The sequence below is a fragment of the Glycine max genome, chromosome 11, assembly GCF_000004515.6.
Source record: "Glycine max cultivar Williams 82 chromosome 11, Glycine_max_v4.0, whole genome shotgun sequence".
Taxonomy (NCBI): domain Eukaryota; kingdom Viridiplantae; phylum Streptophyta; class Magnoliopsida; order Fabales; family Fabaceae; genus Glycine; species Glycine max.
The window spans coordinates 3480789-3592003 of record NC_038247.2 but is presented as its reverse complement, the minus strand read 5'-3'; the positions used below and the strand labels follow the sequence as shown (position 1 = coordinate 3592003).

General features: G+C 32.9%; 15 protein-coding genes and 1 pseudogene across 25 annotated transcripts; 9 read left to right on the top strand and 7 right to left on the bottom strand.

The window, feature by feature from the left end:
• The first annotated feature begins 2879 nt into the window (after positions 1-2879).
• On the top strand, positions 2880-6196 carry LOC100790578 (mitochondrial outer membrane protein porin of 34 kDa-like). The gene is given in 6 exon segments (NM_001252970.2): positions 2880-2990; positions 3108-3175; positions 4899-5009; positions 5094-5180; positions 5272-5480; positions 5583-6196. Coding segments are annotated over 6 exon segments (831 nt in total). The 5' UTR covers positions 2880-2941; the 3' UTR covers positions 5890-6196.
• Positions 6197-8872: 2676 nt separating this feature from the next.
• On the bottom strand, positions 8873-9534 carry LOC100788996 (putative 60S ribosomal protein L26). Its single transcript, NM_001252710.3, has one exon. It carries the CDS (start codon positions 9450-9452, stop codon positions 9012-9014), a length of 441 nt encoding a protein of 146 aa, NP_001239639.1. The 5' UTR covers positions 9453-9534; the 3' UTR covers positions 8873-9011.
• Positions 9535-11441: 1907 nt separating this feature from the next.
• LOC102663646 (BTB/POZ domain-containing protein At3g49900) lies at positions 11442-15773 on the top strand. Its single transcript, XM_006590566.4, has 4 exons — positions 11442-11671; positions 11796-11865; positions 12931-13410; positions 14837-15773. Exons 1-4 carry the CDS (start codon positions 11457-11459, stop codon positions 15539-15541), a joined length of 1470 nt encoding a protein of 489 aa, XP_006590629.1. The 5' UTR covers positions 11442-11456; the 3' UTR covers positions 15542-15773.
• Positions 15774-17022: 1249 nt separating this feature from the next.
• On the top strand, positions 17023-21456 carry LOC100786331 (adenylyl-sulfate kinase, chloroplastic-like). 5 transcript variants are annotated; one of them, XM_041006411.1, is made up of 9 exons: positions 17023-17225; positions 17345-17640; positions 19138-19282; positions 19934-20083; positions 20249-20367; positions 20516-20600; positions 20767-20813; positions 21053-21109; positions 21191-21456. In XM_041006411.1, exons 2-9 carry the CDS (start codon positions 17566-17568, stop codon positions 21194-21196), a joined length of 684 nt encoding a protein of 227 aa, XP_040862345.1. In that variant the 5' UTR covers positions 17023-17225; positions 17345-17565; the 3' UTR covers positions 21197-21456.
• A 1407-nt stretch (positions 21457-22863) lies between these two features.
• CYP18 (peptidyl-prolyl cis-trans isomerase CYP18) lies at positions 22864-27738 on the top strand. Its single transcript, XM_003539225.5, has 11 exons — positions 22864-23088; positions 23180-23242; positions 23330-23433; positions 24249-24340; positions 24429-24518; positions 24617-24692; positions 24815-25188; positions 25994-26250; positions 26331-26619; positions 27160-27270; positions 27359-27738. Exons 1-11 carry the CDS (start codon positions 22961-22963, stop codon positions 27566-27568), a joined length of 1794 nt encoding a protein of 597 aa, XP_003539273.1. The 5' UTR covers positions 22864-22960; the 3' UTR covers positions 27569-27738.
• Positions 27739-32365: 4627 nt separating this feature from the next.
• Positions 32366-37064, top strand: LOC100797072 (protein SHORT-ROOT). The gene has a single exon (XM_003538741.5). The coding sequence runs from the start codon at positions 32958-32960 to the stop codon at positions 34404-34406; it is 1449 nt and encodes a 482-aa protein (XP_003538789.1). The 5' UTR covers positions 32366-32957; the 3' UTR covers positions 34407-37064.
• A 254-nt stretch (positions 37065-37318) lies between these two features.
• On the bottom strand, positions 37319-41883 carry LOC100782607 (uncharacterized). The gene is made up of 3 exons (XM_006590565.4): positions 41479-41883; positions 40283-40898; positions 37319-38407 (listed from the first exon to the last, which is right to left on the bottom strand). Exons 2-3 carry the CDS (start codon positions 40835-40837, stop codon positions 37556-37558), a joined length of 1407 nt encoding a protein of 468 aa, XP_006590628.1. The 5' UTR covers positions 40838-40898; positions 41479-41883; the 3' UTR covers positions 37319-37555.
• A 2185-nt stretch (positions 41884-44068) lies between these two features.
• Positions 44069-46947, bottom strand: LOC102663118 (uncharacterized). Its single transcript, XM_006590564.4, has 9 exons — positions 46645-46947; positions 46309-46490; positions 45776-46051; positions 45620-45678; positions 45480-45516; positions 45304-45375; positions 45051-45201; positions 44760-44927; positions 44069-44666 (listed from the first exon to the last, which is right to left on the bottom strand). Exons 1-9 carry the CDS (start codon positions 46834-46836, stop codon positions 44307-44309), a joined length of 1497 nt encoding a protein of 498 aa, XP_006590627.1. The 5' UTR covers positions 46837-46947; the 3' UTR covers positions 44069-44306.
• A 5082-nt stretch (positions 46948-52029) lies between these two features.
• Positions 52030-55176, top strand: LOC100499793 (ADP-ribosylation factor-like protein 8a). Its single transcript, NM_001249202.2, has 6 exons — positions 52030-52235; positions 53085-53166; positions 53259-53291; positions 53409-53530; positions 54494-54655; positions 54799-55176. Exons 1-6 carry the CDS (start codon positions 52198-52200, stop codon positions 54914-54916), a joined length of 555 nt encoding a protein of 184 aa, NP_001236131.2. The 5' UTR covers positions 52030-52197; the 3' UTR covers positions 54917-55176.
• Positions 55177-56326: 1150 nt separating this feature from the next.
• On the bottom strand, positions 56327-60775 carry LOC100796539 (telomere repeat-binding factor 2). Of its 2 annotated transcripts, XM_006590563.4 has the most exons (8): positions 60541-60775; positions 59746-59869; positions 59348-59622; positions 58947-59173; positions 58333-58417; positions 57865-57948; positions 57053-57402; positions 56327-56660 (listed from the first exon to the last, which is right to left on the bottom strand). In XM_006590563.4, coding segments are annotated over exons 3-8 (897 nt in total). In that variant the 5' UTR covers positions 59498-59622; positions 59746-59869; positions 60541-60775; the 3' UTR covers positions 56327-56659. The 2 variants fall into 2 exon arrangements, with proteins under 2 accessions (XP_006590626.1, XP_006590625.1); XM_006590562.4 differs by lacking the exon at positions 59746-59869.
• A 1861-nt stretch (positions 60776-62636) lies between these two features.
• On the bottom strand, positions 62637-67986 carry LOC100796017 (probable amino-acid acetyltransferase NAGS2, chloroplastic; annotated as a pseudogene). Its single transcript, XR_001383433.3, has 10 exons — positions 67482-67986; positions 67260-67347; positions 66817-67025; positions 66550-66701; positions 65499-65919; positions 64857-64954; positions 64147-64258; positions 63888-64047; positions 63328-63400; positions 62637-62983 (listed from the first exon to the last, which is right to left on the bottom strand). The product of XR_001383433.3 is annotated as a probable amino-acid acetyltransferase NAGS2, chloroplastic (transcript).
• An 8545-nt stretch (positions 67987-76531) lies between these two features.
• On the bottom strand, positions 76532-84262 carry LOC100795492 (uncharacterized). The gene is made up of 10 exons (XM_003538738.5): positions 83951-84262; positions 83147-83369; positions 82674-82831; positions 82295-82440; positions 81274-81336; positions 81105-81197; positions 78513-78674; positions 78316-78419; positions 77241-77416; positions 76532-77106 (listed from the first exon to the last, which is right to left on the bottom strand). The coding sequence occupies exons 1-10, from the start codon at positions 84051-84053 to the stop codon at positions 76859-76861; spliced, it is 1476 nt and encodes a 491-aa protein (XP_003538786.1). The 5' UTR covers positions 84054-84262; the 3' UTR covers positions 76532-76858.
• Positions 84263-89532: 5270 nt separating this feature from the next.
• LOC100776175 (ADIPOR-like receptor IZH1-like) lies at positions 89533-92749 on the top strand. 4 transcript variants are annotated; one of them, XM_006590213.3, is made up of 4 exons: positions 89533-89847; positions 89952-90166; positions 90951-91167; positions 91661-92516. In XM_006590213.3, the coding sequence occupies exons 2-4, from the start codon at positions 89955-89957 to the stop codon at positions 92312-92314; spliced, it is 1083 nt and encodes a 360-aa protein (XP_006590276.1). In that variant the 5' UTR covers positions 89533-89847; positions 89952-89954; the 3' UTR covers positions 92315-92516. The 4 variants fall into 4 exon arrangements, with proteins under 4 accessions (XP_006590276.1, XP_006590277.1, XP_006590275.1 ...); XM_006590214.3 differs by having other exon boundaries at positions 89535-89847; positions 89922-90166; XM_006590212.4 differs by having other exon boundaries at positions 89535-89847; positions 89922-90166; positions 90951-91209.
• Positions 92750-97263: 4514 nt separating this feature from the next.
• Positions 97264-101783, top strand: LOC100820190 (galactomannan galactosyltransferase 1). The gene is made up of 2 exons (XM_003539215.5): positions 97264-99672; positions 101375-101783. The coding sequence occupies exon 1, from the start codon at positions 98307-98309 to the stop codon at positions 99663-99665; it is 1359 nt and encodes a 452-aa protein (XP_003539263.1). The 5' UTR covers positions 97264-98306; the 3' UTR covers positions 99666-99672; positions 101375-101783.
• A 1066-nt stretch (positions 101784-102849) lies between these two features.
• LOC100818582 (uncharacterized) lies at positions 102850-104318 on the bottom strand. Of its 2 annotated transcripts, none has more exons than XM_006590558.4 (4): positions 103979-104318; positions 103828-103888; positions 103523-103744; positions 102850-103394 (listed from the first exon to the last, which is right to left on the bottom strand). In XM_006590558.4, exons 1-4 carry the CDS (start codon positions 104063-104065, stop codon positions 103294-103296), a joined length of 471 nt encoding a protein of 156 aa, XP_006590621.1. In that variant the 5' UTR covers positions 104066-104318; the 3' UTR covers positions 102850-103293. The 2 variants fall into 2 exon arrangements, with proteins under 2 accessions (XP_006590621.1, XP_003539261.1); XM_003539213.4 differs by having other exon boundaries at positions 103828-103897; positions 103979-104315.
• Positions 104319-106225: 1907 nt separating this feature from the next.
• LOC106795110 (uncharacterized) lies at positions 106226-107518 on the top strand. Its single transcript, XM_014763667.3, has 2 exons — positions 106226-107014; positions 107122-107518. The coding sequence occupies exons 1-2, from the start codon at positions 106321-106323 to the stop codon at positions 107154-107156; spliced, it is 729 nt and encodes a 242-aa protein (XP_014619153.1). The 5' UTR covers positions 106226-106320; the 3' UTR covers positions 107157-107518.
• The last annotated feature ends 3697 nt before the right edge of the window (positions 107519-111215 follow it).

Here is a 111215-nt window from a genome sequence, read left to right as displayed (position 1 = left end):
GAATCAATTACCAAGTGATCAAAACATTGAAAAAAATAATTTATTTAATTACAATAATAAATCATCATTTAAATTTGTCAAAAAATCATTATTTTAAGATCCTAACTAATAATATAGTAATATATTTATATTAAAATTAATTAATAATAAAATATATATTTGGTTTCAAACTTATAGTAGATTTAAATTAAGAAATCTAACAAGATTTATTTTTATTTTGCAAAACAAATAAATAATTGGTAATCATCTAAGAAAATTCTTATTGAAATACAAATATATTTTTAGTTTAAGTGTCTTTTTAATTTCTGTAAATGATCTTGGATTTATTTTAGTTCATATATATATTTTTTGTTTAATTGCAATTTTACTATCTGACTATCATTATTCTACTTTACCATTCAATTTTTTTCCAGAGTATTATATTTTTTTTGTTTTTTGTTTTTTTTTTTTTTTTGCATATTTTATCAAAGAACGTCAAGGAAGCATAAACAATTGGAAATAAAACTAAAATAAAACCATTTAAAGGATTAATCAATTGAATTGAAATCATTTTAAAATCTTAAAAAATCAAAATAACATAATTTGAAACTATGTCATTTCAATCAATATGGCATATCATTATCTCAATCCGTATTAACAACTACATCACATTTTTTATATTAACATATATAATGTTTACCTTAAAAATGATGGAAATGAAATCCTTTAAAAACATATAATATCAAAATGAGAATTTTCAAACCTAAATGACAAAAAAACACTTAAACATAAATGATTAAAATATACAATATTAAAATTAAAATTCACAAAATGGGTAAATATCTCTATTAAATAAATGCATGATAGTTTAATAAATAAAATAATTTTTTTTAATAAAGAGATGAAATTTTAACAATTAAAAATATAAAGAAAATATTTAATATATTAGAAGGCCAAAAATACAATTAAACCTATAAAAAAAGGCAAAAGGAAAGAGTGAGAAAAACGTAATATCATGAATCACACAAAACGAAAAGCAAAAGAAGATTTTTCTACTTTTTTTTCTTGACAGAGGATTTTTCAACTTAAAAATTGTTAGAAAGATATTACACGTGATGGAATGCAGATTAAATTGGGGGTAAAATAACATCAGTAATCTCTATCAATCAATTGCCTAAAAAAATGCCAATCAATTTTGGCGTAAAAAAATGATCAAAAAGCAATATTTTTACAATTACAAATGGAAGAAACAAAATTTGTCCGTAGAGAATTACTCAGCAACCCTAATAAACTTAAATCCAATATAAATCATGCAAATATATATGCATACCAAAGGGGATGCGATGCAGATTTCCACCATTGCTTGCTGTTACCTTGGGTCATAATTTACTCTTTTTCCTGAGAACCTTCCGACAAATTTCTTCAACTTTATTTCGAAAATTCTCGTTTAAACAACCCTCCATCACCTTCAAGTATCAGCTTCAGCTCTTAATTAATGTACTTGGACCTTTTCTTCTCTGAAATCTTATGACTCTGTTTATCAGTGTGGATGAAGCCCTAGAAAGTGATGGAGAGTTATTTAAACAAAAATGTTCGCAATGAAGTGCAAGAAATCATTGGAGCTGAGAATACTCGCACCATGGCATCAATTCATCCGTGACTATATATCTATATGCAGTACGTGGTAGCTAGGTTGGAGATCATATATTGTATTGAATTAATGTTAATATATTATCAATGGAATGGAACGGTTTTAAGTTTCCATACGCGGATACGACTTGGACCAGTCAACGCAGGGCCAGGGAAGGGAAGGTACTATCTGGAATGGAGCCAAATTAAGGAAAGTAGGTATCACAATATATGAAGGAGCTTGGAATAAGCTAAGAATGAAACAAGCGAAGTGACACGAGTTTTTTTACCTCTATTGTGAATGAAAATTTCTGGAAAAAGTTTTGTGTAGATTTAAAATGTTACTTGTATACGTGTAATAATATGTTAAACTAACCCACCAGAGAGAGATTACAAATATAATTTACTTGTAACTTAATGTCAATACATCACACCTTCAGAACCAAATTCACTATTCATCCATTTTTAAATATTATTTGATTTTTAGTTATGTCTGATTATAAATCATGTTTTATCCAAATTTTATTTTAAAATTCCATTTTTTTAACTATGATATGATATTAGTATGAAGTTATTCATACTCACAGTAATAAGAAATCTTGGTCGATAATCTTGACTTGAGCACACACAAATTTAGTTTAAAATGAAAGAAAAAAAATATTTTTACTAACTCATTTTATAAAATAAATTTTACCCAAATTTGAATTTGTAAACTTTAATCTAAATATATACCATAGTAATTTTTCAGCAAGAAACAATAAGTAAAAATAAATAAGTCAATATGAATATTAATCATAAAATAATTGTCAAACTTTTGAGTCACGTACATGCTTCATAGAATGACATCCATGTGCCTAGGCAGGACAACAGTATAACAGGGAAAACTATCAATACACTTTAATTTCTAACGCATTTCTTTTAATAAATTCACGTTAATTTTTTTTTTTACGAAAACTCAAAATTTATCAAAAATTATAAAATTAATTCACTAATTATATGTAAAACTCACAGAAATTTGTAAATTTAATTGATTATAGTGTGTTAAACAATGTTTTCCAAACATTTCTCAAGTTTAATTCGTAGAATTGTATTACCTGGAAATCAGATCGAAGGAAGAGGGCATGATGGTCCCACGCATCATAATCGCCTCCTAAATCAACGGATGGAAACGCACGATCAGACAAAACCAGTTCAACCATCCAGATTCGCGGTTCCAAATTACATCATTTCGCATTTAAGATATAAAAAAAATGAAGAAAAAGGGCGTCATTTCCTCGCCACACCCTGTTTCGTGAAGCTCAGTGCATCAAGATCTCTCTCTCTGTAATCGAAAATGAGCAAGGGACCGGGTCTCTTTACCGATATCGGCAAAAAATCCAAAGGTGAACAAAAACGCTCTGTAACAATCTCCGTTATTGATTCCACATCACTTTCTAGAAGCAAAAAATCAAAAAATAGTTTGCTAATTTTTTTTTTTTATCTGTCATTATTTCTTATAGATCTTTTGACTAAGGACTACAACTCCGATCAGAAACTCACCATTTCCTCATACAGCATCTCCGGAGTGGTAAGCCCTTCCAATTTCCATTATAATCAATCTATTTTTCTATATTTACGTTAATTGCATTTTTGTCTGTGAGGTCCTTTGGTCAAGATCTATTGCAATGCTATGTACGTAAATTAATTTATTCGCATTATGAGGTTGCTCATGACCGTTGCTTGCTCGTTCCTTTCTAAGCTTGATTACCTATTGTATTGACTTGTTTTTTCTACGAATCATGAAGTTGCATCTGAAAATTTCGATTATGTCGAGTTCGCTTATTTTTATTTGTATTTTAAGCGTATTCCACATTACATTGTTAGTATGTTAAGTTAATCCGTATTGTGTAGACAGATTCATCGCTGCAAAATTAAAATTAATTACAGGAATTCGAGGATATTAGATGCGCGGTGACTTGCTCTACTAAATCATTCTTCTGTCTGAATTTGTTTTGTGGTATTCTATTCACTTTGTGGATTTTTATTTTGGGTTACTGCTAGCCCCTATGTCATTGCGACATTTGGTTTTCAAAATATGCAGTCTGGCATACGAGTATCGATCAAGTATAAACTATCAATTAATTAAGTTCTTTCATAAGAAAGAACAGAGCATTTTGTTTTCATAATATGCAGTCTGACATGAGTCCCTATCAACTGTCAGTTAATTAAGTTCCTTTTACAGAAAACAAACTTTATCCTATTGTAGCATGATTGTCTTTATCAAAATGCTAATTTATTCGATGACAACTGGGGAACAACACTGTATGAACCATACCTGGAGTAAAAAAAGTGATTGAATGTGTAGAGCTTATTGGATTGCATTTAGGCTTGTGCAGAAGGGTTTTGATACTGTCTAGATGAGCTGGGGGCAAATATAAGGGTGCAAGAAATGGCATTCTCCTTGAGTTTGTGCTTGGAATCAGAAGTAGAAGAAATGTAGGTCCAGATGTGGAATCTTGTTAAAAATCATTTTAAAAAGGGGTATTCTCGACAGTTATTGATTGCTGATAGAAGTTATGTTGCTGGTTATGCCATTTTTGTGCATCTTTCTGTACTCAGGTTCAGAATTCTGATATATACTACTAGGTGTTGTAAACCATGAATTTCCAAACAAGTTGTGCACCTTTACCCATAAACTATCCAACGACTGGAAACATGACTTTGGTGCATAACAAAGGCTGATATTAGACTGCAGAGGTTGATAGAAATAGTATGATGGTTGGAATTTTATTTCTGTATATCTAAGTGACTAAAAGTATATAATTAAGACTGAGATAATGTAAGATTGACCACTTGGGTGAAGGTATGGTGATATCTGGATAGGCTGATAGAGGACATAGATTCAATGCCAAGTTGGGTTGTATCTGAATGCAATTAGTGTTTAAGTTAAATAATTCATTTATTTTATTGTTATACCTTTTTTAGTATTCTGAACACAAACTTTTCATAATCAACAATAACATACTGAGCATGAATATGAATTTATTCTTAATGTCATATTGTAGTGGGTTCATGTTGAAGCTGATGCCTTACATCTAAGTGAAAGCTTATATATATTTATATATGGGAAGGGTATCTATTTACATTTTTATGTTTATGTTCATTTTTAATTCTTGACTTGCTAATATAATTTTTGGTTGTCATGGTTGCTTTTGTAATGCTGTGTATGTGCGACAGCGCACATGGTCACTTGCTAGGAGCAAAAGATGCATAATGTTCATTTCAATATGACTTGCTTTTTCTCCTTTCAGGCCCTCACTTCAACATCTGTCAAGAAAGGAGGACTCTCCACTGGGGATGTGGCAGCACTGTACAAGTATAAGAACACTATTATTGATGTTAAACTGGACACCGCATCAACTGTGGGTTACTTTGTCTTCTGAGGTTATAATAGTGTATTTTCTTGAGTAAATCATCTTATTTACATAGTCCTTTTTTTCCCCCAGATCTCCACAACCCTCACATTCAATGACGTTCTTCCATCCACCAAGACTATTGCTTCATTTAAGCTGCCTGATTATAATTCTGGCAAGGTACATAAACGTGCATCTTCTGGTTGGGAAATTCAACTAAACTAACTGCCAGGCATTGTTTCTGAAAATTTATCTGATTTGTTTTTGACAGTTAGAGGTTCAATACTTCCATGACCATGCTACCTTAACAACAGCTGTTGCACTGAAGCAATCCCCTGTCATTGATGTTTCTGCCACTGTTGGTACCCCAACCATTGCTTTGGGTGCTGAGGCAGGCTATGACACTTCATCTGGTGGTTTTACAAAATACACTGCTGGAATTAGTGTCACGAGACCTGATTCTTCTGCTTCAGTAATCCTGTTAGTTTCTTTTACCCATAAAATTTGTGTTCCAAATTATCTAGTAATCTCAATCATTTTGAAAGCTAACAAATTGATTCTGAACATGTACTTCCCAATCAGTGGTGACAAGGGTGACAGCATTAAAGCATCATACCTCCATCATCTGGATCTATTGAAGAAGAGTGCCGCTGTTGCAGAGATCACTAGAAAGTTCTCAACAAATGAGAACATTTTTACAGTAGGAGGGTCTTTTGCTGTTGACCCTCTGACACAGGTCAAAGCAAGGCTCAACAATCATGGAAAGCTTGGGGCCCTCCTGCAGCATGAGATCATACCAAAGTCAGTGTTTACTGTTTCTGGTGAGATTGACACCAAGGCCCTGGATAAAAAGCCCAGGTTTGGATTGGCTATTGCCCTCAAACCTTGAGGTTTTTATTCATTTTTGAGAAAAGTGATCGGAGTTCCAAACTTCGTTCAATTTTTTTGGTGGCCCTTGAAAGGAGGGAAAATAATTAGCTCAACAGATGAGCATTTCTAGGCTCTTCATGAATGGATAAAATATTGAATTTTCAATAACTTGGATGAGTGGCTTCTGTTTCCCATTTTTTATTGAATTTTCTGCGTTTCCTCCAACATTGTGGTAGGCATTACAAGATCTGGAGGTCCTGTTGTCTAGGAGGATTTTTATCGAGTGTTTTTTACTTAAATTCTATTTTCAATATTGTTTTCTTTCACTTGGTTACTTACAATCGGCTAGAATATTGTTTCAAGTCTTTCAGTGTATTTGGTTCAAAGAATGGAAGAGGAAGGAGGGAAAAGGTCTGACCACCTTATTAGGTTCAAGAAAAGGGGAGGGGAGGAGAAATATATTGTTGTGCTTTTATTTTTATTTTTATCCGTAAGAATTGAGATAGTGTCAGGCGATTTTAGGAAAATTTAATGGAGAGGTTCAGAGTTAAAAATGATTATAGGAAAATATTGTCGGTACAGTCCAAAAATTACAATTGACTTTCCGTCTCCAAATTCTCCTAATATTGGAGGGACAAAACTATGGTCCTCATTTCCTCTCGCCTTCCAAAATTTTGAACTATATGAGATAGAATTGAAAAAGAAAAACAGATCTCGTCTTTCATTGGCCTCGTTAAGTGTCTATGCCCCTTGAATTTTTAGATTTAACACACATATATACGCAGTTCAGCCATTATTCTCTCCTGTTAAAAAAATATTGATGTTTTACCTTTTTTTATATAAAAATTTGGCTTCATTACATATTTTATCATTTAACTATCACAATTTTACGAATTTTATCTTTCAAGTTTTTTTTATTACTTTTCAATTTTCCACATTTTAATTATTCTTGAAATGTGTATTGAGATGTTGGCATGTCCCTAAAAATGATGTTACTATTTTTTGCAAAATTGTTAACATGATTGTATAATATGCAAAAGTTAAAAAATATGATGGTAAAATACACATAATTGAAAAATATGATGTTAAAATATGAAAAAAAAAATGGATGATATAATGTGTAAATGTTAAAAAATATAAACAGTAAAATGTGTAAAAAAAATTGAATGAGAAAATTCACAGGCAAGTATAATATAAAGTCTCATTAATATATTTTATATTTATTTTATCAGACATTTTTATAAGACGCAAGCATAATATAAAAATACATTTTTCTTATAAAAAGAACCAGAAATAATATTTTCTAAGTTTTATGCAACCTTAAGCATATATAGTTTGGTCCGGGGTAATTTTTTTGAATTTGTTTACACATTACAAAGACGTGTTAAATGAATTGCAAATGCACACATTCCCTTAATCACATGTTAAACCTTTTTTTCCTCAATAAAATTACTTAACACGGTTTATATTATAAATTTCTTAAACATGGCAATACTATGTTGATATATTAAACATGGCAATGTTTATAGTAAACACTTTTATATATTTTGTACAGGACTAGGGGATTCTTTCAACATGTTATACTTTTAAAATTTTAATATCAATTAAAATATATAATTATATTACATTTTTAAATTGAAATAAAAGTACAAAAAACACTTGCTATATCTTTAGTTTGTTAATGAAAAAATTACATTTAAAAGGATTGGTACTGGTGCAACATTATATAGTGTAATATGTTAACAAATTTTAGTCAACGAAAGTAAGAGTTAACAAGTGTTATAAAGAGGGTCAAAACAATGTCACTGACATGTCTCTTTCAACCAAATGGATACGTGGTAAGCTAGAATATATTGTTTGTGGAAAATCTCTCTAAATCAAAAAAATAAATTGATTTATTTAAGTAAATACAAAAAATATAGTAAAATTATTAATACTATTATAGCCCTGTAAAACTAATATTGCATTCATTTTTATTTTATTATCTCAAAAGACCAATGACAGAAACTACTAACAAAAATCTGAAATCCAGGGGGAAAAATACATACATAACTAACATATGGCAAAGCATCTCTCACAATTTCAACATTTGATACGTTTTTGTTAAAGCTTTCGTTCCACGCATCTTAACTCAGGTGAAATCAAATTTTAGGAAAGGAAAATAATACACTACTCCTGGCAGAGAAAGCATCTTAACTCATCACTTGAAAAGAGACTTTTGTCACGTCAAAGCCTGAGTGTTATTCAAGACTTCATGATTACAGACCCTTTGAAAAATGAGCCATCATTACTTTCCAAAACATGGTCACAAGGATAATAAGGGCAACCTTAGTGACCAGAGCCAACGGAGAGACTACGGAATTATAATTGCAACAAGATGCCAGGATGAATAATGACAAGCAAACATAAATTTGATATCATCACTATGAGACTACAGTAAGTAAACAAGACATATTGTAGTCCAATCAAAAAACATTGGGAAAACATGCATTGTGTTCTCAGGACTCAAGGCACCACTCAATACAACCATAAACCTTTAAATGCACCTTTGATTTGAGTCTTTTTTTATATAGAAATTTGGGAAGGGGGCAGGAGCACTTTAAAAACGTGCATGATGGAGAATCACCATAAATATTCCACGCATCAAGAAGCAAATCTTACGAGTTTAAGACTATAATTACTTATAACCTCTATCTGCAACACAGTTCCTTGTAAAAGGGTGATTGCACAATAATTAAACTCTCAACTCAAATTACAGCACAAATACCAACTATTTGCCTAACCCATAAAAGTACTTAGTTTTTCTTTTATCAGCATAAATGTGCTTAGTGAGACCAATCTAAATTCTATTACTCGAAATCACATTTCCATCTCCAATCCTATCCAGTCACATTTTAACACAGCACTCAAAAACCTAATTAGTTAATCAAATCAAAATACTGCGGCAATCTGGACATCACAAAGCGAAAACAGCTAAAAAAAACAATAAAAGCAGGAAACAATAGCAGTAATAATGTCAAGCATTTGATTAAATTAAACAAAACAGAAAGGCCTCACAATAGCGGAACCCTTGAGATCCAAACCACAAACAAAAGCAGCAAATAAGAAAGTACAGAGAGGGCAAAAAAGTAAAGAGAGAAATTAATCGACGGTCTGCATGACATCCTCAGGAGCGAACTTGGTACCCTTTTCCTTGTCGGCGGCGGCGCGACCCTTGGCCTTCCGATCGAGCAAGGATTTGCGGTCCTTGTCCATTCGAAGCTTGGTGACGACAACCTTGGAAGGGTGAATGCCAACGTTGACGGTGGAGCCGTTAACCTTCTCGCGGGTGATGCGCTCGATGTGGATGACCCACTTGCGGCGATAGACCTGGACCACTTTGCCCTCGCGGCCCTTGTAGGTTCCCCTCACCACCTGCACCTCGTCGTCCTTGCGAACCGGAATGGACCGCACGTTGTACTTCGACCGGAGATCGGTCGAGAGAGGCGCGCTCATCAGGACGCGACGCACGCTCGACGGAGCGGTGAAGTGAGCCTTGCGGCTCTTTCGACGGCTTGAGGAAACCCTTGGGTTAAACTTCATTGTCTCTTCTCTCTCTGTGTGACGGCAATGAGAATGAAAGAGTGGCTGTATAAGAAAAACTGAGATTTAGGGTTTTCAGTTTCACTCCTTTTCTTCTCATTTTTAAATTTTAATTGCATTTTGTATGGTCTTGGACCGGGCCCTGATTATGACCGCCAAGCTAGCCCAATTTGATAGGGCCTGTTTGACTAGGTGAGATGCACTGTTTTTTTTATATATATATATATTTTGGTTCTAATCAAGAAGAAAAAATATTGAGAAAATATGTAGTACTAAGTTCATTATATGTTTTGTCACTTTTGTGTTGAATTAAGGATGTTTTCTAAAAAATAACTTTGTATAATTGAACATTTCAGTCATTTCAAACTATAAAAAAGAAAAGTAGAAAACAAATTAATTCTCATATATTATATATATTTATTACTATAAAAAAATTCCATACTTAAATTTAATGATAGTATTTTACTCCTAATGAATTTAATATCTTATGCAGTTATTACCATAGTCAATTCTATTGAATAAATTTTGTATATAAAATTAAATTATACAGCAATGAAAATAATTTTACCCTTGCGTTTTATAAAAATTCAACTGAGAAAAGTTGAAACGTTCGGAATGGCAGAATGCATAAATAGCCTTTAAAGAGGGAGGAAATTGTTTGCCTTCGGTTATTGCATCTTATTGGTTTACTCATGAGACAAGTAAGAAGGTTTTGATTTATTGCTCATGAGACAGTGACTTTTTTATTGCACAATAATTGGGTATAAAAAATAATAATAATAATAACAAAAGAAACGTTTGTTTTAAGATATTACGTTAAGTATGCTATTCATAACTCTATTTGGTTCAAATTTTTATTAAAAAGTCACTCAAATTAAACTTATAAAATATATGTGGTTTGATTTGATTTGATTTTCATTTAAAATAAAATTTGAACCAAACCAATATTTTATGAATTGTTTTGGTTGAATTTTTATTAAAATATTATTTCATTAAAATTTATATACTTTTTTATTTTAAATTAAATTACATTAAAAAATTGTTAATACCCATCTACAAAACTTATTAATATGTTAAATGTTTTACCATAAAAATCTATCAAATTTTTCATTCATTTTAAACCAAACATTTCTTACAAAAATCATTTGAAAAAAAAATGATATACAATATATAAATTTCATATACACAATACTATAAAAATTGTAAAACTCAAGTAATATATATATATATATATATATATATATATATATAAAACATGTGACACTTAAATAATGTAAACCTGTTGGTTGATTCGATTTCAAGACCACAAACAACAAAACGAATCAGACTAATCAATTTAAAATAAATATTTCAAACAAATAAAAAAATGATTTGATTTGTTTTTCGGTTTTTTTTTATTTTGGATTGAACACTCCTAATATTACATTTTCAGAATTACATTCTAAAAAATATTATGACTAAAAATGTTATTTTTAGTTATATCTAAAAATATGTTGGTTACATTTAAATATTTTTAATAATATCATTTAAAATTCAAAATAATCTAAATAAAAGGAAGTTATTGGTATTTTAAATAATAACTTCCTTAATTATTTTGTTGATAATATCATGTTTTCATCCCTTTTAAGTTCTAAAGGAAATACAGATATAGAAAATTATATATGATCAAAATGAGAGTTATAAATAATACTTGAGAATAATTTTTTTAAAAGAAAAAAAATTATGCACTAAAAGTGTAAAATATTTATTTAAAAATAATTCAATTAATAATTTATTATTAAATAATAATGTAAAACTGTTTTAAAAAATTATAACAAATATAATAGAAATGAAATAAGAAAGCACAGAATGAGGAGGGGAGAATTTGGGTGAGAATAGGAAATTGGAGGGGATTATGAATTATGATGACATAATAAGAATAGAAATGAAATAAGCAAAGGCAAATTGAAGCGTGCATTTAAGAGTCATCACATGTGGCATTAATAGGCTTCCGAAACCATATTTATGGCCTCCATGGAAATAACAGTAGAGCATTCAGACACCCTTGAAAACCGTGTGTTTTCATTCAAAGCCAAGGTCACCGATGAGATGAGGGGTTGGAACCAATTCGAGACCATCTACGAGGAAGAACGCGAGTTCTCTTCAACCTCCTCTCCCTCTCTTTCACCATCCTCCTCCTCTTCTCCTCCTCCATCACTCCACTCCATAGTCAATGCTTGGTTTGTGCCAATTCGATCTTTCTCATACTTCATTTTTCTTTTCCTTCTATAAATAAATGCAGAAGAATTCAGTTCCCCTACCCACCCTCTATGTTTTTAATGAAATTATGATCAATTCATTCAGGTCTCTTGACTCCGGCTGTGAACCAGATGTCTTGATATGTGTTCAAGGAACCTCTTTTCGTCTGCACAAGGTTTGTCGATTCACCAATAATCTTGCTCATTCATTTGTTGTTGTTTAATTTGCCGTTTTCTTTTGGTAACGCAATATTGCCCTTCCTTTTTTTTTCTTCCGTCAAAATTGTTTACATTAGTGTATCTTTTTTCTTAGTTTTCTGGATCAAAATAGTTTACAATAATACTGATGCAACCGCAAGTTTGTGATTCTTTTTTAGCGGTACACTCGTTTATCTTTGGTGTTTTCTTTAATATACATGCAAAAATATGACTTGAATACAGTACAAAAATCCCTTAAAGAAAGTAAGTTTTCGGTGATAATATATAGTATACTTGTACAAATCCAAGGTTGGATACTAATTTGCAATTTTGGGGTTGGGGTGTGAAAATGTGACTTTACAGAAGAAGAAAATTAAAAAATAATAATTATGTATTTCAATGATAGAATTTGACATGATTAAGAATTGTACTGCAAGTGGGAATTTCCTTAGTCACATTAAAAGGGGAGGTATGGCCTACCAACCCCTTGGGAAAATATCCTGCCTTCAGTATCGGACACTCCAGCTAGCTCAAAATGTTTTTAAGAGTGGTCAACAACCCATGTTCTTTGTTGAACACCCTGTGAAACCAAGGGATATATATGGTTCTTGCTCACAGACATAACATAATACAGTTATATACACACCCGTGTCAGCATCTTTTACAGTGCAATGGATTAAATTCTCCTCCTTAGGATAATTCAGAACCCAGATTAATTGTCATTTTCCCGGGCATATATAAAGAAAAGAAGACAAAGGAATCCCACCACACATGTATCATTTTCTTTTTGTTCGCTTCACAAGAGGTCCTGACCATAATTCTATTTACTACTACTACACGTTAATTTTGCATATACTTTTTCACTTTTAGTAACGCTTTGCTTTGTCTGAAAAGCTCTGCTTTTAAACCCAGCAAAAGGGGACATTCCTTTAATCACATAAAAATATGTGCAACACTTTGTTCATTGATATATTTGATATACATTTTATAGATAGATACCTTAAATTCTTTCTCCTATTGTTGCGGCTTTTACTTTTATTTAGGCTCGTCTGATATCAAGAAGTTCATACCTCAAACGGTATCTAACGGGAGTTTCTAACCTAACTCTCTCCCCGCCGTTAAACATAACGGCCGAGACTTTCGCTGCGGTGGCTGAATTCTGTTACAGCCGCAGAGTCCACTTAACGCCGAGTAACGTTGCCACCGTTAGAGTGGCGGCGGAGTTATTGGGCATGACGGGAGAAGAGAATCTCCGTGAAGTAACCGAATCGTATTTTGAGAGAGTCGTTGGCATTGACGCGTCGATGGTTCTGCGCTCGTGCGTGGCTCTGCTCCCCGAATCCGAAACGACGGCGTCGCTTGCCAGCAGGTGTATTGAAGCGCTGGTTTGGGAAGACGACGTTTCGTGTTTAAACGACGTCGTAGGTATGCACCCTCAGGATTTTCAAACGGTATCGTATTCACTGAACAGAAGGTTACACAACCACGACGTTCTATACAAGATGGTTGATCTTTATCTCAAGGTACGCCACGTGTCACCTTATATCTTTTTATGTACACGTGTCATCATCTCATATAACGCAATCGCATTACAACAGTAGATCAAAACTTTTTCCTACATCATCTGCACAAGTGCACATCAGACATCTCCTTTGCCTTTATGAGAATCAACTTTTGACTTCTTTTTTTTTTTGTTGAATCATTTTTTTGACTTTCTACATTTTTAATTTATCGTGGATTAGTCATATTTAATGACTTAAAACTAATCTTATTAAAATGTAAAACTAACTAATGCTTAAATTTTCAGGTTACATTTTTGCATTGGTTTTTATTGAATATTGTATGCTCAAATACTCATGTAATATCATTTTAAAAAAATAGTAATATAATTCAATACTTTTTGTTTAAAGGCTAAACTTTTGGTCTGTTACATTTCTAACCCATAAAGAAAAAGGCTAAGCCTTTGGAAAAAAAATGAGCTTTTTATAAAAAATATTTTGAAAAGTAAAAATTACTTTATGTTTTAATGTGATAAGAAATAATAACTAATTATTGATGAGAAAGTAATCATCATTAAATTCTAATATGAATGTATTTTTCATTGTTCAAATTAATCATCAAAATCTGTTATATGCTAATTAATTTAACTAAATAAATACACATTCAAAATCTCAAATGTAATAAATAAAAGACTAATTCAATAAAATATATTAATTGGCATATATTTTTATATATTAGAATAATGGTCCTAACTGTATTTTGTTAACTTCTTACTTTTTTCTGTTTTGTTTTTATTTCTCCGTTTTTTTATTAATGTTATTTACTTTTTACTTTTATATTGTGATTATATTATTATTATTATGCTTATTATTTATACTATTATAACAATTCTTTTTTGTTTACTATATTACAAGTCATTTTGATATTAAAAAGAAAAAGTTTTTATCTAAAAGAACACTGATTGAGGAAAAACACATTTGCAAATCACATGAAAGGCATTTTATTTGTATTAAAAATGAACCAATTACAGAATCACAAAAAACATTTCTATCTGGTTATTGAAATATGTTTCTTGAAAAAATGTTCTTTCCATGTAGAAATGATGAGTTAGGTTAAATGTGTGTTTGGATAGCCAAAATCATGGTAAATTATGGGGAGGTGGATTAACTGTAATTTTAATTAAATTTTACATGTTTGAATTGTTTTTAAAATTATGATAAAATTGAAATAAGTAAAAATAAAGTAACTTCTACTTTTATCATAACCAATTTTATAATAATTTTAAATTAATTTTATCATAATCAATCTAAACACACTTAATCTAAATCTAAAGTGCACCTCTTAACATTTCTACGATCCATAAAACATAACCACGTGCCTAAAACGTCCATCTTAAACAATAATTATCACTGATCTTTCGTTCATAATCATTTATTGTCATTTGTGAAGGAAAACAAGTACGGTAAACTAACAGAGGAACAGAAATCGGAGATATGCAACAGCATAGACTGTTCTAGGCTCTCGTCTCACACTCTCGTTGACTGTGTTCAAAACCCACGAATGCCGCTCAGATTCATAGTGAGAGCGATACTCATGGAGCATCTCAACACTCGCCGCTCCGTCACTGCGGCGGCCAGGGCCCCGGCCACCACCGGTGCACAACAACAACCAGAACGAACGTCCCTAAGAGAAATTCTGCAGCGTGACACGGCTGATCGCGAAACGACACAGATCAAAGAGACCATGGATTCCACCTACTCTCGTATTCAAAGCCTCGAGAGAGAACTTAGGGGCATGAAGAAGATCCTTCATGAACATCACCAAGCGGAGGATGACACAAGGAATAATAATAATGTGTTGAACTCAGAGCGTTTCGCAAGTTTCCATTTTGTTCCAGCAGATGCAGAGAGCAGTAAAATACAGAGGGGAGGAAGAGGGTCTGTTTCGTCTTCGGGTTTTGTGCTTGACAACGTAAGGAGGAAAAATAAGGAAGTGGCCGGGGGGATGTGCAATTTGTCTGTGGGATCATCATGTCATGACGATAGCAAGACCCCAAAGATGACCAAGTTTCTTCGCCATAGTAAGCTCATAACTGGTCTCAAGCATGCATTTCGGATATCAAAGTCTACGTCAAACACTACTGAAGAAACTTAGTTACAAAGGTTGCTCCAAGGCGTATATGTCATGTTTCATGAAAGGCTGTATATAGGAGTACTAATGTTGTCGTTGATGTAGTAATATTTTACGCAATTTTTTTTTTTCATTTTTTCGCAAGATTGTCTTGGGCCATTGGCCAAACTGCCAAAGCCAGTTGCTATTTTTCGTTAATGTCGTTTTGAAATATTATTTGAACCTAACAATTAATTTCATGCGTTAATTCGTTGAAGTATTCGCCACATGTCGTTAGGTTTGAATTAGTTTTAGAAAATATCTACTGTTGAAGAGATGTGTATATATTTAGCAAAAAAAAGTTGTGCTGATAGCAAGCAGTAATCAATTGCGCATCTAGCATGTTGAAAAAGAGCCAAAAGAGTTGTGTTAAAACAAAGGAAAATATAAATTCTTAAAATAACTCATCATGTAGTTTTTTATCTTAATTTTGTATGTAATTTCCATGATACTAATTTCAGACCAAAGTAAAATTAAAAAAATGAATTAAACAAAAAGCTTGTAGAAAAACTATACTAGAAGAAAAAAAAAGTTTAATAGCCATGTTGAAGTGTAAACCTACACACTTTTTTTTTTTAGTTGCCACATAATATTAAATCTTAATTATCTCTTCAACAAAAAGGTAATTAGAATTAAACACATGCTAGGCATAAAATAAGAAAAATATGTTTAAGAAATCACTATTTGAAAAGAGTTGTTGTGTTTAAGAATTTATAACAATTTTTTCTCATAAATTACTGACTATTTGAAAATCACTAAAATGTTGTGATATTTCTATTTTGATTGAAAAGATTAGCTAAATGAAGTAAAGTAGAGATTATTTGACCATGAAAGCGAAAAATAATTCTTATATTACTTTTTTTTTTATAAAAATACATTTATCATTCATTATTCTTTTTAATTTATTTAAACAATAAAAAATATATTTCATCCACACACAATTCGACCGGTGCATCTCAGGGGATACATGTACTAGTGAAAATTAAATTGATGCTCTATAGTGACTGAGTGCGGTTAATTAGTAGCTAGTGCAGACCCTAAAAAAAAGTAGCTAGTGCAGACAGTCTCCACTTAATTCTCAATTATTGATTTAACTCAATCACTGTTGATAATTAGTGCCGCATAAGTTGATTTAAAGGATAAAAGGATGTAGCTTTGCCTTGGCCACACCTTTATCTGTATCCAATGAGTAATGACAAATCGCAATATCTCCAGTTTTATCACAAATCACAGGTATCAGTTCTCTGTCATTATTTGATTATTAAAGAAAAAGAGAACAAGTGGGCATTCAGGTTACGGAATGCTTTATTTGATATTAAAGCCTAAAACAGATAGACAACTCAATAGGAATTGTTTTTGGACCGAAAAGTTGAACATCATTATTAAGAACAACAAAATCCATCATGATTACTTTGGACAAATTTCAAAGGAAATATAAATAAGCTTCATTCTTCTCTCTAATACGCCAGCCAGTGTCATTTTCCACCTTAACGTGCCCACATAGAATTGAATACGCAGTTCAGCTCCCGCCACCTCCACATGCACAACATGATGATGTGTCTTCGCTTCGCTAATGCTTCATTTGTCAGAAAAGACAACACTCACTTACATATCTTAAATGATATATACTGGTTTCTGACTAGATTAAAAGACAATTCACTTCCTTCAGGTACTGCCGTACTGGTTTCTTAATGATATATATAAGCTACAAAAACCTGTTATTTGGTTTAATTAGTGTAACAAACTGACAGTATCTTCTTGTATGTTTTTGGGTCTTGCTTAACACAGTTTATCTTCATTTTTCCACCTAATTTCTTTTGTGCTGCGGGTGGAGATGAGCTCTGTACAAGCACTGTGTCAAGCGTGTAGTTGTGCAATGTTCCAGAACATCGAATGTAAGCTGGGGTTCGCAAAGTTCTGTGGAATCAATGCTGTTGGATTAAGCCGTGGTCGTAAAAGCTTGTTGAAGCCGATTATGGCTAAGGAAGATCACGGCGCGTCTTTGATCGATGACGGTAATCCTAAATGCCAGGGACATCAAGTCAACAAGCCTAATGGCATCAATCAATCTACTGCATTATCTGGTACTATCTTTTTATTTTATTTTCAGATTCTATCAAGATCAGCAATCCGGATTTTTTTTTTAAATGCTTTCGTTGCTCTTTATTTATTAGATTATTATTGGTGTTGTGTTAAGAAATCAGAAACAGAATTTTAAAATAAACAATAGAAACATAAACATGAAAAGGATTAATGAAATTTAATAAGAACGTGTAACTCAGTTGGTTAATTATTGAACAATGTGCATGACTTGTTTTAAATTTGCTCGTCCCTAAGTTCAGTTCTTAACAATAAAAAAAGGATTAACGAAATTTGACAATTTGCCTGTCATCGGAAGCAAAGTGGCTGTGTATTTTTCATTAATCAGAAATATAGTTACATCTCATACATATAAATTAATACAGTACATATTTAGAAAATTACTCCTTTCCTGTACCATGGGGGCGTCCCTTAGCTTCTGCTTCCGTGCGCATATAATAAGAAAATATGAGGCATGCACAACGTCTTGATACTTTTATTCTCTGTTGTTTGACAATGGAGAGTGGGATTAGGTTTTTAATTATTACACTATAGGAGAAAGTGAAGTGTGGAATGAGATTGTTCAAGATCTTGGACTAGTCTATACTGAAAATAGATAATGAACACGCCCAACTGTCAGTCTGCCACCATATAAAATGGTCACATGTTCAACGTTAAATATTATTCAGTGATTTGTAGCTACATTAACGTTTCTATCCTTGCTCTGCCAAACAGAAAATCTTAAATAAAATTTTATTCAACCACTCAAGAATACTTTTAAAGGCTAATTAATATGACACGAGCTAAATGATCTGGTGTATAATGTAAGAGAATATTTTTTTTACAATATTTGCTAAAAGGTCAACTTAAGATCTGCGCACATGTTCACCAATGCCTTTATTGCTATAAAACATTGAACTAGAGTTGTTTGAGTGGTTTTGGGGAGATAGAGGAGGACAAAAACATTAGAGTAATAGATTTATCAGGAATATCTGATCATAGGTGAAACCTGAACATATATCTGGTGGAAAGGCTACCAAGGTGATTGTCCAAATAAACATAAATAAAATGAGTAATTATATATGGGCACCTATATATAATATACATCTATTTGACAACTTTGTTTTCTTTCTATCTCTTTCTTCCTATCAAATCATATTACTTATCATACCTACAGTTCTTCTCTGTCTTTCTCTCTCAAGGTATCAACTAGCATAATGGTGTCTATGCAACTTTATCCTAAATAAAATTATAAGTGTGTAAACACTTGTTTCTCTTTCCTGCTATTTTTGAAATTGGAAATCTCATGGACTTCATTAATTTGCTACTGTTTGAGCTTTCATATATGCTATTTACGAGCCTTTGACAACTTTTTATGACAAAAGAAAAGTTGTCAAACAGGTGATTATCTATGCAACTTTTTATGGACTCTAATTCTAAACCATATGATTATAATTAAAAAAAAAAAGATCTTTGAAATCTTTAACCGAGTTATTATCTAGCTAGGTAAAAGTCTTACCGAGATGTCAAATATTGGGAATTCGATGAATATTTTGTGGCACGAATGTCCAATCCAGAAACTTGATAGACAGCAGCTACTTCAGCAAAAGGGCTGCGTCATATGGTTAACAGGTCTCAGTGGTTCAGGTTTGTGAAATTCAGTCAACTTCTAAATATATAGAAATTGTTTCTGAATGTTTGCTTTAGTTCATTGTTGTCAAGCTGAAATAAGCGCACAATTGTGCGGAGTAACAGAAACCTGTCTTCCTTTCATCATTCTTAAATGCCTCCAAGATTCCAATGGTGTTTTAATTGTTCTGGCGTTTGCTGTTCTTTTTTTATAGAAGTCATGACATTATATGCACAGGCAGAAACAGTGAACATTCATTTTGATATACCTCTTTTTCCATAACGCCTCATATTGTAGTATAACTAAACCGTTAAAATGATGCTCTGAATCATCTTGTTTACTATGTACCATTCTCAACTTCTTTTCTCTGATCTATGCAACCACAGTTGACCATTTTTCCTGATAAGAATGAAATAATGAACAGAAGCCAGTCGATTCAATGATTTCTTAGCTTATGAATGCTTTAAACTACAGCGTGGTCTTTCATGAAGCAGTTTCACGTTAGTTTCCAATTATAATTATCTCATGTAGAATATCTACTGATAGTCAATTAGTCAACCAAGAAAATGAAAGCAATTGTGTCTAGTTTCTTTAGAATTTAAGGATATTACCTTAGCTTTCATTCTCTCTATCTGCTCAATTAGACCCTTAAGACACATTGATTTCAGGAAAAAGCACTCTGGCATGTGCTTTGAGTAGAAGCTTGCACTCCAAAGGAAAGTTGACTTATATCCTTGATGGTGACAATATTCGACATGGTCTAAACCGTGATCTTAGTTTTAGAGCAGAAGATCGATCAGAGAACATACGAAGGATTGGTCAGTTACTGCATACGAATATATATATATATATATATATATATATATACACACATGCATATATATATAGACGGGCACGAACAAAAGTTCTTCTCTCCATCGTGAATTTTGCTATATAACTATTTTTTATTAGTATTCAAACATCACATGACAAATAATTTTCAGGTGAGGTATCAAAACTCTTGGCAGATGCAGGTGTTATTTGTATTGCCAGTTTAATATCACCCTACCGAAAGGATAGGGATGCTTGCCGAGCTCTATTGCCAGAGGGGGATTTTATTGAGGTACATTCTTATTGTGGAGAAACAAACTATGTTGTGAAAAGATTTGCAAAGTGCTAACAATGGTGAACACTATGAATATTAAGCAAGACAGGAGGTTCTTCATTTCCATTGCAAAGTTTACAATCCTCTCAACCTACAAATGCTGCAGGTTTTCATAGACGTGCCACTGGATGTGTGTGAAGCAAGAGACCCAAAGGGACTTTACAAGCTTGCTCGAGCTGGAAAGATTAAAGGTATCTTGGTTTATTATTTAACTATACTAGACCTAGCTTCACCACCAGGTTATCTGCATAGGTTGTGCTGCTTTGTCTTTTTATTGCTGGTCGAATTTGCATCAGTATTGCTTTTCAAAAAAAAAAAAGTTGCATCAGTATTGAATTATTATTTGAAATTTTGCAGGTTTCACAGGGATAGATGATCCATATGAACCACCGTACAGTTGTGAGGTTGCACAAATGTTAGACTAATACAGTGATTAGTATTGAAAAAGAAGAATAATATGAACAAATTTTAGTATACCATACTGACTTATGAAAAAAAATTATTTTATTTTCCCGGAATCCCACTTTGAAGGGGAAAATTGACATTGTGAATGAAATGTCAGAATAATTTAGCCCCTGCTTTTCCCTTTGAAACTTCAGCAGCACTTTCATTAAATTGATTACACTTTCTCATTATCTTGCAGATAGTATTACAGCAAAAAGGAAGTGAATGCATGTCTCCAAGTGATACGGCAGAAATAGTAATATCCTACTTGGAGAAAAATGGATACCTCCTGGCCTGACATTTCTTGAATGGGGTCTGTCTTTCTTGTGTGTTGTAGGTATAATAATATGTAACATGGTCGGAGGAACATAAAACTGCTCCTTCCAACAGCAAGGAAATCATCGTTTCCTACGCATCTGCTTCCATCTGGTAGCAAGGCGCATGAAAAATTGCTCATTAAAGCTTCATTGCATTAGGTGGATCCATGAGGAAGGAATTGGTGTTGATTGGTATTATGGTATAGGGAAAAGGACGTAATAATCTAGCATATCTTTTTGGAAAATAGATGTTTGTTATTGAATGTGTAGTGCTTTTGACTTGTGAGGATTTGTTCGCAGTCTTAACTCTTAAGTGACATCTGTCCAGCAGCGAATCAACCAGTCTTTATCTATACAAAAAATGACTAGGCAGTTATGCAAGAAATGATCAGAAGAAACAATTTTGAGAAAGTAATCCAGTTCTAATAAAGGTGAGATATATTATCAATGTAGGAACAATTAAAGACGGATTTTTTCTTTTGACAAAATTTTAAGACAAATATAAAAGAGGATAAGTTGAAAGATAGAAACAATTAAAAAAATATCATATATATATATATATATATATATATATATATATATATATATATATATATATATATATATATATATATATGATATTTTTATCTTAATAATATAAAACTATTCTTTTTTGCTACTTGTAGCAGTAGTATGTGATTTTTTATTCTGAATTGGCAGTAGTATGTGATATACACATCTAAAGAGAAAAGAATAAAATATTTAAAATATCTAATTAAAAAGTGAAGAGAGTTTAATTCTTACTCTTTATGTTGTATATTTCAATTTATAATACAGAATTTAATAGGAAAAATCAAATAAACTATAATAACTAGTATTTTAATCGCACCAAATGCATGGGATAAATATTATATATATATATATATATATATATATATATATATATATATATATATATATATATATATATATATATCCATTTAATTATATCAAACAAAACCAATTTATTATTTTTTTAAGAATAAAACCACTTTATTATATTAATTCAATGCATCAGATTATAATATATATATTTTTTTTAAAAAACCATTAAATTTGATTCAAATTTAAAGATAATAGTATGTATATTTATAACTAATATTTTAAATATGGTCAGAACTTAAAATAAAATTGGATTTAATTTAATTTTAAAGATAATAAGATACAAATAATAATAACAATAAATAAATTTAAATACAATAACAATTGTTATAATTTATAATAAAATACTACTATGATTTAGTTAAAATATATAAAGATTATAACATATTCATTATAATAATTTAAATTTAAAAAATGTGAAATTTTAAAAACTTATTTTACTCTCATGTGAAAATGATAATTTAATGAGAAATGAAACAAAATATAAAAAGTGAGTTAATTGAGAAAGTAAAAATATAACCAATTTTTGTTTTTTTAGAAAATAAAGAAAGTTCTCTCTGACAATGAGTATTCAATTTTATAATATAAGAACATATTTAATTTTTTAGCTTTTATTTTCTTAATAAATAATTATGATAATTAGTTTTGTTTTATAAAATTCCAAGGCCCGTTTCATTTTCGAAGTGTCGAAAGTGCTACCCGGTCCAGAAACGACTTCACGGCGGTGTTAAGCAAATCGCGGAGAGAGAGGAGAAAATCGAGTGGTGGAATCTGTTTCTGAAAATCGCCGCAAAGCGAAGCACAATCTCATATTTAACTTCAACTCCAACTACGAACAAAATAAAATTAATTATCTAGGTAGTGATTAAGAAAAACCCTAGCAAGTAGCAATGGGGAAGAAGCAGCACAGCAAAGACAGAATGTTCATCACCAAAACTGAGTGGGCAACGGAATGGGGAGGCGCTAAATCCAAAGAAAATCGCACTCCCTTCAAACGTCTTCCCTTCTATTGCTGCTCGTACGATACCTCCCTCCTCTCACTTTCTTTTTCGTTCATTTTTAACTCAATTCTTTTTCATTCATTCTTTCATTTTATTTTAATTATTTAGGCTTACATTTACTCCGTTTGAAGAACCGGTCTGCACACCTGATGGCAGTGTTTTCGATAATATGTGAGTTTCTCTGCGATCCGTTATGTTACGATTATAATAAATTTTCACTTTTGTTGCCAATTATTTGATTGATATATTTGGCTTCAGGAATATAACTCCCTATATTGTAAAATATGGCAAACATCCAGTCACTGGAGCTCCTCTCAAGCATCAGGATCTCATTTCTCTAACTTTCCACAAGAATTCAGAAGGTTATCACCTTTTTTCTTTTTTTGTGTGTGTTAAGTTGAATTTTTATTTTCTTGTTTTTGTTTTTTTAAGTTAATTGCTTCATTTCATTGGGATGTTTTATTAGCTTCACTTCTAATGCTTGCTTGGTATGAGACTCTGCTGTCATGTGTAGGTTCCTCTAATTTAAATCCTTGCATGCCCGCAAATTATTGTTGACATTGAATTATTATTGTGATCCGTTGTTCCCTTGATTGTACATACTATTGGAGAGGTGTCTGAATTAAAAAATCTGCAATGGAGTTTTTCTTTTTAATCATTTTATTATTGCTGAAAACTTAAAACGCTAATGTGTATACTGTAATATTTTGCCAAAATGGTTCAGTTAACAGTGGCTTTACCTGTTCTGCTGGTGGTTGAAGGAATGATTTTAGTTGCATTGAATAACTGTTGCATCTTTCAAATGGTTTACCCAAACTATTATTGTAATTTAGGAGAAGAATTGGTAACTTCTATTTCTTAACTTTCCAAGGTTACACAGGGATGAGCTATATAGGAAGAGTTGGCTAGAGACTTTTAACCATTTGTGAAGGGGAAACCCTTGGAGGAGAGATATCTCTCCTTTTTCTGTTCTTTCCATTCAATTCAATAAAATCTTTCTTTTCCTTCCCATTTCTATTCTTGATTCCTAATGAGGTATTATAAACTTGTAGCTCCATTTTACTATTTTAATACACTACCCTTTTTACCCTCTCTTAATCATTTTTATGTTACTCTCTGACTATCTTCAGTTTGCTAGCTGTTTTGTGTTGACTAACCTTTCTTTGTCATTCTGCAGGAGAATATCATTGTCCAGTGCTAAACAAAGTTTTCACTGAATTTACTCATATTGTGGCAGTGAAGACCACAGGAAATGTGTTCTGCTATGAGGTTTGTTTTTCAGGATCCTTAGTGTTAATAATGCTAATTTCTTAAGCAGATGATATTTATATTTATATAAGTTATTTATGGGAATTAGGCTGTTAAAGAGTTAAATATTAAGACAAAAAACTGGAAGGAGCTCCTCACCGATGAGCCATTCACTAAGGATGACCTTATAACCATTCAAGTAAGTTGGATTTGAACAAGAACATTTTTTCCGTTCCTTCATCTTTCATTGGCTTAGTATCTATCAAGTGTTGGTGTTTGTCTGTGTACTATGTGCAGAATCCTAATGCACTTGACAGCAAGGTTCTTCTGGATTTTGATCATGTTAAAAATAGTTTGAAAGTTGATGATGAAGGTATGCTAGCTCATTCCTTTTTGACAGCTATAAATTTCGTATTGGTCGTCAATCTTGATGTTGCTGCTTTTGTTGTTGCTCTTAATATTAGCTATGACACATTCAGATTTTTCTCTCTTCAGAACTACAGAAAATGAGTTCAGATCCAACCTATAACATAAACATGTCGGGTGATATAAAGCAAATGCTTAAGGAGCTTGGAACTGAGAAAGGAAAGGAAACTGCATTGCATGGGGGAGGCGGTGGCAAGGCACAAAAAGAAAGAGCTGCTGCACTTGCTGCCATCTTAGCTGCAAGGTCACGTGTTGAAGAAGATTCCAAATCAAATCCAAATAAAGAGGTCAAAGTTTCTCAGGCATTTAGTATTGTAGATGCTGCGTCTGCCTCAGTACATGGAAGAAGTGCAGCTGCTGCTAAAGCCTCAGCAGATGATAAAACTGCAGCTAGAATAGCTATGCATATGGCTGGTGACAGAGCACCAGTGAATGCAAAGATGGTGAGTTTTCTAGATGTAACCTCTTTTTCACCAATACATATTGGGAGCTCACATGAATAATTAAATTATCCTTTCTATGTACTATATGAATATGTTAAGTATGTAACATAAAACCATTAATGTGTCCTCACTTAACAACATTATAGGTGGAAGAGTCCCATCAATGATTTTATATTATCTGTAACACATGAATGGCTTTATACTAGAAATGACAAGAGATTGGACCTAACTCGCACCCCAAACCTAGCTCAAGGGGGAAGTTTGTCTCTGTTTGAGTAAGCTTATCCATAAAGACTTTTAGGGAGAAAGAAATAAGAAAAAATGAAATGAACTTCTCCATAAGTTAATTTGAGCTTAAGGAGAAACTCATTTAATTTTTTCTTCTTATTTTTTTCTCCTACAGCTAAGTCTTATGACAAGCCAGAGTTGGCTTAACCCCCCCTGGCCAACCAAACATCAATTGGATAAACTTATAGACTACTTTGGCCATTTTTGTTCCTAGCCGATGTGGGAGATGCAATATAAAAGCAAAACCATTCATGTGTTTTTACCTAAAAACTTAAGCTGTTAGGTAAGACGCATGAACGATTTATGTTTACATCTTTAACAGAAGAGAGGGCTGCAATTGCTATTCTATGCTTTATCAACTTCTAATGAAGTTTCATCATTTCATGTATCTTTACCTAAAGGTATAAACTGTTTGGCAAAGACACATGAATGGTTTTATATTACATCTCTTACAAAAGAGAGGGAAGTAATCACTTTGCTATCTATTATCAACTTCTAATGAAGTTGCCTATTTCAGGTAAAAAGCCGTTTCACAACTGGTGCTGCTTCCCGGTCTTTCACTTCAACATCATTTGATCCAGTTACAAAAAATGAATTTGAGTATGTGAAAGTTGAGAAGAATCCAAAAAAGAAGGGATATGTACAACTGCATACAACACATGGTGATTTGAACATTGAGCTGCATTGTGATATAGCACCCAGGGCATGTGAGAACTTCATCACTCTTTGTGAACGTGGATATTATAATGGAGTTGCTTTTCATAGAAACATTAGGTATAATGACATCCTCTGCATCTTTCCCCCTGGAGTAAATTAAACCTTAGATTTATTGTTTTATAATCCATTTTATGCAGGAATTTTATGATACAGGGCGGTGATCCTACTGGTACTGGTCGAGGAGGTGAATCTATTTGGGGAAAGCCTTTTAAAGATGAACTTAACTCCAAATTAGTTCACTCTGGAAGGGGTGTGGTAAGCATGGCAAATAGTGGCCCCCACACTAATGGCTCCCAGTTCTTCATCTTGTACAAGTCTGCAAATCATCTAAACTTCAAACATACAGTTTTTGGAGGAGTTGTTGGTGGCTTGACTACCCTATCGGTGATGGAAAAGGTTCCTGTTGATGATGATGATCGGCCTCTGGTGAGTCATAATTTCTTTTCACTGTGAGCAATGCATTGTCCCCCTTTTTAGGTTTTATTCTTCTCAAATGCACCAAGTTTCAACCTCTGTGATTACCAACATATGATCACAAAATATGGATCTGCTTTAAAAAAGTAGATTCTTCTGTTGTTATACATATTTTGTTATCTTCTGCATAAATATATTCTTTACCCTTACATAGTCTGGACTTTGGGTTTTGTGCATCAATTTTTCATTGTGGGCGGGTACTATTTCTACTACCACACTACTACTACATGTCATTGTATAACATGTGGGATTACAATGTTTTGCACTTTCATTTATGAACATTCAGGTTTAGACTAACTCGAGTACAGTATAATACTTTTTTGTGTTTCACTGTGCCTCAATAGCATGTTTGTTAATGGTGGCAAGTTTTCACTGGTTTGGAGAGTTGACATAATAATTAACAGTGCTTGCTGGAATATTTGATGTTTTCATGATCCATTAACCATTATCAACTTCAAACAATGTGTTATGTTCCATACATTTATCTTGCAGGAGGAAATCAAGATATTAAGTGTCACGATATTTGTCAATCCTTACACAGAACCAGATGAGGGAGAAGAGCAGGATAATGCCAAAGAGAAGAATGCAGAGGATGAAGATAATGTATGTTCCAGAATATTTGAGATATCTCTTGCTGTTCTTTCCCCCCACTTCTGCAATGTTTTTTTATTAACTTTGGCTTATCTTTCAGGGTAAGGTAGGCTCGTGGTATAGCAATCCTGGCGCTGCAACGTCTGAATCTGGAGGTACGGGGGTTGGTGGTGGCGTTGGCAAGTACTTGAAAGCTAGGAATGCTCAAGCTAAATCTGCTACTGTTGACAACACAGGTACAGACGTTGTAGTAAAGAAAAGAAAAGTGGGAGTTGCCAGCAGTGAATTTAAAGATTTTTCTGCATGGTAACAATCCCAATTTCGTACAATATGTAAAAAAAGTGTAAACTTTTCTTGTAGCTTATTGTATTTGCATTGGGGAAATTGACGGGATAGTGAGGAATTTTTTTTTGCACGCCATCAGGATTTGTACAATATAGCGTATTTCATTGGATGGGAAGAATAGAATCATTGTCTCAATTGTGCTTTCCCTATCCCTCTCTCACACTGGTTGCTCTCATGTTCCGTTGCTGCATTGTCAGAATTTCATATTTTTCTTATAGGTTTTTCCCAATAGCATTAGAAATTTTACGTCTCTATTCCAAGGCAAAGTTCCCATATGTACATCTTTTAACCGCTCTGTTCCTCGCTTTCTGGGGCGTTATGAATCCGATCGACTTTTGGTTGCAGGGAATTTCTTTTATTCCTGTTCAGTAATCAGTTGTCTGGCGTGAACGCTAACTTCAGCCTAGGGTGTCATTCCCAAGGGCACTTCAAGTCAGTGAGCCTAGCTAGTTTTTTCATTGACTTTTCTGGTCACAATTTGGCATCGTATACAGGGGATGTACAATTCAGAGTACAGAATATGACACTACATTTAAAATGGAAAATGAGGAATTTATGCATTATGCATATTACGGAAAACAAATGTAAAGTTGAGAAGTGGAAGGAGAAACCAGATTATAAGATAGCTTAGCAGTAAGTTTCAGCCAGATTCGTACGTGATTTCTCTATTCATCTCAACATCAAGATTTTGTGCCTGACGTGAAATAAAAAAGGTGTATTTTCATAAGCTTCAAATGAATTAAGTTTATAAGATGTTTTTGTTAAATTGTGTTAAAGCATCATTGTTATCTCACTTTGCACACACTCTGAAGGAATGGGAGGTTGTATAATTTATGGTTTCAAATAATATTGTGGTCGATTTATGAGCAATGCAATTAGGCATTATATTAGTGATTATTTGAAGAAAAGAAGTTTTGTTAATTTTTAAATTTCTTAATAATAATAATAATTTAAAATTGCATTTGATTCATATTCCTAGAAATATATTATAATATATTTTTTAAAATATCATTATATATAAATTATTCAAATATTAATTTAAATCAAAGGAATGGTACATTTACTAACTTGTACCAATTACAGAACTTAAAACTGTTATACAATATGTCAGTGTCTCATTCTCTTGCAAAAGTGATTGCTCAGTGTGTTAAATTGCTAAGCCAGAAAGAAAAAAAAAAAGAGCACATTTCTCCTAGAGACAATGCAAATATCACACATATAATCAGTCCAACACGTTCGACAAACAATAAAATGTCATGTTTCAAAATCTACAAAGCTAGAAGGTTAACTTTACAATCATGATCTTAGATTTGCCACTCGACATAGAAAGATTGTTAAGCTTAGGAAAGGGGGTTTCACTACGGTTAAAAATTTCTGCTATTTCTGAGCTGGATTGAGATAAATCTCATTCAATTTTTTTTTATTTCTTCAAATAATCACTAATATAATGGCTAATTGCATTGCTCATAAATCGATTATGATCCGTCAAATAGAAAGTAAAGAAATAAAAAAAAAATTGGAATAATAGAAACAAAAAACAAATGGAGTGAAAAATGTGTTATTTAGATGAATATAACAACAATAACAATGATGCATAGGCTTGATTATTTACATGAAAAATATGTTGATGTAAAAAATATAAATTAAAAGGCATTACACAAGATGATAATTTTATACAAAAACATATTAATATTTAATTTATAAAATTAAGTATACAAATTGCATGAAAATTAATGAAAATTTGCATAAAATTATAGTAATATCTAAATCACAATGGCTGAAAATGAAAAAATTTGCATAAAATTATAGTAATATCTAAATCACAATGGCTGAAAATGAAAAAATTTGCATTAAATTGTATCTCTTTATAACTTTCGCTATTTTTAATACTATTATTTTATTGCCACATTTGCAGAGTGAAACAATTTTGGGATAAGGTTGAAGTGTGTGGTTTCTGTGAGTTATTTAGGAATTTTCTTTTTATATGTTTAAAATTATTTTTGAGTTTAATTTTTATATATATCAATGAAAATATTTTTTACATTATTAATCAATTAAAAATTACCTTAAATATAATTATTAAAATAATTATTACAAAATTCAATAATTTTTAATTATGAAAACATAGTTTAAACACCAAGAATATAATTTTTTTTACACTTTTATCCAATCATAAGCTATTATGTACATGAGTTTATTAAATTTTATAATAATTATTTTAAAAATTGTATCAATCTAGATCTTTAATTGGTTGGAAATGTAAAATTCTTTACTCAAGCAGTGCATAAAAGTTAATTTCTTTTACTATATAATAATTAATGATATAATAATTTATGATTGAATGATAGTGTAAAAAAAATTATACTCTCAATGTATTTCAATTAAATTCTTTTTATATTATATAAATATTAACACAAATATGCTTACTTTGTCGATATGTAAACGGTTAAACAATTAATATTTATTTTACTTCAACAATTGATAATTTATATCACCTAAAAGAAATAATTAATATATACCTTTTGAAATTGTCTCTTAAAAGCGTGATACCAATCCGTTGTACAATATCAAAGATAATGCATAGCTGTTGAGATGGAAAATGTGTCCATGACGAATGAAATAAATGGAAACGAATTGTAAAATATTTAGAACAATGCCCGTGCGTTGCACGGGTTCCTTGAATAGTGATTGTCACATTTCATACCTTGTTTTTTCTTTGTTAATGAGATTTGAAAACTGCGGTGCAGAGTGCGCCCCATGTGTTACACTCACATGCAACAACAGAACAATATCAATGCACCATGAAATTCATCTTTCAAAAGAATAAAAAGAAAAGCTTCTATTTAAAGAGTAAAGTAGAATAACATCACTTTTTTTTTGTTTACCTCATTTGCTCTATTTATAAGGTTTAATTTATACTTAATATACTTGTAAAAAAGAAAGAAGTAAACTACAATTTATGAAAATGACGTATAAAGATAACTTTTTTTTTATCTGTGCTACAGTCCAAACGAAAATTAACTAGTATTATAATTGAGAGGCAGTGACATACCAACAATAGCCTCTCTTACAAATGTAACAGCTTTTAAAATAAAATAAAAAATGGACATGGGGCTCACCTCAACAAAAGGAAAAGAAAGGATAAAAGCCGCCAATTAAGCGGTACACGTCTATGCCTTGTTTTATTTGATTTGTTATTTTATTTGTTGGCAGCGTTTTCAGCTGTTAATATTTGTAGTTAAATTCAACAGCTATAACCAACATGTTTTTTTTACTGAATAACCATTGTACATGAAAGTGAAATCGAGTTCAAATTTTTTAAATAAAATCTTGGATTTGAGGTTTATTTGATCGGAAAATGTAATTAAAAAGAAAGACACATGATCAACTAAATTTCCTGAAAAAAAAAATCTCAACTAAGTTTCTTGATTAAGAAACTTGTTGATACTTCATGTCAATAATATGTTGACAAAAATAAAATTCATTTACTATATTTGATATATAGTTCTGATGGTGGGTACAAATTGGGAAGTTCTCATTCTCATGGTTTTGAGGATGAAAGCAAAAACTATATGAATCACTCCCCCACCAACCATTCCACCACGTCAATTAGGGGAAAGAAGAAAAGGGAAAAAAATAAAAGTTCTTGATTGAACCTCCCTTTCCCATTTATATTTATGGATTTCAGTATGCATGACTAATAACCCGTCTCATCTTGTCGGGGATTAATGACTTAGAAGAAGAAATAAATAGCGTACAACTTGGAAGCCCACTATAAAATGATGTTAATTAAGCTAGGAAATCAATATATAAAGTGAATTTTCCTAGTGATTGACGTCGAAGAAAAAGAAGCCGTGCACCTTTTCGAACAAGATCACCTCCACTCAATAATCAATTGGTATGTATAATTAAGAAAAACTAGTTACATACTTACACGGCAAACGCGTTGTCTAATAAAAATAATTATAATGTGCAATTAAATTAAAGAAGTAAACGTGGACATACCGAAGACACCCTCCGAACAATATATACGATAATCGCAGACGTGGTTTATAAAATAATTAATCGGGACGTCAATTTGTAATGAGGGTAGCTTGGGCCACAAATGGGGAAGTAATTTATTCTAATCTAACAAGGATTAAGAAGCTGTAGGCTGAGTGAGACCAACGGAAAGTTAAGCAGAGTTTTTGGTAGCCATCAGTATATATATAAAAATATTTGAGGACTAGGACAAAGGATGATGAGAGAAATGGTCAATTGGGTTGGTCTTTAAAGTTCAAAAGAAATGGCCTAGACTTCTAGTTTGGGTTGTGCTAGCTTGGGGTGAGAATATTAGTGCGTATACTTATAATCCAATTCCATCGATCAAATTAACACGAGCTAGAGCAGATAAAGTAAGAAGGCACGCCCTAGAAATTAGAGAAGGAGTGCATTTTGGTATTAGAAGAAAACAATATTAATATTAGAAATGACATAATCATGTGCGGGATTATGTAAAATGTTGTATAGAAAAAGAAAAAAGTTGGTGGGAATTTTGGCAGTGTTTGGAGAGGGATTAGGAGGCAAGGAGCGTGAGTGCGTTTTGCTGATGAAAGATGATAGATAGATAGATAGTGAGTGGGTTTGATGAAGATGATTCACGCCGGCAGCTTTACTCTTCTCTCTCTCTCTACCCAATTGGCAGTTTGGCACGCCTGCTCCCACTCATCAAATGCTTGTAAATTTCTCTCTCAAACAATGAAAAGGATCTCTTCTCCCTACCTTTTGCTCACACTTTGTTATTTTTCATCTTTTGTCAGACAGAATTCTATTCTAAGCATCAGCTAGGCCACAACCCCTATACATTACATTACTACCAAGTCATTCACACTTCTCAGTCAATCCCCTCTCTCTCTCTCTCTCTCCATAGCCATATATATTATTTTTATTTTTCAATAAAGAAGCCACCCTCCAATAAAAGAATAACCTAGAAAAGAAACCGAACCCCACTTCCCTTCCCCCCGCACATCGATTCCACAAAAAAGAGAAGATAGCATAGCATACCTCAATTTCAATCAAAACCACTACACTACAAATACACCACACAACTCGATTACATTTTTATTTCCACCTCACCCTCAGCAAAATTAACCAACTAACATATAGTATATCACTAATAATTAACTTTGTACATATATAGTAAGGTAAGTAGTATAATGGAATAGAATAAAGCGATCCCATTCGAAATTTCCAATTCCCACCGTTAAAAACACGTTACGTCCCATTTTCATTCTTTGCTTGCTTGCGCTGGGACGTGACCATATCCCATGCGAGAGTCAAAGTTTAGTGTGACAACAAAGGGTTAATAACCTTAAATGGATACCACGTTGTTTAGAGTAGTGAGTAGTTTCCAACATCACCAAGCTGATCAAGATCATCAATCCCTCAACAACTCCACCACAAGCAGCAGCTCTCGATCCTCCAGACAAGAGCAAAACTATCCCTACCCACAAGAACACGACGAAGAATGCTTCAACTTTTTCATGGATGATGAAGACTTATCCTCGTCTTCTTCCAAGCACTACTATCCCTATCAACCCCACCCTCCCTCCACTACCGACCATTCCTTCTCCCCCACTCCCGGCGTCGACGTTGTCTTCCCCTTCGAGTTCTCCTCCGGAAAGTGGGCCCAGGACATCCTCCTCGAAACCGCACGTGCCGTTGCCGACAAGAACACCACCCGCCTTCAACAACTCATGTGGATGCTAAACGAGCTCAGCTCCCCCTACGGCGACACCGACCAGAAACTAGCCTCGTACTTCCTCCAAGCCTTCTTCAGCCGCATCACCCAAGCCGGGGACCGAACCTACAAAACCTTAGCTTCAGCTTCCGAGAAAACATGCTCCTTCGAATCAACCCGCAAGACGGTGCTGAAGTTCCAAGAGTTGAGTCCCTGGACAACCTTCGGCCACGTGGCATCCAATGGCGCCATCTTAGAAGCCTTGGAAGGAGAGCCCAAACTACACATAGTTGACATCAGCAACACCTATTGCACCCAATGGCCAACCCTCTTCGAAGCCTTGGCAACTCGAAACGATGACACTCCGCATCTCCGTTTAACCTCCGTCGTCACCGCCGGCGCCACCGCGCAGAAGGTCATGAAGGAAATCGGAGCCAGAATGGAGAAATTCGCCAGACTCATGGGCGTGCCCTTTAAATTCAACGTCGTTCATCATGTAGGTCAACTCTCTGACCTCGATTTCAGTGTGCTAGATATTAAAGAAGACGAGGCGTTGGCGATTAACTGTGTTAACACCTTGCATTCGATCGCCGCCGTGGGGAACCACCGTGACGCGGTTATATCTTCGTTGAGGAGGTTGAAACCGAGGATCGTGACGGTGGTGGAGGAGGAGGCTGATTTGGACATTGGATTGGAAGGGTTTGAGTTCGTGAAAGGGTTTGAAGAGTGTTTGAGGTGGTTTAGGGTTTACTTTGAGGCCTTGGACGAGAGTTTTCCGCGGACGAGCAACGAGCGTTTGATGCTTGAGAGGGCGGCGGGGAGGGCGGTGGTGGACCTGGTGGCGTGTTCTCCGGCGGATTCCGTAGAGAGGCGGGAGAAGGCGGCGCGGTGGGCGAGGAGGATGCATGGAGGTGGGGGGTTCAATACGGTGGCGTTTAGCGAAGAGGTATGCGATGATGTGAGGGCGTTGTTGAGGAGGTATAGGGAAGGGTGGGCAATGACACAGTGCTCCGACGCCGGAATATTCCTGACGTGGAAGGAGCAGCCGGTGGTGTGGGCCAGTGCATGGAGGGCCTTGACGTAGAGTAGAGGAGAATGACTTGACGTGAGTAAGGTGTTGAGGGACGGATTCCCACGTGCTCTCTGTTCCGGAAACACGTGCCCAACGCTGAGGGTTCTTTTTTTCTTTTTTCTTTTAAGGTAATTAATTAATGGCTTTTTTTACTTCCTGTTTTGAGTTTGCTACGTAAGGCAGTGGGATTAATTGGAAGGTATGAGGGTGATAGGAGGAAGGGGATTTTCCTGTATTATTCAAAAAAGGAATCATCATCAAGTAAATTAATTTTCATTATTAACTTTTTTTCACATTTCGTTTTTTATACTTTTGCTTTATGAAGTATTGTATATATAGTTTCTTATATGGCTTTATATTTCAAATTTCAATGATTTCTGTATATATAGTTTATTATATGGCTTTATGAAGTTTTGACATTTCGGTTTGGTTTCGACTGATCACTGTTATATATGGATTGGGCAAAAGATTCATTGATATTTAATTATGCAATGATAAAAAAAATCATTGAATTTAGTTTTAAATATATAAAAATGATACATTTAAATCAGTTATATATCCTAGCTAGTGTTATGTTGAAGTTGTTTTTTCTTAATTATTTTTCTATAATAATAGATAAAAAAAATTACAGTTGTTGACTGATAATCACAATTTTGTTGTTACTTATCTCCTTAAATCTGGGATCATTTCCAGCTAAAAAAAATACTCCTTGCGTGACCTTTTCAACAACTAAGAAAAATAGTAATGAATGTCAATGATTTTGAAATTGCTTGTATATTCTCTCAAGTATTTGTTATTTTATTTTGGTTTTAATAACATATTCTTAATTTATTAGACTAAAATATAACTAATTGTCGCAATCCAAATTTGTAGGTTCAAGCGTATTGATTATTGACTAAGTTCAAGTAGGCGGTAGTTGATTATTGATATATATTATATTACTATCTAAAGCTTGGTTCTGGTCCAGATTTGACCAGAGATAGAAGCATAATTGTTTGTGCGTTAACTAATCATCAAGGCATAAAACATAATTAAGAAAGACAATGCTCTGATAATTAATTTTGTTTTTTACAATAGTTAGCCTTACCGACCCTACCAAAACAATTTAATTCATATTCTCAATTAGGTCCCAAAGAAATAGGATTTGGTATTTTGGCGTAAGAAGATGATATCAGCTTTATATAAGGATATTACAAGTTTAACAAAGAATATTAGGAGTTTAAAGAAAAAGTAAATGAACATTCATAAACGAACACAAAATGAGGTGGTTATCTAGTTTATGGGCAACAGAATCTTAGGACGGTCACCAAGTTGGGTTATTGCTTGGGAATATCATTAAAAGGAGTATAGATGTATAGTCATTAGTGGGTTAAAGGTTTTAGTGGCCAGCACGCTGTCTTTGAAATGGTCTTGTTCTTCTTTTTTAATTTCTCTCCCACACCCTCTCTCTTTCTTTCTATGAGCCTAAAACTTTTTTAACTTTACTCTCTGTATGGCCCCCCTCATGGAGGTAAGAAAGCCAATAAATTGGTAAGTACATAAACAATGAAAAGGAAATAATATGAATAGTGGGTTCATCTTTTTAGGGTTGCACATCTTGAACTTCTGATAAGACTTGCCCCCTCCACGTTAACATATTCACACTCCACTCTTTTTTGCATCTTTTCCCCCCCTTGATTTAAATTAAAAACATTTATAGCTTCTTGCTTTTGGTTTTTTATCAAAGGAGTTTGATGCTGGCCCATACCTTCTTCTGCAGGTTTAAGCTTTTGTATCCTTTTCTATAGCTATGACAACGACAAGCTGATGTCTTTATATTTTAATGGGGCCAAGTTCATGTAGAATGCTAACTCCAGTGTATTAATTTCAAACCCACAGTACTTCAGGATCCCTGTCTCTCCGTATTCATCCGTTTCCTTCTTAAAAATATTCCTCCTTCCGACAATAATGGAAGAAAATGTTTTTCTGATTACACAATAGAAAAACCTAATAAAAAAGAATGAACAAGAAAGAAAACGAAGACCAATTAAAATGAAATACATTTATTGTGTCTATAGTTCCTCCCCCTCCTGATAAGAAAGAAAATGAGGACTAAACTTGCAATTAAAACTAAATGGATTTATGGTATCTAGAGTGTCTCCTTGACTCTTTTTTTTTTTTCAGTTACCTTTGGGCTCGCCTGAGATGGTGGTTTTATCCAATTTCAGTTATTAGGATTGCTACAGAATTGGGCCCAACAATAGGCTTTCATGTGGTGCTTATTAGGTTGTTATTTCTGCACCTCTAAGTTGTTTTCTGCACTCTTTCCTAAATGTTTTTTTTTTTTTTTTTATCTTTTGGATTCATCCTTCTGAAAGTCAAAATCTGTAATTAATCCGAAATATAATTTTACATTTCGGATGGGTGATTCCAGAAACCATAAAAGAGGTACAGCAAACAACATCCCGCTCATTATTACCGATAACAACTTGCCAAATACTAGTACTAGACACACGAGCCGTCATCCACCCGCAAAACGATTATGAGAGATGTACCAGATGGTTCAATACCCCCTCTATTTTCACCCAACTAAAAGACACCTCTTCCATTTCCTATTAAGGAAGATTCTCGGGCTCTTGGCCGCTATACAAATTGTGAATGTCGCGAAACTTATAAATTTGAGTTATCATATTAAAAAAAAAAATGCCTTGAGTTTCACTAATCCTATGTTCATGTCGGTCCTAACCTTATGCGCAATCTGGATATGCTTGTAGTTATCCAAAAACTCTCCTTTCCGGGAAAGAAAATTATTGAGCAAGAGCTCGCTCATGATGCCATTAAATAGCTAACCTATCATCCCCACCTCTATGCACGTGAAGCAATTCCAATCAGGTAACCAAGGTGCCAACATAGACTAGAGAGTAGAGTAGTAAACAATACACACATGAAAGAATCATTTACATAACTAACAATTCATTACATGATGTCATGACACAACTCATCAACAATGCTGGATTATTAGCAAAATTCCAATCAAGTGGATAATCTTTCTCGTATACATGCGCTCCCTCAAACTATTCTCAGCTTACCCTAAATTAAAGTGAGCATATTATTGAGACTCGGGTTTCTATATAACCGTATACCAAATCTTTGTATATTACAATGTACAAAGAGAAGCTACATTATTTGAAGCCGTTCCAGCCTTGAGGCAGTCTCCATTTTCTGTGCCAATAGATAGACACTCTTGACCACAATGGGAATTCAAAACTGTACTCAAGAGGCTGATCAACAGGTCCTGCCACTATCAAAGGCAACCATACATATCTCGAGTCTCTTAAGTTGGCAGGATTCCACCGATCAGCCATGAAAATAAATGAACCCGGAAAGCCAGGTAGAGGAACCACAAAAGTGCTCTGAGCAAAGAAGGTTGTAAGCCTAAACATTTTGTTTCCCCCAATGCAGGGATTTCCAACTGTTTCCCAAGGCCCCAAAATAGACTCAGCTGCATGAGCCAATGCTTCATTTGGCGCCCATCCTGTGCAGCCTGACGTGATCATGTAATATGTGCCCTGATGCTTGAACAAAGCTGGTGCTTCTCTATGCTGTCCCACAAGTATCCTTCTCATAACAGATGTAACGTTGAGATAATCTTCCGTAAGGGGTCCGATGTGCAGTTCACTATTGTCTTCAGAGGAGTAGATTATATATGCCACACCATCATCGTCTTTGAAAACTGTCATATCCCTGCTTTCATATCCATGGGGTCTTTGGCTACCAAGATAATCAAATGGCCCATCAGGCGTGTCACTGATTGCCACTCCAACAGCTGCTTTGGTATAGTTGGCATCATCAATATGCATCCACATCACAAACTTTCCAGACCTCTCATTGTAAATCACTTTCGGCCGCTCAAGCACATTAGACGTGTGCAGGTCATGGGTTTCATCTGTTTCCTCTGCTGCCAATACAATCCCCTCGTGTTTCCAGGTCCACAAATCCTTAGATGAATAGCAACCAACTCCAATAATGTCCACCTGGCGGAAAGAGAGGTATAACGACTTGAGTTCAGAGACAAAGTTATGCATCTAAGTAAATATACAAGGTCGGCAGAAAAATACTTTATATTAAAGAAAAAAGTATTCCTTTGGTAGCTACTTTAACAGAAAGATCATGGGCTCATTACATAGAGCAAAACCACTACTTTAACAGCAAGAGTATGGAAAGTTACTGTTTCAAAATACTACCTCCTTCCCATATCTTTTGATGTTTCAACTTTCTATTTTTCTCTCAAAACAATTGTTGTTTTAGGATTTCAAAGTCTAATTAATACATTTTTCTTAAATATACCCTTATTTAATACCCACTACTAGTGGTACAAGTATCAAAGATCAAGGTATTAAATAAGCATATTTTAGTCTAAATACAATAATTTATAGTTCCATTAAATATTTCTTAATCTATGTGCAATAACCTTAAACATCAAAAGATATGGAAAGGAGGTAGTATGCAAGTAATTGAAAGAACATACTAATTTAAAGAGAAACAAGTTTACTTTTCATAAAGTTGAGGGAGAAAAAGGAAATGCACAGATAAAAACAAAACACATTGTGGTGCTCTAACTATATCATCAGCATCTATTTGGGCATGGATAAGAAAATGTTCTATATGCAAACTCACTAGTGATACAATATTTTGCTCAAGTTATTCAGACACTGATACAAAAGTTTTTCCTCAGCCACTCCACTTGTAAACTTGCTAGCTCACCAAATGTGAATGTCAATTAATAAGGTGAATTTTGAGTCATGTAAAAGAAATTTCCCTGACTCCTGCCATCACTAAGTTTAACCAACTGGATGAGGCAAGGGAACATCCATGTAGAAGGTAAAAAGCCAGGACCATTTCATTTCTTTGTTTTTGAATACAGAAGCAATGTAAATTTCTCTGACTCACTTAATAACTTAGAGAAGTTGGACTATTTGGGTGAAACATTTTTCTAGGATTACCAAATTGCAGAAAAACTTTGATCTTTGGAAGAAAAAACTTCTTGTTCAGTTATAAGACCTTATAGTTGCTGAATTTCTAAGAGGTTTTCAACAAATAGCCATTGGATTTCTAAGCATTGGAAGGGTGAAAAAAACAATGAACTTGTGCAATTTCAGTGGTAGCAGAAGGTTTCCTTTTCTATTGAAAAGTACCACCAAGAATTCTATCTTCACACTTCATTCTAAAAAGTGCATCTTAAGGAATCCAAATCCATTAGGTTTATGTCAGTTAAGATGACTTCTTTTTTATTTTTTAATAAAAGCTCTTAATATCTTTGTATTTGCACGATCCAAATTATAAAGACATTGTAAATATCTACATCTGTCCACATGGAAGGTCAATTATATATCCCTTTTTTATAGACTAACAATAATATGGAAATCTTATGCCAATTTTAGCATATTAAAGACAAAATGAGACCTTTGAAACATATAACGTTTATCTGCCAAAGAATTCAATTATTCAGGATGATACTAAGAATGTTTAGAACCTAAAGATGCAGAAATTGCTTAAAATAGACTCAAAGATGCAGTACCTTCAATAATTTAACACAAATTAAATGCATCTCTAAATAAGCTACAGGATGCAAAGAAGGAAAATGCAGATATGAGAATCAAACATGCATCTCTAATCTACTAAGTTCTTGCTAACCAGGTAGTCTTCTTATGGTTTTTATTTTTCAAAATAAGCAAAAGACAAAACCATGTAAGCATTGCACTTATATAAAACGATGGAAGCCATTTTAACAACCATTAAATGTTTATAAATTATAATAGTGAAAAACAAGATACATAAAATCCTACAGCAATGATGACAATTATTAACTTGCAAACAAAATAACAGTTCACTTGAATAAAATGAATTACCCGAGCAGCTCCTTTCTTGTGAATTTGGTAGGTAGGCCCATCTTTATATTCACCATACCAATAGTATGTTCTTGATCTTTTATCATATATAATGCCCCCTCCATGGGCTTGAATAGGATTTCCATCAGTGTCTAACCAAATTCTCCCAGGGTAGTAGTAATAACTTTCGTTCACAGCAGTCTGCATTGGATCTATAGCTATTTTTTTACCAGGAAAAAACACATGTCTAAGTTGGGAATTTTCGTCCAAGAATTCATCAATCAGTGTGGTTGTCCGTTTAGGTCTTCGTTTTGCTGCCCGAGGGGACCTCTTCCCCCTTGGTGGGGGGATTTGAACGTCTTCCTCTTCCACTTCTTGAAGTTCATGGAATTGGGGATGATTACTAATACGCAATAGAGACTCTCCACCATTTCTATCTCTGTGACGAATAAGGGTATACAAATGAAGCAAAAATAAGCATCCTAACAAGCTCAATATCACAACATACGTTGAACATCTGCTCCCAACATTGCAACGTAAAGTTGTTGGTTTCCTGTTTTTGTTCCTCATCCTCATTTTCTCTTCCTTTTTATGTTCAAGATAATGCTGCAATTAACCAAATGCAACCGATGGAAACCTGATAACATGACCAAATAGAAGTCACAAACACAACTTCCCAACATGCTAAGAATTTCATAAACCAAAATCAGCTTAAATGAAACTGCAAATAATGACCCTAAATATTGCCTAATTGGGTTTCTAATTTTATCCCCGCACGCTAAGAATTTCATAAATAAAAAATCAGTTTATGAATTTTATATCCCCTGGCGGGCACCATTTTATCCCCTTTTCAGTTTCATGAATTTTACACATACTGCAATGCAATCACAAAATTAAAGTGAAACCAGTTTCAATGCTTGATTGGTTATAACAAATTACCCACTCTTGCAGGTTTGTCAGAGATAATTGGAACCCCTATCTTTACCCAACTTGGTACCTAAATATTAATAACTACCATCAATACTTCATTTTAATCTTCAGAGCTCAACCCTCATGTGTCAGATCCATTAAGCAATCCAACAACACATCTCACACCCAAATATTATGCAGACTCTACGAAGAACAAAAACCTAATAGGTGCATAACAATAATAAAGGCATCGGAATAATTAGCAACCTCTGAACAAAGCCAAGTGCAAGAAAAGTGAAGAGTCTCACCTGGTACCAACCGAACTATGGAATGAGAAGAATTCCCCGACATGCGTTTTCGTTGGTGACTTTAGAGGTGGTCACAGACACACTGGCATGACGCAACCACCGAACTAAGCTAAGTCCAAAAACGATGTAAGAGAGAGAAATGAATGAGATGATGTTGGGTAAGGGTAAGGGTAGTATGGATCTAAGTTTGAGGTTATGACATTGATTTGCAACCAAAGTGTGTTTTCACTGTTTTGGTACCGACCCCAGCCAACAGTTCTAGAACTTCTCTTTTTTCCATAAATGTGACCATCTCCTTTAAATTGTTTGTTCTATTTGCTATTCCTTTTTCTCCTTTAATTTCCTTCTATGTTCTGTTCTGTTCTGTTAACGGAACGCTTCTATGCTATGTTAATCTTCGTGATAATACTAGATTTTTACACTTTGATGCCCAATAAGACCACCACATTTAGCGACACCTCGGCATTTCAATCCACTTTATTTATTAATCTTAGGCCAAACGGTGATAATGATTGGTGATCTAACACGACTCTTCTTTTAACTTTTATGTGGTGTGGAAACCATAAGATCAATTTCTTTCCTTCTTAATTAGACCTTACTGTATTTTTATTTTTATTTTAACAGCCTTAATTAGACCTTATTACTTTTAATCCAATTATATAATCCAGCTAATGGTCAATAAAATGGACTTTGGGTTGAAAAATTATTATGGTGAGACGTTGTTATGTGAAAATAGCATTAACATAGGTGTTAAGCTTTAATTAGTTCCTTTTAAAAAAACATTAATTAGTTGTTACAGAAAATTTTAAAAGAAACTTGTTTTTTTTATTCCTCCTCTTTTTTTTTTTGGGTACAAGTTTTTATTACTCCTCTGAGATTGGCTTGCTTGGATTTAGATTTCAGTGAATTTTTGCGAAGCAATACAAAATATAGTGAAAGTATTGTAATGTTCATTAGGAGACTGTTAGTGTTCACATACACACAAAAAAACGAGACTGTTAGTTATAAATTGTCCATTACCATAAAATCACAGTACATATACTATTTTCAATATTGCCTCATTCTCGTAATTAAAAAATGCATGATCGTCCCTCTCAAAAAAAAAAAAAAGTATGATCGTCACATAGGGCTTTTAGTATTGGTTGGAAACGTGCATTCCATGTGCAATTGTGTATGTCATTTGACTCTTTTTTAAAAGCGTAGGTCATTTGACTTGTTCAATTATTCTTTGATAATAATCTTATTAAGAATTTTGTTGTTAATCATTTATATTGTAATCCCTATTAATTATGACATTTTTTCTCCCTTAATTATGTTTGACTCTGTATTTGTGGATTACTTTTAATCATACATTTTTTACTAAAAAAATTCAAAAAAATTCTTTATGACGACAAATTAATTATCTAAGTAACATTAACATAAATCTTAAACAAATAAGCTATAAAATGAAAGATTTTTACAGTTGAATATATTTGATAAAATTAGCTAAGTTAGTTGAACCTTATAAGTTACTAGTAATTTAAAAGCTAAATATTAATATTTACATAATATTATACTAATTAATAACTTTAAGCCTTTAACCAAATTGTAGCATGGGTGAATACTACAAAATCCTTTGGTAAGAAATCTTAATTCCCTTACATGAATCACATTATAAATAACTAAAGACACTTAATTTTCTTTTTGGGAATTGATTACAATTATACTTTGTAGTTTTGTGAATTTCAAAAAACACTCCATAGAAAAATCAACTGGATATTTTAATGGAAATAATAATGTATTTTAATCATCACTTATTATTATTAATTTACAAGTAGAAAAGGTACACTCAAACAATATTGTTGAGTTCAAGTCTTATAAATAAAATGTGAGCAAGTGAAAAAATTATACTAAATATGATGATCAATTAAATTAAATTTTTAAGTAGAAATTAATCATTAAAAAATTTAATAGATATTTATACTAATATTTTATTTTAAAAAATAATATTACCTGTTTCTCTTACTGTAGAGTGAATCATTTGCATTATATTTTTTTTAATAAATGAAGAGATATGGCCTTAAAAATATATTGTGGGGCCATTTGAGAAACTTTAATGAGTTTTTTTATTAGAGTAAAAATTTGATTAGATTATTTAAAATAAGAAATTTAATGTCACATTATAAGAAAATATGAAATATTATTAATAGAGTAGAAGAGAAACTTTGATGAATTTGTTAGTTGAAAATACTTTTAATTTGTAGTCAAATGAATCCACTTAAAAGGAAAAAAAATTGTGTACTAATTTATGCCTAACAATTTTTAAATCTAAATTTTTACTTAAATATCAAATTTCTTCCATCTAAATTAATAAAAGTTGATACCTCTACCATAAGTATTAGACGTATCAGCAACAGAGTTTAGTAAAAACAAGCCAACAAGATATAATATTTCGTAAATAAAACTAAACTAGTAATCTAACACAACTATTAATCTTTCTAAACGACTTAATTAGGGATAATTTATATTGTTAACTTCAGATGAATGAAGCAAGACTAATGTCATAACTTAAAACCAATTGCACACATTGTAGCTCATACAATCATTAAGCTGCAATAAATCACTCTTTTTTTTCCTCAAACATACAATATTCACACTTAAAACAGATTGCTTTCATCTATTTACATTGTTCTCCAATTTTTGTCTTACGACCTGAATGGAGTGCTAATTCTTAGACTGATTGGAAAAACTAAAAAAGGAAAGCAAAAGAAGTATACAACCCCCTCCCCCCCCTCCCGAAAAAAAAAATCCTACACCTACCTTTTAAGTTTGAAAATAAGTAAAATTTCCTATCTATATCTGAGGGTCCTAGAACAAATAGAAAGGGGTTTTCTCGAGCATTGAAGAGCCTGTGCCACCCAGGTGAGTACCAAGACTACCATAATAATGGAGAGAGACAACATAGATGACCATAACAATGTAGTTGAAATTCTTATTGGCCTGCATTGGTGCAACACAATTTCAGCAACTTTGTTCTTCACAACGGTGCATTTGGACAATCTTTGCAAGTCTGGATATATATCCAGCAAATCCTGGATGGATCTACTATAAGCATGGGCCATGTTGTATGAGGCTTCTGGAAGAAATCTCCCCTCTTTTCTGCATTCTTCTCTTGTGCCCTCTTCATGACACGTGAACTTCGCAAAAATCTAAACCAAAACACGTTTTATGAATTATGATTTTACTTCTCTATGATGTTGTAAAATAAATTAAACACATTCTATGGTTTAGTGAAGACTTACTTTTGATAAATCACCAATCCGAATAGCATCCTGAGGGCAATTATGTGGAACGTAGCTCAAGTTTGAGGATCCAGAGAAAGGGTCACAAATTTTTATGACTCCCATTAGTTCTTCATTTTCTTCACTCACTCCAAGGAGCCGATAAATCACCGACATATTAGAATTTAACTGAGACCAAAAAAAAAATCATTAAAATCAGAAAATAACACATTAGTCATTAGAATCGGAAGAAATCGTTTGTGTTCTTTTCCTTGTGATTCTGAATGAAGGAAATGAAACCAAATTTTCTACCTCAACTATGAAACTGTGGATGGTGTAGCCGATTTGAGCTATCAATTTCCCAGAGAAAGATTCATTAATGCAGGGCAACATCGAACCCAGGCTACTGTTTTGTGGATTTTCCAGGAAGTCTTCAAAAGCAAAGCATGCATCTTCTGCAAAGCTGCATGCAGAGTTTACACAATGTCGTGACACTTCAAAAGAGAATTCCATGACTTAAATCACGTTTATAACTCAAGCATGAAAGGTTGGTTAATTTACTCACGTGTGAAGGAAAAAATCAAAACCAGTCAAGAACCAGCACAGGCTTGTTAAGATCCAAAAGCAAAAAATTATGCTGCAACAAATGCAAAATATAAAAGTCATACATACCCATCGCGCAATGCAGAATAGAGCTACAAACAATATAGTTAATAAATAACATTGAGAGTGATATCTTACATTATAAATCCAGGACGCCAATGCAATAGCATTAGAACTGAGTCAAAAAACAGTAAAATGAGCAAGCATTAATTAATATCAACCAATGGTTTAAAGAAATTAGCCAGGTATAATACTATAACCAATTGTTTAATGCTTACCTAGTGCTGCAACCAGTGTCACTAAGTTGACTGTTAGAACAACAAAATGTGCTACATACCTATGTCACGTTTAAGAGCGCGAAATCAATAAAATCTAAGTAGGAAGTAAGAAACACAATCAGCATAAAATTGAAGTTGTTTAAAGGGAAAACATACGAAGTATGAGTGGCCTCGTCGAATGATTGTCCACTTCTGTCAATAAAACGGCGTATCACACGCGAGTTGCTTCTAAGGTCTTGAGTGCTGGAATTCAAACTCGCACATATCTGTGGATTATACGGAAGCAATAAAATCTGCATTTGGTTCGTTGTTTTCATGACTCTGCCTATAGTCCTAAGTGCATCTTCTCCTATACCCACCACAGATTCTTTCAATTTTTCTGTCCTTCGCAGGGTCTTCTGACTAGTGGCCAGGACAAAACTGGAAGCAATTCTGTCATACCACCCCAATTGCCTCAACTACAATTTTATCTAATAACATTGATTGAACTGTAAAGAAATTATTACATGGTCCAGAACCACCACGTGTATGTAGTAGTAAAGATAAATGTCCATGCGACAGTTTTTCAATTTACGAGAAAGAGTTAATAAAACTAAATTATGTGTCACATGAGCATTCCTTGAAATTATAGTGATTCTAGACCATGTAATAATTTCTTTGGAACGGTATGTAGGAAATTTGTGACTTACATGGCGAGAGAAGTGAAGAAGAGAAGTAGGAAGAAAATGTGGAGGTAGTAATTGTCCAAACAAAGTAGTGAAGCAGAGCCACTGCATAGATATTTCACGATGATGAAAATGGTCAAGGCCAGCCCACATAGCAACCAAACTAATGCAAATCCGTATCCATGGACTCCTGTAAATGCCGCAGACTGAAAAGGATCAGAAAGCAAGTGTAATAAACATATATATAATGATCATACACGTTATTTAGTTTTTAAATGTAGAGTAAAATAAACATAGCACAAAATTTAAGAAATAGAGAAGGAAAAAATCGGTTGAAGTGAGAAACTATTAACTACTCACAGCCACATAATGCTTGTTTCGAACATCAAAATCTCCATTGTAGTCTTTGAAATGTCGCAAAGGATCGGGTCTACTGAAGTTCCTTTCACGAACGGGGGACCCTGAGGCTAAACATTTTTGTTGAAACAAAGGAATGGAAACGAGGAACAAGAACAAAGGAAGAATTAAGAAGCGGTTTGTTGAGTTGAGCATGGCAGAGTCGGTTTTGTGGTTATTTTTTTAGCAAAGGGGAAAAGATGACATTTGGTGTCTCAAAATTGTGACAACTTTTTGAGTGAGGAGTGTGACTTATTGGGTAAGGTAAGAATAGCTTGTGACATGGTTTAGTGCAAGTTTTTTGTTATTGTGAAGGAAAGAGAAATGGTAATGCTACTTGCTAGAGATGGAGGTAACGAATCAGAAGCCGAAATAGTTGGTTCGTTAAATGCAAGGAATTGACCACTTTTAATTGGTTACTCCATGCATGCTCTATTCCGTGTCTTTAATGTAAGCTTAAGCATCGCCCTTTTTTATTTCCCACTTTTTGATACCTAGTTCGAACTATACACATCATAGAATGAACCAATAAAAAAAATGGTTTTTTTTTGCATATATACCTTTCTTTAGAATTGGCACGAGGCACGAGCATCTTACCTTCCAGTCGTTCACTACCCCGTCACTTTATCAAATATAAAATATATGAAAAGTTCTATAAAAATTATCTTTTATTATTTGAAATGAGTAGTTTGTGGGCCTTTTTATCAAGAGGGGACAATTTTTTTAAAATTACCAAAATGGTGATAGATTTTGAAAAAAATACCCGTACGGAAATAAGTCATAGATAAAAACACGATTTCGTAGTATAAATCGTAAATGTAATTTCAACTTCTGAACTTTCTCTTACTAAAAGCTTACGAACATACTAGTATATCTGTATATGTCAATTTTTTGTGCTTCCAAAAAAAATGTCAATTTTTTGTATATATATGATAACATCTTTATTTGTCCATACATGATATATGTCAATGTTTCTTTTTCTTTTTGTTCCATATACATGTCAATGTTAAGATCATGGGAAAAAAACTTATTCGTGCTTTTTTTTTCAACGAATAAGGGTCCTTCAAGCTCAATAGACGCACACCACAACCATAGATGGGCCAACTCTGTTTACTGTATGACTAAGGCCCAACACTTGTTCACTTCATTTATGGACCCCAATTCCCAAATTTACGGTTTACCCATGTTCAATTATGCACCGGCAGTTGATTTGTCACACATTATTTTTGTTGGGACACCCAGAAACACAAATAAAAAGACTAAAATATCTTTTATCTTTTCAATTAATACGGATTGACAATTCGTAAGACTCATACGGATTAACGATCCATATGACTCATAGATAATCCATATGAATTTTTATTATTATTTTTAATTCATACGGATTGTTGATCCGTATGAGTTAAAAAAAAACTCATAAGGATCACCAATTTGTATTTAAAAAAAATGTAAATGACATTTTAGCCCTTTCACCTGTATTGTTGGATGCCCAAAGCAATTGCCTTATACATCGGATCATCATTTTATCGGGACCCCAATTTCCAACATTTTTTTTGAATTTTCTAAAACTACCCCTACTAATAAACATATGAATTCAATGGATTCACACTCCTATGATTCATACATATTATAAATTCGTATTCCCCAACTTCTTTTTAAATTAAAAAAATATATTTTTAATGTTTTTTAATAATTTTAATTATAATTTTTTATAATTATTATATTAAGTAGATTTTTTATTTTGGTCTTATTATAATTAATTTTAATCTAATAATATATTTTTTTACATGTATAAATTTTAAATAAAAATCAGATTTAATAAAAATTTATATATGTCAAAAAATTAATTATTAGATCAAATTAATATTACAAAATTTATTATTGTGCTAAAACAAATCACGCTCTTTCCCCCATCCATGGTTGATTGTGGAATTCAAATTATTGTGCTAAAGAAATCCTAGCTCTTTCACCCTCCGTGGCTGAGGGTGCAGCTTTGAGAGAGGCAATTTTGTTTGCGGCCAATCATTGTTGGGATCATATGATTCGAATTAGAAATGTTATTTCATATTTATACAGCAATTTGTATAATTAATAAAGAGAGAAAAGAGAAATGGATCAGACATAAATATAATAAATTATGTGACGAAGAGAGATAGAGATTATCGTCGATTTGGTCAGGGCATAGTGCAGGCTGCTCCGTGCGTCCAGCATCTAGCCATGTTTTAGGGTTTGGCATGTGGAATTTGTAAAATGCAGTCAAGTAGTGCGTGATTAAGCTCATGGCGTGGCCACCCTACTTATGATATGCTTGCTCCGTTTTTTGATCGGCGAAACTATTGGCTTTGGGTCAATGTCAAGGATTTGTAGATTATTTGTACTTCTTCCGTGAATTATACTTTAATTTGACGTTTCTATAAATTATACATAGATAGTTTCTAGACTATCATTAAATTTCGCCCTTTTTCATCCGTCTCACATTAATAACTTGCTTATCGGAAGTTTCCTTTCAGGTTGATATCAAAATCTCAAGTATAGTTCTAGAGAACTCGAGGATGCTTTTATCGTTTGAGAGGTTAATTTATCTACAAAGACATTTCCCATTTCTATCCAAATTTCAGGATCAGAATTTCACTTTTGTTTAAATCTTTACTAGTGTCTCTTTCAACATCATAACTTTGTCTGACTTTCATATTTGCGTGTATTAGAAGGTATAAATATCTTCAGAGTAAATTTGTTCGTCTACCTTTGTTACTCGTATTGTCTATAGAATTAGCGGTGAGTTGATTTGCTTAGTTGGGTTTCCTTTAGTCTCTCGATTAAAATAGCTATTACTATTTATATAATAAAATTTAATTGGTTCTTTAACTGCAATTCAACTTCTAAACAAAGGTTGCAATCGTTTTCATGATTTCATCGTTGTTACTTTTTTCTGCATCAGATCTTCCTCTTTGTGCATAAAGGAACTTTCCTGTTGTGGCATCATGTCTTTAGAGAAAGTAACCAAACCATTGACACCCTTGCTAAACTTGGCTGTCCATTTCAATGAGGTATTTTTGAATTTTTTTTATATACTTTTTAATTTTGCATCAAGTTTATTTTTGTTGGCTGATTCAGCTGGTGTAATTTTCTATCGCGAATTTTTGTTGGGGGCTTCTGCCTCGCCCACGTCAAAAAAAAAAAAAAAAAAAAAGGAAAAGTGATGCATGTCCTCCATTTCACATACCCCCTCCTCGTCAAAGTATTAAATACCATTTGTGATATCAATTAAATATGCACACATATTTAATGTTATCTTTATTTTATTTCCTTAATATATATTTCAAAAAGTTAAGTGAGAGATGCAAAGGATAACATCACTTAGATAGGAATAACTTATATCTGTCCTATTTATTTTATAGATTTACTTTCTTATTTTCTTTCTCTTTCCATCAAAAAATAATAATTAATTGTGCAAGAATTATACGTATTATATTTCTTTTCTTTTTTTTTTAAGAAAACATACTATAACTATATTTAATAAAATTAACTGAAAAATTAATTAAAAACTAAAAAAATTAACTAAAAGCTAAACAGTTAATTTGTATTAAAAATTGTGCTCAAATATTGTATCTATTAAAAAATATTTACTAAATTAACTATAATAGTTTTCTATGATGGATTAAAAACATTTTTCTGAAAGAAAAAACTTCAATGAGCTACATTAGCACGACTAGGTTAAATTAATTAGAGGGAAAAAAATTCAACTTTTACTGCAAAAAAGTCTTTGTAAGAGAGACACGTGTGTAGGCTATGAAAGATTATTATAAAATAATAATTGAATTAATTAAATTTTTAGTCTCAACTTTCTTAAATTCAAATTTTAAATCCTTTAAAATTTATTTGTCAACTTTTAGTCTTTTATTAATTTTTTTCATCATTTTTAGTCCCTAAAAAATTATTCATTTTTAGTTATTTATTTAACTTTATCACTCAAAATTAATCCAAAATATATAAAAATGAGGGATTAAAAATTGATAAAATAAGAATTAATTTTAAGTAACAAAAAAAAGAGGGATTAAAAATAAGCAAAAAAAAAAATAAGGGATTAAAAGTGTCAATGAAAAATTAACCGTAGGATTAAAAGTTGTCAAAAAAGATTGAATGACTAAAATTTAAAATAAGAAAAATTTGAAAGACTAAAAATTTAATTAATCCATAATAATATTATTGGCTGGGAAGAGAGGAATAATATAGATAAATTTATAAAACAACTAAAAGAGTTAATATTTCATTCATTTGAATATATAAGAAACAAAAGATTAATTTAGGAAAGATGAATAAAAACTAGGAAAATAATTGATTTTAATCAATACATGAGAAATTTAATTTTTATTCCAAAACATGCAATTAAATTGTTTAAGTAATTTTAGTATTTAATGACACTAAAATATTAATTAAAAAATGACATTAAACATAATTTAATGTATATTTTTTTCAAAAACGAGTGTAATTCATATTTTTAATAAGTCAAATAATATATCAACCACTTGCATAAAGAATGAACAGAATATTTCATTAACAGATTTCTCAATAAGTTAAAGATATAAAAAAATTGATAACTAATATATTTATATTATATTTGATAAATTGAAATGAAATAAAATATAATTGAAAAAATATTTAAATTAAAATAATATGATAAAGATACGAGATGCACGCTATTTTTTTAAAATTTCTCTTTCACCTCTCTCAACACACCATAAAAAGTGACTTCATATCCAGTAAATTTTTTATTAATATTTTGAAACTATATCACGACAAAAAAGAATGAAACTAAAATTAAAATAAGAAAAAGAATATTAGAAAATGTGGAGATAATATTTTCGTATATTTTTTAATTTTAACCATTATCCAGCTGAGATTTCTCACGCTTGCAACCTGCCCTTGATTGGTTATGATAACTTAAGATACTCATAATTTCGCTGTCGGAGGCGTCTTCACTCACTTTTACTATTTGCCTTCCGTATATGACACAACCACACGCTCTTCCACGTATTCACGTGTCCCACTTTCCACTGGTTCGTGTTATCCACGCGCCAAAAATGAGGGTGGGTGAATGCCTCCACTTTCTCCTAATCAACTTCGGCATGGTCCAGCGAAGGAATTCGTGGCGATCCATCACAGGTCGGTCCAAATAAAGATCATAACTGAGCCATGATCTACTGTGTCGATACGTTTTGGCATAATTATGGGACTCTCCGTAATCAACGGGTATGATTGAGTTGAGTATCCACGACCGTTGGATCTGAGAAGATCCTAAATATATATAATTAAAGATAATTTGTGTTTCGTAATAATTGATATATAAGAGTGCGATAAAGAGTGGGAAGGGAAGGAGGAGAGGGAGAGGGAGAGAGAAAGAAAGGTGAATTGGATTGCATCTCTCTCTGTGTGTTGGAAGAGGGGAATCGTAGATCTGATTTCTTTCTTTCTTTTTAATAATTTTGTGATCAGAATTATTGAGCTGAACAAAAGACAATGGGATTGTGGGAAGCTTTTCTCAATTGGCTTCGCAGGTAGGCTTCATTCAACCAAAATAATTGAGTTTCTTTTTTATTTTTTATTTTTCACATTGATCGGGCCTTTGCTTCATACATCGCCTTAAAATAAAAAGAGGTTCTGGTAATTGTGTGTTATTGTTGTACTTTTTTTTTATTTTTTATAATTTGAATGTTGTGGATGGTTTGTAATGTGTGTTCTGTATGCAATGCTGTGAGGGATTTTTTTGACTGTTTAGAAAGAGGGTTTGTTTGTGGTCTAATGTTTTCGTGCATTGATTTTCAATATTTTTTTAAGGTGTTCTATGCAAATATTTTATCTAATTCGTGAGTTTCACGATTTGTAAATGCATCGTCCTTTGATATCGTTCGTGAATCGTTTGATTTCAAATGAGTTTTTTTTTTTTAATTCCGAAGTTATTGCCTTCCGAATTTTGGATAAGTACCTCTGGAACTACTAGATATGAAATTTGTGTGTATATATATGTATTCAAAGAGGAATTCTGTTTAGAATCAAGTTTCCCCCCTTTTTTCTTGACGAACTGAGTAGGAGTTTTGTTGGCATTAATGAAATAAGCAGAAGGAAGTGACGAAAAAATTATGGAAGCAATTGAGACGGAATGAAATCACTCAATTAGATTTTTTGTCCATTGCTCACAAATTTGTTTGTGTGAAAAAACTTAATTCTGTTTTGAATGGCTTTTGATTGCACTAAACCTGCCTTCTCTTTTTATAACACAAATTTTAAGTTTTAGGTTACACTTGGAAATTGAATTGTATATATGTCTGTGCCTATGCATTATCTTGACTTAGTTTATCACTTTCTTGGAGACTCATGAGCTTACTATGGTTCAAATTTGATTGCAGCCTTTTTTTCAAGCAGGAAATGGAGTTATCTCTAATAGGACTTCAGAATGCTGGGAAGACTTCCCTTGTAAATGTAGTTGCTGTAAGTACAATAATCGGCTTTCACTTAGCAACTTAATTGTTTACTTTTGGGATTGGCTCGCTGACAAATATTTTCTTTTATGTTGTTTATAGACCGGTGGATATAGTGAGGACATGATTCCAACTGTAAGTTCACTTCACCAAATGCTTTTAATTATTGTTTTCTCCTTTATTCAATTTTATGGACATTTCTACTTATCAAGGGCAAAATATTCTGACAAATTTATTGTTATCTGATTCCAGGTGGGATTCAATATGAGGAAAGTGACAAAAGGGAATGTTACAATAAAGTTATGGGATCTTGGAGGGCAACCTAGGTTCCGCAGCATGTGGGAACGTTACTGTCGTGCCGTTTCTGCTATTGTGTATGTAACAAACTTCTTGACATTGAAGATTCTTCTCTCCCTACGCACCTGAATGCTCGTGTTTCTCATAGAAGTATATTTTAGATGCATATATTGATACAGATTTAACTGATAAATGTGTATCTGCACACAAATATATATGTATATTTGTAGAATTGTGTTGTTAATCAACTTGTGTGTGTACAATGGTCGTGTTGTCCACATGTTTTTAAATCTTGCCTAGTGATCAATTTGAGGTCTTTCCAGAGCCCTAAGTTTGTTCTTTCTAATCAAAGTGCAGAATTCTTTATTTGTCTTTGTAGTAGTTCCATTACCCCAGAGTAAGTCCTGTTTGATTATAACTGTTGATTAGTAGTTTAGTTATTATTTTTTCTTCCATGAACCCAAACAAAGTCAATTATCAACGGCAGTGATGCAAAACCACTTGTTTAGATGACTGAGTAAAGATCTCTTCCCTGGTGTGTGTGTGTGTATATATATATATATATATATATTTATAAATCTTGTCTATCCCGGATGAGGTGTAGAGATTACCTGTACAATTTAATTTTCATTAATGCCTTCTACAAGCAATATGTCTTGGGCAATGCATTGTAATTAAATGTTGCGTATCATGATTATTTGTACAGCAAGGAAGTGAGTAGGTTACAGCTTCTTGAATCTTTAAGCAGACTTGATTATCCTTCAAAGGTGAGTTGTGCGGACCACAGGTCAAAAAGTCGAAACTTTTGCTCTGCATGCTTTGTGGCTGCCTAGTTCTGAAAAGACTTGGTCACTGTTTTAAAAATTGTGATGCTGCTGAGAATTCTATGCCTCTTAGATCCAGTGGCACTTGTGTAATTGGATCATGTGCCCTTTTCTGAATTGAAGCCTTCTCTCCTTTTACATTTACATCTTGAGCTAGCAATCATTAGTTAAATGTATGAAACTTAGCAAATTCCCATAATCGAATCTTTTCTGCAGTTATGTTGTTGATGCTGCCGATCCAGATAACCTTAGCATATCAAGAAGTGAGCTTCATGATTTGCTGAGCAAACCATCATTGGGTGGCATCCCTCTGTTGGTATTGGGGAACAAGATTGACAAAGCGGGGGCTCTGTCTAAACAAGCATTGACTGACCAAATGTAAGACCTATCACTTTTATTTTGATTGTCTTGGAGCCATAACAGAGTATACTAACTGCTTAAGAATTACATTTTCTCCTTCCATTGTCTATTCTTCTGTGTTTATATTACTTTAGTACTGAAAAGTGCTTTCTGGTGTGCAGGGATTTGAAGTCAATTACTGACAGGGAAGTTTGCTGCTTCATGATCTCGTGCAAAAACTCGACCAACATCGACTCTGTTATTGACTGGCTTGTAAAGCATTCCAAATCAAAGAGCTGAGAGCCTACTTTCTGTTTTGAACTCTAGTGTAATTTATGGGTGACACATTTTCTGGATTTACTAGAGGCATTTGCATGTCTAACTCGGTTGCTGATTGATTTGTTTTTCCCTTTTGTCAGATGCTTTGTAATATAATATCACATCATTCTTGTCCAATAGGGAGTTAAACGGGATGACATACATGTGAAGGGTTACTTTATGAAATCATATCGTGACATTTTTTAGATAAAAATTTATTGAACTGCATTTTTCGGGAGAAATTGATCTTTTTATCTTAGTAAATTAGATTGGATATTAGATTCTTTCGCAGGATCCATTAGCGCGTGACCTTGCGCTAATTCCATGAGTCTGCCAAACATGAACAAATTCAGTTGCCTTCTTTGTGCTGTCACTTTTTTTTTATTTCTTTATGTGTAAGGGTTAGTAAATTGTTTTTTTTTTTAAAAAAGTCTTTGCATGTGAAAGACTCAAATGATTTCATATTAAAACCTATACACCAAAATTCCATATCGTAGAAATTCAATTTTTATTTTTTTATTAATGTAGCCGTCAATTTAATGTTGAATGATAGCTGAAAAACTAAAAGTAGAATAACAACTAAGTTTTTGAATTGTTTTAATGTATGAATTAGTTTCTGAAATTTAGAAACTCCTCACTTATAAATGACTTTAAATTGGTATATCTTTGGTTTTATATGAATTTCTTGAGAAATTGTTTTTTATTTGACGAGGGATAAATTGAAATATACACAAAAAATTTGTATTTTGTTATTGTTCTCCTAAATCAATATGAATTTCAGTATATGGATAAATTAGTTCTCGGCTATCGAACAAAAGATATCTAGGTTAAAAAAATTTGAAAACCTTACAAATTTTATGGCCATTAGAAAGATACGTCTAATACCTATTTCAACATATCCTGAAAGCAAAATGGCAGTAAACCTTAATAACAGCTTCCCCACATTTTCTATGGAAAGTACTTCACGTCTATGCATTTTGTTTAGCTCAAAAGCATATTTATATTAACTAACTTTATACATCATAATTATACCTGACTGTAGAGTAAGTAGTGCTTATCATAAGTGCATCGTTCAATTCTAAACTAGTTCAAGGTTGTAAACTTTTTTTAATAATGCACCAATATCTAAAGGATATTTATTATGTGGTAAATAAAATATATCTTAGAATTGGACCTTTTTGTGTTCCTCGATTTTTCCTCAATTGCGTTTCCAAATTGAAGTGTAAAATGTAAATGTTATTTCCCCAAACATCTGAATACCACTTATCTAAGTTTAATTTTTACAAGTCTCAAAAAGAATTCAGTATAATTACAACATAGTCCGAGTAAAGTAGCAACAATTTAAAACAAGGATTCGCCTAAATATGAATAACGAGAAAGTGACACTCAGCATTGCCATTGGAAAATAAAATTTGTATTCTTCCATTTGCTAATAGAGGATGTCTATGACACGTTCCATCATAACACTCGATCACTAATTCCACTCTTCCACTAATACTTTGTACTCTCGCCTCATTGTCTTTCTTTAAAAATAAGGTAAAAAAATAATAAATAATACGCTCATAATGACTCCTGACAAAATGTTTCATGGATAAATCCTGCATATTCCAAATTTACAAGCCTAAATTATGTACAGTAATTGAATACATGCAGGAAGTCTAGCAGCAGAATTATGATCTCAAGCCAAATATACTCCTCATGTAAGCAATGCAGAAGCTAACACCATCTGCACAAATTTGCAAAGATAAAACGGTTAGCTAAAAGAACTGACAGAAACCAATCTCTGGAGGAACAAGAATAATGTGGCACTAATTAAAGCTTAGAGAAAACCTTTCACCCACATTAATTGACAAAACTGAGGTCTTTTTACGAGACAGGGTTTTGGTTGGCAAATATTATGACGAAGGTTGGGATCTCTAGCAATTAGAAACTAAGTCATAAAAGAGAAAAAATATTTAACAAGAAGATCTTGTCACATGTTATTCTGGAACAATTGGATAGGCAATAGGAAATGGTGAAATAGAGCTGCAGAGTAGACATTGTCAAGTTAAAGAGATTAGCTCTGATGAAAATTGAGCAAAGACATTGAAGAGTAACCACTTTGGTAAGGAAGCTTACCAAACACGAAGTGTCTTGCATTTTAGTGCCTTCATTGCTGCTTTCGCAAACACTCGTGCAGCCTCTGCCTCAGCTTCTGCAGCATCTGCCTCCCTAGCTGCTGCCTCAGCCTCGGCAATGGCAGCTTCTGCCTCTGCAACTGCTTTCGCAGCTGCCGCTGCCGCCTCTTGAGGTGTCACACCCTTCATTTTTGATAGCTCTGCATCAATTTCGGATTTTGAAAGGATGTGGACACCAGTCTTCTCTGCTTTTGGAGAATCTTTGGGCCTCCCTTCCAGGAGTACCAAGGAAGAGCATCTTCTTTTCTCAGATATTGTTAAATTTGTTGCAATCCTGTACTTGTGCTTGACCTGTCATTACTCGTTAGATTAGATATGTCACACTCAGGATCAATGGACCAAATAGAGTTTAATCGCATACCAAATAGTAGTATTTCTTTAACAGTAGTATTAGTTTATTAGATGGGAAAATTTTATCAATTCAAAATTTCAAATAAATTTTTCATGCCTGCTTAAGAACATGCCCAGATATGCATACTTCAACTGCCATAAGAGAACATATCTATTTACATCTGTACAAACATATAACTAATTAATTTCTTGATGCAAATCACTTTTTGTTAATAACCTTCAATATACAACATCAAACATGATGTTAGCAAAGTATCTGTCATACATGAACTAAAAATTATCCAGACTGACTATGCTTCATTACAAAGGTTTGCAGATAAAAATGCTGCTTATTGGGAAACAAAGTTCCAATAAGCCAAGCACAATGTGCCTTGTTAAGGAATTAACTAACAGTAAAATTACCTTCATTAATTTTCCACAGGCCACCATGTGCTTCAGTTTTGTTGACAGTAACTTTCTGAGGGTCGGTGTAGAACAGTATTGATCCTGATGAGATAAAAAAAAATTCAACACTACTTTTGATACAATGGTGCAGACAAGCACGTAAAGAAAAAGTAAACTGTTAGTATTTGCTGCATTTAGTAATACTGTAAGCTTATCAGGGTATTTAAAAAGACGAGCAATGCATAGCATATTATATATGGAAAGAGAAATTATTTGATAGCAGAGGAATAAATGAAAGCAATTTACTGTCTACTAAATGTAAATCCACCCATGAGAAACTAACAAGAAAAAGAAGAGGACAAAATAGAAGAAATTAAGTATTATTTGTAGCATTGAAGTTTACATGCACCAACACTTTGATAATCATTTGTTTCTTGAGATGTTTAGATTCTATGACCATAAGTGAAGGAATTGAAGTACAAATACCTCTATATATGCAGCAATTGCTGCCTTGTCAGAACCCCTTGGCTCCTTCAACTTGATAATGGACTCCAATATAAGATTATCCAACCTGTCATTATTAACAAGCATATAGCTGCTATCATTGAAAAGCATATTGTCACAATTAACAACAGTTTCAACATTTCAGCAAAATTACCACAAATTTAACAGGATGTTGCCTTCAGAAGTAACAACAGAAGATAACTATTTACCAATTATTTGTAACAGCAATTGGAATATCTACATAGGTCACTGAATAGTGAATCATATTTTCAGTGTATCTTTGCCATGTTTGGTGCAGAGTCATCATGAAATTAAATAAATAAAATTCAATAAAAAATGAAGAATCAAGATACAAGATTTCCAATGGTACATGGAAAATAGCATTAATGTCGAGCAACTTTGTTTAATTATCTATTCATTAAAACAATGGTATAGTAGTGAATTGCTTTATGCAATCTTAGAAATAATTACTTGCAAGGGAAGTATAATCTACAATTATACAATGTTTCTTCATTTGCTTTTCCATAACATGATTAAACCAACTGAGCAGAGTAGACCATTTATTTTCTCAAGAGTAAATGTCAGATATATTTAACTGGAAGTTCTGTAGCTTTGATGTTTTTTCCTTTGAATTAGGAGATGTCCCACTAGAAACTGCCAGAGGCTTGGGATCTGCAACTTCTTTGTCACGCTGAACTACAGTACTCAAGGCCATGTGGTTATGGTCAATTTTGGGGGATGGTAGTAGGTTTTTTTTAAGAGCAAGCTTTGCCTTCTGCCTAGATCCCCATATTGCTGTCACATTTATGTTCCTCCATTTGTCCTGTTTCACAGTTTGAAGCACATATAATTATATACAGACACACCTCGGTATGCCTTAAATTTGGCAATTTTCTCATAGCAAAGAACTCTACACGTATTTCTAATGATGCAATAAATAGACAGTCATTTGACATGTGCAGTAGTAGTAACATGCTAGGCCCATGAAAAGACTTACCTTGAGATCTACATTTGACCGCATGCGCAAAATAGAACTGAACTCTGGGTCTGTAAGTATGGTGCGCCATTTTCCAGCCCCATGTTTGACTACTCCAGCTTTCAACGCTGCTTCTTCCTCTGCAGTCCATTTCTGCTTAGGAGCACCCATCAAAATAAGTCTGCAAACGTTTTATGACAGTATAATCTTTGCTTTTGTTCTAGTGGAGAGCTTGGAAGTTGAGTGCAGACTACTTCTGCATGTCCGTTCACCAAGAAAAATCTGACTTTACTTATCTACAAGCATGAGAATGAAAAATTAAAAGTAAAAATAAAAATAACAAGAGGAGTTTAAACACATTTTATTCTTAATTTTTTTTAAAAAGCTCAAACCCAAAATCTAGATCACCAAACATTAACCTCAATTCCCAATTAACTTCAATCATCTCTTAGACATCCAACATTTGAAAAGAAAACAACTCCAGATAGCCCAGAAACCACTATTTGATGTTATTTATCTGGCCAAATGTGTTATCAGAAGCATCTACAAAAGGAGAAAAATGATGCAGTGATATTGTTTCAATGCCAATACAATTAGATCAAGCCTTGAAAATCAACGTGGCACTGAAAATATACACACACACACAACAAAGAGTCACACTGATAGAGGGCTGACCCATGCATCTCAATGATATTCTTCATTAATAATTCCTTACACAGTGCATACCCTATTAAATAGGATTTTACAAAGAATACCAATCATACAAGTGACACAATCTAATATTTTTAGGAAATATAAAATAAAACTAAACAATATAAAAGAATAATATCTAAATCTTCTAGCCTATTTGGGCCTCTCTAGGCCCATTCCTATCACACAACCAAATAACACCTAATTTACTTACACCTAAATCTACATGTAAATTGAGTTGGAGAATCAATTATAACTCATAACATTAACAACACCACAGAATCATCATTTACCAATAAGGGTTTTGGCATCACCTCAAATCAAAAACCCAGTGCTGCTAATGTTTCGGTTTCAAAATTCATTAAGCACACACAAATTTTTACATTCACTAAACAAACACAATGACAAGAAAAAGTAATTACTCTTCAACTCGTACAGGGCACGATTAACAAAATCCGAGTAAATAAAAGTAACAGAGAAAATAATCGTCGATGCGTAAACTTGATTCGTGCACACTAACTAACCTGGGAATATAGATAGCAGAAAATTTAGTTGAATTGGGTGAAAAAGGGAAGAAAGTTAAAGAAGAATCGGTGGACAAAGGTGTAACGCATCGGAGAATTGCGAGGTAAATGTGTGAATTGGGACAAGTTGGAGTATTTACACGCAGATATATGGAATTGGTGGTACCTGCGAGGAACCGGAGAATAACGAGACAAAAAATGTTGTCTGGTTTATTTGTGTTAATGCTGTTTTTCCTGAGAAAACATGCAATTCAATATTTTTTTAAATTGCTAATGGGTCCCTTCGTTTTCTCGAAATCGTTTTTGAGCATTTCGTTGTTTTCCCTTCTTCTTTTTCTTGTCTATTGGACTGGATCTGGATCCACCGAACCCAATAAAAGACTATAACAACCGAGGTGGGTCTACTCTACAGGGTAGAATTAGATAATAAATCAATAAATTGAAGTTATAATTATGATAGAGATTATAAATAAATATCTAATTAATTTAATTATCCTTAAAAATGATATTTCTTACTTTAAAACAGCTAAATATTATATCATATTGAGTTTGGGCCTTCTTATATTGTTTCGCAATATGTTATTATCATGTTAGGATGAAAAATATATCATTTTTCACAAACAAGGACTCACGTGGTTGGTTGTAGCCTGTAGGGCTTGCTAATTAATTTTGATAAAAAATAATATTTTTTTCTCCTTTTAACATGATCACGCCATGTTACTCAACCACACGAAAGGATCTAAATCCTGTCTTATTGACATGTTAATTGTGCATTACGTAAGCTCATCGTAATTATTAAGAGTTTGATTGTATTTTGGTTTGGAGAACGTGATGCAATTTTTCAGACAAATTCAATTGTTGAGAGTAAATTATTCATGATTTTAGATGTGTTCAAGGTGATCAATCGTTTTTCCACCATCACAGGGAACGATTCTCACAAAGATACAAACGGGGGCTAAATCAACCAAGCTTGAACATGAACTTTAGCTCAAATAGCGCAGTCTATTTTAGCTGAACTCGAACAAGATTAGCATATTGGTGTTGGTTTGTATGAAACTGATTGCAGAAATACAAAAATGATGTTTTCTCACCCCAAGAGATATATATACTCTTGGGAAAAGATAAAGATAAAAGAAAATGAAAAAAAATTATGATAACTATGGTGACAATATAAGATAAATATTGAGACTTTATAAATTTTGATGCATGAATAAATCTATGTTTCCTCTTTTCTTATCGGCGGTCGATTAATAATTCGTCGTCATACTTGCGAAGAAAGTTGTAATTTACTCTCCTACCAGAATTGCAACTCAACCAGGATTTGAGAAGGTTGAAAAGTAAAACATTATCTTGATGAATTACTAAGCTCATGTTATTACTATCAACTAAATTAATATTTTTTAATCTTAATAAATTAGGTAATTAAATCTTATATATAAAAACAGAGTGAGTAAAACATTATCTTTTAGTCAACCTAAAAAAAATTCCTCCACTTTTTCATTACCGAAGTATTTGTCAAATTATCATCATGTGTTAGAGTTCAGATTCTTTATTTTTTTAAGAGGCATTTGTTTCAAAGCATCTGATTACATTTCTTCTGGCAAAATTCAAAATAACCAAAGTAATGTTCATAGATTTATGAATGCGAGAGAGATTTATCCAAGAAAAAAAATGAAAGATAGAAAGAGAAAACATCAACATTTTATATAGAAGATACAAATTTCGTATTCATACTCTTCAGCGTTTTTGTTCTATGAACACGTTTAGTTAACATTTAATATTTTTAGAAACATTTTTCAAAAATTACTTTTTTCGTGAGAAAAAATTGATGGAAAAAGAATATGGCAAAAAGAAATGAAAGTTTTATTTTAAGATAAATAAAAAATATTATTCTCTTTAAGGTAAATAAAAAAAAATTCGAGATTCAAAATCAAATATCATGAGTTGTTTTCATAAATTATCCTACAAATAGGAAATCACAATTGTTTCGTCAAAAAAAGAGAGAAGGAAATCAAAATTGTATGAACTATGAATCACATTCTCTATCTAATCAACAAATATTAACATGAGCTTAGTAATTCATCAAGATAATAACATGAGCTTAGTAATTCACAATATATTAACAGTAGAAAGTTAGAAACTTAATGCTTACACATGGAAGACCTGAACGAGATACTAATAATTCCAGAGGCCACACTGTTACGAGCCAATTATATATAGAAGTGCCTAATATATTGCTTCCAATCACCCTTCACTCCTGGTTGGTGGAAACAACATAAAATGGTACTAACTTGAAGCAGATTTTACACCAACAGTAATTCCACTAATATTTGGCAGAAGCTTCTTCATATAATACTTAGAATTGCGGGAAAGATTGATCATTCTCCTTTTCTTTTCAGGAATATAATCAATTGAACATTCTGAAAATCCACGCCTTACAAACCTGTCAAAAAGTTGGATATCCTTTTATTTAGACATGCAGCCATGAAAATAACAGAGCACTAAAATGTAGGCCATAATTTGTATACATCACACTTCACAACTAATTCTTTCAGGAATTCCATGCATATTAAAGTACCAGCTTAGCAATTCCACTACACTTGAATGTAAATTTTTGTCAAGAGTTTTTTAGAAATGGAAGAAGAAACATGCAAAGACATACTAAACATTAAATTGCTAAAACCATAATTTGTGTCCAAGAATGAGTGAGTATGCAGTAACTAATAGTTAAAAATCACATTGATTGTAGACAAGGCTTTCATGACATGCATTAGGGAAGTTACTTACCAATCTGCAGTACGTGTTGTAAGAAGGAAAAGCATATTAAATCCAAGAGATGATGCTTTCTTCTCCATATAATCTGCGTATATTATATAATATAATTAAATAAATATTGTGAAAACATGGGGCACGCAAGATTACAGAGAAACAGCATTCAATGTTTAAAATCATACTGCTGCAGAGCTGTTCAATAACATCAAAAGCTGAAGCCTAAACCACATCAACTTGACACGTAAAGACATGTTTAAACTTTCTAACACTTTAAATTAGAAAAAATCTTCATGTTAAGAGTTCATTAGATATAGTTATTACTACAAATAATACATTTATTCTAACATTTTTAGGCCAAACTGTTAATATAAAATAATGATGATTGAAGTGTTGATCATAATTTAGGCATACATAATATGGACTTTACATTTCTACCAACTCATTAGGTTTACAGTTGTTTTAACATCGAATGAGTCTGCATAAACATCGAAAACTACCCATGACATTCCACAAATTATTAGTCACTCACTACCCATCAAGCACAAGAATCACCAACCACAGAGGCAATAGCATACCAAGCAATTTGTCACCCTGTCCTTGGCCACGACAATCAGGAGATACTGCAATACAAGCAACCTCTCCACACTTCTCCTCAAAGTGAGGAAAAATGGCAGCACAAGCAATTATGTGACCTTCTCTTTCCACAACAACGAATGAATCCAATGTTTTTAACAGCTATAAACAGAGAATGGTTAAAATATGATAAATATCTTGATAAATTACCACGGTAAGCCACAGAATCTACAACGCATGAAAAGATATAGCTAAGCAAACCTCTTCATCAGTCCGCTTAACCAATATGCCAGATGCCTCCAAAGGATGAATAAGTTGTTTTATTCCAGAAATATCTTTTACCTCTGCTGTCCGAGTGCCTTCGTAAAGGTCACTGCAAAAATTTCATTGAAAGATAAGAAAATGAAATAAATGGAAAAGGGAAAAAATTCATTGAGTATAATACCATCATGAACAATATGATGCAGATAGATGTGTAGGAAGCCCATGAATATCAGACTTTAGTATTAATTGAATTTTGTAGTGGTACAATATGTGTACTTAGAAATATATCAAGTTGCAACTATTTATAACGTGTTTGACACTAACATAGTTATTTCAACTAATCCTTCCATCATTTTGTAACCAATGGTTTCATAAAAGGGAAAAAGGGAGAATGCTAAGAGATGGAGTTCAGATCCAACCCACATATTTTAAGCCTTCTGCAATCAGAATCTCAACAAACAGCCATGTATTAGCTATGAGCTAACCACAAGGAGTTACAAATAAATATGAATCTCACATATGAGACCTGTATGGTGGCACCAGCAGGAAATCCACTAGGATGCCCACTGAACTATAGTAAAATAGTTGGACAGTGTCATAGCACCATACCTTAACACCTATTTCTCTTACCAATAGTTATGAACCCTTGCACAGAATTCACAATCATAAAAAAGTTTAATCCAGAGGATTCTGCAAAGGTTGCTTACCTAGCCACCATTGTTCCCATCCCATCTCTTTTAAACAATTCCAACAACAAAACTCCACTAATAGTTCCATCCAGCAAGTGAACTCTTTGAACACCACCCTGACAAAATGGCAATTGGTAGTATTAGCAACATACTTAAACATGCATCAAATGAAACTTTCAAGCATATTCACTATTTCAAGGTTTCAACCAGCAACTTCTCAAAAAAAATTGAATGTCACTCCAGATCAACCACTTTACAGTAACAATATTTTAAGAGAGTCAAAGCTCTAAGTTCCTTCCCTATACATTAAAACTTCGTACCCCATTGCCCAGAGGCTCTTCGCTATGCGAAGGTATGGAGGAGGGATGTTGTACGCAGCCTTACCCTTGCATATGCAAAGAGACTGTTTCCGGATTCGAACCCATGACCAACAGGTCACCAAGGCACAACTTTACCGCTGCACCAGGGCTCGCCCTCAAGTTTTTTCCTTCCCTATACATTATAGTAGCAAAAACAAATGTACACCATATGTATACTCCTGGTCTGGACATGATTTGAAAAATGCTTTTGTTTTCTCAATTGCTCATATACCAATATAGACTTAAAATAAGCACAACTAAAGCACTTGTCATGAAAAATAAAGGTAAAACATGGACTCACTCTGCAAACGAAAGCTGCAGCGGCCAATTCTGACAGGTAGCCATTCATTCGACTTAGCCGCTCTTGACCTCCAATAGCAAAACCTTGCTCACCGGACCCTAAGCCATTTCCATTCTCAAAACCAACACCATTATGGAAGGTTGCATTATGCCATTCTGTAAAACATCCAATAGGTGGTGATTTGACTGTTCCATTAAAATTGTTACACTCAAGAGAGTTGAAACCTTCTTCGTCAACAGCTTTCACATAGTTAGCAGCTGCATCACTTTGCTTAGCCCGTTTACGAATTAGCATGTCTGCTTCTTGAAGAGGCAAGAAACGAATTAGGTGTCCACTCTCATCAAGTATTGGACCATCTATTATGCATATTAGCTTGTCTGCCCCTATAGCCAAGGCACAAGCAGTGGCAACTTCATAGGTGCTGGAGAAAAAAAATATAACTCATCAATATCCAGGATCCAAGCATTTGTCAGACTTATCATTTGGGAGAAAGGGCACCATATTCATTATTCAAGTCTAGCAAATATCATGCGTCTATTCATGCAAGCAAGATAAGCAGGTGATGCACATATGGTTAATGCTGTCCATTTGTGTATTAATATTATTTTTTCTATTGGAAGATTAGATCATATCTGAGTAGTACACAGTATAATACAGGTAGGGGGGAACCCATTGGTAACACTAGTGGTATTCTGATTCACATACTCCGCTGAAAAGTCTGTACCATTAAGTTCTCTGTATTTGCCCCTACACATTTCACATGATAAAATCTTCCATTAAACTCCTTTTATTCTTTCCCTAAGCAACCGACTTACTTTTGTGCTTTTACTTCTACAAAATCCTCATGAGGCTGCTTTTACAAATCTATTCACAAATCTAATTCTTAAGAAATAACCTAGAAAAATTACATATTTTCAGGTGGAATTCAGATACTTAATATGAGACTGAGTCACTGAATAATCACAAATTACAAAAACATCAAGACAACAGCATGCAATCAGTTAAACTAAGCTGTAGAGAGCAAACATCAGAATAAAGCTACAAAGCATACTTGCAATTTAATACTTCTCCAGAGCTGGAATAGCCCAAGTTGGTTAATACAACTACACAGCCACCATCAAGTCTCTCACGCATGCGAGTTACGTCTACTTTTTTAACTTCCCCAGTTGACCCAAAATCAATTCCATTGACCACCCCTCTTCTCTGCAAAACATGAAAATAACAAGATGCTCTAACACAGTGATAAAAACATAAAGGGGAGGGACAATTTCACAAGACCTAATCAATGTATAGCAATGAACGATCATGAAATTCAAACCTTGGCTGCAAGAAAGTTACCACTGGCAACACTGACACCAACTTCGTGCCATCGACTATTGTCACCATGACGGCGAATGTTGCATATGGAAGGTCCAGGAGAAAGTTTTGCTTCTATCATCAATCTTATGCCCCCAGCTGCTTCCATGGCAGCTTCCAGAGATTCATCATCAGTTATCCTATATCTACCAACATACATAGGCTGGCACCCTACAAACACAATAACAAGGTCAATCAATTACTGTGGCACTATGCTCTAGCTAACAATTTTCCTTTTATTCTCTTTTTTTGGGGAAAGGGAGAGATGAGACTTTGCAAGGTAAAAAATTAACACTAATTGTGCATGGCTGCTTGTTCAATTTTACTTTTTGAATGAAAAACATACATAGTCTTCAGTGGTGGAAGAAAATTAAGTAAGCAAAACACTGTGAGTTTGTGACGAACCTCTCTCATTCAGAAGCTTGTCTATCTGCACATGTGTCCCCGGAACAAGAACAAAGCGGATTCCTAGGTGATTAAGGAAAGCTATATCCTGCACTCGACAGAATTAGAAAACACGTTTTAATGCATACTATACTACATAACCATAGCTAAGTAATGTACTATCAAAGATAATGATAATGATAATGATAAGAGGAAACAATGATGCTATTCTGAAGGACGTGCCTTGAGAATGACATCCAAGAAAGGGCCAGAAACAATTTCACCGGAAATAATGACAACAAAGGTGCTACCACGATAGGCCCACAAGTAAGGCCAGGCCTCGCGAAACGAACGCACGAATTGCTTATCCTCCATCGACCCATGGTAGCTGCTCTCTCCATCTTCGCTCAACGCATTAAGCTTCTTTCGGTTACCCAAATGGGCCGCCGTCACGGGCCGCACCTCTGGGCCCCAGCTAGAGTTAAATTGCAGGTTCGGTTTTGGTAAATGGTGAGAATGAGAGGAAGAGTATAGTTTGTTGAAATCAGACAAGGTTCCGGAAGTATTTGGAAGGGATAGGCATAAGGAACGTGCCATTCAAGTTGAAGATCCAACACAGACACAGTGCGGGCTTGGTGGCAGAGATCACTCACAAACTTTAGCCGCCACACCCAGAAATCATGGCCGTTTGGGGAAACTTTTGTCTATTCCTATGTTTTACTAGTTACGACTATGAAATTCAAACCCTGGTAGTGGCATTCCATTATTTTATATCTACTGTGTACTTTTTTATTTTTATATTATGTTCTAAAAATAGAAATATAAATATAAGTAAGGTCGAAAATCACTTGTGCGTGCGTCTTAAAAAAAAAAATCAAGAGTGATTGTCAAACTTTAGAGTATACTAGTTTAAGAATTTATTTCTAAGTTGACTTGGTAGCAAATTTGTTTTTGACGGGATGAATTCGTATAAATTAGTAAGAGTTTATAAGTTGACTCTAGAATTTGATAACAATCATGGATAAGTGTTTAAAATTAAAGCATTTAAATAATTAAAAAAAACATAAATATCTTTAAAGAAGTATGTTCAATACTCTAATAGGATCATCTCCATAAATATCATCACTTTTATCATCATTTCTATCATCATCAAGATTTTTCTTAGATTGTGCATCATCATTAGTTTTCACGAAAATTAAATTATCTAGATCAAAATAGATGTCAAATATGTTATATTATAAATAGTTTAAACTTAAAATAATACACAAGTAAATTTTAAATATGAGAAAGTTCAGAAATTATACCTTTTCTTGGTATTATTAAAGTTACATTTTATCTTCTCTTTTGCATTTTCCATCTCCTCATATATAAAAAAAATCTATAATTCTATTGAATTTTCAGTAACAAGATTGATTCAACTCCAACATTATAAGGTTTTGTAATAGACTAATAAGAAGTATCAAGAGTTTATTGTCATTTATTTACAAATTGGTGCATTTTGAATATATTTAGTTATTATTCATATATTTTTTATTGTCATTTATTTACACCTATTAATAAATATTTGTTTTCTTACAAATTACAAGTAATCGAGTCGTAATGGGCTATTAAATGTAGGCACCTTTCTAGTATTGGTTCGTCTGATAAGAAACTATGCCTAATTAATAACCATATTCGACTAAATTATTTTTCTTTAATAGATATTTTCATTTCATTTAATAAAAACATATTTTAAAAAATTATGCCTAATTTAAAAGAAAATTAAACAACCATTCAATCACAATCTATCATGATAAACTTATTAATTTTTAAAATAATCCAATGATAATATGTGATTAAATAAGAATATAAAATATTTTTATATTCTAAATATATAAACATTAAACTAAAAAAATCTAAAATACATTTTATACATTTAAAATTTAAATATTAAATTTTAATTTTTCAAGTATTAATATTAATGTATCACTAACTCACATTTTCATATACCCTGAGTTGAGTATTTATTCTAAAAAAAAATTCAATTATTTTTCTTTAATTTATTTTTTGATATTTTTTATGGAAGCTGTTTAGTGAAGCAGTTTCATCCAACGGATGCATGTAGTTTAATATATATATTCTTTATATGAAAAAGAATATTTTTTATGGTCTAGATTTTGTGCACCTGTAGAGAACCCTGATCCGACGATTATTCGTTATTCTTTCACCTTGTTATTCATCAAGATTCTTATTTACACCTTATTCTCATTTTGTTTGGCTACTACTCGCAACTCGCAAGTCCTCGAAAAGACACGTTACTTGAACCTGTGAAGCCAAGAGTGGTGACACGTGGTTCCTACCTCAAAAAAATAGTTACTGATTATCATCTCCGTAGCAAAAATCTCCGGTGAATAAAGCCAAGTGTAGTTTCACTTTTTATTTATAAAAGTTCAAGTAATTTTATTTTCTTTACCAGCAACAGCAATATCTTTCTTTTTTCTCAAAAAACTCCTTTATAAAGCAATGAAGCCAATAATTTCAAATTTGAAAGCTAGTGTTTTGTTTTTACTTCAAGTCAAACAGGTCTCATTGCCTCAATGCTCAGGATTCCGGCTACTTTTTTGGTCGGACATGCATGATCGAGCTCCGCATGCTGAGTATACATACAGAAGGAACTAATTCTGCCACCAGCTTGAATATGACAAGGGAAATAAAGTTCTAGTATAAATACTCATCTCTTACTCTAAATTAAGTCCGTTAAAAGGTGTTAATATTTAATTAAAAAATATTTGATAGACACCCGATCACAATCTAACATCCAGAGATAAGAATTTGTAATAGTTTGTAAATATCGTTAAGAAATTTGTTAGTTTTGAGCGTGATCTGGCATTGTGCATGTAATTGTTATTTTTAAGATTTGATTAGCTTCTGTAAAAGAAAAGCTTATAGAGAGAGAGAGAGAGAGAGAGGTGGGTAAGTGGTAATTAACCTTGAGAATGGGATTGAAGTAAGGACCGGCAACAAGTTGAGCAGATATGAGCAGAACGAATAGTCTGCCCCTATGAACGGAAATGTAAGGTTGGGATTCCCTCAGAGCCTTCACAAAGTGATGGTCTTCCACCGAGTCCTGGCCGCAGCCTCTGACCGTAAACGCATTCGTTTTGGTCTTTGGTGAGCTGAAAGTACAATAAGAACGACTGCGCCTTCCAACTCCTCCTCTTGAGAAGAAGTGGTAATTAGAATTGGGGCCATGGGGAAGCCAAGTTTGTCCCTGGCTTGGCGGACATATCACTGCCATGTGCTTCTGCTTCCTTCAACAAAATGGAGATGCATATTTTAACAGAGTAAATAAGGACACCTCCAATGGTCAAATACGCGGCCAGACCCTAGTATTGGATGGAGACTCAGACAACAAAATATTACCCAATCAGAAATTCACAATTAAATTATTAACTAGATTTTTTAATTGGTACTTTTGAATATATAATCTATATTATAATTAATATTTGTAATAAATACATATTTTAAGACATGCTAATGCACTCGCATTTTTTTTTGTTAGTACAAGTATATCAGCATCCAACATTATAAATTTTGAAGAAAACAAAATCAATGGATTATTCTGTTTTAGTAAGTTTAATGTAAGGATATTAAAATAAAATTATTTTTCTTTTCTCTCTCATTCCTAATAAGCATTGAATTTTTAAACAATATTTTCTCTTTTTATATCTTCTCTCCTCTCTCGTCAATATTAAATTTTTAGTCTCTCTTCACTGACCTTTCCAAATTATAAATTTATTATGAAAATAAATATATGGTTATAAAAAAATTAACTAAGAAATTAACTGAAACTTAAAAATTAATTATTAAATTAGAAATATTTGATAAAAATAACTATTATAGTAATATAAAATAAAAAAATAATTATAATTTATTCTAAAAAATATCAAGAATAAAAATAAAATAAAAAAACTAGAGTTCTTGAAGTAACACGTTACCTTTATTTTATCTTTATACATGTATACTTGATCTTTTGAATCATACCTAAATGAGAATTTAAAAAAAACTATTTTGTGCTTAGGAAGTTGAAGTTTAGTGAAGCATGTGTACATCAGACTGTGTTTATTTAGGGGAACTTGCAAAAGTCTCCCGTAGTAGGATCCGATCGTCTACAGTTTCTTTTGAGCACAGTGTGTATTATAATCCTAAGGATACAAATTATACGTAGTGAAATTTAATTTTAAATATTAGTTTATTATATAGTAAAATAAATTTGAATGGATAAAACTGATGCAGTTCCTCTAAAAACTGCAGAGGATCAAATTCGTCTCCCGTGTATCTTCCGTGTCAGGGACCATCAATCATTCAATTATCCTTTAACAATAGCCGTTATTTAAACAAATTAAAGCATCCATGACATGACAGGAATGAAACTTACAGGTTACTGCCAGTGGATAATTTTTTGGTTTTCATTTTTCATTTTAATTCCTATATAAAAAAATGTACACTTTAATCACTATATGAAAATGATAGTAACAAATTGATTTATCAGTATATTTCACATTATTTATTATTTTAATTTTTATGTGAAAATGTTTTGCTCTTCATTTTAGTTTCAACACAACAAGTTTTTTATTTTAATTTTTACATGACATGTTTTATTTATGAGTTTAATGTTTATAGATTAATAATGTAAAATAATTTTATATGTTATTTAATTATAAATTATCATTTAAATTATTTTAAGATAATTATTTTAAAAATTAATAAATTTATTTTAAATGATGAATTGTGATTAAATAATTATATAAAATAAATTTATACTATTAATGTATAATCATTTTTTTCTTTATTTATTTTATTTTAGTCTTAAAATGAAAAATATATCATTGTAACTTTTTTCATAACCATCTTATTGATATAAATTATCCACAAACTTTCTTAATGACTAATTTTTATAAAAAAAAACCCTAAATATATTATTTTAGTGAAATTTCTCTATTCTAATTATATATATATATATATATATATATATATATATATATATATATATATATATATATATATAATATTTTTAATACTGAAACTTAAACCTTACTTAAAGGATCCAAGGACAATTTCACTTAATCACAAGTTAGTATATCATTTAACTTCAATAAAAAGAAGAAAAAGTTAATGTAGAAATTCAAATATATTTTGTATGAAAAGACTAGATAAAAAACAGTATTGAATACGAAGATTGTATTTATAATTTATCTTAATTTTAAAGTGTGTAAAGGAGTTGCATATGGTGATATTAAAATTATATTCTGGATTATGCAGAATCTGTTATTGTAACGTTTGAATGCAACCTCAATTTTCAAGGACCAGCGGTCGTTCGTGAATGATTGAGAATTTGATTTTGTAGGAAAGCTGTTCCTTGAAAAGGTTACTTCAAAAAAGTGAAACATTTGTAACCTAAGAACTAAGAAGAGTATTTCTGTGGATAAGCTTTTAGTAAACGTTAAATTAAAACGAGAAGCTAGAAAAGAAGTCGGGAGTTAAAAACAAATAACCCAAAATTGTTAATAAGTATATATTAAAATAAAAGACTAAAAAGCAAGATGAATTACAAAATCATCACACACTACACAAGTTTGTATGGTTAGCCGATAACATTCTTTAAATTCAAGGTTCAATTAGTAAATTTGTGTGTATAAAAAAGTATCTATTAATAAAGGTTAATTTTATAAATTGATCTAAGCATCTTAAGTGATTAAGTGAGACTGTGTTTAAAAAAATAATAACACAAGTTTTTTTTTTTTTATATATAAAAATCATTCAAGAATAAAATCTAGAAGGGACGCACCTTACTCAGGAGGTTGGTGAGTGTTTGTTATCACATTGAGTCTAAGCTATTTGTTTTCTGTGTGCTTCAACATCACAATACTGGATATCTGACACTGACTTTTCGGTTTTTAACACTAGGTACAGTAGTAGGTGCCCCGTGCCCGAGTTAATAAAATATATTTTATATAATGTCGTGAATTTTATTATTTTAAACGTTCAACTAATTTCTTTATTTCAATTTAATAATTCAAAAAATTTCTTAACTAAATCCTACTAATTATCTTACACATCTTTATTTTTTATTACTTTTTACATTTTCTGTAACAGTTTTATACAAAATAGAATTAAGGAAGATCCCCTTAAGGTGTAAAAATGATGAATATGCACTTACAACTTTGCCACTACTTTTTATTTATATTCTAATTTTAATAAGCTCAAAGTAAATTTAAAAGCTAAGAAATAAGATATTGTAATTATGTATAAGAATCAAACAAAATAGAGAGTTATGTTGTATGTATAAAATATTTTCATAATATTATTTTAAATATTTTTTCCGTTACATTATTTGTCTTATCTGATACTATTTTTTATAAATTATAATACAAAAATTGAGTACAACCAACATTTTTCAAAAAAAAAAAAAAAAAACGACTCAACTTTCCTAAACTTACGATGACCACTTAAGATGAGATACTGCTATGCCTCATGACATTTCAAGCGTTGGGGCAGATATGAAAGAACATAATGATTAATAGCAAGGTTGGTGTTTGAATTACTTTGGTGAATTTTTTTTCTTAAAAGTTTTCTTTAGATAACAACAAAAATAGATGATTATTTTTTAAAACAATATGCATTAAATGTTAATGCAGTTACAAATATAACCAAAGTCATTATCAGTTGAATATCGTGTTTAATTTTTCCGGATTAAAAAAATATATATTTTTTAAATATTAAAGGTCCTTGGTCTAATAACAAACTGATTAATTCATGTGAGTTTGGATTGATATAAATTGCCTGTCTGTTAATTTAATTATGAAATTTACCTACAACCGGTTAAGTATTTTATTTAAAATTACGATCTCATGCGATTTTAACATAACCTAACATTGGACAATTAGATGTCACTGTCCCTTTCCTTAGATTCAAATAACAAATAACTAACTGCCAAAAAATTAGTACACGCCCTCCCTAGTTCCACAAAGAGACATGACGGAGATAATTATGCTCTCTAGATTCTATTCTAGAACTACAGGTGTGGATTTAAAGTTGTAACAAAACTGTATTGAATAAATTATTGTTTAAGAGATAAAAACAAATAACTGGCATTGAATATGATAAGTGTATTGAAAAGAGATACAAATAAATAACTGGCATTGAATATGATAAGTGTATTGAAAAGAGATACAAATAAATAATAGGTATATTAAGGAAGCGTTTCTAGTAAAGAGATCTCTACATATATTACCCAAACAATATTATGGGATCAAATAAAATTGTGTAATGATATTCATCAAAACCTGAAGGGCTATGAAATGTAAAATTTGACAGTGCCAGATTGAACCAACTGGCCTAAGAAATTATGTTAAAAAGCAAAAATGCATGTGTACAAAAAAAAAGAAGAGTACATTACCAAAACAACGCTATATATTCTGAGCCACATAACCAAAATTTTAATAAACAAAATATCTTAGAGTGTGTTTGGATGAGAAAATTTAAAATTATGAGAAATTTTAAATTCTAAGAATTTCAAATACTTCAATTGAAATTCTTTTATTTTCAAAATTTTATGTTAAGATAAAAAAAATTAAAATTGTGAGGGTGAAAAAAAATGAATGCAAAGATAAGAAAAGATATGATTGGTGTGCTTCAAAAGAAAAAAACATTGATGTGACATGGAGAGTCACATGGGGAGAGGACACGACGACGTACACTACCATATCCAATCATTTAGTCATCGGCGCAAGACATGGCTCAGGCCCTCCGTGCTGATGAATACCTACATCGCGTGATAGACAGCAATGATTGCTATGAGTGCAGTCCTACATGTCCCCCTATGCCCGCACCCGATCGACACTTCGCGAACTCAAACGATGTTCCTCGAAAAAGAGGATCATCAAAGACGGTATTTCTTGAAGAAGAAGATCATCGGCATGAGGAAAGAATTGAGAGTTCGAGAACGAAATTTTGAAAACTTTCAAGTGGAAGAGAAAATAAAGGTTATAAAGGAAATACACAAACTTTTTGGAAGGTTCTTCTATCAAGAAGAAAAAATCAATTTCTCACCTCTTAGAAAAAAATTAAAATTACATATTTTTAATTGTTTAAAATTCTGTTTTAAAATTTCAAAAATTTAAATTCTTCATAAAATAACATCCAAACAATAAATTTTAGATTAAAGAAATTTAAATTCTCTGATAAATTACTTAATTAAAATTCTTTATCCAAAAGTATGTTTGGATGGAGAAATTAAAAATTCTAAAAAAATTTTAAATTTTAAGAATTTCAAATATTTTAATTTAAATTCCTTTATTTTTAAAATTTTGTATTTGGATAAAAAAATTAAATTTCTTCATTTTCAAAATTTTATATTTGGATAAAGAAATTGAATTTCTTCATTTTTAAAATTTTCCACTTCCAACAACCACCCATCCTCCTTCCACTTCCAGCAATCACCTAGGTTTCCTTTCAATTTTCTCCCTTCAATTGCAGTCCTCGAAACACTTAATCCCCAATAGACTCCAAACAATGTCGCCTACAGAAACCCTAATTTCCCCTCCCAACAACTCATGACCAATGACGGGGCAAGAGCTGCACCCGACAACTTCGACCGCGCCGCCGCCCACCTCGCCGTGGCACAGCTCTGCGACGCTGCGAGGTTCCATGGCGCCACCGCCTTGGCTCTCAACGCCTTCGCTGACGTCGTCGTCCACTACCTCCTCGACCTGGGTCGAACCGCCGAGTTCCACGCCAACCGTGTCGACCGCACGTAGTGCACCGTCTTCGACACAATTCACGACATGGAAGACTTAGAAGCACCGCGAGCCTTCGCTGACGTCAACAACATCAGAGAGATCATAAACTTTGTCAAATCCGCTCCCGACAAAATTCCATTCGCCCAATTGATTTCTAATTTTTCAGTTGTTCAAGAACGATGCCGCATCATCCCAAGCTTTGATCATATGGGTGAGGCCCCACCAAAGAAGCATATACCCACGTGGCTATCGACGTGAGAGTGGATGAGAGGGAGGGAGAGAGAGTGCTAGCGTGTGCGTAAGAGTGGTCAAGTGAAGAATTTTAATTCCTTTATTTTTTGTGAGAATTTGAAATTATAACAAATTAGTATATTAAAATACTTTACAAAAATGACAACATTTTAATTATTTCTAAAATATCCTATCTAAACAGATTATTTTATAAGAAAACATTTTAATATCTCTATTAAAATACTTTACCTGCTTTAATTTCTCCATCCAACTATACTCTTATAGAGATTTCAACATCTTATTGATTTAAAAATTAAGACTACATGGACATGGACCGGTTAAACCACCTCTTGTCAGCGTTGGATGCTTGGATACAAATTAAATCCCCGATCCTTCCCGGTGGACAAGAACTGAGAAGTGAGAACCACCGGCGCAGGGAATGAATATCTACAGTACACCCTAGAAAACATTACTTATCACAAAAATTCTCTAATCTACATTGCACTTCTGTTTGAACCTTCTTTAGGCCAACTGGCAAGAACCCTATGGGATTTTCTCACCTACTTCGATCAAGCAGTCATGAATTTGCAAAGAAAGTTAAGGTGTGCTTCAAGACCACAACATCCACCCACGCTGCTGATCAGTTCTAGAGTTGGGGGTTACACTTATCCTATCAGCATTGGTCGACAGCCATTTACCAAAATCAGGGGATGCAACAAGTTCTTCCAAAGCTGTTTCAGTGGACTTCTTTGTGAATGCATCCCATTCTGCAGCTGAATATCTTTTTCTCTCCGGTGTGTTGTGTATGATGGACGGGTATAATGCCTCCTGTGATTTTGGTGGTGTCCTAGTGAAACCTGATAATGTACCAGTTTAGCGTGTTAAGCACCACTTATCCGAATGCTTTCCTTTTCTACACTCATCAATTAGGAGAAAAAAGAGTAAAAGACGTTGACACCTCCACAGTAAAAGGATATAAGAGGGAGCAAACCTGTCACAGGAGATTTGCAAGGGGACAAGGTAGGGCCTCTCAGTTGTGGCCGAAAAAGTGGAGAGTCCTCTTTACTTTGCATCTTGTACATAAGTTCATCACGAGAATCATCAAAAGGAGATGAATCAGGAACCTGGGATCTCCTCCTGTTTTTCTTGGGAGATTTAAACAAACGCCTGCAAAAGTTTTCCACAATAAATACAAACCAAAACTCAAAGGAGATTATTGTAGGACTAATAGTTATAAGAGGCAACTATCACGATCAAAAAGTGTAAACCCCCAAAACAATCTACAAATATAGACCTCCCTCACAGTAGATGTTCATGTTATGCATCTGTTAAATTAAAAACTCAGAATCTGACATTTGTCCTAAAAGTAAAGCCCTAAACCTGTTTGTCACAGCACATATGCCTCAGGTGACACCATCTCGTTCTTCTTTCATTATTTTCCAAACCTTTCGTCCTTTCCTCATTATTCTATATTTCTCTTCTATCACAGTACATGTGACCCTCATTCTTCTCTCTTTCTATCTTCTGTCACAGTATATTGTCTGCCTTATTTCTACTCTATTAGACCTTTCTCATTCTAAAAATTTATATTGCAAACATGTTTCAGCTACAGGAGTCACAAATGGAGTCTGAAGGTAAAATGCTTTGACAAGAAGGGTTGTGGTGAAATGTATTCTTTTGCACAGAATTTATCTACAATCCTTCAAGCTTCTCAATCTCTTCCTTCCCTATTCGATTTTGGAACATGAAGAAGATAATGCAGAGGAAGAAATGGGTACAATGGTAAAATAAAAATGGATCTGTAATTTCTAATTGATGTTAGCTGAAGGGACACTTGTGTCATATCAGGTTTAAAATAAGGGTAACGTAAGATTTAAAAATAGTGGGGGTGCATGTGATATAGAGTATATATAATTATCCCTTTTTAAAAAACACAAGAAAATCCCCCTCCCCCCCTCTGCAGGGAAAAAGAAAACCTTCGTTCTTCTACTTAATTAAAAAAAATGAAAAGAAAATTTTTATTGTTGAAAATTAATAAGGTCCAAAATTCAAGGAAGTGGACCAACCTGCGTAAATGACGAAGGAATCTCAACCTATGCATTTTCTTCAATAAGGAGACAAATGATCCACATAATAATGCCAATGTTCCCAACAGAGGATCCATAGAACTCTGGAAACAACATCTTATCAAATTTACAATCATGCGCTTATCTTAAGCATCAACAACATAACAGAAACAAGGTGGAAATTAATAAAAAAAAACCTGAAGAATCATAACTGCAGCCAAAATCCTTACAGCCCATGCAACAAATTGAGCAGTGCTTATGTCCACTGATCCATCTTCAGTCAAGACAAGCTTGTGGACCACCCAGAACCCCAACCAGGCTCCAGCTATTGCAACAAAAGTCAGCAGAAATATTGCCAACTGCAGTTGACATTGCAAAAGTTAAGCGTTCAAAGATCCTCTAACATATTTGTACACAGGAAAAACATAACTAGATAAGATAGATATGAAAAGGTAAAAATAATGACTAATGAGCAATAAGCAATGAATACAGTAGTAACCAGAAAAGCAATGACAATTTAATGGATAATTGCAAGAAAGAAAAATGTTCATTATGTACAATGGGATCAACTCTAAAGTTGAAGCTGTTTGATAGCTGAATATCCCTAAGTTAAAGTCCATTTTAACCATCTAATCTTTTTTATTCAAGACAGACCCAACTTATATTGCAGACAATAATATATTTATCCCCTCATAATCATTGTATCCACTATCCAAAGTGTCTTGAGACTCATGACAGAAATTGTGACAGGGGCTATCTAAAATTTAAAAACACAAAGTTTGCAGAATGGCTTGGTGCATTGGGTAACTAAAATTTAAAAACACAAAGTTTGCATAATGGCTTGCAGAGGGTATCTGATAACTGCAAAATCTAAGCTAATTTGATAGTCAATTTTGACTAATAAATGGTGTAATTTCTTTACTTTATTATTGTTTTTAAGGAAATAATGAAGAAATTAACATCTTCGCAATTTTTTATTAGCATAATTCAAAAAAAGAAGATTTCAAGTGCTTTAGAGGAAAAATTGATGCAAAAACTAAAAGAAAAGGCCTTGAAGAAAAGTTGGAAGAATTGGACAGCTCACTTAGCACGCGCTGCAAGCTTAGCGCAAAGAAAGCCCACAGCGAAGCCCAAATGCGCGCTAAGCACGAAGTCAGCATGAAAATTAAGCTACCTGGAGCCTATATAAAAAGGAGGAAGCAGAAGAAAAAACACACAGAGCCTCAGAGCTATCCAAAGTCTGGGCCTATTCCTTAGGGGAAACCCCTCTCTCTTTTAGCCATTTCCCATTTTCTTGTTATTAGTCATCCAGTCCTTTCTTCCATTAACCCCTAAAGTGTAAAGTCTCTCATGATTATAAGAGACTAAACCCTTTTTGTTGGGAGCCTGAAGGCTTGTAATGTAATTATTTCCTATTATCTAGTTAATGCAATTTTATTTCTATTATTCTTCTCCGTGCTTTTCTGTTATTATGATCTGATCACCCATATAATGTTTTAAAGGATAATACATTGAAAAATGATTATTTTCCAAAGAACTAGGAAAGGATATCTGAATAAATTCATTCCTAGAAATAGATTGACATTTATTTTGTTCAAGAATTTCTGCATCTCTTATCTTAATGCAGTTTGTTATTTTATCTCTACAAAGAAATTTGAGGGAAAAAGATAAATAAACTAGACCCTTCGTGCGGAAAATCAAAGATAGGATAATTTAGTAGATGCGGATGAAAACAGGAATTTCACTGATTAGAGAAAATTTACTACAATACATTATAAGTAGTTTTAGCATGTTAGGCCCCAACATCATAACATTTTGATTTCATGTTTTGCATTAAAATTGTTGTTTATTTTTCTTGTTATTTTTTTCTGCCTTACCCTAAATTTCACACTTATAATTCTTTATCTCTTTTTTCTTCTCTTTCTTCTCATTACTTAATAATTGGGTTTGCATCACTTAATTACAACCAAAGTCCATGTGGATTCGACACTTGGACTTCCATTTTAATCTTTACTACTTGTGATAAAATTGGTACACTTATCAATCTGTTAACATTATCAAATTTAAAAACACAAATTTACCACCAACTTTTTTTAAGTAAAGGTTGGAAAACCCTAACTAGCATACAATTAAAAAGTAATATTGTAGAATGGCTTGGTGCGTTGGGTACTGTGTGCACTCACAAACCAAACCCAAAGGAGCAATCAATGGTTCTCCCTTGGCAGAGGCAATTTTATTAAAGTAACTTAGGCTATATACTTGAGATTAAGTTCAAGTGTTTGATATTTTTTGCTTTCCTTAGTATTTGAAGACTAACTAGCTAGTCTCCCATGCTTTGCATGGGATTTGAAGATTAGCTATCAAACCTGAAAATTGAAATTTGGAAGCAAAAGCTTTCATGGGTCAGTGTTTATAGTCCGGTGCCCTGGTAGTAGCTTGAATCATTTTACCATTTTTCATTTGCAACAACTTTTTAAAAATTTAAAAAAAAATTGAAACTCAACTGAAACTGGGTTTAGTTTTCAAAATTTCAAAGCTTAAAACTGAAATCCATCCCAAACGCAACTAAGTTTTCAGTTTTCAACAACTAAGTTTTGCAATGAACTATAAAAATGCAGAAACTGAAATCCCTGCATGGTTGTTTTTTATGGACCTTTTTTTCAGGCCATGCACTATTTGGTAGCTAATCAGTCAAATTTACAACAAAATAATTAAGCCCAACCAACACAACCATAATTAAGCCTGACGTCTAAGCAAATTAGTGGAAAACTTATACGTGACTTACATACAGGATTATACATGTCTTCATCAATTCCTAACTCCGTGAGTAGAGAACGAACTAGGCCAGGAATGTAACGGAGGAGAAAAGTCCCAAAACCAACCTGATTTAAAATATGGTTGAAAATATGAATTATATGATCTACATTATTAACAGAAGTGCAATGGGGTGGAACTTACAGCAGTTGAATATAAAAATATAGCAAGGGAACTCTTGCGACCGGTTGGAAGAAGTTTCATTCCCTGTCAATTATAAGACGCAAATTCCATGTTAATGTCAACAAGAAATTTTCTATAGATATCTAATACAAAAATTACTTTCAAAGTGAGACATCAAAATCCAGCAACCATATTATACTTTTGAATTTAGATAGGTATAAACCTCATTTGTTGTTCTACTCTTTCCTTTTACTTGATACTCAACAAAATATTCCTCCCAATCTACCTTCATCATTGACGGGGGGGGGAGGGGGGAGTTTAGTTTCCTAGGAATATTAAATTGAGAATGTTAGTTTCCTAAGTAATTAAAAAACACTCCCAGGTGCTTTTTTACCCTTGGCTCCCACAAAATTGTTCCTCTTAGAATTTGGGTAGGAGTCTAACTTAACCCCAAAAGCTACCACAAAAGGTAAGGGTTGTCCCTCACTTATATGCTCTATTTTAGCCATATCACTAGTCAATATGCGATCTCCAATACACTCTCACAAAGAGGATTGTACATCTGAGATGTGAAGTTTGCATCAATAGACATCTATGGTGCAATAATAGATAACATGTGACTTGATAAACCCAACAACACACACTAGGTTAGGATCTGAAACCATAGTGCCTAACTCATCTCTAAAAAACCGGTTTAAAAGATCAAGGTTGTCCTCCACTTGTATACACTATTCTAACCATATCACTAGTCAATGTGTAATCTCCAACAGTTCCATGGGGGAGATTGGAATCCAACTTTCTTGTGTAGGCAGAAAAGTTTTAGTCATGTGAAAATACCACCGAGACCATCCAAGATGAACAAACAAAAGCATAAATATGCATTAGATCTACAAACAACGCACAAGAATATTTTTCTTGGGAGGAAGAATTGAAACTGAAGGTATGGCTGGCTACTCGACTAACAAAAAGATTAATCATAAACAGCATATAAGATTGGATATAAAACATTCCAAATTTGAAAATTAAGGAACAAAAATGTTACCTGATAAATAATAATCAATATGACAAGAATTATCCCAATTGCCATTGCGCTGCTATAATAAAATGCTAAAGATTGGCTTATAAAGGATGCCAAGCTCAACAGAATAATACCCAATGTCAATAATACAATACGATATACAAAAAATTCTGCAAAGGAGGAGAAAAATCATTATTAGTGCTTGATGTCACTGTTCTTATTAAGGGATCAATAGAACTTCAAGAAACTGTAACTCATCAATGGAAAATACAACATGAATGTTTGGATTAGAATGTCTTGTTTTTGTTGTGTGTGCAGCATCCTAAAAGACATTTTGAAACAAATAAAAACAAATATTTCCCCGAAAATAAGGTTAAACAAACATACACATAAGAGCACTTACCTTCTTCAACAGAAACCTCAAAATTTTCCAGTGTGGAACCAGCAGTCCTTACATCTAAGATCTTGTGGTCAAAAAGAGACATCGATCGAGCCCAAGAACCTTTGGTAACTTTCTCCCACTGCCCATGTCGACACATCCCAGCTACAAGAGACACATTCCTGAACAGAGCATATAGAAACGTATTAAACCAATTGCAGTGATCATTCTTTAAATTCTAGTTTGATACAAGACAATCAGTTATAAAGCAAAAGTGATAGTCCTTGCATAACCAAATGTATAAAGCAGTGTTCATCCCTAGAAGGAATAATGGTTCATCATGTTCACTCACAAATACAGTAACTAGAATCAATCCCACCAATGAAATAAATATTCATTAATTAAATACACAATAAGATGCAAGGTGGTACAAAGACTCATAGACCATGGCGCACACATGTACAATAGATGATGCATGCGCTAGTGCAAATACTCACCTATGGAAACAAACCTCTATGTTTGGCAGGCGAACATTTGAGTTTGTAGGCAGTGGCAACACCTTCACTTTAATGGAATGTGCAAATTTCCCCAAGTTTCTAAACCTTGACAGTCCATGTATATGAACTCTTTCGACAATCACAGTAGCACCAGGCTTGGAACCAGGAGAATTTCCCACGGGCAAGCCACGGGATAGCTGCAGTGTGGCATTTTGAGTAAGACCTGAAAAAAGAAATAAGGAGAGCGATAAGTGAAATGTCAACATGCATAATTATGACACCAGATTACGTTACACATAACAACAATGCAAAATTCCAAACCACAATCTCATACTATCAACCAGTGCCCTTACTTGAACAGACAATTTGCACAGAATATTGATATTGATTTTTATGTTTAAACAAACAATTTGCGCAAATTTTCTCCACGGTTAACCTTACTTATGGTACATAACTAATGAACTTATGAACCCTTGTGATTATCTGGACATAACATTTCATCTTAATGTTAGTCCTCCCACATTTTTATATTTTGTATCATTATTGGAAAGGGAAACATAGAATGGGAATTATTGGCTTGTAGACGAAGTTTAAATATCTTAAACGAATTTAGATCTTTCTTCCGACGATTTCGTTTCCCATCAGTTATGGAGATATCATCCTTTACTATCCTTCCCCTATGCTTCGACAGACAAACAATGAAAAACAAGTAAATGAGTAACCAAACCCTCTAGGAAGAAAAAGCGCAACCAAACCCTATTTTTGAATCCAAAAAATAAAAATGAAATTGAGAAGAAGGCATACATAAGGAGTGTTCATCAGCGAATACGAGAACTGCAGAAGCCCACAAACAGAGCAGGCGAAGAATCCAAGCAGATTGCCGAGCGTGAGTGCCCGCCATCGCCATGTCGGTGTTTTTTGCAACTCAAAAGTAAACACAAATAAAAGGCGCGCGTTCAAAATCCGCCAAAAATTGAGGGTAATTCTGCAATTTTATTTTGTTAATCAAACACGGGCCCAGACCCAAATTGAAGACGAGGCCTAGGGAATTGATGCTATTCTTAATCCCGGAAATGTTATCTCCAGTCCCTACTTTTTGAAAAATACGTGAAAAGACAGCCTGCTCTCCCTTCACTTTCCCTGCACCCCTCCGTCTTCCCCTCTCATGCACGCCCCACCCTCTTTCCTCTTCTTACCCCCTTTCGTTTTTTAGCTTAAATGTGCCTTGTTTTCTGTATTTTCGAGCCCCTTTCTTCTCTTCTTTCCCACGGTTGAAGACATTTGCAGAGGTATAATTTTTTAAAAATTTTATTGTTCAATGAAAACGTGATTCCTTTTTTATTTTTCTACAACTGGTTTCTTGGCATAAATACATTTTTGGTGTATCATAACAAAGATACACAAACAAAATGTATTTCCATGAAATAAATAACATTTTTTTAGATTAGTCCGTTATTCAAAAATCACATTAAATCTTAAATAATTCCAAGTTAAACTAAATGAACATTTTTAAGAAAATAATATTCTCGTGTCTAAAAATAAATGACAATTTTACTCAAATCTTATAGATAGTTACAAAAAATTACTTATAATGGATAAAATAATTACCTGCTTAATAGGCATTGACTTTTGTACAAATGATTACCTCCAAATTTTAATGGGTACAAATACCTTAATATCCGATACTATTCATGTCCATAGTGATACATGTAATAATAATAATAATAATAACAATACCTAAGAGAATATTGTGTTTCTTACTAGGTAAAAAAAAAGTATGTTATTTAATTAAAAAAAAATTATGCTCCTTATAGAGATAGATCACGGTCTTTGTTTACTTAGAGATAGATCACATTCCTTGTTTCTTTTTTATTTTGCCTTTTTTTATGGAGATTTTTTAAGGAGATTTTAATTTAATTAATATCTTTTTTCATAATTAATTAAACTAGGGATAACAAATAGGAGTAGGAGCAAACAATTAGATATCCAATACGAATGGACACAAATACTAAAGAGTTTGATATCCATAGTTACGGCATAAAATAATTTTATAATGTCATTTAATCACAAATTGTTGACTTTAATACTTATACATTACCATGTAAAATAATTTTATAATATTATTCAATTACAAATCATTGTTTGAATTGCTTTAAGATAATTATTTTAAAAATTAAAAAATTTATCATGTATTGCATTATGAATTATGATTAAATGACTATATAAAAAAATTTAATTATCAATCCGTATATAACTTCTTTTTTCTCACTATTAAAGCATGACTTTGACATGAAAAATCATATTGATTGACATCCCTACCTATTTTTATGAATCCATTAACATCCATTCTCATGTTAGAATAATCAAATTCTTTATCTTAAAACAGTATATAAATCACCTCTACTAATCTGTTAATTTGAAAATAAAAGCTGTATCTCCGAGGGGTTTGGGTTTTGTACTAATTAAGAAAGGAGAAAAAAACTTTGTTTACGTTAAGCAAATCACACGAAATCTCAACCATTAGTTTGATTGCAAGTAACACAACCAATAAAGATTCGTTTGACTTTGGGATCTCTTAAAAAAAACATTAAAACAAATCCCGTACGACTCCATTGAAAATGGAATTGACAACCTACCAAAGCATAGTAAAAGCAATGTCCTTTTTCTTTTGTTACAGGATGAAAAACAAAGAAAATTAAATCTAAAGAAAGTAAGAACTCTACCACTAACGTGGCACGGTGCTAGACATGTTCGTTTTAAAATGTTGGCACATCTCTAATTAGGAAATTCAATTGCGGGCAATAATTCTTTCTTAATAATGCCGGTTGATTTGAAAGAGGAAGGTTCATGTGCCTTTTGGTTATGGGGATGACAATTAATGGCCCACATTCGAGCCTGGATTTATACAATCACCAATAAGAAAAAAATAGTCAATTTTCAACTTAGAAAAAGGTGATTTAAAAAATTATTTTTTTACTGCAATTTTTTTTATCCGATTTCATTAAAAAATTATATTAATGTTTATAGCTTCAAATTTGGTATAAGAGATTTTTATTTAATATTTGATTTTGTGATGAAAAAGTTAATAAAAAGTAATAGAATAGTATAATGATAAATATGGGTAACATTGGAAAATTGTTTCCTCGATTTTTTTATATCATTATATTAATACGGAATATTAACTTTTTTTTATTAATAACTAATAAATATGAGTAACATTGAAAAATTGTTTTCTCAATTTATACACACATGTATATATATATAAGTTATCTTTAAAAATTATAATAATTAGGTACTTTTAAGGCTTGAAAAAAAAAATAACACAACATATTTATTAAAAATGAAGATTAAAAAACTTTTTTTATAAGAATAAAATATTATTTTTGTAATATAAAAATTAATTTATATTATTCATTTATCATATTTTTTAATTGGTGTTTAATGTCTTTAGGACATTGATTAAAGAATTAAAAAATATATATTTATTATGTAAATCATAAAAAATGTAAAAAAAAATAATAATAATAACGTACCTTTTTTTTCCCGGCTCTCACTAAAAATATTTTTTATTTTAAGTACTTTAAATAATATCTTTAGGATATTGATTAACATTTTTTTAATTAAAAGAAAACAAAGTAAAGAAAAAAGTTGGTCTTTCAGTAATAAAAATAATGGTTATCTTAATCTGTCTACTGGATGTAGGTCAGGAATTTATTAGGATTTTTCGGTACATTTCATAGTTCTTATATGGTACGTTAATTAATTAGGATTTGGGAGTCAATACCATACACTACTAGCTAATTTTATTTTTCTTCTCTTTGATAAACACTACTACCCACTTTATTCAGCTGTTTGCACTCGCCCTCACATCTAATAAAAGTATGTCATAAATGGCGCACAAATCTAGATTTTTCAATAAGTCTCCTGGAAAGCTTAATAAAAAGAACATGCTCCCACATATTACTATTAGTATCATTTAATTTAAGAATTTCAAAAGTTTAACGGCTAAGAAAAGATATACGATTAATTTTATATTCGGATGATAAAGATCGAACTCTAAATTTTGGAGTATGTAATAGAGATAGTAAGGGTGTAGTAGAGATAGTGAGGGTGTGTTAGACCCTTGAAAACTTAGTTAAAAGTTAGAAAGCAGGTTATAAGCAAAAAATTAGTTAATAATTAAAAGTTTGAAATTTTAAGTTACCTAAGGGCTCATTTGGGTAAATGTGAGTTTTTAATTTTTGGATTTCAAAATGTAATTTTAAATACAAAATGTGTTTGATAAAAATAGAGTTGAAATAATTTTATACTTATTTTTAAAATCAAGAGAAAAAGTTTTATAAATTTGTTTTTTATTTTTTTAAGAAAAAAAGTTCATATTTCTCACATTTAATAATAATATTTTTTGTTGTCATCATCATTACTGTTCTTATTATCATGACTAACTTCAACAATATTGTTATCATCACCCCATCATTAATGTCACCACAATCATCACTGCATCCACCAATAATGTCATCACAACTATCACTCGAAGCCACAATCGACATCATTATCGTTGTCATTATTGTCGTCACCGACATCACTGTCACCAACGTCATCATCATTGGTTGTCACCACCATATGCATAGTCATCATCATTGCAATTTGTCGCTGTCATGGCAACTATCATTGATATCTCTATCGTTACTGCTAATGATGATATCAATATTATGATTATTATTGTTACCACCACACAAAAATATTTTTTAATTAATTTTAATATGATATGAAACTTTCAAAATGATTTTATTTGAAACTAATAATATTTTAAAAATTGATTTAATTTTTTTTTAAACTAAAACTAAAACTAAAAATTGATTATTATTTATTCAAGACTAAAAAATTACCCTAGACAAACTCTTATTAAATTATAAGTGTTTGATAAAATTAGTGGTTAAAATAGTTGAAAAATATAAAATGATAAAAATGACATATTTAAAAATACAATAAGTAAAATTAATAAATATTTTAAAATAAAATATAAAAGCTAGAAACTAACATTTTAAAAAATGATATTTCTTGAAATATTACTAAAAAAAACATTACAAACTACTTAAAAATAATTATTTTCGGAACAATTAAATCAATTTTTTAATTAATAAAAAATTTAAAACTAACTAAAATAACGAAAAATAACCTACCAAGAGTGAGAGTCATCTTGGATGTAGATTTTAATTTTGATTTATAATAATATTTTCATTTTATAATCAAAACACCTAACAATTCATAGTTTTTCTTTTTTGATTTTTATAATGAAAAATTGCACATTCAAGCACTTGCTATGCGAGGAAAGACTGTGTACACTGTACAGTATTACTAGATGACTGAAATTTTTCTCCAAGAAAATTGTATCACCTGGTATAATTTGGAATTGAACTGTATTAAAAGAAAAGAAAATCCAAGGATAAAACTTACAAGCAGAGGCTGAGGCACGCAGCATCAGAACAAAGACTTCAATTTGCAGGAGTGTCATGTGTACGTGGATTGATTTTTTTATTTATTTACTTGGATAAAATAAAATTCAGACTAATTATAGTATTCAGTTTAGTTGATTAGGATAAGGCTTAGAAACTTTTATTTGCCAGTCCGAATTAATTTGTTTAAGATCGGATTGAATTGTTAATTTGTCCTTCCAAGATCTCAAAAGAAACCTTTTAAGTTCTAACCTAATTATTATATTTTGTCCGTTGCTCACCCAACCTTATTATAATCCACTCTGTGTAGAAATCTATGCTTGAAAATTGGAATTAAACACCTTATATTATATGGTAAAGTAGTAACAAATGAATGTGTTTTCTTGTGAGAGGAGTGAATCGATGTCAATGTTTGGATGTAAAAGTAACCTCAATCAAGGGTCTAGGTAAATAATTCAATTGCTTGATTAAATAAGTGAGTGATTATAAATTTTTTAATATTTACTTTCTATTTTTATGGATAAGAAAAGTAACCTCACACTCGGACTCGTTATATAATCCATCATAATTAAAAATTCATATATAAAAGAGAAAGAAAGCAATAAGATCGGCCACATTTATTCTGTAAAGAAACTATAAAATCTAAAAATATAAAACAATATCTTCATTCAATACTAAGCATTCATAAAAAATTAGTTTGGGATAGTAGTAATTATTAGCGAATCAATGTACCAAAAAAATGTACACTCCATTTACCAAAAAGAGATAGAGATGAAAAAGAAAAGAAAACTTAAAAGCATCAGTAGTAATGAGTGAAACGTGTACACTTCCCTCAGCACAGAAAAGCATGTGAAAAAGAAAAGAAAAGTTCAAATAAACGGCAAAAGTTCTTTATTTACAATTTTGAGTAATAATTAATAAGAAAAAGAAGATATTTTTGGAGGTAATAAATTTCGCCCCGAAACGCTGTCGCTACTGGCGCGGCGCAGTAGGGAGAGGAAGAAACGGTGCGGCCAAAGGGACCAATAAAAGAAATAATGGAGCGTAGTTGGCATTTTGGCGTCACCCTCAAGAATCTTCCTAATCCTAATCGCTTATTAACGTCGAGGTTACTTGTCCGTCTAATCAACTCAACATTTCGTCATCATCCTCATCCACCTTCGTTAGATTTCCCCCTCAACATTTTTTGTTTTTCTCTCCATCCCAATTATCGCCACCTCCTCTTTCTTCAAATTTCAATCTCAGGTACCTTTTCCATTCCTCTTTAATATCACTTTCTTCTTGGAGATCGCTTTTAATTTTATCTGTTTATATTTTAGGTTAATTATTAATATTGTGGAAATTGACAGAGGATGGGTGGTGAGGAATTGTGTTTGATGGAGAACTCAGGGAAAGGGAAGAGGCTGTGGAAGAAGGTGAAGTACCAGCTGGTGGAGTACCACTCCTTGCCCGGTTATTTGAGAGACAACGAGTACATTCTCGGTCACTATCGATCCGAATGGCCCATCAGGCAGGTTTTGTTGAGCGCATTCACCATCCACAACGAAACTCTCAACGTTTGGACGTAAGCCTTTGCATTTCATCACGTTTCGCTTCTTTTTTTTACTGTTCTATTCGCCAATTTGTTGCAACTTTTGCTCTCTCTTTCTGGGGGTGAAGTTTCTAGTTTGAAACTCAATTCACAGGATGATGTTATATTAGTAACTCTAGAATTTAGGGTCTTCGTGTATAATTTACATCCTTGTTTCAAATATTATTAGATTAAAGACCCTTTCCTGATGTATTTGTGCTCATCAGTTAGGAAAGGGACTATGACTGTAATAGCTTAGTTCAATTTTGACTGTTTTATAAGAAGGAAGCTTATGCACATGGCTCTCACCATTCTTAGCCTTGTGAGGAGAAAGGCAGTTTCTGCAATCAGAACCCATGATCAACGGTTTACAGACCATAAATACCAATCATGTGTCTTTTATATTCAAATAATTATTTGCTCTTCGTTTTGACACGGGTATATTATGTAAATAAATCTGTCGAACCTTAAAAAAAGTTTTACATCAAGGTTGTCTATAAGTGAATAATATTCAGTTATCTCTGCCTTTTCTTTATCTGTTTTGTTTTTCTTGTCTGTCCCCTGTCTCTCAATTGATGGAGTTAAATGCTTAAATAATATGTCTATTGCCTTATAGATTTTGATTTTATATTTATGTTTCTCATTCTTTGTCTCTTTTGTAAGGATATAGGCCACTAGAATGGCATATCTGATAATTGGATCAAAGAAATACGCTTTTTATTTACTTCCTAATTTTCTTGTTCTCAATCATTAAATGACAAAATGTTATTTCTTGAAGGCATTTGATCGGGTTCTTCATATTTCTGGCATTGACCATATACACTGCCATGAATCTTAATTCGCTACAGCAGTTTCCTGACATGCTCAAGAAGGCCGACCTGCACAAATTACAATCAGAAATCTTGACGTGTCTCCCTTCCATGCCTGATTTGCACATACTCAGGGAGGGAATCTCAAGTTGGCATATTAAAGAATATCTGTACAATTGTTTGCCAGTAAGATTTTCCAGTAGCAATCATACTGATGCATGTGTTCTGGTAATTGCTTTACTACTGAATACTTGTTTCATATCTCTTTTTTCCTTTGTGGCTGGGGAGACAGTAAGGTGTTAAACTAGCAACTCTCTGGTTGATATATCAGTATGGTTTATCTTCTCTTTTTTCCTACGTATAAATTCCTTTTTATAGGTATCCACAATGCTGATTAATAACCAATATGCCAGAGTACAATTTTTAATCATATGGTTGAGGAAATTTCATAAAATAAAAATAAAAATCCTAGAGTTAGACTTGTTAGAGGCAAATACTGAATGATGGATTAAAGATGCTAGTTTTTCTAAAACTCCCTGCTGCGATGTTTCATTTGTTTCTCCATAGGAAAGTTTTGCTGCACCTATGATTTTTTCTTACCAGATCTGTTTATATTGATGATTGACTAGGTTTTGGAAGCCAATGCAACATTGCTTATTTCTTTGTTGATTATGTGCAGCATAGTGTAAAAGATGACTTGGCGAACATAATAGCACCACTCATGATTAGACCAATTACAAGGTGGCCTTTTTTCGCATTTTTAGGGGGTGCCATGTTTTGCTTGCTAGCTAGCAGTATTTGCCATCTCCTCTCTTGTCACTCTGCACGCATGGCATACATTATGCTCAGGCTCGACTATGCTGGAATTGCAGCCCTGATATCTACCTCTTTCTATCCTCCAGTATATTACTCTTTTATGTGTTACCCATTTTTCTGCAACCTTTACTTGGGATTTATCACTGTATTGGGCATCTCCACCATCTTGTTTTCTCTACTCCCAGTGTTCCAAAATCCAGAATTCCGCACCATCCGAGCATCTCTCTTCTTTGGAATGGGTTTATCTGGCGCAGCACCTATTCTGCACAAGCTTTATCTATTTTGGGGCCAGCCTGAAGTGTTTCACACGACCGGTTACGAGATTCTGATGGGTGTTCTCTATGGAATCGGAGCACTGGTTTATGCCACTAGGATTCCAGAACGATGGATGCCTGGGAAATTTGACATTGCCGGACACAGTCACCAATTGTTTCATATATTGGTGGTGGCTGGGGCATACGCTCATTATCGGGCAGGGTTAGTTTATCTCAGGTGGCGTGACCTTCAAGGTTGTTGATTTGATATGCATCTATGAACGAACAGTGGTTGAATACTCTGCTGTTATGTAACTAGTAAGTATGTGCTAGTATACACTCCTCCAACTGATGTGAATTTGTGATTCCGGTAGGGGATGTTTATGCAGCCATAGGGATTATGTACGCACTTAGAACCCTTAGCACACAAGTCACTAGTCAGCAATAAAAATTTTATTTGGTCTATCGTGACATACTAGAAACATTTTTCTTCTGCCTGCATGTATCTTGTTATTCAAGTTGTATTATTAGCCTTGTGTTTTGCTCTGGAAGTCGGGATACTATTTTGGAAGCCGAAGTGGCTTCTCAAGATTATAGTCCCAAGGGTTGCCCTCTCATTCCTGCAACAAAATTGTGTATTTTTTATTTTTAATTAAAAATCATGTGGATGTTATGCAAATTTAGCTCCATTTCATCAACTATTAAATTGATGTAATTTTTTTTATAACGAATTATGTTAAATTTTGGCATATTATACTTAATTTGATACATGGAGGCTAAAAGTACAGTTAGAAAGAAATTGAAAAAAAAAACTTAACTTTTTTTTGGCACAAATTCCAGTTGTGTTAAGGCATTATTTTCATTTAAGTTTGACTACATTTCCCTAGCGTTTGAGGATGACATTATATTTTCTCCATCTACGAGTTGGTTGATTGAAGTGATGCATATTTTTTCCGTACAAAAATGATGCGTGGTATTCGAGTATGATATATGAAAAAAGTTATCGCAAATAGAAATAGCTTCACCAATATTATAAATATTTCTAACTTAAACAAAATTGTCTCCTTTTTTCTAGATAAATCGATTATATATTTTTTTCTCTACAAGTATCAACATATCGTTACTCCAAGCTACAGATAAGCAATATACTAGCGGCGGAAGATTTTTCAAAATTTTACTGCCGTTTCTGAAAGGAATCAATAAAATTCCAATTGAAACATAATGTAGGACAAAAGCCGTGGGAAATTGCTTATTTATTTGCCTAAATTTTATGAAATTCTCCAATTAAGGATAGACATCTGTGTTTTTTTTCTTCTTCTTATGCTCATCCTTATGTGGTGATTAAATGCATTTGTACTTTGCACTCCTCACAAATATATCAAAAGATGGACTCTTATTGGGCCAACATTGCGCTGGTAATATGGGCCATCACAAGAAGCATAGTAGATCAGGTGGCTGGATAAGGCTGCAGCTCATGGCCCCGATAGGCACGTACATGGACCGCAACTTCATGGTCCACTGGTGGGCCAATATTGTGTACGGATAAGAAACAATCAATCATAATCAGCACCATAATCTTGATCAAAACAAAGAAACAAACACTGCACCACAATATCTTTTTTTTCTTCTCCATAATTCAAAACAGGTAAATATTGGACAAAAGTCACGTGGCTCATATAATGTCGAGGTTAAATTCCACAACAAATTTGTTTTCGTTTTGGAGGGACTTTTGCTTTTACTTGCATAAAATTTGTTTTCAGCAGGACAACAATAATAATATATTCAAGTCGGTTATCGGCCCGGGACATAGTCTAAGGGTGCGACGATCCATTATAATGATTAAAAGAGATTCAAAAATAAAAAATAATATTTGTACTTGTTTAGAATTTTTAAAAAAAAATTATTTGGTGTTATTTTCATATATGAATTGAAATTATAATGTTATTTTATGTCTGTTTTTATTCAAATTAAAATATGAAATGTGACTAAAAAGATTGGTATGATTGGTTATTAGTTTTTGTCTACCTAGTGTGTTATAATATTCATAAATTTATCCTGTGAAAGGAAATTTTAAGTGATAATGACATATCAACATGTAATGAATTTATATTAAGAACTTAAAGTATTTTTTTTACAAGAAACATAAACCACAACTCAAATTAATAATAATGAATTAAAACTAATATCTAGTATATTAATAAATATAATTTTTTTATAAGTTTTTTCAACCTAAAATGATGATATTTTTATAAGAAACACAAACCACGATTCGGTTTTGTTTTTTATAAGTTTTAATTAATATAATTAAGCCAACATTTTTTTATGTGGCTCATGTTTCCTAGTCCTTGTGTTTAGTTTTTTACATAAACTCTATTTTTCGAATTATTTTTAGAAGATACTTTTATTTTAAGAGATTTTTTCAAACATTATATTTAGCCCATGTTAGTTATGTCTCATACAAAATTAGTTACAAAATATTTAGTTTGCAAGTATCATTTTTGTTTTAAGATTATTCATAACTTATTTTGCCTATTTCAAGGCAGAGATGAAGGTATCTTTCTAATTTGTATGTTGTCTTCCATGTTCCTCTAAGACATAACAATGGTGTATAATGTTATATTATTTTTTTTATCAATAAATATTAATGATTAATTGTACAATTGAACACATGATTTTTTTCTCTCTTTTTTTATTAATAAATATTAGTTATTAATTACAAAAAGATTATAATTTGACAAAATATCCTACTATCCAACATACCACAAATGACAACTGATAGGCATACCATTTGGAAACCCAGGATAAATAAGTGTGGAGTTATCATCACCACACTAGGTCAGACATGAGTAAGGTTCACTAAGGTTTTTTGAGTCCAATCTGGCTTTAGAACTTTTAAGTAGGTGAGATACTCTAACGCGAACAATTATAAATGTGAACGTATTTTATCAAAACTTTACTTATTATTTTTCTAATTAATTACTATAATCATACTTATATTCTAAAATACATATTTTCATTTAACAAAAATGAAAGCCTAAATAAAATATAAAATGAAAATAAGATTATATTTTTTACGAGTTTCTATAGAAAAATGTGTTGAAATTAAACAAAGCCCTATCTTCATTTGTGTAATTTTGGTAAGGATTGAATTTATTAATCAACTAATAAGCATTAATTATTTTGTCCCTTAGCCTATATTCTCATTCGTTAATTTTGTTATGGGTCCTTGAAAAAGCGAATAAAAGGGCTTTAAGGGAGCCTTTAATTAGTGCATGATTGAAGGCAATACTTAAGCATAAGAATCATTTAGTCGGCCTATAAACTGTTACGTGTCAAACATTTTGGCTCTCAGCCACCACGTAGGTACGTTCTTTTCATTAAAAGGAATGTGAAAGAAAAATGAAATTACTGAAATGCAGCACAGTCTCCCTCAAGTTGAAGGCTAGCGCATCACCGTTTACTTGTTTTGGACCTTACTGAGAAGAGACAACAATAAGATGTGTATTTATGCACTTTAAGCCTAAGGCGGTGGATTCATTAATACATATGCGCCTTAAGTTTATATTTGGTGGTTTCTATGTGTAAGAAATTAGACATTTCTTGATTTGTTATATCTAGGCATCCATATATATATATGAATTGCTCTTCATGCTAGTTTTCCTGGATAGTCTACCACTTTCTGCACAACTTTTTTTTGGCGTTGATTCTATCTTTTTGTATAAAAATCATTGTTGCCTTGTAAAAGTTAAGTCTTAGCGAAATTCCGGAGGCATCTAATTATTAATGGCATCACAAAAGATAAACTTGCGGGATCTCATGTGAAGTTTTAATTTGGAAATTTTATAATGAAAAATTATATATATGTGATAAGAATTTTGTACAATAAAAATGGAGACAACAAGAGAAGAAAATAAATGTAGTGAGTAATTGATATGAATGTAATAACCACATCTCATTGGTTACATAACTCTTTCATAATTTGATTTCTTAGTGAAAGTTATATTGCAAATTTCCCTGCAACCACATCAACGTTAAACGGCAATGGCCGTAACATAACCGTAAGTCTAAGTCTTAAATTTATAAGATTCACAATGTCACTGTCACCCACTTCTTAGGTATATTAAACAATTTACGACACACAACATCTTGGTGTAGATGAGTTTGTGTTGAACACCTTGGTTGATTCTATAACTAGATCTTTTAGTCCAACAGACTCTAGAATCACATGTGACGACCTGAGAGTCATGATCAATCTCTTCACCAGTAAGGAGCCAATAACTAATAGTCTTGCCCAGACCAAAAATTCTTAATTGATTGGAAGTACTTGGACCACAGATTAATTGTTGAATTCTTCCCGCTCAGAATTCTTAAAAGATTTAAATTTTGTTCCCCGCTAATTTGCATGGTAAACAAAAGGAGAAAACCGACGAAAACAATTTCACGTTGAAGATGGTTTATATTCTTCTTATTAGTTATTTTACACGCTGAAGATACGGAGCAGTAACACACTTATGCTGTATACGGAGTAGATAACCGGCCAGTAAACAGTCTTGCTCATCACATAAACTGAGTATATGATAAATTTGGCACCGTTTTACTGGTCATTTTCTTTTGTTATCACATTATATACAATATCTCAAGTCTATATTATGTTGAAGACTTAAAGGTATTCAAAAGGGTTCGAGGAGCCGAAAGATCTACAAATTATCGAGTAACTTGATTAGTTTTTGGGATCAGCTTTATAAAAAGTTAGAATAGATTCCAAAATATTGGTCTATTGACTTTATTTTTTGAAAAATACTTTATTACTTTACAGGCGATAATTACATTGAAAACTGTACAAAGTGAAAATACTACCCGATAATGTATGCACTTTTATATCTAGTTAGTTACTTTTTCTCCTACATATTTTCTTTGTGAATCTGAATACATTAACTGTGCGGTAGTTAGAGAGTGAGGGATGCTGGGACAGGGAAAGTTGAAATGGACTTGAAGGGGTTTGGCGGGGCCAACTGTCGGTCACATTCTACGTGTCTATAATTGCATGAAAGGCACGTGAATTGCAACGAAATAAAGTAAATGTACGTCTACCCTACTTCGGTAATTCCCTTTTAAATATCATCGGTGGAGCGATATGACGAAACTAAATAATGTAAAACAGTAAACGTATAGTTTTATATATGTCTTAATCGATCAATAGCATTATTGTCTCCGTAACTAGGTGGTTTGTGAGGCCTAGTTTAGAGAAAGTGTGTTCTGTTTTTTCCAAGTCTTTCTTTTGAGTTCTTATCTGTCCTTATTAATGCCAGGTTAGTGATTTGTTTATAAATTATATATATTTTTTATCCATAACAATTAAATATAGTATCAAAAGAATGATAACATTTATATATCTCAATCAATCAATTAAATTAAACATGATATTAAGAATGTTATAACAGTCACCCATATTATTCAATCAACTAAATTACACTCTTTGATTACTCTGCATTTTTCTGATTTTACATGAGTCCGTGCCATTCCTATTTTGATACTTTCCTCCTGTGCCATACATACCTCCTGGCTGGGGTAAAAACGCTTTCCAATCGATCCCATAGTCTTTTTTTTTTTCAAGTCAGCAGCTTCAATCACGACATAAATCGATAAAATCAGGCAACGTGTTAGCCAAATTAGCAGCGTACATGATTTCAAAGTTGCCCCTTCACGTGGTCATCTCATCTTTTCTTTCTTCATCCATCACTGTCCATCCTTGAATGAAACAGTTTCACTAGTAAAGAATAATTAGAAAGTCAAGTTTGATCGAATTTTTTTTAATATATTAAGAAGACAGAATAACAAACTAAATGCTCAGCATTAAATAAAAATAAAACACAATCTCGGAATTAATGTTTGAATAAGTTATTTATAATTAAATTATTTTTATCATAGAACCCAAACTCGACGAAGGCCCGAAATCAAGTCTTTTTACTGTTTTTCCCCAGTTCGCCCATGCCGTAGATGGCGCTCTCCCTTCTTTGATATAAAGGACAATGCGCATCAAGATAACCACCCAGGATTTTCCAACGTTAGAATCTCAGCAATTTTAGATGTTTCTTTCTTTCTGCCTTGAGCCTCACCTCTTGTGATATGCAGCATTCTAGACTTTCCAGTAAAAAAGAAAGACGAGAATTCTGCGCAATCCGAGGAGCTAGCGACACTTAGGCCAAAAGACACCAACAAACAAATCCAGCACCGCTTCCACGTTTTCTTAATAAAATGGTTACATCGGAACTCTCTAATCACCAAAACAACAACTCTCCCATGATGGCGAAGCCCCACAGAAACAAAACCTCCTCTGTATTTCTCTCCGATGGATCTCTCTTCCTCGGAGGAGCATTCTCCGCTCTCATCCTCGTCTGGGGTTTCTCCTCCTTCACCACCACCATCCCTAAGGAAACCCCCAATTTCGAATCTCTTACCAAAAACGACGCTGTTCCGCACCACGGTACTCCCGATTTCAACTTCGACCCCCCCGACAGAACATTCTACGACGACCCGCAAATGGGTTACACCATGGACAAGAAAGTTCGCAACTGGGACGAGAAGCGCGAGGAGTGGCTGAAGCTCCACCCTTCCTTCGCCGCCGGAGCTAGAGAGAGGGTTTTCATGGTGACCGGTTCTCAGCCAAAGCCGTGCCGGAACCCCATAGGAGACCACCTCCTCCTGCGGTTCTTCAAGAACAAGGTGGACTACTGTCGTCTCCACGGGTGCGACGTTTTCTACAACAACGCACTGTTGGACCCAAAGATGTTTGCGTATTGGGCCAAGTACCCTGTGGTGCGGGCCGCGATGGTGGCCCACCCGGAGGCGGAGTGGATCTGGTGGGTTGACTCGGACGCGTTGTTCACCGACATGGAGTTCAAGCTCCCCCTTGAGCGTTACAGGGAGCACAATCTCGTGGTTCACGGCTGGGCCCACCTCATACACGAGAAGCGAAGCTGGACGGGACTCAACGCCGGCGTCTTCCTCATCAGAAACTGCCAGTGGTCGTTGGACTTCATGGAGGCGTGGGCCAGCATGGGCCCACAGACCCCCAATTACGAAAAGTGGGGCCAGACGCTGCGGTCAACTTTCAAGGACAAGTTCTTCCCGGAGTCAGACGATCAGACGGGCCTGGCTTACTTAATCGCCATAGAAAAAGATAAATGGGCGGACAGGATTTACTTGGAGAGCGAGTACTACTTCGAAGGGTACTGGGAAGAGATCTTAGGAACGTTCCAGAACATTACCGAGAAATATAATGAGATGGAAAAAGGGGTGAGTAGGTTAAGGAGGCGTCACGCGGAGAAGGTGAGTGAGACTTACGGTGAGATGAGGGAAGAGTATTTGAAGGATGCTGGGAATGGAAAAGGGAGTTGGAGGAGACCATTCATAACTCACTTCACAGGGTGTCAACCCTGTAGTGGAAAGTATAATGCCATGTATTCCGCTGATGATTGCTGGAACGGAATGCAGAAGGCTTTGAATTTTGCCGACAATCAAGTCATGCGTAAATTTGGTTACATGCGCCCGGATCTACTGGATAACGCCATTTCCCCTGTCCCTTTTGATTATCCCCGTTCACTTCGTCATTGATCATCAGGTAAAATCTTTTATTTAATGTTCTCTCAGATTCCGTATACTTTGTTTATAAATATTTCAGTTTAAGGTATCTTTTCTTCTGGCGCCTAGTGAAAGGGGTTTGGCGTTAGAGAGAATTTCATATTAGTTAATTAATTAATGGTGTATTATGGAATGGAATGAAGGGATGATTTGATTAATGTCATTCTTCCCGAATCCCTAAAAGCATAATGTTGTTAGGTGCTTTGTCTCTTATTCTTCGCTATTTTTGTCTTCCTGGCTTGATTTTTTGACTAAACAATTCTTCTTTTTGATCTCTGGCTGCATGCCTTGAAAATCACAACATGCTTTCCGTAATTGCAGTCCATCAGGTTCAAAATGAACCCATAAAACCTGGAGTCTGCTGAAATTTCCTCTCAAACCACCGGTAAAAGCATGTAGTAAAATCCTCTTTAATCTAGAAGTTTTACTATTGATTCTTGAGAAAATATATTATCTAACGAAAGTGTAAAAAATCATATATTAGTAAATGATAGTAATCTTTGATTAGTTCACGTTGTAGTTTTTTTTTTTACATTAATAAAGTATTCAAAATTATTTTTTAAGAGGAATAATTATGTTCTTTAGGTATTAACTATGTTTATTTTTTATTTATATTTTTTTTGTTAAGTATTGAAAGTTTGAAGCCAACATTAAAATAATATTTTTGTAAGCATGAAACTTAATACCGTACAGTTATTGCTAGTATTATTTTATAATAAAAATTGATATTTTATCTAAACAGTCATCATCCATTTTATTTAGCAAATTTAAAAAATATAATTGTTGATATAAAATATTAATTTTAATTAGAAACAATAACAGTACCCAAGTTAGTACGTTTTGTAATACAATATTAATATTTAGTTATTGTTGGAAATATAGTAGCGTTTTGTATCACGATTTAGGCCTAACTTTATCGTTACTACATAAACAAGATTTATGGTTGAAATTATATTTTGAAATAAAGTAGTCTTTAACCAGTGCAAATTGGAATCATTGAACCAAAGCTTTGCATTAGAAAATAGTATTGGTAGTTTTATAAGGTGTCGCTATGATGCAAACGTTAACGGTTACAGTGTTAGCAAAACAGTAGTGAAAATGTTGATAAAGACGAATGGGAATCGCTGAACAGATGAAGGAAGTGTGGTTTGTGGACACTGACAAGATTTCAGTATTATATGCTTTTCGGGAAATTGAATGAAATGGTACCTTATATTATTACAACAAGCGGGTAGGGGGCGCATATACGTTGCTGATTGTCGCTCAACCACCATGATCTTCAAATTATTTGAATCCACGAAAGTCAATCTACCCAAACCCAAGCATGTTTGTTTATTACTATTATTTCCGGCAGTATTGGTTCTGCCAAGTGACTATCATGGCACTGGCTAAAACTTGAAAGACCACACTTTCCATATGGCAGGCTAACTTGTTACTGATAATTTGCATAAGTGTCCGCGCATGCAGTGATATATTTTGAAGAACTCTTTATTTATCTGTCTTTATAAATTTTGAGATATTTGAAGTGTGCAAGATAATTCCAAAAAAAAGATATGAAAAAAGAAATTCTTAACATTATATATATGCTGCCAATATTTTCTAACCATACCTTTTTTTGTTTGTTGTTTGTTGCGGAAACATTTTATCGTGGATCTAATAAATGCATTATTTTGGACCTGCAGTGTGAAGGACCCGCTGAGCTTGGATAGATTTTACTGCGGCCCACTATTTAAGATGGATAGATGAACCATGTGCATGCGTACAGAACTTTCATGGACCTGTATTATCGTCGGGGTTGTGGGGTCATGCTCACATAGTAGCATATCCAACCATGTTAATACACTACTTGCTACAGTAAAAAGATACCCTGCGGCCATTCTAGTTACATCTACCCTTTGTTTTTTTCCCTCCCTTTTCCTCTCATGGCTTGAAATCTTACATATATAGAAGCATAACAAAATAGCAGTGCTAAGGTTTATGACGTTGTTATGACCAATGTTCTAGTGTACCCAACATCAAGATGGCCCAATAAACTTGTAGACATGTGAGTTGTGACGTGCATTTTCACATGAGTATTACTTGGTTTAATTACGAAAGTGGGTTGATTTTTAAATTTTTTATCATAATTGGTATTTTTTTTTAAATTATGAAAAATGGATAAATTGAACTTTGATATACGATTTTTTAATAAAGAAATCATATATCAAAACATAGTTTCATTTTTCATTTGTTTAAAATATTTTTTTTCTCTCTAAGGACTGAAATCATATGTCAAAATATGATTTTAATTTTTTTTCCAATGAAAAATAAGATTTCTAAAATAATTTAAAAAATGCTGAAATTGAATATTAAAATACGATTTCTAAAATAATTAAAAAAATATGTTGAATCATATGTTAAAATATGATTTCAACTTTTAATAATAAATAAATAAAAAAAAAATATGTTGAATCATATGTTAAAATATGATTTCAACTTTTAATAATAAATAAATAAATAAAAAACTAAAATCGTATATGCATATACAATTTTAATGACAATTTTTTAAAAAACAAAACTGTGCTTTAAAGCACCATTTTTTCATAGTAAAATCTTACTTAAAAGTACAATTTATCCATATTCATATTTTTTTTAAAAATTATATCCATTATGGTCATTTTTTTTAAAAAAAAAACCCATTATGGTGCAAGAGCCGCATTACTTAGTCCCAATCAATTATTTTGATTCGTGTTGAAAGAATTACTACTAAGTACTAACCACCCAATTTTCCAACGCGTGGAATTTAAATAAATAGGTGATGATTCATTTGCAGTGTGAGGTGGTTCTATACTATTGTTGCAGCATAGAGAGATGATAAAATGAGTCGACTCTATTGAAATTGGTCCATTTAACCTGTTGAAGGTGGGGTTGGTTTGGATGGATCGGTTGAATTTATCAGTTTTCAATATTTATTATAATAACTCGGTAAGATTTAGTTATGGTTGTAGATTTTATTGATATTAATGAACTAAAATATTACTAATATTCCAAGTTTTTGTCTTTTAAGGTCATTGATAGATGTATTTTGTTGTTTTAATAAACTAATTAATGGTTATTATAATTATTTTTGAAGATTTCAGTAGTCGATTGGTCATTAAATGACATGGAGATGAAAAAATGAAGTTTACAGCTTAATGGTTAATACCATGGGAAGTGAAGAATAGTGTTACGGGGACTTTTCAATTTTCACCCCCTACAAGCTAGTGGCGAGAAAGTGCGAACCCATCAAATGTGTTCATCACTTCCTCCTCCTTTCCCATACTCATCTATTTTATACATTGCCTATATAAATTGAGGGGCAAATAAATGAAATTATGAAGACACACACAATCTCAGAGTAATGTTGTTATCCAAAAAGAAAATTTCTAGAGTTAACAAAAAGCGCAATCGTCGTAATACAGCCATTCAATCTAACTACTACTTTATAAAATCTAATCAATGCATCACGAGCTTAACGCTGAACTGTAATCTAATAAATAGAATACTCTATTTTGTGATTGTTGCCAGCATATACTTATAAAAGGGCTTCTTTGATGTCAACAACGGAACTTTGATTGGCGTTCTACGAAATAGAGGCATTTTGCTTTTCTTTGGCGAGCCTTTTTGCCATCCTCCGGTGCTTCACTTTCACGGATTTAGCACAAGCCCCCACATCTTCATCACCTAAACCAAGTTGTGCGTAGCATAAACGTCAGAGACGACATTCGTAACGTGGCCATAAATTAGTTTCAGATAAATAACATAACAAGATATTCATAAGGGATAGTCAACGTGTTCATCGGTTCAAGAACCTTCTTCAGGAGCATTTGATCGAACAGTTGGAGCATCCTCTGGAACTTGAGTGGGGGTGAGAGGCAACAATGGCCCAATTAATTTTCCGCGATGTATCGCTTCTTCCTTCAGCTTCTTCTTACGGATTTTCTTTCGTTGAGCCCTCGTGAGCTTCTCCGTCGTCTGGGAGTCATGTTCTTCGTTGCCGCTCGTGGAGGCATTGTCGTAATCGTCCAAATTGCCTACATTTTCAACGCAAATACCAAGAATGTTTCAATTTTTTTTGTGATTGTTAAAGTATGCTCCTTGCTGTCCAAAATTGTACCTGAAATAATGTCAAAACGAGACCCGTCGTCGATCAAAGCTGTTTCCACAGGTTTCAACTCCTGTTCGCGCTAGACGATGATAAAATTATATTAACCATCGAATTAAAATAAAATAAAAGAAGTTGAAGAAGAAAATGCACAAAGATATACTTGCGGTAGAGGAGGAGACTCAGGAGAGGGATAGAGCATATTAACGATGGCTTCATTGAACCTTCGTTTTCTGTCATCTGGGTTCATGAAATTAAGCGTAAAAAATTAACACTTGTGCAAGGGCAATGCAATAGTATTGATTTTCTGCTCAGGATCTGAAACAGAAATGTATCTTCTATACACACTGTCCAGAGAGAGTTTGGTTTTGGTACTTTACAAAGAGATTATATTAAAGTTATATATATATATATATATCACCTTAATTAAGTCTTAGTCACACTGAAAGTTTATAACTCGTTAGATAACGCGTGAATTGAATTCAGATTTTTCCCACAAAATCAATCAAGGTGGATTACCAATTATATTTTAAGCTCTTTAAAACCTGATTCAAACGGTATAATATTATGTTACTGTTGGGTGGTCACTGGATCAGTGTCCGACCCATAGGTTACTCATAGAGCGGTGCATATTACTTTTAAAAAAAGTTATATAAGATTTTTTTATACAAATTTGTTATAAAGATGTTATATATAATATATTTGTCTTTTAAAATATTAATAAATGACTTTAGTTTATTGGTAGATAACCTTCGTGTTCTGTCTTCAATTCTCATCGACAACATTACTAGAGTGATGAGGTAAAAACTAAATAGATGTATTTTTTTTTCGAGAAAAAATAGAACTAACTTAAAAACCGATTAACTTGGTGATCGAGTTTATCGATTTAACCTGTCTGAGAGCATTTTTGTGTAATAATTCATGGTCATAACATTTTGAAATTTTGTAACGCTCATCAGTTTTGAAAGCCAAATTGAATGGCTGTTAATGGATGATAATGGCCAATAATGAATTGTAACAGCCAATAATGAGTGGTAATGGCTGGTAAATGCATTCTTGATGGTAGAATGCCTATATAAGCACATGAATTTGGTCCCTGAGCTCATCCCTTCGAATTCAGTCTTATACACCATCTAGAGAGTGGAAGAGAGAGAGCTTGGAAGAACCAAAACAAGAAACTCTTCATAGCAATGGCTGGAGGTATGTTTTGATCTGTAATTTCCGCATTTTATTAATAACCTGTGTTTCTTTGTAGTTTGTAATATCACAGGTTAAAAGAGATTTGTTCTAACATTTGGTATCAGAGCAGGAATTGCCTCTGCCTTGTCCATTTTCGTTTTTCGGTATTTTCCGATTTGATTTTGTTTATGGTATGAAGGGCCTTGTTTCTTAAAAAATAAAATTAGAAATATGTATTTCGTTAATTTTGGCTTTTGAATCGTGAAAAATGGTGTCCGAATGAATGAAAAACAAACGGGTCTGCGTATGGGTCGGGTTTGACCCGCTTTGACCCGCTAAAGGTTGAAGATGATGAACAGTGTTTTAAAAAAAAAAAAAAAAAAAAAAGACAAAAACTCCTACATTTTGTGCTAGCTGGGTGTCAAACCCTTGACTCCGAGAACACTAATATATGTGTGGACCACTAAACTAGTAAGACTTTTTTGATATGTTGTCGTTTTTAATACCTTATATACACATTGTGCTTTACAGTTTTTTGAATTTTGATTTAATTTATGCATGAATATATTCTAGAACATTTTATTCTATGCATATATATATGAAATCAAATGCATAATATTATATTTCAATTATAAAATTATATGAGAATCTTATTCATAATTATATTGTATCTTGATTTTGAAATGCAAAATACTATTTATTCTCATATAATAAATTTTTATGTCTAAGTGATCTTTATGATTTTGATTAATTATGGATTAGCCACAGCATCTATATTTGATTAAAATTATATATTAAGTTGGTTAAAGATCATATAAGGAATTAGACATAATATTGTAATTAATTATACTTATATAATGAATTTTATCTCACAAGAATTTTTATTATATCTGTATAATTAATTGGGATAAAATGACGTATTATTTTTCATGATTTACCCACAGGCATCATGATATATGTATAATTTGTCGATTTTATCATAAAGTAAAAATTTACGATAGAAATTAAATTATTTTCATATTGTACCCGTAAAGCATGAATATTAAGCAAATAATTTGATTATTCTATCATAAGGTTTAATTGTTTCTTATTGAATTAAAAATTTAGCCCACAGGCAATTTTTATGTCACAAGATTCAATTTTATGGTATGTTTACATTGGTAAAAGATACAATTAAGATTAGTATGCCTCAAATTTTGACATAAGCCTTTGAATTTTGCAGCTTCTCAAACTATTAATTTTTCTGATATTCAATGTGATGTTCCCGAACTCAAAGGAGATAACTATAAGATATGGAAGGAGAGAATTCTTTTACAATTGGGGTGGATGGACATAGATTATGCTATAAGGAAAGACGAACCACCTGCAATCACAAATGAAAGTAGCCCAGCTGACGTTGCGCTATATGAGCGGTGGGAACGATCCAACCGGCTCAGCGTGATGTTCATTAAGACTAAAATCTCGGCTGGGATACGTGGTTCTGTTGACCAGCATGAAAAGGTCCGAGACTTGCTTAAGGCCATTGATGACCAGTTCATCACTTCAGATAAGACTTTAGCAAGCACCTTGATCATGAAGTTTTCTTCTCTTCGGCTCACCAGTGTGAAAGGTGTGCGTGAGTACATCATGAAAATGCGAGATATTTCAGCTCAACTTAAGAAACTAGAGGTTGATATGTCTGAGTCCTTCCTAGTGCATTTCATTTTGAACACCCTTCCGCATGAATATGGGCCATTTAAGATTTCCTACAACACACATAAAGATAAATGGTCTATCAATGAATTAATGACCATGTGTGTTCAGGAAGAAGAAAGGCTTGTAATGGAGATGGGTGAGAGTGCACTACTGACTACTGCTTATAGGAAGAACAAAGCAATTAAGTCTCAAGCTTATCAGAAGGGGAATGGTAAAATACCACCTCAAGCTGATATTAAGAAGGTGGCAAAGTGTTTCTTTTGCAAGAAGAAGGGACACATGAAAAAGAATTGCCCCGGATTCCAGAAATGGCTTGAGAAGAAAGGTAAATCAATCTCATTAGTATGTTATGAATCTAATATGGTTAGTGTTAATATTAACACCTGGTGGATTGATTCTGGATCTACTATTCATATTGCAAATTCTTTACAGGGTATGCAAAACCTAAGGAAACCAGTGGGAAGTGAGCAAAGCATTTTATCAGGCAATAAGCTAGGCTCACATGTGGAGGCCATTGGAACTTGCATTTTGACTTTAAGTAGTGGCTTTATTTTAAAATTAGAAAGGACTTTTTATACCAAGTTTTTCCCGAAACTTGATTTCTATTTCAAGGCTTGTACCGTTTGGATATTCCTTTAATTTCAAAGACACATCATTTGAGTTATTTTATAATTCTGAATGTGTTGGGAATGGTATATTGTCTGATGGTATTTATCTTCTTGGTTTACAAAATAATGCCACTTATAGTTCTATGCATGTTCAAACTGGTATTAAAAGGTGTAATATTAATGAGAATTCCTCTATGTTATGGCACCGGAGATTAGGACATATCTCCATTGAGAGGATTAAAAGGTTAGTGAAAGATGGGGTACTCAATACTCTAGATTTTGCTGACTTTAAGACTTGTATGGACTGCATTAAGGGTAAGCAGACCAACATGTCTAAGAAAGGTGCTAATAGGAGTTCAAGCATATTAGAAATAATTCATACTGATATTTGTTGTCCAGATATGGATGCACATGGTCAGAAATATTTTATCACCTTTATAGATGATTATTCACGATATATGAATGTTTATTTGCTTCATAACAAATACGAAGCATTGGATGCCTTCAAAGTCTTTAAGGCTGAAGTTGAGAACCAATGTGGCAAGCAAATAAAAATAGTGAGATCAGATAGAGGTGGAGAATACTATGGCAGGTATACTGAGAATGGACAAGCACCTGGTCCCTTTGCAAAGTTCCTTCAAGAACATGGGATTGTTGCCCAATACACTATGCCTGGTTCTCCGAATCAGAATGGTGTGGCAGAAAGAAGGAACCGAACATTATTGGACATGGTGCGGAGTATGCTTAGCAACTCCAATCTTCCTAAATCCTTGTGGGCTGAAGCACTAAAGACGGCAGCGTATATATTAAATCGTGTTCCAACCAAGGCTGTCCCAAAGACACCTTTTGAGTTATTTAAAGGTTGGAAACCGAGTTTGAAACATATGCGCGTTTGGGGTTGTCCGTCTGAGGTGAGAATATATAACCCACAAGAGAAGAAACTTGACCCGAGGACCATTAGTGGGTATTTCATTGGATATGCCGAAAGGTCTAAAGGTTATAGGTTTTATTGTCCACATCATATTACTAGGATTGTGGAATCAAGAAATGCCAAATTTATTGAAAATGATTTGATCAGTGGGAGTGATCAATTGAGGGACTTAGGTTCTGAAATTGATTATATAGAATCTCAACCTTCCACGTCAAATGAAAGATTGGTTGTAATTCATACCCCTCAAGTTCAAAGGGATGATGAACAACACATGATTGGCATTCCACAAACTGTTGTTGATAATCTAGTAGATCAAGTTGATCATCAAATTCATGAAAATGATGAACAACCAGTTGAACAACATGATCCCCAAGAAAATGTTGATGCAACATTAAGGAGGTCTACTAGAGTAAGAAAATCAGCTATTCCTAGTGATTATATTGTATATTTGCAAGAATCTGACTATAATATTGGAGCTGAAAATGATCCTGAAACTTTTGATCAAGCCATGAGTTGTAAAGAGTCAAATTTATGGTATGATGCCATGAAGGATGAGATGAGTTCCATGCAGAGTAACAAAGTTTGGAACCTTGTAGAGTTGCCTAATGGGGCGAAGACCATTGGATGTAAATGGGTCTTTAAGACCAAAAAGGATTCATTAGGCAACATTGAGAGATACAAGGCAAGACTTGTTGCTAAGGGATTTACTCAAAAGGAAGGAATAGATTACAAAGAGACTTTTTCTCCAGTATCTAAGAAAGATTCTCTTCGTATAATCTTGGCATTAGTTGCTCATTTTGACCTTGAGTTGCAACAAATGGATGTGAAAACAGCTTTTCTTAATGGTGATTTAGAGGAGGAGGTTTATATGAAACAACCTGAAGGTTTCTCCTCTAATAGTGGTGAGCATTTGGTTTGCAAGCTTAATAAATCTATATATGGTTTAAAACAAGCTTCTCGTCAGTGGTACCTTAAGTTTCATGGGATAATTTATTCATTTGGTTTTGATGAAAACCCCATGGATCAATGCATATACCACAAGGTTAGTGGGAGTAAAATATGCTTTCTTGTTTTATATGTAGATGATATTTTACTTGCAGCCAATGATCGGGGTTTGCTACATGAGGTGAAACAATTTCTCTCTAAGAATTTTGACATGAAGGATATGGGTGATGCATCTTATGTCATCGGCATTAAGATTCATAGAGATAGATCTCGAGGTATTTTGGGTCTATCACAGGAAACCTATATTAACAAAATTCTAGAGAGATTTCGGATGAAAGATTGTTCACCAAGTGTTGCTCCCATTGTGAAGGGTGATAGGTTTAATTTGAACCAATGTCCAAAGAATGACTTTGAGAGGGAACAAATGAAAAACATTCCTTATGCTTCAGTTGTTGGAAGCCTCATGTATGCTCAAGTATGCACAAGGCCTGACATTGCTTTTGCAGTTGGAATGTTAGGAAGATATCAGAGTAATCCAGGTATTGACCACTGGAGAGCTGCTAAGAAAGTGTTGAGGTACCTTCAAGGGACCAAAGATTACATGCTTATGTATAGACAGACAGACAATCTAGATGTGATTGGTTATTCAGACTCAGACTTTGCTGGTTGTGTTGACTCTCGTAGATCAACATCTGGGTACATTTTCATGATGGCTGGTGGAGCTATTTCATGGAGGAGTGTTAAGCAGTCTTTGACTGCTACTTCTACCATGGAAGCTGAGTTTGTCTCTTGTTTTGAGGCTACATCACATGGTGTATGGCTTAAAAGTTTCATTTCTGGGCTGAAGATAATTGATACTATTTCAAGGCCTTTAAGAATTTTTTGCGATAACTCAGCTGCTGTCTTTATGGCTAAGAATAACAAAAGTGGAAGTCGAAGTAAGCACATCGACATTAAGTACTTAGCCATTAGAGAAAGAGTAAAAGACAAGAAAGTGGTCATTGAGCATATAAGCACTGAGTTGATGATCGCTGATCCTTTAACTAAAGGCATGCCACCGTTTAAATTTAAGGATCATGTAGAAAGAATGGGACTTGGTTCCAATTTATGATTGTATACATATATGTAAAAATTGAAACTTTTATATTATGATATTTTCTCATATTTTGGTGCACATTGATTTATTTGAGAAAAATTATGTTTTGGACCAAGAATAAACATTGGGTTTATTCATGAAGTTTTATTACCACTTTAAGTATACTGCTTGGGAAATTGAGTATATTGTAATACATAGATGATATTACTCGTTATAAGAGGAACTATCACTATGATTCATATATTCATTTCTTAAGAAGATTGAGCATTAAGTCAAAATGTTTGGACCAAGTGGGAGAATGTAATAATTCATGGTCATAACATTTTGAAATTTTGTAACGCTCATCAGTTTTGAAAGCCAAATTGAATGGCTGTTAATGGATGATAATGGCCAATAATGAATTGTAACAGCCAATAATGAGTGGTAATGGCTGGTAAATGCATTCTTGATGGTAGAATGCCTATATAAGCACATGAATTTGGTCCCTGAGCTCATCCCTTCGAATTCAGTCTTATACACCATCTAGAGAGTGGAAGAGAGAGAGCTTGGAAGAACCAAAACAAGAAACTCTTCATAGCAATGGCTGGAGGTATGTTTTGATCTGTAATTTCCGCATTTTATTAATAACCTGTGTTTCTTTGTAGTTTGTAATATCACAGGTTAAAAGAGATTTGTTCTAACATTTTGATCCATTGAAGAGACTGGACAACTGGTCCAACTGAAATTTAAAACACTAAAAATGAGAGGATAGAAATGTAAAGTAGTGAAATCTAGTAGTTATTTTAACTAAATTTCACAATTATTTTCACTTTATTAATTTACCAAACTCTGACCCTTATAAGCAATTATTTTTCTTTCTTTCCTTGCAAACAAACAAAATGTTAAATCTATATTCATTTGCTCTTCATATATCGGGGGGTGTCAGAATGGTGGTAAGCTGGTAAGC

Excerpts from the sequence above, each read along its gene's own strand:
- LOC100788996 (NM_001252710.3), bottom strand. The coding sequence starts at position 9,452 with ATGAAGTTTAACCCAAGGGTTTCCTCAAGCCGTCGAAAGAGCCGCAAG.
- LOC102663646 (XM_006590566.4), top strand. The coding sequence starts at position 11,457 with ATGGCCTCCATGGAAATAACAGTAGAGCATTCAGACACCCTTGAAAAC. Across the intron at positions 11,672-11,795 it reads CACTCCATAGTCAATGCTTG|GTCTCTTGACTCCGGCTGTG; the intron begins GTTTGTGCCAAT and ends CAATTCATTCAG. Across the intron at positions 13,411-14,836 it reads TGGTTGATCTTTATCTCAAG|GAAAACAAGTACGGTAAACT; the intron begins GTACGCCACGTG and ends TCATTTGTGAAG.
- LOC100786331 (XM_014763499.3), top strand. The coding sequence starts at position 17,391 with ATGAGCTCTGTACAAGCACTGTGTCAAGCGTGTAGTTGTGCAATGTTC. Across the intron at positions 17,641-19,141 it reads TCAATCTACTGCATTATCTG|GTAAAAGTCTTACCGAGATG; the intron begins GTACTATCTTTT and ends TTATCTAGCTAG. Across the intron at positions 19,283-19,933 it reads AACAGGTCTCAGTGGTTCAG|GAAAAAGCACTCTGGCATGT; the intron begins GTTTGTGAAATT and ends CATTGATTTCAG.
- CYP18 (XM_003539225.5), top strand. The coding sequence starts at position 22,961 with ATGGGGAAGAAGCAGCACAGCAAAGACAGAATGTTCATCACCAAAACT. Across the intron at positions 24,693-24,814 it reads TTTGAAAGTTGATGATGAAG|AACTACAGAAAATGAGTTCA; the intron begins GTATGCTAGCTC and ends TTCTCTCTTCAG. Across the intron at positions 26,620-27,159 it reads ATGATGATGATCGGCCTCTG|GAGGAAATCAAGATATTAAG; the intron begins GTGAGTCATAAT and ends TTTATCTTGCAG.
- LOC100797072 (XM_003538741.5), top strand. The coding sequence starts at position 32,958 with ATGGATACCACGTTGTTTAGAGTAGTGAGTAGTTTCCAACATCACCAA.
- LOC100782607 (XM_006590565.4), bottom strand. The coding sequence starts at position 40,837 with ATGAGGATGAGGAACAAAAACAGGAAACCAACAACTTTACGTTGCAAT. Across the intron at positions 38,408-40,282 it reads ACAAGAAAGGAGCTGCTCGG|GTGGACATTATTGGAGTTGG; the intron begins GTAATTCATTTT and ends TCTTTCCGCCAG.
- LOC102663118 (XM_006590564.4), bottom strand. The coding sequence starts at position 46,836 with ATGCTCAACTCAACAAACCGCTTCTTAATTCTTCCTTTGTTCTTGTTC. Across the intron at positions 45,679-45,775 it reads GACGAGGCCACTCATACTTC|GTATGTAGCACATTTTGTTG; the intron begins GTATGTTTTCCC and ends AACGTGACATAG. Across the intron at positions 45,376-45,479 it reads TGGCGTCCTGGATTTATAAT|CATAATTTTTTGCTTTTGGA; the intron begins GTAAGATATCAC and ends CATTTGTTGCAG.
- LOC100499793 (NM_001249202.2), top strand. The coding sequence starts at position 52,198 with ATGGGATTGTGGGAAGCTTTTCTCAATTGGCTTCGCAG. Across the intron at positions 52,236-53,084 it reads TTTCTCAATTGGCTTCGCAG|CCTTTTTTTCAAGCAGGAAA; the intron begins GTAGGCTTCATT and ends ATTTGATTGCAG. Across the intron at positions 53,292-53,408 it reads GTGAGGACATGATTCCAACT|GTGGGATTCAATATGAGGAA; the intron begins GTAAGTTCACTT and ends ATCTGATTCCAG.
- LOC100796539 (XM_006590563.4), bottom strand. The coding sequence starts at position 59,497 with ATGGGTGCTCCTAAGCAGAAATGGACTGCAGAGGAAGAAGCAGCGTTG. Across the intron at positions 59,174-59,347 it reads GGTCAAATGTAGATCTCAAG|GACAAATGGAGGAACATAAA; the intron begins GTAAGTCTTTTC and ends ACTGTGAAACAG. Across the intron at positions 57,403-57,864 it reads CCTGTGGAAAATTAATGAAG|GTCAAGCACAAGTACAGGAT; the intron begins GTAATTTTACTG and ends GAGTAATGACAG.
- LOC100795492 (XM_003538738.5), bottom strand. The coding sequence starts at position 84,053 with ATGGCGATGGCGGGCACTCACGCTCGGCAATCTGCTTGGATTCTTCGC. Across the intron at positions 81,337-82,294 it reads TATTGATTATTATTTATCAG|GGAATGAAACTTCTTCCAAC; the intron begins GTAACATTTTTG and ends TATAATTGACAG. Across the intron at positions 77,107-77,240 it reads TTGCAAATCTCCTGTGACAG|GTTTCACTAGGACACCACCA; the intron begins GTTTGCTCCCTC and ends GTACATTATCAG.
- LOC100776175 (NM_001254625.2), top strand. The coding sequence starts at position 89,955 with ATGGGTGGTGAGGAATTGTGTTTGATGGAGAACTCAGGGAAAGGGAAG. Across the intron at positions 90,167-90,950 it reads GAAACTCTCAACGTTTGGAC|GCATTTGATCGGGTTCTTCA; the intron begins GTAAGCCTTTGC and ends TATTTCTTGAAG. Across the intron at positions 91,210-91,660 it reads ATACTGATGCATGTGTTCTG|CATAGTGTAAAAGATGACTT; the intron begins GTAATTGCTTTA and ends GATTATGTGCAG.
- LOC100820190 (XM_003539215.5), top strand. The coding sequence starts at position 98,307 with ATGGTTACATCGGAACTCTCTAATCACCAAAACAACAACTCTCCCATG.
- LOC100818582 (XM_003539213.4), bottom strand. The coding sequence starts at position 104,065 with ATGAACCCAGATGACAGAAAACGAAGGTTCAATGAAGCCATCGTTAAT. Across the intron at positions 103,898-103,978 it reads AGTCTCCTCCTCTACCGCAA|CGCGAACAGGAGTTGAAACC; the intron begins GTATATCTTTGT and ends ATCATCGTCTAG. Across the intron at positions 103,395-103,522 it reads ATCAAATGCTCCTGAAGAAG|GTGATGAAGATGTGGGGGCT; the intron begins GTTCTTGAACCG and ends AACTTGGTTTAG.
- LOC106795110 (XM_014763667.3), top strand. The coding sequence starts at position 106,321 with ATGGACATAGATTATGCTATAAGGAAAGACGAACCACCTGCAATCACA. Across the intron at positions 107,015-107,121 it reads GAAATGGCTTGAGAAGAAAG|GGTATGCAAAACCTAAGGAA; the intron begins GTAAATCAATCT and ends AATTCTTTACAG.